The sequence below is a fragment of the Equus caballus genome, chromosome X (genome assembly GCF_041296265.1).
Source record: "Equus caballus isolate H_3958 breed thoroughbred chromosome X, TB-T2T, whole genome shotgun sequence".
NCBI lineage: Eukaryota > Metazoa > Chordata > Mammalia > Perissodactyla > Equidae > Equus > Equus caballus.
Window position 1 is genome coordinate 143,939,413 of NC_091715.1, and position 139,968 is coordinate 144,079,380.

General features: G+C 54.3%; 2 protein-coding genes across 21 annotated transcripts; one reads left to right on the forward strand and one right to left on the reverse strand.

The window, feature by feature from the left end:
* The first annotated feature begins 6,211 nt into the window (after positions 1-6,211).
* ATP2B3 (ATPase plasma membrane Ca2+ transporting 3) lies at positions 6,212-77,979 on the forward strand. 17 transcript variants are annotated; one of them, XM_070258472.1, is made up of 23 exons: positions 6,212-6,704; positions 25,412-25,615; positions 26,082-26,428; positions 31,493-31,690; positions 31,899-32,156; positions 32,541-32,666; positions 33,344-33,469; positions 36,675-36,716; positions 38,397-38,561; positions 38,873-39,087; positions 39,875-40,117; positions 40,516-40,757; positions 43,860-44,094; positions 48,689-48,868; positions 49,023-49,110; positions 49,755-49,861; positions 50,944-51,135; positions 53,268-53,481; positions 54,986-55,197; positions 56,311-56,418; positions 58,153-58,335; positions 63,781-63,934; positions 74,992-77,979. In XM_070258472.1, the coding sequence occupies exons 3-23, from the start codon at positions 26,221-26,223 to the stop codon at positions 75,015-75,017; spliced, it is 3,522 nt and encodes a 1,173-aa protein (XP_070114573.1). In that variant the 5' UTR covers positions 6,212-6,704; positions 25,412-25,615; positions 26,082-26,220; the 3' UTR covers positions 75,018-77,979. The 17 variants fall into 17 exon arrangements, with proteins under 17 accessions (XP_070114573.1, XP_070114567.1, XP_023490206.1 ...); XM_070258463.1 differs by having other exon boundaries at positions 6,449-6,704; positions 63,781-63,867; XM_070258473.1 differs by lacking the exon at positions 6,212-6,704 and adding an exon at positions 19,075-19,274.
* Positions 77,980-82,306: 4,327 nt separating this feature from the next.
* On the reverse strand, positions 82,307-93,429 carry CCNQ (cyclin Q). Of its 4 annotated transcripts, none has more exons than XM_023633262.2 (5): positions 93,201-93,429; positions 90,521-90,704; positions 89,071-89,203; positions 86,802-87,029; positions 82,307-82,850 (listed from the first exon to the last, which is right to left on the reverse strand). In XM_023633262.2, exons 1-5 carry the CDS (start codon positions 93,316-93,318, stop codon positions 82,761-82,763), a joined length of 753 nt encoding a protein of 250 aa, XP_023489030.1. In that variant the 5' UTR covers positions 93,319-93,429; the 3' UTR covers positions 82,307-82,760. The 4 variants fall into 4 exon arrangements, with proteins under 4 accessions (XP_023489030.1, XP_023489031.1, XP_023489032.1 ...); XM_023633263.2 differs by having other exon boundaries at positions 82,307-82,790; positions 93,201-93,428; XM_023633264.2 differs by lacking the exon at positions 93,201-93,429 and adding an exon at positions 92,264-92,726.
* Positions 93,430-139,968: the final 46,539 nt, after the last annotated feature.

Here is a 139,968-nt window from a genome sequence, read left to right on the forward strand (position 1 = left end):
CAGCCTTCCTGCCATTCCATTCCTCTCTGCCTCCCTCTCACTTGGGGATGCAGATGCCATGACGAGCTAGTGGGACAAGTGTAATAACGCTGAAAGGCACAGAAGAGACCCCCCTGGCTAGGCACCAGGGAAGGCAACCTGTAGGCCCGGTGGGTCACCCCACACAGTAGGGGACAGTGCCCTGCAGCAGGACCCACACTCTGCCAAGACCAAGGAGGTGAACAGAACCACAGCCCAAAACGGCTTGTGGGTGGTGGTTGGAAGGGAGGGCTCCATACCCAGAGCAGCGGGTCAAAGATGAATTACTTAGCCTCACTCTGCTATGAAGTGTGTTGCAAAATATCAGACAATAATAATAATAATACAAAGATTGAGACATATGGAGCTTAAAAGAAAACCTCACCGCAACACCAAGGTTATCCCGGCCGGCCAGCAGCCCCTCACGCACACTGTCACGTACACTTTACGCCGTGCACGGTGGCCTTCTCCTAGAGCTCAGGAAGAGCCCGGGCGGCACAGCGGCAGAGTGCTGTGATGGCCTGCTCTGAGTGTGGGCAGACGGATGGGCTGGGGGGGGCAGGTTCCAACCTGATCTTGGGGTGAATAGAATCTCCTGGGTTTGGGGACAGATTGTACGTGGGGTGAGAGGAAGGGAGCGGGCAGGGTGGAGGGTGGCACCCCCTTGACCTGAGGCCCATGGAGGAAGGGGAAGGGGCCGTGAGGAATGCCACTTGAGGGCCAGGAGCACCCCAGGAGCTGTGGGTGTGCAGGTACGGTTCAGAGGAGGGGTCTGAGCCAGAGGGCGAGCTGGGGCAGGCACACACGCATGCACACACACGCACACACGCACACACAGGGCAGTGAGAGTCATGGGAGCAGCCCTCTCGGGGGGGGCTGTCCCGTGAAAGGAGAGGCTGCCAAGGGTGGACTCTGTGTGACTCGGGGCTAGGGTGAGGGACCTTTCCTCGTGCTTATTGCGGGTCAGGTGCCTTCTGGACGTGGCGGAGCCCAGCTGGAGTCTAAGCTGAATCCACTGCTTGGGTTTAGACGAGTCAGGGCTTGTTGGAGGGGCAGCCAGCCAGGTCCACAGGCCATGGCCAGGGATGGGGGCAGGGCATCTTGGAGGGACACCCCCTCCCTGAAGGGCCTGAGGGAGCGGGTGGAGGGCTGCTCTGAGAACTTGTGGGTGCAGTGTTCATCCATCACTGGTCCCCTTATGGTATCCAGGCCCTGCCCCCGTGGGCTCTGGGCTCCAGTCCCGGGAGGGCAAGGACTGCAAGAAGAGGCAAAGCTGCCTCACTCCGCACACTGGGAGCGGGGCTCCATGGCCGCGGTGGCACCCAGCCGCTGCAGCCTGCTGCACATGGGTCGCAGGGCCGGGCCGGAGGGCCCGGGAGCTGAGCCGACCCCAGAGGCTGGAGCCGGGCTGGCAGGAGGAGCTGTTGTTCTCAGGGGCCAGGTTGGGACTGATATGGGCTTCCTGGGGCTGCCGTTACAAAGGACCACAAGCGGGTAACTTTGAACAGAGACTGATTCTGTCACGGTTCTGGAGGCCACAAGTCCAAAATCGAGATGTCAACAGGGCTGTGCTCCCTCCAAAAACTCTAGGGGAGAGTCCTTGCTGCCTCTCTCAGCTTCTGGTGGCTCCAGGCGCTCTTCGGCTTGTGACTGTGTCACTCCAGTCTCTGTCTCCATCTTCACATGACCTCCTGCTCTGAGTCCGTGTGTGTCAAATCTCCTGCCTCCCTCTTACAAGGACACTTGTCACTGCATTTAGGGCCTGCCCGAATAACCCAGGATGATCTCCTCATCTCAAGATCTTAACTTCATCACATCTGCAAAGTCCCTATTTCCAAATAAAGTCCCCGTCCGGACAGGGAGTTAGGACATGCGCATCTCTCTGGGGCCATTTCAGCCTATCACAGGGCTGCAGGTGAACACTGACCTGGGAGTCCTGGACACACTGGTGGCCCCCAAGGCCAGGAGGTGGCTGTGATCTCAGCCAGGGAAAGAGTGGGTTCAAGAAGAAGAGAGGGGGCCCGGGTCCCAGCCAGAGGGGCCCCCACCTCAAGGCTGGCCTGAAGATTGCTATCCCCAGAGGAAGCTGTGACAGCCATATGAAAAGTGACAGAAGGGAAATGGGACAAGGGAGGAGGGGCAGCAGCTGCGGGCCGCGGAGAGGAGGGGCCCGGGGGCAAGAAAGCCTTCAGAGAGTGGGGGAGGGGAGGGGAGGGAGGGCCGAAGAGGGCAGGCCACTAGGGAGGAAGGGCGCGTGCGCACGAAGGCCAGCGGGATGGTGCAGAGGGCAGACCTCTTGTTCTGGGCTTTGTTTTAGGCCGAGAGTGCCTTTGAGGTAGTCCCAGGAGGAGACAGCTGACAGGGAGCCTTTGACAATGTAGGAGCAAGGGGCGATCACCAAGGCCTGAGGCCCCTGAGGACAGGCGGAGACAAGGGCACAGTGGGGACCAGGGATGGGACAAAACGAAAGGGACATGGGAGAGAAGCAAGGAGGTCAGGGGCCTCCCTGGGGCTGCTCCCTAAGCATTTCCAGTGCAGAAGACAGGGTTCGATGTAAGGAAGAACTTTCTAGAGAAGCTTTCTCCACCCACCTCTATACAGATGGAGAAGCCAAGAGGAGCTGGCTAATAAGCAAGGGCCACCGGTGACACTGGCAGAAGTCGCCTGGCACCCAGCTTCCCTCACTCCCAGGCCTGGGCCCTCCCTCTTGGGACTCCGACCACAAAGAGGCCGTTCCCTTTCCTGGCCCATTAGCTGCTTGAGGATTGCCATTTGCTAGGGACTGAGGACCTTCATGACCCCCTGAAGGGCTGTGACTCTGTCCTTTCATCCCTCCTGAAGGCCACACACCTTGTTCCTTGGCCAGTTGACTTTGGCCTCAGTGGGCCTCATGACAAAGGCCTGTGGTATGGCTGGCTCTTGCCAAGGCCAGCCCTGCACAGTGCCCCCAGACCAGGGGCAAGGCAAAGCGGCATCAGTGAGTGATCCCTGCCTCGGACTCTCTCCCTTCAACTTGCTTCTTCCTCCTCTGTATTCGAGGGTACCCCCAGCAAGAGGGGGCCTGTGCCGAGTGCAGGAAGAGGGGGTGCATATAACTACCCAACCAAGGCGACTGGCTCCAAGGTCTGGGAGCAGGATGAACTTCACACGCTGGTGCCAATGCCCCCGTGTGGACAGCAGCCGTCAGGAAAATGAACGCGCCCCCAGGGGCAATCAGTATGCCACCTGGCCTCTGAGGGAAGTCAGTGACACAGTCCCAAGGGAATCTTCTTTTCTCTTCAGCCACTCCCAGGCCTGCACGTGTGGGTCTCTCTTCTCCCCTCTCAGCATCCATTTCTTCCCCACTCCCATCCTCCCAGAGCTGCTGACACATGTCTGCTAAGAAGCGAGCGATAGCTGAGGTGTTTGCCATAAGCCGAGGTGTCCCCCTGGCCAAGGGAGGTTCCTGCCAGGGCCACCAGAGGAGACTGGATCAGCAGCCTGCTCCTACCTCCTCTGGCTCTGGAGCCAGGGGCCTCAGGCCCGGGTTGGGATGACGTGCTATTGGGCCAGACCCCAAGGAGCCCACCGCACTGCAGGAGGCCGAGAAGGGAGCCTGGCCTGAATCTGAGGGGAGGCCATGGGCTCTTGGGAGGTGCTCCCTCTGCTTGGAGCTCCTTTTCCCTCATGCGATTGCCTGGGGGTGTGCTGGCACCACCCCTCTCCTAGCCAGGGTCTGGTGCCCCTCCGAGGATAGGGTGGCAAGAAGAGCAAGCCCAAGGCGGCCATGACAGGAGGCCCCCTGGGGCAGCACTGATGGAGCTCACAATAGGTGGGCAGGGAATCAGGGTCCTATCTTTCCTCGCTGGGTGCAGAGGATCAGGCAGGCCGGGCTCCACGCTGCTCTGGGGCCAAGGTGAAGTTCTCCCAAGTGGGTGAGCATGTAGGAATGAACGTGTGAGTGTGTGTGTGTGAGAGAGTGTGTGAACGACCGTGTGAGTCTGTGTGAGAGTTATGTGTGAGTGTAACAGAGTGTGACTGTGTGAACATAACCCAGTGGATGAGAGTGAGTGTGAGTGCAAATATATGTAAATAACTGTGTGTCAGTGTGAATGAGCATGACTAGGTGTGAATACCTGGATGTGAATGGATGATGGTGTATGAATAACTGAGCGTGTATGAGTGTGCCTGAGTGAGCATTGCGTGTGCATGAGTGAGCTGCATGAGTGTGTGTGAGTGAGAGAATGTGAACTGTGCATGAGTGGGTGTGTGTGAGTGTGACTGAGCATGTGTAAGTGTGCATGAGTGAGTATGTGAGCAAGTGTGAGCTTTTGTGAGTGAGCATGTGTTGTGAATAAGTGTGTGTACATGTGAGTGAGTGTGTGAGCATGTGTCAGCACGTGAACATATGTGAGTGATGATGTGAGTGTGTGTAGTGTGTGTAAGTATGAGCTATGTGACTGTGACTCTGCATGAGTGTGTGAGCATTAATAAGCATGCATGAGCATGTGTGAATGTGTGTGAGCATGCATGAGCATGCGTGAGTGTGTGAGCATGTGTGAGCATGTGTGAGCATGTGTGTATGCAGGCATGAGCATGTGTCAGCATGTGTGAGTGTGTGTGTGAGCAGGCATGAGCATGTGTCAGCATGTGTGTGTGTGAGTAGGCATGAGCATGTGTGAGTGTGTTTGAGCAGGCACAAGTGTGTGTGAGTGGGTGTGTGAGCATGAGCATGTATGAGCATGTGTGTGAGCAGGTATGAGCATGTGTGTGTGTGAGAGCAGACATGAGCATGTGTCAGCATGTGTGTATGTGTGAGCAGGCATGAATGTGTGTGAGTGTGTGTGAGAGAGCATGTATGAGCGTCTGTGAGCATGTGTGTGAGCAGGAATGAGCATGTGTGTGTGTGAGAGAGCAGACATGAGCATGTGTCAGCATGTATGTGTGTGTGAGCAGGCATGAGCGTGTGTCAGCGTGTGTACATGTGTGTGAGCAGGCATCAGCGTGTGTGTGTGAGCAGGCACGAGTGTGTGTCAGCATGTGTGAGTGTGCATGTGACTTCTGCCTACACTAAAAGGTGCCAGACCTCAAGGGCTTTCCATGGAACCAGCTGCTTCCTGCAGGAAGGACACACTATGGGGGGGAAGTGACAGTCCCCTGGCCTGAGGAAGACCACCTGCAGTGCCTTTGTGTCCTTTAGGTCTCTACCACAGTGGCGCCTCCTCAAAGAAGCCTTCCTTGAGCCCCCAGCACCATCTTTCATCCCCCAGCCCCACTCCCAGCTCAGTGGTCTCCCGGGGCCCTTACCCCAACTGCGTGGTCACATGTTCACTCTCTGCCTGCCAGCTCCCCATTCTGTCGTCCCTGCTACATCCCCAGCACTCACCGTGGGCCTGGCACCCAGGATGCCCTGGGACCCTGTTTGTCCAAGGAAGAAAGAATTTGTGGCTGTGTCCAGGCCTCTTCTACCTGCCACACTCTTGGGCTCTGAGCCCTGCCTGTGCAGGATGGGGATGCTCACCGTGGGCCCATCACTTCTCTTTCTTACACACTCAGCCCCCTTCCTATACCACCCCCACCTCTCTAACTTCTGCTTGCTGCTCACAGATGGTGGAAGAGGCTTGATCTGGGTTCAGAAGCATTCACTGTCCCTGAAGCTGAGATGCTTGGGGCTCTAAAGACGGATGGCGTGGGCCAGCCAGCTCCCGCCTGGCCACTGGGCGTCCATGGGCACACGCTTGGGTTTCTGTCCACGGAGGTGCCTATGTGCCTTTGTGGTTATGGGTCCTCTGCGTGGGAGTTTGTCTGTGGTCTGTCTCCATCCATGTCAGGGGATGTATGTGTCCCTGTGTGGTTGTTTCTAGATGTCCACCTGTGTGCACTCTCTCTCTGTGTCCTGTATAACCATGTTTGTCTCATAACCTTTTGGGGTCACTGACTTTGAGAATCTGTCATAAGCTCCAACTTCCCTCTCGAAAATGCATTTAGATGTCGTACTTCCAACAGTCAGGGGACAGTTTCAGGAAGGTCACCAACCTCTTGGAGGCTACAGGGGCCTATGGACCCCACGCTACAAATCAGCAACCAGCTTCATACCCCACTGGACTGTCAGGGAGACAGAGGGCAGGGGTCCTGAGAGAAAGCCCAGCCTGGTGCCCCAGTCACATGCTTGTCTTGTCGCTGTTTCCCTGTGCTCCCGCGTGCCAGGGCCCCCAGTTTCCAGCGCCCACCCACTTCCTCAGTCAGCTCCCTCTGGGGGCACTGCAAGGCCAGGAAGGGCAAACACCCCGGTGCGTCCTGGGGGACAGAAGGGCGCGCACCACGCGTGTGGCTCCGGAGCCCCGAGGGCCCCGCGCCTTGCGCCGCCCCCGCCCCCCCCCGGCCGGCTCCCTCCTCCCTCCCTCCTCCCTCCCCCCCCTCGCTCCCTCCCTCCCTCCCTCTCCCCCTCCCCCCTCCCTCCCTCCGCGCTCAGAGCTGCGGCTGGAGCCGAGCGCGCCGCGTCGCCCGCCGTCGCCAGTGCGGAGCGTGGGGAGCACTCGGCCGCAGCCCTCGCCTGCCGCGGAGGGTCGCGCCCGGCGCCGCCGGCCAGGCTGCCCTGTGCCCGGGCCTTTCCGTCCTTGGAGCGGATCGTTGCCCGCCGGGCGCCCGCCCGCAGTGACAGCACCCGCCGGAGCCGAGGCCGCGGCGGCGGCCGTGCCCATGACCGGGTAAGTGGTGCCCCGGGCGCGCGGGCGGGGGCGGGCGGGGCGGGCGGCCGGGCAGGTGGTGCGGCCGGCAGGTGGGGGGACGCGGGTCCCCGCCCGCAGCACCTGCGCCCCACGCCGGGCCTGCGTGTCCTTGTGGCGCCCTGGCCGCGCGTCACCCCAGGGCCCTGGGCGGGCGGGCAGCGCCCCGCACTCTGCACCCCGCACCCTGCGCCCCGCATCTCGCGCGCACGCGCATCTGTGTCTGGGGAAAAAGGCTGCTGGGGGCTGCGGGCAGGGTCCCAGGCAGGCACAGCTGGGAGCGCCCGGCCTAGGGAGAGCCGGGCTGCGCGAACGCACCTTCCCAGAGCATCACGGCACCCCCTCCCCCCCCCCCCGCGCCCTCACACTGTGTCATGCTCCCCCGACACACTGTCTGAGAAACCCTCACACTTCTCACACTGTCCCCCGCACGCCCACACAGCCACCCAGTCTACCCCCCACTCGCATAGGCAGTGCCAACGGCAAGCCACCCCGGCCACACTTGGGTAACTCCTTCTCCATCCTTCCATGCACAGCTGTCCTCCCCTCCTCACCTGTGTGACCTTGGCCGGATGGCTTCTCCTGTCCAGGCCTCAGTTGTCTCAGGTTTAGGATTCTGGAATTTTGAGCAGCTGGTGTGGCATCTCCCAGATGGGGGAGCCCTGGGTTTCCCCCTTGGACAGTCGAATTCTCTCTCTAGGACCTGGTCTCCTTTCTTCTGCTGGCCCCTGCAGGGCTCAGCGGCTGGGCCGGCTGAGGAGGGGTGGCAGGTGGGGGTAGGGCAGGGCATCTGGGCAGGGCAAAACTGCAGGGAGCCTGGGGTGAAGGCCAGGTGAGGGTTGGGAGAGTGTGGAAACACTCCCTCAAGGGGCAGGGCAGGGCCAGCATCCCTCAACCAGGTGCCAGACACTCCCTGGGCTGGGGCCGAGGAGTATGGCCACTTGGTATTTCAAAGATGAGGTCACTGGGCCTCCAACCTAAAGTGGGGCCCTGCTGGTCGCAGGGTGGAGTCCAGCCTGACCCTGGCCGTCCCAGTGTCCTCTGGCTCCCTGCAAGGACTTGGGCACCAGCCTGGCGGGCATCTTCCTCATTTGCCCGCTAGCTCTGTGCTCTTCCCCCTGCCGTCGCCCCTACCTAGTCTGTGGGCATCTTAAGGCAGGGACTGGCTATCAATCGGCACTGGCTGCTGGAGTACCCAGCACAGGCCTGGCTCAGAGTGGGCACAGGTTCTGTATGGTACATTCATGACCTTGACCTCACTGAATCTGCAGAATCACCCAGTGAGGGAGGCAAAGCCTGGATTTTTGTCCCCATTTTCAAATGGGATAATTGAGGTTCCAAGAGGGGAAGAGACTTGGACCTGCATTGACTGGATGGGCTGATGGCTGGGGACACTGCCATGGGCCTGGCAGGGGGAGCACCTCCCACATCCAGCCATGGTTCTGAGCAGGTTCCTGGACCCTCCGGCTGAGTCTCACCATCAACGCCATATGTGAGCCACTGCTGTCATCACCCCTTTCACAGCTGATGAAACCAAGGCCATGTGGCTCGTGAGAGGAGAGCTGGGATTCAGACCCAGGCAGTGGGAACTCCCACCTGAACTGACCTGCAGAAGGGAGGACTGGGGACTGCCAGAGCCCCTGCCGGCCTTGGCCGAGGATCCAAGGGTATAGCTGGCCCCTGGAGAGCAAGCCAGCCGGAAGGGACTCCAGGGCATTGATTGTCCCTGCTGCTGGCCTCGAGGAGAGGGAGGGCGAAGGACACAGCTAGTCTTGATCAGATCAACCTGGTCCGTGCCCAGCATTGCCAGGTGGTTTGAGCAAAGGGGCAGGCGGCTCTGGCACAGAAGTGGGGGGGGGGTGGCAGATAATGCAGGCAGATGGAACTGGGGTGGCGTGGGAGGGGGCTTTGCACAGAGCCAGAAGGAGAGCCAGTCCTTTGGGGAAGGAAGTCCCCGAGGCTAAGAGCGCTCTGCGGAGAGAGCTACAATGCCAGGCGGCAGAGACGCTGCAGCAGGCCCTGGAGGGGCAAGGAAGGCCTGTGGAAGGTGTCCTGGCCTAGGTCAGGGGCTCTCGGATTTGGTGCCAGCTCCGGACCTGATGGTCTTTGTGTCCTTGGCCAAGTCCCTTCTCTGCTCCGGGTCTGGGGAGGGTGGGGGTGGGCCTCGGCAGACTCTGCTGACATTTCAGGATTCTGAGCTGCAGCTTCGGAGGTTGAATCACTTGCAAGTGAGCAGGGAGAGGCCGGGGCCGTGAGTCAGTGAGTGCTCTGTGTCCCAGGACATCTTCTCTCAGCCAGGGAGGCAGTAGAAGGGTGCTGGGGTCAGCTGTGGCCCCCGCCACCTCTCACAGCGTGGCTTACACAGAGGGGTCCCTTGCCTTCCTGGTGGACAAGATGAGTGTGCCCTGGGCCCCTGGGGGCTTTGAGAGCTGAGCTTCCATTGGGACTCTTGAAGCCAGCAAAGCCAGGCCCAGCTTCCTCCTCCCACCTGACAGAGTGAGTTGTCAGCACACACATGGGCCGTGCCCATTGCACTCCCTTCCGATTTTAAACTGGGAGCATGTATTTCTCACCGATGGCCGCTGTCTCCATCAGAGGCTACTAGCACATCACATAATGTCAGTAATGACAGTGATAATAATAAGGGCACTCGTCTTGTGCCAGACACTGTTCTCAGTGCTTCACAGACATTCCCTCACTTCATTGAAACAATAATAAAATGAAGCAAGGGCTGTTACTATCCCCATTTTGCAGGTGAGTAGACTGAGGCCCAGAGGGGTAGGGCAAGCTGCCCAAGGTCACACAGCCAGTGGGTGGTAAAACCAGGATTGGAAGGCAGGCCTTCAGGCTCCTGAGTCTGGTCTGCACATGTAGCCACTAGTTCCATAGACTCTAGAAGTCTGTGCTAAACTCAGCAGAATGGGGTATTGTGCATATGAGCCGATTGTCGAGGGCCTTCTTTGGAAGACCCTGCAGCTCAGAACCTGAGCCACCTGCGCCCCCATCTATCCACTGAGAGAAATAGACAAACCGTGGATTCACATCAGTGTGAAGCCAGGTGGGGAACGATTTGCTCTTTAGTTTAAGTCTTCTGCGTGGCCCCTCCAGGGCATCCCTACGAAGGCACGATCTCAGTGTGTGTAAATAGCAGCTGATAGATGGGGACCTGGGCTGTGGCACTGATGGCAGACACTTAAATCTAATTGAGGGTGTGCTGCCTGGGAGCCTCACCAGTGCCATCTCTGAGATGAGCCCAGGTGCTGGGCTCTGGCTGTGACTTTGCTGGGCATGGCAGGCAGAGACCTGGAACGTGCAGATGTCTCCTCCCCACCCCCACCATTTCCCAGAAAGCCGTTTCTTTAGCTGGGGCCCCAGCTCCTCACTGTTCCTGTCTTCCCCACCCTGGCTACACTGGCAGAAGCCAGGCCAAGTGGTGCCCGGCTGGAAAGCCCTCCCCTGCCTGTGCACCTTCTGTTGGGTGGGAGGTGCTGGAAGCGGGCCTGGGAGTGCCGCCTGGAGAGCAGGAGCTGAGCCCACACATCACCAGCGCAGAGGGAAAGAGCATCTCAGATGGAGGAGCAAAGGCCAGGCGTCCTGACTGCCCAGGGTTGGGCAGGGGACGAGGCCAAGGTCGCATGGCTGAGTAGGTGGCAGAACCCAAACCAGAGCCACAGGGCCAGGTGGAAAGGCCCAGGGGAGAGAAAAGGGCTGGAGGTTTCTCCTGACTCCGACCTCCGAGGACTGGCAGGGGACTCAGAGCACAAGAGGTTTCCGGAGACGTGGGTCCAAAGCAGAGCTGTGCGAACGGGGTGCTGTGGTCCGTGTCCTTGGGGAGCACCTTATTCAGAGGGGTCCTGAGCCTGCTTCGATGTTCTGTAGTGGGTCCCTCAGTAAAAGAACTCTTTTATTCAAATGGGAAGTTCTTTCCTGCAGCCACAATCTTGAGGCACTTTCTAGAGCTGTGCGGTCCAATGCAGTAGCCATTAGCCACAAGCGGCAATTTAATTAAAGTGAAGTAAAATTCAAAATTCAGTCTCTCAGTCGCACTAGCCACATTTCAAGTGCTCAGTAGCCACACGTGGCTGGTGGCTGCTATATCAGACGGTGCAAACAGAGAACATTTCTATCAGTCCAGAAGGTTCCGTCACACGGCACTGCTTTAGAGCCAATGCAGACCCAAATCCTCACACAGACCCTGAGGCTGTTCCTGTGCTCTGCCACGGCTGCTTGAAAGGGAATGGGTCAGGCGGGTGTGGATGCCTCAGGGCAGCCTGTCCTCCCCTTGGAGAGTCTAAGGGCCTTTGCCACACTCGCCAAGGCCTGGCCCAGATGCTCCCACAAATGTGGGCGAGGGAGGCAGGAGAGCGCCTCACTCTGGGAGCAGCCTGCCACGCAGTGGGGATGCCGGGCCTGGCCTGGCCACATGCCGACTCCTGCGGCCCTGGCATGCCAGCCTGGGGCAAACCCGGCCCTGGCCTGCTCCCTGATGAGGCCCCGCCGTGTGCTCAGGCTCACTCCCCTGGGCATGCTGGAGGGGCCCCAGCAGCTCTGCACAGAGGGCCGAGGCTCTTGGGTTTTTAAAAACATGTTTCTTTTTCCACTTAAAAATAATGCTCTTAACACGCGTGATCTTTATAGAAAATGCATAAGACACAGAGCAGTAGAAGACACAGGACCCTCCGTCCCGTCACTGAATGCAGCCAGTGTTTCCACTCGGTAGGACCAGTTTCCACTTCATCCCTTTGCGTGGGCTATTTTCACATTACTGTCATTGTACCGGTGGCACAATTGTGTAATCTATTGGTTACTTCACATAAGCATCTCCTTTATTAATATAATCCCTTCCTAAATGAATTTTTTTCCAAAATGGATATAGTTTAATTTTTGTAAGATTGTGAAAGCACACAGTACTTATTGCAAAAATAAAGAAAGAACTTGAACGGTGCAAAGAAGGAACTACAAAGGGTCATTGGCTCGTCCGACAGCTCTTTATCAAGCACCCTGGATGTATCAGGGTGGTCCTCCGGGCTGGAATTACGATTTTTAATGGCTGCATAATATTCTCCCAAGAGATTGCAATTCACTTAATTATTTGGCTCTTTGTGGAGATCCAGACCAGCAGATTTGTCTTGCTGTCATATATGAGGCTCTGCTGAGCGCCGTGGTGGGTGATGCTCGTCCCGTCCTGAGGAGAGACTGCCCAGACAGGAGCACTTTCTGCCAAATTCTTCCCCCAAAGGGCTTTTCTGTGTGTCTAAAGGGCATGCTCCCCGCAGCCCACCAGCGTTAGGTATTCCAATCCAACGACCTGCCGAAGTGTGGCTTCAGTTTCCATCTCTCGAACATCCGTGAGGGTGCACGATTGTCTGCGTGCTGACGATTGTGGCTCTTCTTTTAGGGATTTTTTTTCTCTTCCTCCCTGGTATTTACCGAGGTCCTGGTGTTTCTCCTGTGGGTCTGAATAAACTTTATGCATGAAACATAGTGACAATTTAGCATACTGTTGCAAATAATTTTAAAACCTCTTTGTTTTTTGCCTTTTAATATTTTCATGCCAAAGGTAAGCACTTTCTATCTCACTGTTTTTTGTGGTTTCTTCTATTGCTTACAAAATCTCTTACAGAAATCTGAGAACTATCCATTTCTGGATTTGCCGTATGTGTGTGTGTGTCTATGCATTTTTAAGATGTTTAACTCGTTAATCCAGGGGTGTGCAAACTTTTTCTGCAAAGGTCAGATAGTAAATATTTTCTACTTTTCGAGCCACATGGTCTCTGTCCGGACTGTTCGACTCCGCATCAGAGCATGAACGCAGACACCACAGAGGTGAACGGGCGTGGCTGCGTGCCAGTAAAAGTTTATTCACAAAAACACTTAGCTGCCAGATTGGCCCTCAGGCCATAGCTTGCCGAACCTTATTTAATCCAAAGGAGATCTGTCTTGGGGAATAGTATGAGGTGAGGCTCTAAGGGACATCGTTTTCCCGAGTGCTAACCCAGTGCCCCCATTTCTTTTATGGAATCATTTGTCCCCTGGCTAATGTGTGATGTGGAGTAATCCTGTTCTAGGCTGACTGTCCCGTCCCAGGACCCGCCGGTGGGCTCCTCTGCCGGCAACGTGCGCTTCTTTCTTGCACCTTGTATCTTTTGCTCCGTGGCCTGGGGGTCCCACCTCAGTAATCTTAAAGCGAAACAGAACTTTGCTCTTCTCGCTTGCCTCTTTGTCCGTCCGCTGAACGTTAGAACCGTTTGTCAGGCCCGCTTCCCACCTTCCCCCAAATCAAGCTTTCGGCCAGGCAGTCTCTGGACCTCTTTAGAGTTCGGAGCAGCAGGTGCCTCCCCAGGACTCAGGGGTCTTGCTCTCCGCAGACCCTGCGAGGTTTCCTACCGGAGGCACACAGGGGGATGCAGGTGTGGGCAGGAGAGCGTGAGCAGAAGCGAAGGCCCTCAGCTGAGGAGGGAACACCAGACCCTCCTGATTAAGAAACCAAAAAACAAAGCTGGCAACTGAGGAAGGGACGGGGAGATGGGGCGCCACCGCTGGCCGGCTCCATTCCGGCTGCTGTGGGCTTGAGCACGGGGCTTTGGTCTTTCTGTTTTCCTTTGGGAGTCACGTCTCCAGCCTACCCCGAATGAAGGCAGATTCAAAGGAGCTACCGTGGCCACTTTTCCCGACTGGCTTGGGAACGTCGTCAGTCCCTGGGCTATCCTGACACTCGGAGTCCCTGCATGCTGGCGTGTGGATGCAAACCCTGGACCGGGGTTGAGGCCTGTGTAGCGGCGGCCTCTCTGCAGAACCACTGTCCGTCCCCACAATCAATGGCTCAGGCCATGATGGTGGCATAGGACATGACTGCACAGGGAGGGCCCTTCTGCAGAGTGGACCAGTCTGGCCTCAGTGCACAGCATAGGAAACAGCCCGGGCCCCCGCTTCCTGAGCCGCATTTGGGCCCTGCCTCACCAGGCCCAGGGGACCTTCCCTGATACCTACCCTCCTACGGACCTCTGCTCCATTCCTCCTGGAAGAACTCGGAGCTGAATGTCCTGTCTTGGTTTGAACACGGGCCTGGGAGGGATGTGCGTGGTCCAGGGCCAGGCGGTCCCTGAGCACTGCCCCGGCAGCAGGCGGCCTGCTGTCAGAGGGACACCCCCACCTGCCGTGGCCCAGCACCTGGAGCAGGGCAGGAGGGAGGGATGCAGGCCCATCCTGGGCACCCCCCAACCCCATCTGCTCCCTCCCTACCGTGGCCCTGGGCTCCTCGGCCGCTGGGCCGTGGCGTGGGACATTCTAAGGGGGAGACTCAGACCCCATGTTGTTGTCGTCGTCGAGGTGGCCTCACGTGAGAGGGGCCCTCCTGCCTCTGCATGATGCCTCACTGCCTCCAAGCACCCGCTGGGCCTGCAGGAGCTTTGTGGTGTCCTCTCAGGACTTTACTGGAAATGCTTCTGAATTTGTGTCCCTGAGTCTGCCATCAAAAATAGCCTTTCAGGACCCATCAGGGCTCGGTCCGTGTGATTCAGACGGCAGCCAGGCCCTTGGTGACCTTCAGGTCCTGCTGTCGCTGCCAGTTGGAGTTAGTAAGGATGCCGAAGAAGAGCATGGAAGCCTTGTAGATGCCCCTTCCTGGGCTGCAGCTTCTGAGGCATCCTCTGAACAGGTCTTCTCTGCTCCACCCAGCACCTTGCTGTTCTCCCCTCCCAAAGGAATGCCCAAGGCCTGGGTCTTTTCTGGGTGCTCAGAGTGGCCTGTGTCTAGGGTCCTTCTCTGGTGACGGTCCTTGTCAGCTCCTTCTCCACGTCGAGTTGGCTCTGTGGAGGAGTCAGCCCGGTTACTGGACCTGGCTCTAACCTTGAGCCAAGCTGGGGTCTACGAGGGACACAAGGAAGCTGACTTTGCCAGCGATCAGAGCCCCGCTGGTAGAGCCCAAGCTAGCCCCCACCTCGCCATGGGGCCCAGCCTTCTGGGCTCTTTTACTGCCTCTCCCTTCCTGGCAGTGCCCCTAGCCCCTGACCTTAACCTGATGAGTCCCCCCAAGCCTGTTTCAGCCTGTTTTCAGAAACCAGATCCTCTCCCCACCAGGACCCACGATAGAGCCCTTATGGAGCCTGTCCCCAGGAGGACACATGTATGTCCTGGCAGTCTCCTGGTTTAGTCAACCCTGGGCCTGTAGTGTCCCATGGCCTCCAGCTGTCTGTAATTTCCTCAATTACCTGTTTAGGCCTTGGCTGCTTCCGGTGGCTTGGAGCTGGCTTCAGGGATGGGAAGCCGGCAGGGGTGGGCAGCGTGGTGCCCTGGACAGAGCTGGGGAGACTCGGGGGAGGATTGCCCATGTGTTCTCTGACTATGAAGGCCCGGAGGACAGGAGCCCGCTACCTCCCAGACTCCACATAGGTGTTCTCTGCCCCTTTGCCGTGGTGTTTCTGCGTTCCCCCCGCCACTCCTGAGACCACAGGTCAGGCCACGCTCTGCAGGGCAGGCCAAGACCTCACTGCCCGCCACCTGCTCTGGGGATGAAGCAGAAGAGGCATGGGCCAGAGCCAGGCAGACCACGAGCGCGGGGGGGGGGGGGGGGGGGGGGGGGGGGCGCGCTGGCTCAGGCTCCATGCTGCAATGCAGCTCTCTGGGCACGCGGCTCGCTGTAATTGGATAATTAGTGTCATTATGCTTCCTGCCCATCGGCTTCTCCCTCTCCTGCTCTCTTGCACTTTCCTTCTCCAGTCTTGGCTTCTCTGGCAGGAAACAAATGACTGGCCCTCCCAGGGTAGAGTCATGACCCCCATAATGACACTTCAAGGCCCCAGCCAGAAAGCGGCTTCCAACTTCCCTCTGGGACCCAGGGGCACTCTGTGCTGTGAGGGCTACCCATGTGGGAGTGTGGACTTCCCTCAGGAAGCATCCTGGGGCACAGTGCCTAGCGCTCTCCAGGAAGAATGCAAGGCCCGAGCCGGCTTGAGGATGGCCCCAGAAATGGGATAACATCTGAGGTACATGGGGTCAGCCCTTGGCCAAGGGAATGTTCTGGCCTCACTGGTGGAGGCTGGTCCTGACCTGTGAATTCTGGGGTCCAAATGGGCTCAGAGAGAGCTCAGGGCTTCAGGGCAGGCAGAGGGATGGCTGGCATGGCAGGCAGACTGACTCAACAAGGAGCATTCTCGTCACTCATCTTCCTGGAGAAGATCTGATGAACCTTTCCCCATTCCAGGGAAATGGACCCCCAGGGGACCTTCCTAGGTATGTGTATGTGGTAGTGCCCTGTCCTCGGAGCTCACACTAACCCAGCCAGGAGGAACAAGGATCCATTTCCCAGATTCAAAAGTGGAGACCCAGAGAGGCTGACTGACTTGTGCCAGCTCGCACAGCCAGGCCTGGCTCCAATGCCAGTACTCCCAAACCGTGAGGGTTATGGGGACAGCTTTCCTGTCTGGTCACTTTGTTGAACTCTTTTCGTTGGTTTAATCATGTGTTCATTGCTTTTCTGGGGTTTCCTGGGCAGTCACTTGTCAGAGGAACAATGCAGAATTCTCTGGAGCCAGACCACCCGAGTTCACTGTGTGACCTTGAGTGAGCTCTTTAACCTCTCTGTTCCTCAGTGGTTTCAGCTATAAAGTGGGGACAGTCACTCTCCCAGCCTTACAGGCTCGTAGCCCAGAAGGAGCGCATAGTTCCACCAAAGCTCCGCCTTGCCTCTGGCCAGATGGTCGTTCTGTCTCTCTCTTCAATCTTCTGATGGGTCTGTCATCTTCTGCTTTGGCAAGAACTTCTAGGACAATGTCAAATGACATAGGTGAGAGGGAGCCCAGGGAGCCCCTGGAAGTGTGGGGGCTTGTAGCTCATGGAGACTTAGAGGAGGCCTCTGGCTTTCCCAGAGCCAGCGCTGGTTTTGGACACAGACGGAAGGCAGGCATTGTACCTGGTGCCTGAGGGTGCATTCCTCCCTGTGCACCGGAATTGCCTAGGAGATGGACTTGACCTCTTTAACAGAGACCCAGCTTAACAGAGGCATCGACAAGAGAGAAGTTGATTTCTTTCACACGTAAAAGCCTAGGTAGGCAACCAAGGGCTGGTATGACAGTTGCTTGCCCATCGGGGTTCCAAGCTCCTTTGGTGGTGTTGCCGTCCTCGAGATGCTGATTCCATGTGCAAGATGGAGCAAGATAGCTGCTCCTACTCCTGTCTTCACATCAGCATCCCAGCTGGCAGGAAAGAGGAAAGAGGCAGGGGAGAGCACATTCCTTCCCTTTAAGGACACAGCTCTGAAGCTGTCCCTATCCCTTCGTTCTCCCTAGTGCTATCCGAGAGTAAGGCGTCTCCCTGTCCCTCTTGTGGGAATCCCAGGACATAGTCACACGGTCATGTGTAGCTGCACTGAAGTTGAGGGAACATAGTTGTTAGCTGGATAACAAGATGCCTAGCTAAAATCCAAATACCACGTGGGAAGAGGAGACTAGAAATCGGGGGGTGTCTAGCAAGTCTCTGCCACAGCCTCCTGGGGGTCCGTTAGTGCCTCCTAAAGCCATAGTGTATAAACAGAACCTGCTGGGCCTTCCCCAAGTGTCCTGGCCATCCCTTCTGGTCCCTTGTGAGGATGGGGTGGGGTCGTCGCCTCTGAGGAAATGCATATCAGCAGCAACGACAGAGGGGGCACTCGGTGCCCACACTTCTGCCAAGTAGAAGGGTAAGAGCAATGGCAGAGGCTGCCACAAGCGCGGCCTCACAGCTCGTCGGCTTCTCTGCCACTTGATAGGCTGAAGGGTCGGGGCAGAGCACGTGTGGAAGGGTCTGTTTAGGTTTCCATTTCAGGTAGGGGATGCTCCTGAAAGTTAAAGCCACAAGGGCAGAATCATTGGCCGTCACCAGTCAAGGTGATGGGGCTGTGTGATCACTGTGTGGCTGGGCCCCGGGGGAGGCTACTCTGGACACAGAGCAACAGGGCTGGTCGGACCTGTTTGGTTTTTTAACTGTGGTAAAATATACGTAGTCTAAAACTTCTGTTTTAACCACTTTTAAGATTACGGTTCAGGGGCATCAAGTGCATTCACATTGCTGCACAGCCATCCCCACCATCCAGAACTTGTTCATCTTCCTGAGCTGAAACTCTGTCCCCATGAAACCCTGCCCCCCCGCAGCCGCCATCCTCCTTTCTGTCTCTGTGAAGTTGAAGTTGACTGCTCTCGGGACCTCACACAGGTGGAATCATACAGTATCTGTCCTTTCATGGCTGGCTTCTTCCACTTAGCATGTCTTCAGGGTTCATCCAGGTAGTAGCACGTGTCAGAATGTCCTTCCTTTTTAAGGCTGAATAATATTCCACTGCATGGATTGACCACATTTTGTTCATCCGTTTCCCTGTTGATGGACAGTTGGGTTGCTTCCACCTTTTGGCTACTGTGAATCATGCTGCTGTGAACATGGGTGTGCAAATCTCTTAGAGACCCTGCTTTTGATCCTTTTGGGTAGACCCCCAGATGTGAGATTGCTGGATCCTATGGTGATTGTATGTTTACTTTTTGAGGAGCCACTGTACCGTTTTCCATAGCGGCTGCACCATCTTATATTCTCTATTGGGACCTATTTTAACTGGAGCATTCTGGGCCCTCCCTGGAGCTTCTGAAGGCAGGCCAATGTGTGGTAGCAAACCTGGCTAGGCCTCCAGATCCCCTAGGGGCCTTTACAGAGTCGCGATGTCAGCTCCCTCTGACAGTGAAGCTCCAGCTGGAACTGTGCGTTTCTACAGTCCCCTGTTGGAGAGGCGGCCCCTCCAGGTCTGGCATCTGCCACTCTGGAGTAGACTAAAGCGCTGGGCCATCAGTTAGTGAGGGATACTGTAGAAGTTCACCCACCCAAAGGCAGGGGCTGAATCTGGTAAAATCCACGTCACTGCCACCTCCAGGAATCTACAGTTGTTGTGTTTCTCTGGGTTCCAGAATCCTCCTTGGCTGGACTCTAATTAGTGGGGACTTCCAATGCCTGGAATCTGTGCATCTGTCTTTCTGCTGGCTACCGACGATCCTTGAGTCTGGGCCGGCGCTGGATGGGAAGCATCCTTCGGCCTCGCTGGCAATCCCCAGTGGGTCCCTGAGGTGGCCCTGGTGCCCTGGTTGCAGCATTACAGGGCCTCCCTAGGGGCAGCCCTGCAGGGGTGGAGGTGCGAGCGGGTGGGTGCATGCGTGAGTTTGGGAGAGGGTGCCATGGCAATGGTTGACCCTTTTCTACTGTTATTGTTTTTGCCCAAAGCTGTTCCCTGCGAGAGCCACTTGGCGTGTGCACAGATTGTACCAGGAACAAGGGGGAGGAAGGAACGGGGAGGGGGGGGGCCTGTCCCTTTAAATCTGTTTTCTCGGTTTTATTTCCTTCTTTTTTCCCATCCTCCTCCCTCCACTAGCACAAGTGGCGGAGCTGTGAGGGCCCAGGAGCTGCAGTGACGGCGCCTCTGAAATATTAATGAGGCTGTTCTCTGCCTCGGCTCCTTCCCCCGGGCTCCCTCCCTCCCTCCCTGGCTGAATGCAGGCCTGTCCTTGGAGCCCTCCTTTCCCCTACCCGGTGGTCGCCAAGGTGCGTCAAGCAGAAGGGAGGGGGCGGGGGCTGGGCAGGAGGGAGAAGGCCTGGTGGGGGATGGGGCAGCGTGGGAAGTCAAGGGTTAATGGGGCACCAGGGCCACCGTCTTCACCTGCCCGGATCAAACCAGGCCCAGGAGAGGGCAGGGCACCGGCGTCCCGAGGGCCTCTGCACCCGCTCCCCTGCCCGCTCGCACCCGCCGGCTGCTGCAGGTGCTCGGAGCCCACGGGACCTCCTGCCTTTCCTCTCTCACTTCTGGGGGGCCTGGCCCAGGCTCCAGGTGCCGAGAGGTGGAGCGAAGACGGGGCTGTTGTTTCAAAGAATCCCCACAGTGAGTCATGTTGCTGAGCCCTGGGTCCTTCTGGAAGGCGAGCCCCTGCTTGGTGGGTCTGGTGGGAGATGCTGGTGGGTGGTGTGCTCAAGGAGGGCAGCGCTGGAGGGCACGTGCAGGGTGGGCCCTCGGGCCTGCGTCTCTTGCCCTCTGACTCCACCTCAGACGGGACTCGGAACTCGGCCCATACTGGGCTCTGCTTCCTTCTTGCCACACAGTGTGGCATCCTGGGCCTGTGGAAGCCCCCGGGCAGCAGGACCCAGCCCTTTCCCTCAGGCATCGGCCCATTCGACTCACACGGGGGAATGTTCTTGTCACCAGTTTACTGACAGGAGGGCTGAGGGCCCAGTGACTTGGGAGCGCCACGGGGAGCTAGGACTTCCTGGCTTCCAGCTGGTGCTGCCAGGTGGGCTCTGTGCACCCTGGGGAGGCAGCGGTGCCGGGCAGCAAACGCCCCATCATCAGCGTGGAAACAGATGCTTGTGGGCCCCCAGCAACTGCAGACTGGTGGTGGCTAGTGGCTGCAGAGGGACAGTGTTTGCACAGTTGAGAATGGGGTGAATTCTAACGCATTGCGACCTCTGACCGGGGGCGCGGCAGTGGGATTTCATCCTCCATCTCTTGTCCCTTCTGTAAAGGTGGGGCTGGGCGGCCCCGCACTGAGCAGGCCGTTGGCGGAGCGTGGGACCTGGCCCACTGGGGAAGCAGAAAGTTTCCCTCTCCTGGCAGACAAGGGGCTGAGGTGCTTGGGGTGTCACGACTCTCCTCAGGAACATGGAAGGCAGGGCCAGAAGGTCTGGGATCATTGGCCCTCCCTGAGCCTCAGTTTCCCTCTCTGTGAAATGGAGAAAAGACGTCTCCTCGCCCTCACGGGGTGTTTGTGAGGGTGCAGTGAGGGAGGCATTGGGAGTGGGGCCCTGAAAGAGAGGAGCCTGGCAACAGAGGTGCCCCCACCTCATTCAGAAAGCTCCTAGCCTTCTGGAGGGTGGTGGGCTGCCCAGGGCCTTGGGGGAGGAGGTCAAGGAGGCAAAGTGGGGGATCTGGGCAGACTAAATCAGAAGTGCTGAGAGAGCTGCCAAAGTCCAACTAGAGGTGACGAGGGAGGGCCCATGCAGGGGGAGGAGGACTCCTGGGTTTCTGGCTAGGTGGACATGAGTCCCTGGGCCTGGGGCAGCGGCGTCAGGGTGTCTAGGCCCGACTGGAGGGAAGGGTCCAGAAGGCCTGAACTTAGGGGGATCTCCTGCAGCTCTGTGGCAACCCCTGAGTAAACAGCCTGTTGAGAGTCACGGAGCAAGGGTGAGGTGGACCAGGGAACGCATCACAGGGCTCTGCTCTGGCCCCCTCCTCGTGCTGGCCAATTTGTACTGGGACGGAACCAATGGCAGAAGGTCCAAGTCCTTCTCTGTGGGGGTTTTCAATTCAGTTAAGCCAATTATGGCCTGAAAGATGAAAGAGTACAGAAATGCTACGTCCCCTGCCCTTTGGGTGCCTGCAGACCATTCGAGGCAGCCAGCCCAGGCCGGAAAGTCTCTGTCAGGCCTGCAGAACCCATAGGCCCGCTCACTTCTGTTATGGGCCATTTCAGGGATGGCTGCTGTCCTTTTCAGACTGAGGAAGGCCATGGCCCAGGCTCGTAGAGAACCCAGGCAGACGAGAGTCTGTGCCGTTTGGTCTCTACAGGGGCCAACAGTCCCTCAAGATAGACCTTGATTTTATTGATGGCTCCTGTCTGCTCTATGGCCTGTGGAGTTCATGAAGGTGAGGATGGTTAGCACAGGCACAGTCTTCGACCTGAGGGACCCCCGGAGCTGGGGCAGAGCCCCCAGGATGCTGACAGTGGCCTGCTGGGGGTTGTGGGCATTCCTGCCTGTCATCCCTGCGCCCCACCTCATGCTCTCCGTGATGGTGATCCCACCCCCCAAGGCTCCCGCTCCTCCTTGTCTGGCTAGGCCCCCACTCACTCACTCCTCCAGGCCCGTGTCCCCACCAAGAGCTGACCGCACAGTGGACTTCCGGCGACTCAATAACCACGTGTCTCAAAGAGCTTACAACCCCAGGAGTAGGAAAGATGCCCTCACAGCTCATTGCAACGGCAAGCGGAGTGGGTAGGAATGGCCGTGGGGCTCCACACTCAGCAGCAATCAAGTTTGGCAGGGACTTTGTGGAGAACGTTCCACTTGAATTGCCACTTGACTTCGTCAGAGGTCATCAGTTGGAGAGGAGACAGAAGGGTGTGCAGGGCAGGGCAAGTGGTGCCATGGGTGGACCAGTGCATGGCCCGGCTGAAAGGGCCAGGGCAGGAGAGGAGCTGGAAGGTCCTTTGGCTTCCAACCAAAGGAATGCGGCCTTTGGCTTGATGGGGGGCTGGGGATTGAAACAGGGGACGTGGCTTTCTGTAGGCCAGTGCAGCTTGGAGAGAGAAAGAGGGCCAGCCCTTGAACCAGGGAAGGTGGTGACCCAGAGCAGGATGGAGACAAGCCACGAGGCTGGAGGGAGACCTATGAGGTGGTAGACAGAATGTGGGGCCTACTTGGTGGGGGATGAGGGAGAGGGAACGGGCCACAGCTGCAGGCAGGGCACCAAGGGGTGTGAGGCACAGAGGGCCAGCAGGGCCAGCCAAGGGGCTGTGGCAAGGGGCAGGAGTGCTTTGTGGCCCGGCAGAAAGCCAGGCCTCGCCTCCCTGCCCCACCTCCTTACCATGAGTCACCAAGGGCCCTGTCGGCCACACCGATGACAGCACACCAGTTAGGAGCAGCTCAAGGACCTGGCATGGCTCTGTCTGGGCCACCACTATTGTTTAATGGAGGGCAGGGCCACACTGGGGGGCAGGGGAAGGGAGCAGGAGGGGGAGGATGGAGCCGATCTTCGGTGAGCCCTGGTGGGGTGGGGAGGCTCTGCCACTGGCTTGCAGGGTGCCCTTGCTCCAAGGAATGGGCATTTCCGTCGGGCCATGCAGGGCGTGCTGGTGTGTGAGGGTATGACCTCAACCAGGATGAGCCGCTGACTCCCAGAACCAGCCCAAGAGCCCACCCAATTACGGGCCATTCCCTCTGTGGCTCCTTGGAGCCCACCCATGCCTTGTGGGTGGGGCTGAGCACCTTCCAAACCCAAGTCTTCGCCAAGTGGGTGTAGAGGCAGAAAAGAGAAAAGGATTCCAAAGGACCAAAATTGTTCATCTGGCTTCCCTTTTAGAAAGAAACCCTGTGGAGTCCCTAGGCGGCTCAGTGGGGGCCATGCAGGCACATAGCTGGCATAAGGTCTCAGAATGCAGGCCGGTGGCCAGCCCACCAAGGGCATCAGAGCCTGGGGTGAGTGCCGGCCACTCCCCTCAGCCTGGGAAGGGGCCTCCTGCCAGGGCTGGTGTGGCCTGGGAACTGTGCTCAGGGACAGTTGAGTCACGTTTCTGCTGGATGTGTCCCCCACCACACACACAGCCCGTCGGGTGGTCCTTTCTCAGCAGCCCTGCCTACCTGGGGCCTAGAAGACAGCCCAAGGCCAGGAAGCCAACTCACAATGGGGGTTTGTGCCTGTTGGTGGGCCCGAGGCTGGCCGGAGCTGGTGTCTACACAGACGAGCCCCATCCTCTCCTCCAGCAGCCAACAGATCAGGGGGCTGGGGATCCAGAACCCAATCCTGCCAGTTTCACTAAGTTCCTGGGAATGAAGAGACCCAGAGCACAGAGCTCAGGGTCAGAGATGGGAGCAGAGAGGGGGTCCCGGCAGGAGCCCTATCCTAAGCAAAGGGGGGAAAGAACCTGGGAAGGATGAAGGCATAGGGTGGAGGGGACAGATGAGTGCGGGTGACAGTCAAAAGCTGCCATCACTGCCTCCAGCGGTTCCTGAAATGGCTCACCAAGGCTTGTGGGCAGAGGCAGGAGACCTGGGTCTCCTCGTTGCTCTGCCACTTCGCCTGGCCAAGCCTCGGTTTCCTGTGCTGGCAAATGGGAGAATGATTTCTGCCACAGTCACCTGGGTGGGTGGGGTACGTTCACACAGCACCCCAGAAGGAGCCCGCCCTGCCTCACACACTGGGAAAGCTTGGCTTCCTTCAAGTCCTGGGTGCTCTGCTGCCGCCCTCCCTGAGCTCAGAGTTCACACCATCAGGCAGCACAAGGAGGGCAGCTCGTCTGTCATCTCCCGGCTTCTGGCCCACCCGCCTGTCCGTTACCTGTTACCTGCCTTCTGCCTGGTATCAGAACACTCTCCCCTCCAGAAGAATGGCTCACTCCTCCGCCTTGTTCCGGCCACTTCTCAACGGCCACTTCTCAACGGGCTCTTCCGAGAGGGCTTCCCTGACCCCCACTCCCAACTGAAACCATGCCCGCATCGCTTTCTCACCAGCAAGGCCTGAGAGCGCAGCAATCGGTTCTGTCCTGTCCTGTCCACCCTCTGTCCCCAGTGCGGATGTAGTAAATGCTCTGGAAGCGTGGGCGGTGGGGAGATGTGTGGGGGTGGGAGAGGATAGCGTGTTTGCGGGTCTGCCATCTTGTTCCCACGTCTTCTTGCAATGAAGCCTGCTCCACGTGGAAAGTGTCTAGAGAGTTAACACTTAGGTGCCCAAACTTGTACAATGTGGATCACTTTGGGTGGCCTTTTCTGAGGCGCCGCTCTGCCTCCCAGACCTGGCGAGCAGGGACTTTCTAAGTATATGCACTTTTTCTTGACAGTGTGGGGCCAGCGTCTAGAGGAACTGAGTCCCCCACCAGATTCCGAGCCCCCTCAGGGCTGTGGGGGTGGGGAATGACCCTTGTTTCCCAGAAACCCTGGTTTCATCCCCTGAGGGCTGTGGTGCTGGGCTGGGAGTGGGAAGCAGGGGCTCTCCTGAGAGCAGAGGCCACGGGGCTCTGGGCTATTGTGTTTCCATGGGCACTTTTAGATCAGAAGCCTGGATTAGTGGCCGAGTTCTGCTTCCAAGAGGATTCTTCTGAGCCAGGAGCCTCCCCGAAGGTGAAGGATCAGGCCCAACTGAGCCATGTTGCTGGGAGGCCCCTTTGCTGGTGTGAAGGCCAAGGCCACGTGCACTGAGACTAGTTCAGTCCTGGGAGTTAAGTGCATAGCCTTGAGGGATGTTTCCACTCAGGCGCAGGAGAAACTCGGGGCCCGGGACAGGGAGGCCCAGCAGGCCGCATGGTCTGCGCCGCCGGACCACGTGGAGGTTGCTTGGGCAGGTGGGGGCAGTGGCAGCAGGATGTGGGGACAGCGAGAGGAATAACAACTCCATGATTTTCTGCGGAGGGGTAAGGTGGTGTGGCTGGCTGCTCTCAGTGTGGGGGGCCCCTGGCTCCTTTGTCATCTGCAGGGCAGGAGGGTGTGGAGGGGAATGGGTGGCACCATGCTACGGGGCAGGGCGATGGAGAAGTTGCCAGTGACTTGTAGCTGCTTTCCACTTTCTCCTCCACCCCTCCTCTTCCACTCCCTTTCTCCCCTCCTTCCCCCTTCCCTCTCTTCTTCCACCCTCCTTCCCTCTCTCCCCCCCCACCTTCTTCCTTCCCCCTCTCTCCCCCCTCCCCCTCCCTCTTTTCCCCCTTCTCTTTCCCTTCTCCCCCTCTCCTTCCCCCCTCCCCCTCGTCCTCTCTTCTTCACCCTCCCTCTCTTTCCTCTCCCCTCTCTCTCCCCCTCCTTCCTTCTCTCCCCCTTCTTCCCTACTTCTCCCTCTCCCCTCTCTTCCTTCCCCCTCCTTCCCCCTTCCCTCTCTCCCTCCCCCTTCTCTCCCTCTGCCTTCTCTCCCTTCTTCCTCCCTCTCCCTCCCTCCCTCCTCTCTCCCTCCTTCTGGGCCTCCTCCTTTCCTTGCCCTGGCCCCCCAGGTACCCTCAGGGAAGCAGAGACACCCTGTGCGCCAAGCCTTGACCTGGCGCCCAGCTGGCCCTATCCATGGGTGGGCCTGCTCCCTGGACCCCCACGCAGCCCTGCGCCTGAAACCGTGAGCTGCAGAGGTGGCGCCAGAAGATTGCCAGCACTGCTGCTGGGGACTGATAGCATGCCCGCCGCACAGGGCGAGTCTGAACCAGGCAAGAGCGGGGAGGGCAACAGAGCAGATGAGCGAGAAGCTCGAGGTGGGGCCCGCCTGGGAGAAGAGTGGCACAGATCACTCACCCGTGCCAGGGCGAGACCGGCCACTAATCCATCCTAACAAGTTGCCCCTGCTTCAGTGTGGGTTCCCAAACGGACCTGGGGGGCAGTCAGAGCCTTCACATCCCAGTTGGACTGTGCTGGCAGGGAGGCATGGATGCTTCCTCCTTCCTCACCTAGGCGAGCCCTCCCGGCCTGGGTGCTCACGGGGGCAGGACTAGGGTTGGGCCTGGCAGGTGGGCCTGGCAGCAGGTGAGGGCCACTGGCCCAGCCTGGGAGGTGAATTTTGCTCTCAGTCAGTCATGGCTCAGACTAAGTACAGATTTGCAGAGAATATTCTAGAAGAGGCGAGTTCAGTCTTATCTCAACTGCTCCCCTGGCTTCTTCTTGCCTCCTTTTCCCCAGGTATCTGTGCTTAGCTTCTTCCCCGTCGCCTCTGCCACGCCTCACCCCGGCACTGGGACCTCAGGTAGCCACCTGCCCCTAGCTGAGGCCGCGCCTGGGAGGCGGCCCAGCGCCCTCTCCTCCCAGTGCAACAGGCAGGATGGGCGACATGGCCAACAGTTCCATTGAGTTCCACCCCAAGCCCCAGCAGCAACGGGAAGCGCCCCATGCAGGCGGCTTTGGGTGCACACTGGCTGAGCTGCGCTCCCTCATGGAGCTCCGAGGGGCCGAGGCGCTGCAGAAGGTCCAGGAAGCCTATGGGGATGTCAGCGGGCTCTGCAGGAGGCTGAAGACCTCGCCCACAGAGGGTAAGTCTGCCAGCCCGAGCTGCCCACCGGGGACTCCAGGCCATGCACCACCTGACCTTCCAGGGACTCCTGAAGACGGCCCTACCCCCAGGGCAGGCCCGGCAAAGACTAGGGGCTACTGCAGCAGCTTCCTGGGGGCACTCCTGACCCTGACAGTGCCCTCCCTGGGCAGCCAGTGCCCCCTGAGTGGGAGACGCGCTGCGTGGAGTGAGGAGGTCGCCCTCTGGGCAACCTGGAGTCCTCAAGGAGCTGTGGCCTGACCCCTGCACCCACACCTCCATAATCAGCAGCTCCCCAGTCTCGTCTCCTCTTTGTATTAAATAGAAACCCAGCAACAGAGAAGGGGAAGGAAGGAGACAGCCCCTGCAGGTGGGATGGCCTCAAACCAATAGCCCAGAAGTTCTTCCGACAAATCGGTGGGGCAGCCCTCCCGTGGATGGAGGAGGAAGGCATGGCCCCTGTCTGCGTGTGCCAGGGTCCCTGTGTGCTCAGCCCTGTGTCCAGTTAAGGGGGATGGGAAAAGGAAGAAGGGGTACAGGGTGCAGGCCCTCTGAGGGCTTGCATCGCAGGGGCCTCTCCTTGGGAACGGAGGGGACGGCCCGGGGATGGGAGGCCTGGGAGGGAGCACCCAGAGTGCCCAGTGGAGGTGGCACTGGCCGCAGGCTGTCCCAAAGAGGCACAAGCCTGAGGCAGTGTAGATTTGAGATCTGCTGCAGGAGCCTCTAGGGAGCCTGGGACATGTCCTCAAGGAGGTTCTAGGGGTGGAGGCCTCACTGCCATCTTGGGTCTCCGCCTCTGCCCTGTAGCCTTTTTCCCCTGCTCTGGAGGCAAACTTCTGCCCTGGCCTGCACCAGCCTTCCCTGGTCCCGCCTCCTGGGGCTGCTGGGATGCCGGGACCACCAGGAGCCAGGCTTGGCCCCAGATTCCAGGAGCCAGAGCATTTTCTGGCCCAGCCAGCCCCTCCCTGGCAGGGTTGCTAGGGCTGTCCCAGCCCAGTGCCAGGCCTGTTCCCGGCCAGCGCTGATTGATATCAGCTCCTGTCTCAGCCGTCACACCTAAATCCACTCAGGGCCCTGGCTGTTGCCCTAGTCTCCTGTTCCCTGGCCCCGTCTGTCTGCTGGTGGTGCATGGGCTGGAGCAGGCCGTGGAGACGGCCCACTCGGGAGGAGGTGGGCCTGAGGGCCGGGTGAGAGGGTGCCCACCCGGCCAGGTCAGGAACTTGGGGGCTGTCTGAATCTCTCTTACTTTGTGCTCTAAAGGGACTCAGCCTGGTATGGCATGTCACTGGGGCAGATGGCTTGGCTCGGGGCCAGAGGATCTCTCTCCTTCCCTCCTCCTTGCCCACCCCCCCTCCCGGGATTTGGGGTGGGGGTGGCTGGGATGGAGGGCCACTTAGCCACAAGGGCTCTGGCCTCTCCCAGATAAAAGGAAGCAGATGGGCTTCAGCTGGCAGCTCCTTCCCCTGCCTGTCAGGCCTTGTTAAATATTTAAAATGTCAAGGCCCCTGGGAACCTGCCCGATTCTGCCACAGCAGCTCCGGAGCTCACCCGGTCCCTGTGGAGGGCAGGCATGGAGAAGGGCAGGTGCCCAGGTGGGTGGCTCGGCCCCAACAGAGGGAGCCAGCCAGGCCTCGTCTGCATCCCGAAGAATGAGCACTGCGAGGACCATCCTCCCTCTCTGACCCGGGGAGCCCTCCAGGTCTGGATGCCAGGAGCGGGTGACTCTGGCCCCCACAGCAAGCATGGGGTCTTCGAGTGCCTGCTGACTCGGCCCTGGAGTTCTCACCCAGAGCCCCCGACTCCTGCTCAGACACAGTGGCCTGAGCTGGTGGGAGGGGCCAGCTTAGCTGCCCCCCAGGCCTCACACCAACCCCCTGGCAAGGTGGACAGACTTGAGGGTGCCAGCAGAGTGGTGCTTTGGGGAGGGCAGGGAGGCCGAGGAAGTGCATGGTGTATTGGGGGAGGGGACTTTGTGTTCTCCTGGCAGTAAGTACAACAATGGGCTTGGCCTTTCTACTGATCCAAGAGGATTCCAGAAGCCAGGGAAGCTGAGTCTTAGGCCAGGCTCAGTGGTAGGCCCGCTGGCGGGACCCTGGCCCTTCCCCTGTCTGGCATCCACCGGCGGTCATGGAAAGGAGGGGCAGATTAGCCAGAGCCACACAATGTGGTCCTAATCCAATTTCGATGGCATCTGGCCTCTGCTCTGGGCAGGCTGCCCATCTGTGTCCATGCCAACCGGCCGGCCCCTGCCCCCGCACCCCAGACCTGGGCTGCCTTCGGAGGCCTGCTGGGCCAATGTGTGCTCAGAACCAGAGGGGCTGCAGCTGCCTTCTGCTCCCCACTGAGGGCTTCAGCGGCAGCAGCTGTCAGGACCCCGAGTCCACAGGAAGGCCAAGGCCTCAGGCTGGTCTAGGGCGAGGGAAAGAGAAGCATTGCTGCAGCATCAAGGGCAAATCAAGGCCAAGGGACAGGCTGAGGGAGGGAGGGAGGGAGGGAGCGAGTTCCTGGGGAAGGGACCCTGAGGGCCCAGCTACCCTTGGGGACAAGCTGGGTGTATGGAGTGGGGCGGGCAGGTTGCCAGGGGGACTGGGCTCTTTAGAGGGTGAGGTGGGGCTTCGTCCCTCTCGGGGCTCCAGATCAGTGCCCTTTCCCAGGGCAGGGGTACTGGAGGCCCTAGGTGCCTGGAGCCCCAGGGTTTGAACGCCTCCCTAGCACTGACCCCACCTTCCATGGCTCCTGTAACTCAAGGGCACAGGCCCCAGTCAGGAGCAGGGCACACGCCCTCAGCTAGGCCCCCGGTCCCTAGGAGCTGAGGTCCTGTGCTTCTCCCAGACACCCAACTGGGAAGCTGCGTCTCCAGAAACTTGAGCTGCAACTGGGTCGGGCACAATGAGGCCAGGGGGAGAAGGGCAGGGACAGCTGCGGCTCTGCTGGATAGGGAGGACAGCGTGTGGTCATCGCCTAGCCCAGGGGACATGCCAAAGCTGTGCCGGCTGCGGGCTTTTGCTCATCCGTCCTTCCACCTGGGACAGCCCCCCCTCCCCAGGAGCCATCTTTCCCTGCCCCGCGCACACTCACTCTCCTGCCTCCCGGCCTCCTTCTGCACCACGCTTAGCGCTGTCTTGTTCTTGAGTCGTCTGGGCCTGGTCTTGTGTGCCTTCCCAAGCTGGCTGGGCACAGCCCATGGGCTGGGACCTGGAGCCCTTCTGGTTGCCCCTGCCCCCACAGGAGGCAGCAAGAGTCACAGCTACTCAGGGCTGGGAACTGTAAGCTGCTGTCCGTCCACTAGGTGTCAGTGTGGGGCTGGACACTGGGGGCAGAGACGCGGGAAAAGCTGGGGTACGCAGCAGCATCAGGGGGAGGAGCGGGGGAGCATTGTAGATGGGCCTGGAAGGAACCAGAACCCTGAGGGCTGAGGGCAGGGCTAGGGGATTTTGTCATCCCATCTGCCTGCCTCTGGGGAAGGTGGCCAAGTGGGTATCCAGCCTTGGGAGGCAGTGGCCTGGATGCCAGTCCCATATGGAAGCTTCTGGTACCTCCAGGCATGGTGGGCCTGAGGAGATTCATGCTCTAGAGGCATAGACCCAGAAAGCCTGGGTAGGAAGTGGGTTGTCCCAAGAAGGAGAAGTAAAAGCCCAGCTTTCAAATGTGGTAGCCAGCCCCTTTGTGGGTGTTGATTCTTGAGCCCCCGTGTCGACCAGGCCCACCCTCCCTCCCCGCTCACACACAGCAGCTTGTCTGGGAAATGGAGGGGGCCTCCCATTGGTCAGGCCCCTCTCAGCCCCGCAGCCCTACATCACAGTGCCTGAGCTGCTCAGGCCACAGGGGGTCCCCCACTGGGACTGGCTTCTCCACCCTTTACCCTCCTTGTCCTCTGCCTGGCAGCCTGAGGACACCGTGGCAACAGCATGAACCACTGACAATTCCATAGCCTTATAGACATTCAGCAGCTGCCAGATGTGCAGCCCCACAGGACGGGAGGAGGCAGTGGGGGCCTGTGGACAGGGTGAGGACCCACGTTCCGTTCCTGCCCTTTGCCATGACCCCCAGCTCAGGGCTCTGGGTTGGCGCTGCAGCAGAGGCCAGGGAAGGGGTTAGGAAGGAGGCTTCTCTCTCTGAAGGACAAGCTGTGAGAATTCAGGGTGGGGTTCGTCCCTGTGCGTCTCTGGGATGCCATGGGTGCCAGGCCCATTCTCAGCAGGGTGAGCAAGACTGACAAGGTCTCTGGGCTGCTTGGGCCAACCCTCTGCCAGGGCCTGTCGGACAGTAAAGGCTCTGTGTCCTGCACACACGGTTTGACTTTGCCTGCCTCTTGGTGGCTCAGCATCTGTGAGGCTCCCACCATCCTGACCTGCGGTCCGATGGATGGGGCAGCAGAGGGGTCCTGAGCTGCAGTCAAGAGCCCCAACTCAAGCACAGGGCCCTTTCCCTCCTGGCCTCAATTTCCTCCTCTGGACCCTGGTGGGATCGGACAAGCACCTCCTGCTCCCTCATGGCCCATGTTGGGATCAGCTACCCGGGGCACAGCCGAGAGTGGGATGCCTCCCCCTGGCCTGCATCCCAGTCTCATGCCAGGCCCTGCACACCCTGAGAAAGCCTTCACTGGTCTCTTTTGCTTCTGTCTCTGGGTGACACTTGGCCATCCCTGGCCCAGCTGGGTTCCCTCTGGCCTCCCCCCACGTTGGGTATTAGCACTTTCGTTTACATCCCCCCTTCAGAGGGACCCGCTGTAGTCCCTAGACCTCCCCAAGCGTATCAGGAGGATGGTCCAGCCCTTCCTCGTGGTAGGGGCTCCACGCCGGTGCGTGGCCGCATGCCCACGCTGTCTAGGTGGCTAGAGGGGTCACACATGCACTCCTACATACATGTCCCCAGGGTTTTCAGAAAGGCTCTGGGCGCCAGGCCCGTGCAGTCCCCACCTTCTAGGAGCTTTCAGTCTAGAGGGAGACACAGGCATGCAGGGTGAGAAGGGGAGGATGGAGCAGGGTCGCGCAGGGCGGGAGCGGGGCCAGCCTTTCCCATTCTCTCCTCCTGTGCGTCTGCTCTCCGTCCCCACACCACGCAGGTCTGGCCGACAATGCCAGTGACTTGGAGAAGCGCAGGCAGATCTACGGGCAGAACTTCATCCCTCCCAAGCAGCCCAAGACCTTCCTGCAGCTGGTGTGGGAGGCCCTGCAGGACGTGACCCTCATCATCCTAGAGGTGGCTGCCATCGTCTCCCTGGGCCTCTCGTTCTATGCGCCACCCGGAGAGGAGAGTGAGGGTGAGGGGCAGGGCCCCGAGGGCTGGTGAGGGAGGACCTGGCAGGAAGAGGCAGGATGAGGGCAGCAGCACAGTTGGGCTGGCAGGAGGGGAGGGGTGGAACCTGAGACAAGGGAGGGTCACAGGATGTCCCAACCCCGGTGGCAGGAAGGAGCCGGTGGGAGTGACTCCTCTGCCACCTCTGTCCTTCCCTTCTGTCGTCGGTGCAGCGTGCGGGAATGTGTCAGCCGGGGCAGAAGATGAAGGCGAGGCTGAGGCCGGTTGGATCGAGGGGGCCGCCATCCTGCTGTCTGTAGTCTGCGTGGTGCTGGTCACAGCTTTCAATGACTGGAGCAAGGAGAAGCAGTTCCGGGGCCTGCAGAGCCGCATCGAGCAGGAGCAGAAGTTCACAGTCATCCGCAATGGGCAGCTCCTCCAGGTCCCTGTGGCCGCACTGGTGGTGGGCGACATCGCCCAGGTCAAGTATGGTGAGTGTGCCCATCGTGACCCACCCTGCGAAGGAAGCTCAGCTCCCGTCTCGGGGGGAGAGTGGGCCTTCTCGCCAGGAGCACGTGTGTCCTCATCTGCGGGAGGCTGGAGGTGGGGAGCATGGGCAGGAGGCAGAGCCCCAGGAAGTAGGCTGTCCCCACAGTCTGTTGAAGGCTTCCCCAGCACTGCAAGATGCTTCTGTTGTCCCCATTCCCTGGGAGCTGGATAACAGGGCTAGGGTGGGTGGATCCCCCCGGAAAGGAGGAGACTGAAGGAAGAGGGCCCCACATCCAGTGGGACCTGCCTTGGGGGAGGTGGGAGGCGTCAGAAAGAAAGGCTGCCGGGGCCCATTGCCTCTGGTTCTGGCCACCTGCTGGTCTTAGGAGACCTGCTGCCTGCCGACGGCGTGCTCATCCAGGGCAACGACCTCAAGATCGATGAGAGCTCCCTGACTGGCGAGTCGGACCACGTGCGCAAGTCAGCCGACAAAGACCCCATGCTGCTCTCAGGTGAGCCTTCAAAGGCCCTGGCCGGCGGAGCCCATGGGGATGCCAGGATGCGGCCAGCCGGCCAGCACCCTCTGAACCAGCCCAGCACTGAGGAGCCTTGGAAGCCATTTGACCTGGCAACCCCCTCAATGAAGGCCCTCCTGAGTAGCGCTTCTGGTTAGAGAGTCTGCAGACTTTGCCCTCCACAAGGCCAGAGTGGCCAGTGGGAGGCATGACAGGGGCAGCTCCAGCTGCCGGGGAAGGAAATGGGTCCTCTCAGCCTGGGAGGGCCACCTCAAGGTGGGGACTGGCTCTGGGTCTGTTTCTCCCTAATCCAGACCCTGAAAAAGAGCCAGTGGGGGCAGTGTTCCCTTTCTAGAAGGTTCTGCTTTAGCCCAATGTTTATCCCAGTGGCAAATGCAGTGTGGAACAATACAGAGGGGCTGGAGGCCCTTCCGGACCCTGTGAACAGCTCACCCCCTGCCTCTGGGCAAGTACCTGCTCCTGTGCAGGCCTCCGGGTCCCCTCCAAGCTGGAGATGAGGCTTCAGCCTAGGCTTAGGGTCAACACAGCCTCCAGGGACCTCCAGACACTGAGAGCCTGCTTCTGGGATTCCTGGGGCAGGCTGCAGGTGCCGAGCCTGCCTCCCACCTGGCGGTGAGAATCTCTGTCTCGGTCTCTCTGTGTTGCTATGCCAGGTACTCACGTCATGGAAGGTTCCGGAAGAATGGTGGTGACGGCCGTCGGTGTGAACTCCCAGACAGGCATCATCTTCACCTTGCTCGGAGCAGGCGGAGAGGAGGAGGAGAAGAAGGATAAGAAGGGTAAGGTGACGCTGACCTCCAGTCCCAGCGCCGATGGGGGCTGGCCCTCCTTCCATGCAGCTCCAGCTCCAGCTCCGGGGGTGGGAGGCCATACCCTCTCTTCTGATTCCTTTTGCGGACCCCTCTTCTGGGGTCTTTGCCCCAGAGCCAGCAGGTTGGGGCCCCCCAGTTCTGTGTACAGGCAGCGCCCCTCGGATGGCTATTCCCTGAAGGCTTTGGGTCGTGTGTGCCGGGGGCCTCATGCCCACCCTTGGGGGTGTTCAACCCCCATGGTGGTGCTGAGGGTCCCAGGCCAACATGGCACCCAGGGGCCAGAGGATGCTGGGATGGGGCGGGGGCCCTCACCCAAGGGAAAGCAATGTCGAGGGACAGATGTCTTCTGAGAGCCCAGCCCTATAGCCAGCCTGACGCACAGCCCCCCTGCTGCCTCCTCTTGCCACTGCTGTGAGCCCCAGGCATGGCCAGGGTCCCCTCCAGTCCTCAGAACAGGGCTTACAAGACTGTGGAGCTGCTCTCAGCGCCCCCGCACGCTGTCTCAGGGCCTAGGGTCAGGAGCCTGCTCCCGTCTGTGACTCAGGCCTGCACCTGCTCACCACTCACCTTGTTCTGACCTGGGTCTCCCTTCAGGCCACTTCTGCAGTCAAACCAGGTGGGGAGCAGAGTTTTCTAGATGTGCGCCTCACCTCTGAGAGAATCCACCTGGGCCCACTAGAAAGAAGTACAAAGAAACCGCACACGTGTGGGGAGAACGTGGGCCGGAAGCCTGCACCCGGGGCCTCCGGGGGCAATGAGATGCTGGGGCTGGTGAGCTGGGCAGGGGACAGAGGGTTGGCAGTCACTGGCCCCACCTCAGTCAGTCAAGGCCACTGGGCCCAGCGAGCAGGCATGATCAGTCTGCCCAGTCCCAGCAACATGGGCACAGGTCAGCATTAAGGAAAGATATGCTAGTGTCCCCGGCCCTGGGCCACCCTGCTCCTAGAGGCAGTGAGGGAAGAAATAGATGAGCCACTATTGCCTAGAAGCTTCTTTGGGCCCTGTATCCTGGCAGCCTGGGCCCGGCCTCTCTGCACGGACACCTCCCTGCTCCTGGATGGCCAGGCCCACCCCTCACAGCCACGTTTGCCACACCCAGCCCTGCCTCCCTGCAGAGCTCAGCTCAGGTCTCTCCACAGTGAGTGCCCTGGGGTCCACAGGCTGGTAAGCAGGTTAGTGGGCGGGCCCTGGGCCTCGTGGGCTGGGCTAGAGTCCCCATGCCTCTCTCCAGGGAGGCCCAGCTGACTTTGCCTAGCGGCCTTCCATCGACACCCTGCTGGCTGGTTGGCAAGGTGCCCCTTCCACACTCCTTCCCAGGCTCCTCCCCTCCTGCTTGGTCCCTTAAATGTTGGCTTCCTTCAGGACTTGGTCCTAGGCTCCTCCTCTTAGACCTCGATGAAACTCCTCCAGCCCCCACAGGTCCCTCCCTCACCCCAGCTCCTCTCCCCAACAGCACCCCCGGGCTGTGCTACTTAGGAGTCAGAGGGGCATCTCCACCAGCCAGCTTCCTGGAGGAGGGGAACCCTGAGGGGGCTCTGGAGGGGGAGCGGAGCTGGCCAGCCTCCAGGGAGGGGACAGCAGCACCCTCAACCCCTTGCCAAGGTCTCAGCCCAAGGCCTGGGCCTCTGTGGAGACAGGAGGGTGGCCACACCTGGTGCCTCCCCCTGGCCCTCACCCTTGCTTCCTCCTGACCTCGTCTGGGGGTCCAACACTCCCTGTCCACCCGCTGCCCCCCAACCTGTTTCTTGCCTTTTGGCCTTGACTCCTAATCACCTTTCTCCTTGAGGCATCCTCGCTCCCCTCCTCCTCCCTCCCTTGGCTCCTGTCTCTCCCCCTCCCATAATGCTCATCCCAAACCTCTCTCCCTCCTCCAGAGGCCTCCCCGGCCCTGTCTGCAGCCTGGGTCCTCTGGGTCCATCCTTCCTCTGGGCCCCCAGGGCCCCAGGGCTTCCGGCAACAGCCCCTCATTGCACTGTATCGTCACTCTGTGTCTCTGGGTGTCTCCCCTCGCCCCAGAAGTCTCCTTCACCTTTGAATAACCCCCCGTACCCCTACAGCGGCCCTGGGCAGAGAGGGCCTGACTCACACTGCACCTCGCCCTGCAGAGGGCCTCTCCCTCCCCCCAGGACCCCCAGACCAGACCCCACTACCTGGTAGTCACCTGGCACCCTGTTTGTGTTCCTGGATCCCTAGTGACATGAGCTATTGGGTGGTGGCTGACAGGCCAGTCCACAAACCCCTCCTGCCCCCTGTCAGTCATCTCTGGATTTGAGGCCAGCACAAGTGTGGCCCCCGAGAAAGCCCCTCAAACTGACGTCCCACCCATGATGCTCTGGGGAAGGTGAGGCAGGAGGGGCTAGGGTGCAGAGCCTGAGCCTGAGCACAGTGCCGGGCTCACTGCTGTGGTCCCCTTGCTTGTCAGGTCTCCTGGGCCCTCCCCAAGTGGCAGTCCTTCCTTACCTTGGAAACCAGAAGCGCCACCAGCGCTGTTTACCTTGGCCTTGGGAAGCCAGTCACTGCTGCAGTCCCTGACACTCAGCTATGGTCCTTGTGGTTGTAGAGCACTTTCATGAATGAGTCCCCATACGGGTCCACCTGGTGCCCCACCTGTCCCTACCCCTGCCCGTCCCCGCAGTGCTGCGAGGTGCCCAGCACTCAGCCTGGTGCCCCAAGCCCGGCAGATTCCTCTAAATCACACACAGAGCTAACTGCTGGCCACACTGCAGAGGAGGCTAATCTCTAGGCCACCAGAGGTTAGGAACCATCTAGGTATACCTCCCTGCTGGTTCTGGGGGCAACGCATGTTTCCACTAGAGGCCCTTCTCAAGGCGGCACAGCTGGGACCGGACACCTGGCAGCAATAACTCCCTGTGTTGGCAGCCCTGGTGGAAAGCCCCACTGCCAGCTGCATGTGACCCAGGGTCCATCCAGAGCTGGCTCTGGGGCTTCAGTGGAGGACTGGGTCAAGGCGCCCACATGTCGGGAGGTGGTGAGAGGGCGTTGTGTGAGCCTGGGGAGTACAGGGCCCTCCTCTTCCCACCTCCCCGTCCCCTGTGCTCGCTGGCTGCACTGTCTATACCCCACTGTCCTGTGCGTGTGTGTGTGTGTGTGTGTGCCAGGGCCACGTGGATGTTCTCAAGTCTCCGTGTCTGTCGTTCCTCTTCCATTGTAGGCAAGCAGCAGGATGGGGCGATGGAGAGTAGCCAGACCAAAGGTAATGCGAGCCCTGCACTCAGGGTGGGGTAGGGAGGGCATGGCACGGGGGGGGGTGGGTGCCCACCTCATTGCAGGAGCAGCACCTAGAGACCAGGTGAGTGGGACGGGGCGGCCCATCTGCAGACCCCGCCGGGTGTGCACAAAGATCACCTGTGAGCAAGCATCCTGGAGAGGAAACTGAGAGGGTGACTCGCCCAAGACCTATCAGGCCCGTGGGTTTCCCAGTTCAGCTGCCTTTCTGCTGGGCCTTAGAGGCAAGGTGGCTGGGTGGCCGTCCGAGGGGCCGCCGCCTGTTCCGCTCTCGGCCTGGATGCCTGGTGGTGCCGACGCTCTGTGGCCGGGCTGAAGGCTTGTCAGCAGGCAGTCATAGGATCTGAGGATTGAAAGGTGGATAAAGCCTGGTCCTGGCCCTCAGGAAGGTCACGGTCCAGAGATGCGGCCCAGGGGCAAAACTCAAGTGCAGCATGGAACTCAGAGACCCAGGACGAGATGGGATCAGACAAGCAAACCAGAGCTCAAGGATAGCTGGAATGGGGAGGGCATTTGGGGCACGGGACAGCCCAGTGACTAGGGCCCCAGGCTGGGGCAGGGAGTGGCAGTTGGTGGGGCATGAGGCTAGAGTGGCCCAGCTGGGTGGGGCCATAAGTGTCGCTGAGGCCAAGGCCTCTGGCCTGAGGCCCCTGGAAAGAAGAAGCCATTGGTGAGTGGCCTCAGACAGTCGAGGGGACAAGGGATGGGTGGGAAGACTGGAAGGAAGAGGAAACAGCTAATGCAGCGAGGTGGCGGGAGCCGTGCAGAGGTGGTGTCAGGAGAACCAAGAGCCCCATTGGGTGGGGACAAGAGCAGTGAGGGAAAAGGACGAGTGGCGGGGGCGAGTGCCCCCTCCAGGTGGGAGAAGAACAGGCTTACGTGGGGCAGTACAATTGAAGACATTGCAGGCCAGAATGTATAAAGTGACAGAGGTTGTAAAGGCAGGGTGGGGGACCCCCCACCCTCCTGTCAGGGGCAGCGTGAGGAGCCGGGGGGGCCACCTGTTCCAGAGAGGAGGCAGGAAGGCTCCACAAGGAGAGAGGCCTGAGGTTTGCCCAGAGCAGCCCCTTCCAGCTGCAGCAGGAGGTGGCCAGGGCACGGGCTCAGGTGAGCTAGGCCCCGATGGACAAGGGGCCCAACCAAGGGGTCGGTGGGAGAAGAGACAGCCTGAGTAGGGAGCAGGGGAGGAGAGTGCAGGGCCTCCTGGGCCTCCCTGAGGGGAGTGGAGAGGTGTCTTGGACACCAGTGGGCCAATGAGTCAGCTCAGGGTTCTGGAACATTCCTTGGGCCTCAGGCCTCTGCTCTCAGGTATTGAGATTTGGGGTTGGCCCCCCTGTCTGTGTGTCCAAGTTACTCGTGCTTGTGTCTGTCCTTCCTTCCCCTGCAAGGCCCCAAGAGAACCTTCTCTGTCCTGCCCAGGACAGCACTGGAGCGGCCCACCCACCTGCCTCAGGAGGGACTGGGCTGACAAGGAGAGAGGAGGGAGAGGAGCTAGCCTCCATGCCGTGTGACACTTGGAAATCAGAGAAACCCCCTGAACCCCGTGTCCTCTTGTATGGTGTGGCATGTCTTTCCCTCTGAAGGCCCCTTGTAGCTGTGACCCCAGCCACTGGGCCCTAACCTTGGCCATGGGGTTCCTCTTATGCAGCTAAGAAGCAGGATGGGGCGGTTGCCATGGAAATGCAGCCTCTGAAGAGCGCGGAGGGCGGGGAGATGGAAGAGCGGGAGAAGAAGAAAGCCACCGTGCCCAAGAAGGAGAAATCCGTCCTTCAGGGCAAGCTCACCAAACTGGCTGTGCAGATCGGGAAAGCAGGTGGGGGCCCCCGATGGGCACGGAGGGTACGGGCTCCTGGACGTAAGACCGAGCCTTGGAGAGCAAGTGGGAAAGGGATGTGCCAGGCGGCAAGGGGACAGCCCAGGGGCCGATGGTGGCCATCAGAGTCCAGCCCCTCTCCAGTGAGCATGGATTCCCAGCCCTCCGGGAGGCCTCACCCAACGCAGGCTCGAGCTGGTGCCAGCTGCAGCATCCCTTATCTCCTCTTCCCTCCTGCTCTCTCCTTCCCTCGCCCCTGCCGACCCCACTTCCTGCCCCCACCCCCTATGGCCTCTGTTGTGGCTGGGCAGGGCTGGTGATGTCTGCCATCACCGTCATCATCCTGGTCCTCTACTTTGTGATTGAGACCTTCGTCGTCGACGGCCGGGTGTGGCTTGCGGAGTGCACGCCAGTCTATGTGCAGTACTTCGTGAAGTTCTTCATCATCGGTGTCACTGTGCTGGTCGTGGCTGTCCCGGAGGGCCTCCCTCTTGCTGTCACCATCTCCTTAGCTTACTCTGTCAAGGTAATAATAATAAACACAATAGGAATAAGAATCCCTTGATACCAGGATACAGACCCAGAAACTGGGGTGCGAAGCCGTTAAGCAACTTGGACGCAGTGGGGACTAGAGAAAGTTTGGGATCACTCAGGGGAAGAGCAGGGAGCCTGAGCAGGGACCAAGAGCTGAACGCAGACATCCTTCGCTGCCCGGCTTTCTGGCCACGATGAGAGGAGCCAGAAACCAGGCAGGCGGTGGGAGAGACCTGGCATCTGCAGGATGAAAGCGGGGGACACGGAGGGCCCAGGGAGCTAAGGGTGCTGGTGCCACTTGCAGAGATAGGGGCGGAGAGGAAGGATGATCAGAGGAGGACGGAGGACCTTGGAGACAGTATTCAGGGCATGGCTGTTGGGGGGGAGTGGGGGCGCTGCAGGGCCATGAGAGGGGCTGTGGGTGGGGGGTTGTCCTAGGCAGCATGGAGACCCAGGGTGAGCTCTGGGGAGAGTGGCCGCCCAGAGTCAACCAATCGGTGTGTCTGATAAGAGTCCTTACATCTTACAGGCCCACTACCCAGGCCTCACCACCGCTCTGTAGCCACTCTGAGCTGAGTCTTTGGGCACTGCTGGCAGCCCAGCGGTGACGGTGTGTGCCTGCCAACTGAGGCCCCTGGGCTGTTAGTGCCACATGGAAAGCTGGTCGGGCAAAGCAGAGTCATACATGATGTTGTGTTGACAACCTCTTGCTCCCCCACCCCCTGGGCCAACCTCCCAAGGACAACTGGCTACCCAAGCCCCTGCCTTGCCCTTTACAGAAAATGATGAGGGACAACAACCTGGTCCGCCACCTGGACGCCTGCGAGACCATGGGCAATGCCACGGCCATCTGCTCGGACAAGACGGGCACACTCACCACCAACCGTATGACCGTGGTCCAGTCCTACCTCGGGGACACTCACTACAAGGAGATTCCAGCCCCCAGCGCCCTGACACCCAAGATCCTCGACCTCCTGGTCCACGCCATCTCCATCAACAGTGCCTACACCACCAAAATACTAGTGAGCTGAGAGTGGGTGGCAGGCTGGACCCAGCGAGGGTGGGCGAGGGCAGGGCCTGATGAGGGGTGCAATGGGAGCTGTCGCCAGGGGCTGGCTAGCTCTCGGAAAACCGTTTAACCAGAGCTATGATGGTCTCTGGGGTGCTGAACACCCTCTTCCTCATCTCTGGACCCAGTAGTCCCACCCTGGCTGCTGGGCAGGGCCCGCGGGTTCTGGAAGCCCCTTCCAAGCCCAGTGAATGGTGGGAAACCTGCCCACCTAGTCCACAGTGGAGGCCCTCCTTGGCTCCCTGCCACCATGCCCTAAAGATGTCGTGGCTGCAGCCAGGCTGGGTCCCTGGGAGCAGCAAGGTGGGAGGACTTGGCCCTCACACCGTGCTGATTCTCCTCACCTCACAGCCTCCAGAGAAGGAAGGGGCTCTCCCACGCCAAGTGGGCAACAAGACGGAGTGTGCCCTGCTGGGCTTCGTCCTGGACCTGAAGCGGGACTTCCAGCCTGTGCGAGAGCAGATTCCGGAAGATAAGCTTTACAAAGTGTACACCTTCAACTCAGTCCGCAAGTCCATGAGCACAGTCATCCGCACGCCCGACGGCGGCTTCCGCCTCTTCAGCAAGGGCGCCTCGGAGATCCTGCTGAAAAAGTGAGTGGCTGCCCGTGGCGGAGGCAGCTAAGGAGCGTGGGGTCTCTGGTTTTATTATTGTGGTAAAACAGACATAGCGTCAAATTGGCCATTTTCGTCACCTTAAAGTGCGCAGTTCAGTGTCGTTAAGTGCATTCACAGTGTTGTGCCACCGCCACTGTCTAGTTCCAGAACGTTTCATCACCCCCGGAGGAAGCCCCATACCCATTAAGCAGTCTCTCCCCCAGATCCCCACCCCCCAGCCCCTGGCAGCCCCTCATCTCTTTTCTGTCTCCACGGATTTGCGTCTTCTGGACCTTTCATAGGAATGGAATCATGTGATCTACGGCCTTTTGTGTCTGGCTCCTTTCTCTCAGCATAATGTTTCCAAGGTCCATCCACAGTGTAGCATGTGGCAGAACTTCACCCCTTTTTATGGCGGAATAACCTTCCATCGGATGGATACACCACACTTCGTTTATCCAGTCACATGCTGATGGACAGCTGGGCTGTTTCCACCTTTGGGCTATTATGAAGAATGCTGCTGTGAATATGAGCGTACAGGTTTTTGTTTGAACACTGCTTTCACTTCTCTTGGGTCTAGTCCTTGGAGTGGAACTGCTGGGTCAAAGGGGAACTCTGCGTCTGACTCTGGGGGGAGGCGCCGGCCTGCTTTCTGTGGGGCTGCACCATTTGCTGTTCCCACCAGTGCAGGAGGGGTCTGGCTTCTCCTCATCCTCACCAACGTGTTATTTTCTGGTTTTTTTCTTCTTCTTATTATGATTCCAGCCATCCTAGTGGATGTGAGGTAGGATCTTGTGCTGGTTTTGATGTCATTTCCTGATGGCCGGTGGGGTTGGCACCTTTCCTGTGCTCCTTGGCCCTTTGTGTGTCTTCTTTGGAGAGGCGTCTAGTCCAGCCCTTTGATCCGAGGCAGCTGTTTGCTGTCGGCCACGAGAGCTCTCTGTACGTTCTAGAGACTAGATCCTCGACACAGATCTGACTGCAGATTCCCTCCCATTCCATGGGCTGTCTTTTCAGTCTCTTGATTCGTCCTTGGATGCACAAATGTTTTTTTCTCTTCTTGTTTGTGCGGGGTTTCTTTTAGAGGTGATGAAAATGTTCTGAAGCTGGCTGTGGGGATGGTCGCACAACTCTGGATATACTAAAAGCCACTGGATTGGACATTTTAAATGAGTGAATTGTGTGGTGTGTGAATTATGTTTCAATAAAGCTGTTAGAAAAGCTGAGCGGGGAGCACGCAGCCCCGCCTCCAAGTACCCTGCCCCAAGTCCTCTCAGTGCCCTGCCCCCAGCCTCAGCCTCTCTCTTCCTCAGTATCTAGCAGCCCTCCCCTGCCCACCTGGCGCCTCACTTCCTCCAGAGCCACCTTCTGAGACATGACCTGATTGTGCCTCTGAGCTCATAGCTGGCCTTCCAGGGCCTTCAGGACAGAGTCCTCAGCAGGCCATCCGAGGCTCCCTGCCTCCCAGGACGGCTGAGTGCGCCCCCACCTGGCTGTGTCCTGGCCTCTACTGACTGCTGCGCCACCCAGAATGCTCCCCTCTCAAACTCTGTCCAGGCACAGCCTCCCCAGCCTGGTGCAAAGGCCACCTGCTCCCTGAAGCCGTCCCACTGGCTCCCGGCAGATGTGGCGGCTGGACTTGGAGGCCCCCACCTCTTTCTATGCCTCTCCTCTGGTGGGTACCATGGCTAAGAGCCCAGTTTCTGTAGTTGGGCACTGGGCTCCAGCCCCAGCTCTGCAATTTTTTATTTCTGGTGAGGAAGACTGGCCCAAAGCTAACATCTGTTGCCAATCCTCCTGTTTTTCGCTTGTCTCTGAGCTAACATCTCTGCCCATCTTCCTCTGTTTTGTATGAGGGATGCTGCCTCAGCATGGCTTGATGAGCGGTATGTAGGTCCACACCCAGGATCCGAAGCCACAAACCCTGGGCTGCCAAAGTGGAGTGCCCAAACTTAACCACTACGCCACCGGGCTGGCCCCTGCTCTTTGCTGACTGTGTGAACGTGACCCCCTTACTCCCCACCCCAGGCCTCAGTCTCCCACTGTAGCATGGCAATGGCAGGAATACTTACCTCCTGAGAGTGTTGTGAGAATTGCATGGGTGAATCCCCAGAAAGGCCGGGGTCCGTGCCGGCTTTTGCTTCATCCTCACTGCCCACCCTGAGCTCTGCAGCCGGCTCCTTCTCTCCTTCCTCACCAGTCTGTTTGGAGACCCTCCCCACCCTTCCACCTCGCCTGCCTCTAGGGCCCTTGGTCCCTTTGCTCTTTCCTCTTCCACACCTGAATCCTGCAGCCTGCCCCACCCTGGCCCTTCTGAGAAGCTTCCAGGGTCATCAGAGCCCATGCCACAGTTTCTGCCTTGTCGTGGCCCCACTCTGTGGCACTCAGTTTATGTTGATGTTCCACACTCTTGCCCTGAAGCCCAGTGTCACAAGTGTGATGTGCCCCAGCGCCCATCGAACACCGGTGGAGCTGTGATGGAGCTGTGCTCCGGCCTCCTGCTTGGCTCTCTTAGACCAGTCTATGAGCCTCCAGCTCCTAGGCCTGCCGGAACCAAGTACCATAAACCTGATGGCTTAAAACAACAGAAATCTAGTTTCTCCCAGTTCTGGAGGCCAGAAGTCTGAGATCCAGGTGTAGACAGGGCCTGGCTCCCCACAGAGCCTCCAGGGGAGGATCGCCGCTGTCTCCAGCTTCTGGCGGTCACCGGCACCCTTGGCCTTCCTTGGTGGGTAGCTGCCTCACTCCAGGCTCTGCCTCTGTTGTCACATGGCCTTGTCCCTGTGAGTCTTTGTGTGTACTCTTCTCTTTTTATAAGGACACCAGTTGTTGGATCAAGGCCCCACCCTCATCCAGTATGACCTCATCTTAACTTTGCAGCAACCCTATTTCCAAATAAGGTCACATTCTGAGGTTGTGGGGAGAGCATGAATTGGGGGGTACACTCTCAGGCCCTGCAAAAGTAGAGCGCCTCCCTCCTTGGAGAAGCCTGTCTGCCTTGTCGGATGGAGGGCTCAGGCTGATCCCCGCCAAGACTCTCGGCCTGCCGGCTCCCCTGGCCTCATGGCACCTGCTCCTCGTGTTCTGTCCCTGCCCCAGGTGCACCAACATCTTAAACAGCAACGGAGAACTGCGCAGCTTCCGCCCTCGGGACCGGGACGACATGGTGAAGAAGATCATTGAGCCGATGGCTTGCGACGGCCTCCGCACCATCTGCATCGCCTACCGCGACTTCTCTGCTGCCCAGGAGCCTGACTGGGACAATGAGAATGAGGTGGTGGGCGACCTCACCTGCATAGCTGTCGTGGGCATCGAGGACCCTGTGCGACCCGAGGTAACCACCCACTTCTCTGAGCGGCTGGGTTGTTGGGATGGGTGGAGGGGCGTGTCACTGCAAGGAGAGACCCAACCCTTTCTCCCTCCTTCCTGGCTGCCACACCACTTCCTGCTAGAGTTATAGGTAGAGCGAACTGCCACCTGCTGGAGGAGTCTGGAAGGGTGAGTGTGGGCACCGCACCCCAGATCACACCCTCCTTGGTGCACTTCAGCCCCCTCATCCTCTCGCCCTTGCTCCTACATGGAGGCTCTGACCTGCCCGCTGGAAGGCCCCCTCCCGCTGGCCTCCAGCCCTGGCTCAGGCTCTGCCTCCACCAGGTGAGAGGGGGTGGCAGTTAGAACCTCGACACCCCCAGGACTGATGGACTGGAGCAGGTGACGAGGGAGAGGGAAGAGCCGGGCACAGCTCCCAGGGCTGTGGTTTGGAGAGGCGGGCAGGTGGCACTGCCATCACCAGGCTGGGAAGTTCTTGGTTGAGGGTTTGGTTGGGGCTGAGTGAGGTTTAGGACGTCCCCATGGAGATGTCAAGTGGGTAGGAGAGCTCAGAGCAGAGGTCCTGGCAGGAGAGAGAGTCCAGAAGCAGCTTTACATGAGTGATGTCTTGGAGTGGGCATGCCTGAGCAGAGGCAGGAGGACCCTGCCAAGGAGACTTGAAGGAATGGGCTAGGCAGAGAGGGGAAACTGAGAGGGCCATGTGGCTGAAGCACGAGGGTGGCTTAGCCCAATCCTGGCTGCAGTGGGCCCTCGACATTGAGAGGTCACTGGAGACCTTGACCTCACAGATTCTGTGGGACGGCGGGGAAGGAGCCAGCACATGGACAACCTTATCAAGAGCTTTTCTGAAGGGCGAACAGAGAAACAGGGCAGAAGCTGGACAGGGAGTAGAGTGAAGGAGCAATGGAGAGAGTTGTTGGTTCTTAAAGGTGGGAGATCCTTGAGGGAGGGAGAGCTTGCCAGGGCTGTAGGACACCAGGTCCCAGAGGGAGTGTGCAAGGCACAGGAGGTGCAGGTTGCCAGAGACATGGAGGGACCATCTCTCTGCTCCCAGGACCTTTCCAGCGGTGCCTACCTCATGTTAGAGTCAGGGCCACTTTGATCCTGCCAATTAGCCTGAAAACACGTATGTAAACTAGCTGTCCTGGGGGGTGCTGACACAATGGAGGAGAAGCTTCTGGGCTCTCGTTCGGGAGACAGGCATTCACACATTGGATCAAGGACCAAAGACCCTTGATTCATAAGTCGGTGCTTGGCACATCTGAACGCCAGCCACAGGTTATCAGTGATGGCACGTCCCCACATTCCAAGGAGGTAGGGGCCACTGCATGCAGAGTGGGGACACATGGAGGCTGGCCTGGGAGGAAATGGATGGTGACAGAGGGGAGGGGAGAGACTTCCAGCCAGAGATACAGGCCTGGCAAATGTAGGTGATGGGAGGAGCAGCTTGGGAGAGCAAGAGGAGAAGGCGCTGCTGAGGGTGGCACAGCCACCCCCACGGACACAGGGGCCAGGCCTCTCCCTTTATCAGGCCAGGGAAAATCTGAGGCACAGAGCGGAGGAGGGCTGTGTCCACGCAGCAAAGCCGAGTCACAAAGTTGTGTTGCCCTTGTGTAGACCTGATGGCCTTCCCCTTCGGGATGGAGCCGTTCACCACACCCCGCAACACCCCACACGGCTGCGGGCTGCTGGCTGGTGTTCCGTGCTGCTCCTGGGGTGGTGGGTGTCCCCTCGTTACTTCCGGGGAGGTGTCGACAGTGGCAGCTCTAAACTTTTCTGCCCAGTTGCTGGGGCCGTGTGAAGCTGCCGGAAGGCCGGGGCTCCCGCCGGAGTGCGCACAGACCCAAGACGGTGGCGTTCCCCAACTCCCAGAGCCTGGCCAAGGCCCTTTCCCCACCATCATGACCCGCCCGCCCTCCCCTTCTACCTCAGCCACTTGCCCGGACGGAGGGGTGTAGGGTGTGAAGCCACTCCCGGCCGCACAGCCCAGGGAGCCCTTCCTGCCTGGTCCCCAGGCCGAGGAGCCCTGCAGGCTTCTCCTCGTTCCTAGCAGAAACATTTGTTGAGCCACTCAAAGCTCGAGTCGCAGGTGTAAACAGAACTGCAGCGGCCATCTTCTGGTCCAAGTCGGCTCATTTACAGAGGCATCAACCAGGCTAGACTGGGGTTGGGGGTCAGATGGAACTGTCCAGAATGGCTGCACATGGGTGGGGCAAGGCCTGGCCTTCTAGTGGTGGAACACAGGCAAAAGTCCAAAGAAGGGTACAGTGAAGGCCCCACAGTGGCTGCCATGGCGGGAGAGTCCCCGAGGCCGAGCAATGGGCCACTCCTGTGAGCGCCAGAGATGGCCTTGGCAGAAGGGCCCAGGGGACGGGACAGCTCCTCTCTGGCTTGAGAGTGGCTGAGTGAGTCTGGGCAGCAGATGGCACCAACATGGCCAGGCTGGGGAGGCCAGGCAAACCCCCATGGAGACTGGCCTGCCAGATGGTGGCCAAGGAGGGAGCGCCGAGGGCCCGGTGGAGTGCTGGGTGGCAGGCGGCAGGGTGGATGGGGCGCCATTAAACCTGCCAAGGCGCCTAGAGGCGTGGGACGACTGCAGCCAGAGGCAGGCTGCGGGGCTGCAGGGCCCCTGGGCGTGGGCCGCGTTAATGCTGGAGGGGTGCGGGCCTCCTCCACGCAGCCGGCTGGCTGCCATGCCGTCAGGCCTCCAGGAGCACATCGGCATCACGGCCGGGCTGGGGCTGGACGAGGAGCACGGGGCGACAGGTGAGGAAGGACAGCCGCCCCATGAGGGAGAGGGCACCTGCAGAGGGAGGGAGGCTTCCTGCCCGCTGGCTGGGAGGCCGAGGGCCTTTCTGCGGAAAGTGAGCCGGCCTGGGCTGCACCCAGAGGAGGTGAGCAAGGCCCCGGTCTAGGGCTCCCGGGTTTCCAGCTCATCACGGCCACTTGGTGGCAGCAGAGGAGTGGCTTCCAGACGCTTCAGGGCCGGGAGGGAGCTTGCTGGAAGGGGAGTGTCTCCCTGTAGCTCATCATCCGGCACCCCAAGATCCCCAAAGGGCAAAAAGTGTCCCTAAGGCCTGGAGCAAAGAGACACATTATTGGAGGTACGAGATGCAGCCCCTTTCCAGGAGCTTGGCCTTCCAGGCCACTTGGCAGTTATTTGCTACAGGGATCACAGGGTTGCCGTGTCACAACCCTGAAGTGGGGGCTCCTCTGGCTGGGCCGCAGGCTTCCCCTCTTGTCACGCCCTCTCTCTCCCTGGCTGAGATAACAACCACCCCACACCCTGACCCCCTGCCTTGGGGGCCTTGGGGACCACCAGCGTGCTGGGGACTCCCAGGTCAGAGTGCACCTACCCCCCACCCAGCCCCACCTGCTGCCTGCCTCCCCTGGGGTCTCCCGGCTGACCTGCCCCGCCCCCACCACCTGGCTCCTGCTCCTCTGGCTGTCAAGTCTGTGTGGCCCAGCTCACCCCCCTGTCCCTGGGCTCCTAAGCCTGGCCTTTGGGGCACACCCGGCACACTGCGTGCTCCCTCCCCGTCTCTCCTCAAGCTCAGACTGTTCCCAGGGCTTTCGTCAGCCCAGTGGTGCTCACTGGGGACTGGCAGGTGTGTGCGCTGGGCCCATCGGACAGAGCAGGGAGCCGGGGCTCCCCAGGCTGCACCCCTCGCAGGGGCTGCATCCAAGCATCTCACAGGCCTCGGCCCGACCTCCTTATCCAGTTCCCCAGCTCTGAACCCATTCCTCCCCTCCTCCTTGTCCTCTCCCCTCCCTGGCCCCACAAGCACCATCTGCCCAGCTGCCCTCCCCACTGCAGTCTCCAGGCTCAAGAGCCACCTCCTCATTAATTGGGGAGCCAGAGCATCTCCACTCTCTGGGACAATGCCACCACCTCTCAGCTCCCTTCAGCCCATTTTCCACTCAGCACCAAGGGGATCTCTTTTTCTCCCCCCTTTACCAAAGTCTAATATTATATTTAGAAAATGGAAATGTGTGCTCCGTAACCAAAGCAGTGTTCCATTCCCCTGATGAATAGTGAGAATGCCTCATCATGGAAAACGTTCGGCTCCGCAGGCCTTCAATTTTTTGTAGAAAAAGGTATGCTGTAGAAACGGTGGAGACAAGTGAGCAAGGGGCCCAGAGTTCCGCCCCGCAGCAGCTGATGGCCGGCCGGGAGCCTGCCCTGAGTCAGGCCCCAGAGGGATGGGCTTCTGGGCTCACCTTTCCAGACACAACTCCGATGGTGCCCCTCGACAGTGTAAAAGCTTCTGGTGGCTTCTCCTAGCCTTACTCATGGTGTCAGGGCCTGGGTCTGAGTCGTTGCTGGTCCCCAGAGCTTGGCCCAGTGAAGGAGGCACCTTGGGGAGGGGGGCGCTCAGGGACTGAGGGGGGCGCCCTGCCCACTTCGGGCTAGACTGACAGTGGCATCAGAGCAGACAGGCCTCTCCTCGCCTCCTCTGGGCTGCCCTTCTCAGGGGCCCTTCCCTGGGACCACAGTGAGGGGGGAGGGCTGCAGATCTGGATGGAGGAGAGGATACAGCCTGGACACAAATGTGCCTTGCCTTGATGACCCCACGCACCTCTCTTGTCTCTTCCAGGTCCCTGAAGCTATCCGCAAATGCCAACGTGCTGGCATTACAGTCCGCATGGTGACTGGAGACAACATCAACACGGCCCGGGCCATCGCAGCCAAGTGTGGCATCATCCAGCCAGGGGAGGACTTCCTGTGCCTGGAGGGAAAAGAATTCAACCGGCGCATCCGCAATGAGAAAGGCGAGGTAGCTCCCAGCCCATCGGCCTTCCCGTAGGGGGCCACCCGTTTCTGCCCACCTCGGTCCAGGGTTCTGGCTGTTTCTCCCCACCCCATCTCTGCTCAGCCCCACCTGCCCAGCCCCCGAGGCTCTGCAGCATCTGTGTGCTTGCCCCTCCCAGATAGAACAGGAGCGTCTGGACAAGGTGTGGCCCAAGCTGAGGGTCCTCGCCCGATCATCTCCCACTGACAAGCACACTCTGGTCAAAGGTAATGGAGCTAGCTCACCCCCGCCCACCCCTGCCCCGTCCCTTGTCCCTTCCCAAGGTGACACGGCGCTGGCTGAGTGCAGCCATCCCCCCCGCATGTTATCTGCTCCCAGACAGGTTTTCAGGGCCAGCTCAGGAAACAGAGTCCTCAGCTCTGGACCTGTTGCCACTGGAGACTTGCTTTGTGTCTGAGAGCGAATCACTGGCTCTCCCCAAACCTCAGTTTCCTCATTGGGGAAATGGGGATAATAATGGAGACCCCCTCAAAGGGCTGACGTGCCAGAGCTCACCCCTCCTCTTCTCTGAGCTAACAACATGAATGAAAGACACCGGTAGAGGCTGGCCTCTCATCATAACAGATGGGGAAACAGGCCCAGGAGAGGGAGACGTTTCTCCAAGTCACATGGCGCTGGGCCCTTGCCTTCCACCAAATCACACGGCCCTATATCATCTCACTGGGTGATGGACCAGGGTGGGATGAGAGGGACGAGGCTGCCAGTCAGGGTACAAAGGTGACAGGGAGCTTGGAGGATCGGGGGCAGTAGACACAGTCACAATCCCAAAGGCTTTCCAGAGCTACCCAGCCCCCCAGAGCCCCCTGGGCTGGTCACACAGGCCCACAGATGGCGCCACTCTGTGTTCCAGGGATTATTGACAGCACGACTGGCGAGCAGCGACAGGTGGTGGCCGTGACGGGGGATGGCACTAACGACGGGCCAGCCCTCAAGAAAGCAGATGTGGGCTTCGCCATGGTAAGCCACCCAGCGCCAGCCTGGCTCACCACCCCAGGCTGGGCCCTGTGTCCCGAGGACATTAGCTTTGTGTAGGAAGGTGGGAGCTAGTGTTGAAGCAAGTCGCAGAGTGCCAGAAGTTTCTTTCTCTCACATCCTGCCCACTTGGGCCTCCTCAGGCTCTGCTGGTCAGGGGACACACGTGTGATTTGTTTAAAGGTATCTGATGTGATGATGCCCGAGATGACAGTGGGGCCCAGCCACATTGCCATGGGGCAGGGGACTTGCCAGTTGTGTGCCTGCCTCACCCTCTCCCAGTCCAGTCTAAGTGGACCTTGGCCCCAAGTATAATCAGCAGAGCCCCAAACAAGCTTTTCCTCTGTGCTTCTCTCCTGTTGCTTACATGGAGCTAATTCCTGCTGTAAAACCCAGACCCCGCTGAGCAGGGTGGCCAGTGACCGGCCCTGGCCCCACGGCCTTTTGCAGGGAGCTGTGCTCAGCCACCAAAGGCAGAACCCCCGCGAGCCCTTCTCCCCACCCTCCCGAGAAGGAGTGCCCTTCATTCCGCCCCATTCAGTCTGGCCCACCACGTGCAGGCCCCGGGGGCACCGGCCAGTCCTTCCCAGAACCCAGCCCCCAGAGAGACCAGGCCCCAGTGCCCGGGGGCTTGGAGGACACACCGGAGCAACACAGGGCCCGGCCTCAGGGCGGCGGACAGAGTGTGCTGTCCCTGCGTCTGAGGCTTCGAGCAGCAAGGACAGGAGTCCTCCTCCAAACACCCCTGTGTGGGCCGGGAGGACTTGTCCTCGCTCTGCCAGAGGTGTCCCCGTTCAGGACTCCCAGGGCCTCCTTATGTGGCAAGCTACTCTAGCACACTAAGACAGGACAAAAGACTGGTTGGTGGCCACACAGTGGCAGCTGGGCCTTGTGAGTAAGGCCATGTTGGTGGCCCCAGTGGCAGCACCCTCTTTGTTTATGAACAGAGCCCCTCACCATGCTGCGTTCCCAGCTGGTGGGGAGCTTCTTTTGAAAGGGAAGGGGGGGGGAGCCAGCCCAGAGGGGCTGGGAAAGGGGCTCGCAGACACTGTGTGTATGCCCCCCAGGGCATCGCAGGGACTGACGTGGCCAAGGAGGCCTCGGACATCATCCTGACCGATGACAACTTCACCAGCATCGTCAAGGCGGTCATGTGGGGCCGCAACGTGTACGACAGCATCTCAAAGTTCCTGCAGTTCCAGCTGACAGTCAACGTGGTGGCCGTGATTGTGGCCTTCACGGGCGCCTGCATTACTCAGGTGGGCACTGGGGACCACCATGCCTGAGGAGAACTCTGGGCTCTCCTCCCATAACCCATGGGGCCCCTTCTGCCTTGGGCACCTGGACCCCAGTGCAGAGAGCAAGCCCAGGGGAGCCCGCTCCCAGGAGTGTGTGGGCTGGGAAGCTCCTGCCTGAGGGTCTAGTTGGGAGACCCAGGTGTTTTCTTTGCTACAGGTTTTTTTTTTTTTTTTTGGTGAGGAAGATTCACCCTGAGCTAACGTCTGTTTCCAGTCTTCCTCTTTTTGCTGAGGAAGACTAGCCCTGAGCTAACATCTGTGCCAGTATTCCTCTATTTTGTATGTGGATCACCACCACAGCATGGCTGATAAGTGGTGTAGGTCCTCACCCAGGAACTGAACCTGCAAACCCAGGCTGCCGAAGCCGAGCGCACCAAACTTAACTAGTAGGCCACTGGGGCTGGCCCCGAAGGTTTTTTTATTAAGATAAAGTTCACATACCACAGAATTCACCTTTTGAGAATGTAAAATTCAGTGGATTTGTTTTAGTATAGTCACAAAATTGTGCAATCATCACCTCTATCTAATTCCGGAACATTTCCCTCACCCCAAAAGGAAACCTGTTCCCATTAGCAGTCACTCCCCAGTCCCCTCTCCCCAAGCCCCTGATACCCAACAATCTAATGTCTGTCTCTACAGACTTACCTATTCTGGACTTTCATATAAGTGGAATCAAATAATAGGTGGTGGTTTGTGTCTGGCACCTTTCTCTTGGCACAGTGTTTTCAAGGTCCACCTGTGCTGTAGCACACATCGCTACTTCATTCCTTTTGATGGCAGAATAATGTTCTGTTGCATGGATGGATCACATGTTTTTCTCCATTCCTCCATCAATGGACTCTTGGGTTGCTTCCCCCTGTTGGCTGCTGGGGCTAGTGCTGCTGTGAACACGCGTGGACGAGGCTCTGTGTGGGCCTGTGTTCTCACTGCTCTTGGGTCTGGACCTAGGAGTGGAAGGGCTGGGGCTGACAGGAGCTCCAGATTTCACCTCTGGAGGAGCCTCTGCCCTTGTTTTTCTTTGCTGGGAAAGAGTCGCCCTGAGCTAACATCTGTTGCCAATCTTCCTCTTTTTTGTGTGTGTCTGCCCAAAGCCCCACTACGTAGTTGTATATTCTAGTTGTAAGTCCTTCCAGTTCTTCTCTGTGAGCCGCCCCCACAGCATGGCTACTGACAGACGAGTGGTGAGGTTCCAATGCCCGGGAACTGAACCTGGGCCACCGAGGTGGAGCACACCAAACTTTAACCACTAGACCATCAGAGCTGTCTCTCTGCCCCGTTTTCAATAGCCCAATTCTCCCCATTAGTGAGTGTCCAGAATGTATTTGTCTCCCTTTCAAAGGTTTTTTTTTTAATTGAGATAAAATTCACCTAACATAAACTGCACCGTAATAGGCATTTTAACCATCTTAAAGTGTACAATTCACTGGTTTCTAGTACATTCACAATGTTGTACAACCATCACCTCTATCTCATTCCAGAACATTTTCATCACCCCTGTACCCACTAAGCAGCCACTCCCCTACTCTCCACTGCCCCAACCCCTGGCACCCACTCATCAGCCGTCTGTCTCTGTGGATCTGTTGGTTCTGGAAGTTTCGTAGGAATGGAATCATACAGTATGTGGTCCTTTGTATCTGGCTTCTGTGGGGCTGGTTTTTAACCAGAAACTCCGAGGCGATGAGGGGAAGGAAGTTCCAGGGCAGAGTTTCTGCCTCTTCTTGCCCCTTGGGCGTGGGAGACCAGCAGGGCACCCATCAGTCAGGCTCTTTCATGGTCTGGGGCAACTGACAGGGGTTGGCAGCCCCCTGCTAACCATTTCGACCACATCTTCTAAATCACTGCCACCAGGGGAGAGCAGAAGGGAGCCTGGGAACATTTTAAGAGCAGGAATTGGAAAGCCCAGAGCAAGCTCTCTGCTAACCTTCAGAAAACAGAGGGTGGGGAGGTCACGATGGTATGCAGAGGTCAGATTTGTCGCATTTTCACCTGAATGACTTTCCAGTGGCACTGACCCCAAGCTGAGTTTCTTCCCAGGAGTAGGGGACCAGTGAGGTTTCCAGCCACACGTTGGGGTGACTGCCTTCTCTTGGCAGGACTCTCCTCTCAAAGCCGTGCAGATGTTGTGGGTGAACTTGATCATGGACACATTTGCCTCTCTGGCCCTGGCGACGGAGCCCCCCACCGAATCGCTGCTGCTGCGGAAGCCATACGGCCGAGACAAGCCCCTGATCTCCCGCACCATGATGAAGAACATACTAGGCCACGCGGTGTACCAGCTCACCATCATCTTCACGCTGCTCTTTGTGGGTAGGTTGCCCCAGGGCACAGTGCGCTGTTGCCAGACCCGTGGGCTCCGACCCTGTCTGTCGGTGGAAGGGATAGCCGAGCATCTGGAGACCCGACCCGATTTTCAGTGAGGACCCCTTAGCCCTCACCTCCCTGCCGTCCCTTTGTGTGTGCCCCACTGAGGTGTCCCAGGCCCTGAGCAGCTGAGAAACTCCACTGCTCCATAGAGTTGGTGGGATGTCTCACCCTCCACCCAGACCCAGGTCACTCACCCATCCATCCACTTACTCCATGACTATTTCTCCAGGGGACAAGGAGCAGAGAGCTCAGCTGGCAGTTGTGGGAGAAGGAGGACCAGGAGAGAAAGGGGACAAGAGGAGGGAGAGGGGAGGGAGGAAGCAAGTAGGAGGAGGAGAGAGAGGGAGCGTAGAAGGAGGCAAGGCAGAGAAGGGAGGATAGAGAGGAGGAGGGAGAGGAGGAAAAGAGGAAGGGAGGAGAGAGAAAGAAGGAGGAGGGAGAGCAGAAGGGGAGAGGAGAAGAGGAGGGGGAGGGAGGGAAAGGAAGGGAGAGTGGAGGAGGGAAGGGAAAGAAGAGAAAGGCGGAGGCTGGGGGGTGAGAGGGCTCAGGAAGCAAGAAGGGGGCCAGGGCAGGGGAGGGAAGGCAGGGGCAGGAGACCCGACAGCAGAGGAAAGGAATGGTGGGGGAGGCTGGGCCAAGGGGGACAGAAAACCACAGGGCCCCCGGCCACAGCATGCGGAGATGTGGAGAACCGAGCCTTGCGGGTGGCGACTGTCGTCGGAGTTTTCTCCTGTGCCCAGCATCAGCTCCTGTGTTTACATGGGGAGGAGGGGGTTGTTACTTTGTTTGTGGCCTTTCTCCCTTAGGTCAGGGTGCTCTCCATGTGTCTAGCAACTCTTGACCATGTGGTGGTCCGGGTCACCGTGACTGTCCTCCAGGGCCTGGTGAGGCTCAGCTTTCAGCTCCTCTTCCTGGGAGCGGATTCAAAGCTCAGTGTGCAGGGACGGCATTTGCTGAGGGGCAGGAGTCACGGTGCGCGGCCCCCAAATATCAGTATCTGGTCTCTTGGGGGCAGAAGCCTCTCTTGCTCCATCCAAGGACCTAGCCCAGCTGTCCAGTGCCAGGGACAAGACAGAGGAGGGCCGGCCTGCCCTGTGCCCTGCAGCCTCTGATCGACTCCTCCCTAGCCCGCCCCTAACTCAACAGGCATGCAAGTGACCAGAGAGGCGCTCTGCGTCTGAGGCAAAGCACGTTCACAACACTCCGTCATAACTTCTTCATTCCTGCCCTCCGGGCTTCAGTGCCGGCCCCCCTGATCGAGCCCCTGGCCTTGGCTGTGAGCTTGCGTTTGCCACCCTGTAGGATGAGGGACTCATTCCTGTCCCCTCACAGTCATCTCACTGCAAAGTCAGGGCTGCGCACGGCCCCTAGCATTGCTTGGGGGACACCAGCCAGAGCTGCATCCCACTGGGCACCCTGCGCCCCTCACATGGCCCTTGGCTTGCAGGGGAGCTCTTCTTCGACATTGACAGTGGGAGGAACGCGCCCCTGCACTCGCCGCCCTCGGAGCACTACACCATCATCTTCAACACCTTCGTCATGATGCAGCTCTTCAACGAGGTCAACGCCCGCAAGATCCACGGCGAGCGCAACGTGTTCCACGGCATCTTCAGCAACCCCATCTTCTGCGCCATCGTCCTGGGCACCTTTGCAATTCAGGTAGGAGGGAAAAGGGAGGGAGCAGGAAGCCTTCCCGTCTCCATTCGCAGGGTCAGATCCGCCCCTCCCGGCATTCCCTGTGACGCACAGAGCAGGTCTTCTTCATCTTTAGAACACCTCAGCCTTGCCCTGGGTTCCAGAGGGGTCTAGTGGGACTTCCTCAGAACTGACCTTCCCACAGGGCCCTCCAGGCCTGCCACTCCCATTTCTTGATTCCTTGGTGGGAGGCCACTATAACTCCAGAAGGTTCCTTTGGAGATGCCCTCTGTCCCCAGTGCTGACACACCGGCCTCTGCCTGCCAAAGTGTTTTGGACAGGCTGGTCCGTCAGCAATCCAGGGGGCGCTGAGCATTCAAAAATAGAGTGTCTTGATTGAAAATGTGAGGCATAGTGAGGCCAACAGGCCAGGATAATTTGTTCTTCACAGTTCTTAGAGGAGGGGGCCCTCCACGCCATGAGTGACCACCCAGGGAAGCCCTGGGTTGGTCAGGAGGCAGAGGGAGAGCAGGGAACCGTGGGCAGCAAAGAGCCTTTATTGCGGTTTCCGGGGGAGAAAATTGTGAGGCGGGGTGAGCAGGCTGAGGACTCGCTAGTAGGAATCATTTCAGGGCTCTGGGCTGTAGAGCTGGCCCTGGTTGTCTGGGAACGGGCCCTGGGTGACTGGGGTGGAGGACAATGCCCTGGAGGGCCCTGGAGGGTGACAGCCCAGGAACGGAGGTGGTTGGGGTGTGGGCACTGGGTTGGTTAGTCTGTATTTCAGAAGCTCGGCCCTGGGAGGGAGGGGTTGATGAGGGAGCAGGAGGACCAGGCAAGATGACTTGTGTCTGTCATCAGGGTGTCCAGAACAAGGTGTGCCCAGCATTTGCATGCAGGGCAGATGTTAAAGCATTGAGTTCACAGAGCTGGAAATATGGCTAATCCACAGCTGGGGGAACCGATGGGCCCTGTGACTTTCTGACCAGGCCAGGCCTGCAGGGGGCCAAGCCTGCAGGGGGCTGGGCTGGCCCGGAGGGCAGGATGGGCCCTGAGGGCTAGAGGAGGAGGACGGGCTCAGGAGCTGTGCTGGGCTGGGCCCACTGCTGGACGTGCCTCCCTCATACCCGTCTTCCACAGATTGTCATCGTCCAGTTTGGCGGGAAGCCCTTCAGCTGCTCCCCCCTGTCCACGGAGCAGTGGCTCTGGTGCCTGTTTGTTGGCGTTGGGGAGCTGGTCTGGGGACAGGTAAGTGTCTGCCTTGTCAGCTTTCCCAGCACCCCCGTTTTGTCTGCTCTGCCACAGCCCCAGTGATGGGCACAATGACCGGGAAGGGTGGGCAGCCCAGGGCCCCCTGTCCGGCTCCCTGCTCTGGAGTCTCAGAGCCTGTGCCCAGGAAAGCCTGCGGCGTGCTCAGGTGGGCGGTGCCACACAGCAGGGCTCAGGCCTGGGACATGCCATGACCCAGGCACACGACCACAAGTGATAGTGCCAGCAGAGAGAACACAAAAGGCCATGGCTGAGATGTCACAGGACCCTGGCAAAGCCACCCTCCACTCCCCTTCCCATGATAGGAGCTGAAAATTGTCCCTTAAAACTGGGTGGCTGGGAAAATCCCCACATGTTTAGAACTAAACGACACCCTGCTAAATCCTCCAAGGGCAAGGAGAAAGTCTCAAGGGAACTGAGAAACTACTCTGAGCCGCTGGAAGATGCAAGTCGGACACCCCAAGCTCTGTGGGCTGCAGTGAGAGCCGGGCGCCGAGGGGAGTTCAGAGAGCCCAATGATTATGTTAGGAAGAAAGAAGCTGGGTGCTGGGGCAGGTCAGAGAACAGGAGGGGCAGCCCAGGCCACAGTTGCACAGCAGGCCTCTGAAAGCATTTCTCCAGAATTCTAGAACATTGGTGTAGAAGGCTGAGTCCAGGATCCACTTTGCCCTGTGTCTTAGTTGGCTCAGGCCGCCACAGCAAAATACCACAGATGAGCCGCTTCAACAACACGTGGTCTTCTCTCACAGCTCTGGAGGCTGCGAGTCTCAGATCAAGTGGACGTAGGGCGGGTCCGGGAGAGACCAGGCAGGAGCTTCCAGGTCCCCTGCCAGTGGAGTTGGGCGGCAGCACAGTTTCTCCCAGCAATGACGTGTGACAACATGCACAGAGTACTGCCACCACGGAAGCTCCCCTGGAGCCATGGTGTCCAGGGACTTTACTGGGGCTGGGTCCTGTAGGCCTAGAGCACCCGAGGGCCTGACCTCAGTTACTCAGTCTCCGCGCCCGGAGGTCAGGCTGCTGTGTGCGGCCCAAGGCCCCACCACAAATCACGCTGTCAGCATAGACTGCCTGGCAGGGCCCTAGGCCCTGGCAAACCAAGACCTTCTCAACAGGCAGGATGTGCCAGAGGCATAGAGGTCCCCTCTCAGGAGCCAGGAGTCAAGGCCAGAACCCTCTCTGGCAAGGCGAATCTCTTAGGGCACACACTATGCAGGAAGGTGCATTGGCTGCTCCTCCAGCCCTCTGGCCGGCACTCCGTGGAGGGGGAGCCATAGGCACGCACATCCCTGCCACCTCCCTGGGAAACCTTCTCAGCCCCCAGCGCCCTCCACTCCCGGCTCCCTGGGGACTGTTCTCGGTCTGCTCTCTGCTTAAACACTGAAAACAACACCCTCCAAAGGAAAGAGGCTGGTGTCTCCCTCTAGGGAGTGGGATTTGGCACCAAGCAAAGGCAGCGCAGCTATGCAGCCTCAGAGACCAGGAAGGGACATCCAGTCCCCAGGTCTGCCTGCAGGAAGAGGCATTTTGGAAACAGTGCACGATGCGGGGGGGGGGGAGCGGGGGGCGGTGCAGACACCAGTGTAAGCCTGTGTCAGAGGAAGTGGGGCAGCCTGGGTCCCTTCCCAGCCCCGGCAGAGCTCCTGCTCTGAAAGGCCCAGCCCTGCTCTGATGGCCACCTCTGCTGGCTGTCCCTTGCCTCTGGCTCCCCAGGTCATTGCCACCATCCCCACCAGCCAGCTCAAGTGCCTGAAGGAAGCAGGGCATGGACCCGGGAAGGATGAGATGGCTGACGAGGAGCTGGCCGAGGGGGAGGAAGAGATCGACCATGCTGAGCGCGAGCTCCGCCGAGGCCAGATCCTCTGGTTCCGGGGCCTCAACCGGATCCAGACACAGGTAAGCTGCCGTGCGAGCAAGCAAGAGGCAGAGAATGAGCGACATGAGCCCTAGACCAACAGGGAGACCTTTGGGTCTTGATGCCATGAGAGCATCACAAGGGCAGTTGCTGGTGTCCCTCTGCCATCCCCACAAGTGCCCTCTGGCGGTTGTGGTGCTGAGATGGCCTGTCCCCAGCCCCTCCCTCAGAGCCCAGATGGCCCTCCCTTCCTGCTGGGCACAGGTATCGGCTAAAGGTGTGTGCTGTGACCAGTGGCTGGCTCTCACGGGGCGTGGACCACCTGCTGTCTGTGTAGCTGCTGGAACTGCCCCTGGTCACCGGGAAGTGACATTCTGGGGATGAGATAGATACCCATTTCAAATAGCCTTTGGCGAGCTCACCGCTCACTGGGTTATCTGGTAAATTCTGTGGAAGATTTCATTTGGGAAGCGGACGCTGGCCACTGAGTTGGTCCTCTCTGTTCCTCCCAATCTCTACATATCAGAGCTGGTCAAGGCCAAGGCTGTCAGCTGAAGTCTTCTATGAAGTCAGACAGCCACCATGAGCACCCAGCCATGGGCACTTATGAAGGCTCCATGAGAGCCTGCCTGCCAGAGCCAACCCCGATCTCTGCCCCTAACCCTTCCCAGCCAGCTTTCTTGCCAGAATGTTCCATACTCGCTGTCTCTCCACATCCTTCCCTTGTACTCTCTCATGATCTCGTTGTGGCCTGGCCTCTGCCCTCGACGTCCCAGAGGCAGTTCTTGCCAAGGTCTGCGAGGACTCCTCCCAGCTCTGCGGGTCAGGTTGTCGCTCTGTCCTCCCTGCTTCTGAAAGCGCAGTTGGCCCTGCTCCCCCTGGCTGCTTGCTGTCCCCTCTCCCTCTTGCTCTCTGCTCCCAGTCCGCACTTGCCTGGCACCCCTGCCTCCCACTGAGACCTTGGTCTGCCCACTGTGGTTCCCGCGTGCTGAAAAGACCCTGGCCCCAGGGGCACTGCGCCTAGTCGGGAAGGCAGGAGGGGCAACGTTCAGTCCCATTGGGTCACCAGGCCCCTCTCAGCTGCAGCCCCCTTCGTCAGCTTCTCCTTCAGCCCTTGCCCACCTGCCCCACTGGGCCCTGGAAACACTGGTCTCTTCTTGGCCTCTTCCCCACGGCCTGCCCCACCCGTCACAGCCTCCAGATCGCAACCCGAAGACCCTCACTCACCACCTCGTCATCCTTCCAGCCAGGAACCCGAGAGTGCCACACCCACACCAAGATGCCCCTCAGCACCCACACTGGGCTTGGCCCAGACCATAGGCTCCGCTGCCCCAAGCCTACCTCCTCCAGCCCCCCGGCTCCTGAGCAATGGCTCCGTCACCTCCACTGCCCAAGCCAGAGCCCCAGAGCCATCCTGGACCCTCTTCCTGTCTGTTCCACCCCTGGTGCATGGGCGTGGCCCACTGGCTTGGCTCTTCCCCCTGAAATGCACGTCCCCAATTCAGCCACCCCCTGCCCCCTATTCTCTAGGCCCAGCTACCAGCATCTCTGCCTGGATTGAGGCTCCCTGCTGCCACCCTGGCCCCCTGCAACCTTATCTCAGCATAGCACCCAGTGACACCTATTACTCCCTGCTCCTCCTGGGCCTCCCACCGGCCCACCTCTGGCCTTTCTCCATACTCTGTCCAGGACGCCCAGCCTCACTGTCCCTGACCTTAGCTCCAATTGCTTCTCCTCCTGAGGGTCCCACGAGAGGGAAGGACACCACTATGCACATGGCCAGGCCCTTCTGCGGAGTCTGTTTAAGCAACTTCCTGCTGTGGGCCCCTTGGCCTGAGGCAGGACCTGAGACCGCACCTCTCCCCAATGTCTGCCTCCAGCCTGTCACACGTAGCCACAGGCTTGTCCCAAAGAATCTTCCTTGCAATGCATCCAAAGTGCATTGGGGCAGCCTGCGCCCCAGGTCCCATGCTCCCTCTGGATGCGTATGGCTTGCCAGCTGCTCCCACACAACCCCTGGGGGTCTCATGGGGCCCAGCCTCACAGGATGCCTTCTCTCCTCCCCGGGCCCCAGCCCCAGCTCCAGCACGAGCTCCCAACCTCCCTCCTGCTCTGCCAGCCTTTGCTCCGCCGGCCCCTGCAAGGCCACCCTCCACACTGTGGCCATGCAGACTCTCTCCCTGTCCTAAGGGTGAAGTTCAGGGTCCTGACCGTGACCTTCAAGCCCTTGGCTCTTGGTGTCACCCCACATGCCCTGCAACCCTGTAACCCCTGCTGCCTTTCCAGACATGCACTCTACATCCCCGTGTCACTGTACCTCCATACAGGCCGCTATCTGGGCCCCAGGCCTCCCCAGCTCCCGCTGTGTCCCCTCGGGGCCCCTCCTCGTCCTGCAGCAGCCTACTCAAAGGCTGCCACCTTGTGAAGCCTCCTCAGAGTCCAGTCCCTCTGGCCACCGTTGGCCCTCATGCGCCCACAGCACACACTTACAGCAGTTACTTCTCCACACGGCCATCTGTGCTCTCCACCCAGGGCGCTGGGACCAGTGAGGAGCAGAATGCCCCAGGGAACTTTCCAAAGCTACCATGCCCTGGGCTGCCCCCAAAGCTCAGGATCCTGTAGGGCTGGGTGAGATGGCACCAAAGAACTCCACGATTAATGAGCTCCCCTAGGGTCCAAGGGGCTTCTCCAGGAGAGAACCAGGCCAGGTCTCTGGCTCATCCCTCTTGGCGTCCCGAGCCTCTGAGTCAGTGTGGCCAGGGAAGAATGTCCTGCTGGCCCGACACCGAGCGCCCGCCAGAAGAACGGGAGTAGCTTCTGTAGCCAGATGTCCAGGTCACCCCCGTGCCTCCCGGCCGCTCAGCTGTGAGCCCTCAGCCACCCTGTGCTGGCCCTGGTTCTGCTGCGAGTCAGCCCATTTCACTTCCATCAACGAGCCTAAGGCGGCACTGGCTTTTCCAGCAGCTGAGACAGCAGCCCTGCCCCGATCGGAGGTATCTGGCGGGAGGTCAGTGGTGCCTCGGCCACCTGTGTGTCTGTCTTCTGTGTGCCCGTGGGCTCTCAGGCCTGCCACTGCTGCCTGGCTAGTAGAGCGGGTCCCCTCAGTTGGAGTCTTGGAGTCCAGGCTATTCTGTCAGTGCCCATGTAGACCGGCCGATCAGGGGCCCAGAAGGAAGGGACTCGCCCAAGGTCACTCAGTGACAGCGTGAGCTAGCCAGGGCGCAAGTCTCCCCCCCCCACCGACCCCTAGTGCACTCCCCGTCTGCTCCGTAGAGACCTCCATCCCTCCACAGCGTCTTGGCTTTACCACGTTGGATTCACCGTGCTCCTCAAGGACGCTGAGCCAGTCGGCCACTTTAGCTCACTTTTTAAGAGCATCTTTCTTTTTGATTCAGAATATCTACTTGAAAAACAGAAATAAAACCCAGGAGAAATAAAGCCCCCAGGTAGCATGTCCACCTCAAGCCAAGAGAAATATTCTTTAGGCAGCTGGCCCTAGATTTCTGGATTTTGTGAAGCACAAAATTCCTCCCCAGATTTTAGAGGCCAACACAGCTTTTTAAGTTGCTAAGTGAAGGCATTTCGTAACCTGCTACCTGCTCTCACCGTCATTCCATACTAACGTATTAATGCACCAGACACTTAGGGTGTCATTCCAGAACAAAAGAGAGTCCTGGAAACCCAGAACATAGAGCTTTCAGAAGCACTCATGACGTGGTCTATTTCGCATTCTATTTATTATAGACCAATGAGAAGCTTCAGCAGCAAGTGGGCTTCTGGGGCATGGGGTTGGGGGGAGACGACAATTTTGTGGTATTTTGACTGATGCCGTCATCCCATTGGGACACCCGTGGAGAGACCAAATCAGAGGCAGGAAAGGCGTCTTTCCCTTCCCTCGTCACCTTTGCCACAGTAAGAGTCCCCTCTTAAGACAGACCTGTGTCCACAGCCTTGGGAGTGTCTCCTTAATCTAGGGAGGAGATGTCCCCCAAGGAGACGGTGGCATCATGGCAGGGGTCATCTTCCTTCAGTGCTGTGGAGTGCACTTGGCACTGTGCCAGCCCCCAAGGGTGCTCGGTGCACCTTGCTCACGGGATACACTGGGAGAAGGGACTGGGTGGCCGAGTACACCTGATGTCTTTTCCACAACGCATCCAGGGGTTGAAATGACTGACATCTTCATTTTGGTTGGGGTCAGGGGAATCCGAGCACTCCAGCTGCCTTCCTTCAAGAAGCCTGGCCCTGGGTCAGATACCCTGCTGACCCTGCTGGCCACCACAGGGCTCCCGGGTGAGGTGGGGCCCCTTGCCATGGCCCAGAGCAGGGAGCCGGTGTGCTCCGGGCTCCAGAAATGCATACTTGCTTTGCTGCCCACATCATCCAGTGAACTGTATGGCACTTTCCAGAAATAGATCCACCTTCTGAGGCCAGAGATTCCCCCCTCCCACTGAGGGCATTCCCTCAGAGGCGGCCAAAGGTGCCCCATGCTGGGCTGGCCTCCCAGAATCTAGGCACATGGCCTCCCGATGGGGAGACCCGCTGTGGCCACTTGGCCACAGCCCTCTCCTGCCCAGGTCTGACCTGCCCTAGACCCCCTGCCGGTCAAAGGCAGGGTCAGGAAGTCCAAAGACACTGAGACGCTTAGCGAGTTCACCCACCTGGGGCTCATGTCTCTTTTGGCTCCTAGGAAGCTTAAAGGGTGGGGGACAAAGCAAAAGCCATCTCTGCTCCCCAGACCATCCAGGCTCTCTGCTCTCCCTCCAGCCATGCCTGTGGCTCTGTGGGAAGGAGTTCTAATAAGAAAAAACAGGTGCTTCCGGAAAACCCTCTCCCCCTCTTTTTAAATCCATTCTTCCGCTGAAGCTTCCCACGGGGAGCCCCCTCATTCGCTGATTGGACGAGCTGAGCCACAGAGGAGAGTGATGGCCGCACCTCCCAGCAGGGCACTAGATGTCCCCCCACCACTTAGAGCAGTGTAAAGGAAGGCCGGCCCAGGGAGTCCCCTGGCCATGGTCCCCATGCCATTGAGGAGCGCTACCACAGGGAGCCTGGTTTCTAATGGGAGCATATCACATCCCTCAGGTGTGTTGGGGCGGAAAAAAAGGTTGAGAACTACTGACCTAGGATAACAAAGTATTGCCAGACAAAGGTATTTATTGACGAGTGGCTTGCAATGAGCATATCGTGAATGCAAATAACTCTTTCTAAAACGTTTGTAGTGTGTCCCGATTGTTAACCCCGCCCTCCCAGTCTTCTGAGTGCTAATCATTTGCTCAGCAAACCCTCTTAGTGGATGAAGCAGAGGCTGGCCTCGGCCATGGCCCTATCAGCAGCACCGTCAGCTCCCAGGGAGCGGGGTGACTCAGATGAGGCTTTGCTGTCACGATATGTGCCCAGTGTGGCCCCTGTCCTCGCCCAGCCCCACCCCCGTGCGGTAGCCCGGACAACAGTGCAAGCCAAACTTTATCTCATTTTCTCTCCCACAGATGGAGGTAGTGAGTACCTTCAAGAGAAGCGGTTCATTTCAGGGTGCTGTGCGCCGGCGGTCTTCGGTCCTCAGCCAGCTCCATGACGTAACCAATCTTTCTACCCCTACTCACCTAATTCTCTCTGCTGCCAATCCCGCCAGTGCCGCTGGGAGTGAGTCTTGAGTCCCCTTTTCTCTCATAAATGGCATCTCTGGGGGAGAAAAAGTCTCCCACCTCTTCTCTTTTTTCCAGTCTTGCATCCTCCGCTCACCGTGGCTTTTCCGTTCTTTCTTTATCGCCCTGTCCAGTCCTTCCCGCCCAGATGGTGTCTCTCCAAAGCCATATTCTCTTATGAAATGTATTGAACCCATGGCACTGCTGGACCTTCTGTTCTTTTCTTTGTTTGATTTTTTGGTTTTCATTTAGTGCTCCTTCTGTCATTGGTTTTCTTTTCTTGAACTTGTCTGCCTTCGCTGATAGTTCTTCATGAACTTGGGCCACTTCTGGTGGCGTCTGGTGTCAGGGTGGGGCCTTGGTCGGTGTCCTGTGGGGCTGTGAAAGGGATGCATGCAGGCTCAGGGCCACCTTCTGGGGCTGGAGCGGGAAGCAAGTGCCTTTTTGGCATCATTTGCAGGGGAAGAATCCAGCCCACCTACTTGGGATTAAAGTGGCAGCTTCCAGAACTCTCCTTGAAGTGGTTTCCAAAAGCAGTAGACCTGATGTGAGCTTCAGGAGGCTGCTATCACATGTCCCCAGGTGGGCTCGGTGGTGGCCAGCTGCTCCTGCTCAGGTGCTGCCTGCCCTGTAGGCCCTTGCCCTGAGCCACCGGCTGTTAGTGGTGTCTGAGGTGTCCCTCAACTGGAGCCCTCCTCACGCCCCAAGCCTGCGCTCTGCTCCGTTTCCATTTGTTCCCAAAGCACCTTCGCTCTTTCCAAACAGGCCGGGATTGGAAGGTCTTAACCCCATCTGGTCAACACTCTTTCTCCTCTTTCCTCCGAGGAGAAGCCGGGAGAAATCAATCCCCTTCTTTACATTCCAATGGAACGTTCCCGCCATGTCGGTCACATTTTAAAGAGAACCCAGGGCCTGTCCTGAAGAGGGAGAAACGTCCATAATTTCTCACATCTTTTTACAAAGACAAAGGGAAAGCCACTAGACCATTGAAGCTGCCACCCACGGCTCCCCCAACGAGAGAGAGCACAGCAAACCGTGTGAGCCCCCTGCCCTGCCCACCCCCCTCCAGGGCTGCCTGCTTCTCAGAACAGACTCGAGATTTCAAAAACCGAACAGTAAACCTTCCAGTAGGAGCCCAGAGCCCCTGCCGGGATGGGCTGATGCTGCCTCCTGCCTTTCCTTCCAGTGACCCGGCTGCTCTCACCCCCGGGAGCACAGCCCTCCCGCAGACAGGATGTGACCTGCGCCTTGCCCCTCAGATTCTGGGATTGGGGTTTTGCTCAATTTCTTCTCTTTTCCTTTTTTTTTTCCTTTTTTGTCTTTTCTTTTTTGTCTTTTCTTCTTTTTTTTTTTTAGGAACTGGTGAGAGGTCCCCCATGGGGGCCATCCCTCCTCTTGCTTAAGCTGTCATTTCAGGCCACTCTGCCCTTTAAGGAAGGGATGTGGGCCGCACCCGTCCCCACCGGGCCACCTTGTCCCCTTCGGAAACAACGTGTGTGTGTGCGCGTGTGTGCGCACGCGTGCACACACACGCACACACACCCCTCCTCCAAACCACACCTCCAGCTCCCTTACACACTCACTGGGCCGCCCACCTGGGCCACAGATATTGCCCGACAGCTGTCACAGGTGGGTTGGAAAGCTCTGGCCTTGTCCCAGAGGGGCCTTGCCACAACTCCACCCAGAGAGGTCTGCAGACGGCTCGCCAGTCAGTTAAGGACAGAATTGGTGCGTGTCCTCCCAGGTGCGCCTTGGCCAGGACCCGGCTGGGCAGCAGCACCTTCCTTTCTGGGAACAAAGGGACAAGAGAGGGCATGAGTCTGCTCAAGGGGCATGCACTGACCTGCTCCTGTCCCTGCCTCCCCCTTGACTTCCTCCACGTGTTTCTTTACCATCTCTCTCTGCTCTTTCTGTCTGTCTGTCTGTCCATCTGCCTGACTGTTGACTTGGGGTGAAGGCAGCCAACAAGGTCCCCACACTGCATGCCCCTCAGCCTTCTCCACAGCTCTGGCCTTGTTCCGCTCTGGGGCCAGCCTGGGCCTCCCCTCCACGCTCCTGGGTGAGGCCTGCAGTCTCTTGGCTCCCTCTGGATTCCTTGGGCTTCTTCCCTTTCTCTCTCCTCTCTTCCTTGGCTTCTAGCACCTTCCTTCCCTCCTTCTACAGCCGTGTGTCCCTCACCCCCTTCCCACTTCTGGGAGCCCAGCAGTGCCTGGTAAGAACAGTGGGAGAGATGCCACTCCTCCCACTGGTCACTAGCCACTCCTGACTAGTGTCTTGCCAGAAGAAGGGCCACTGTCCCTTTCCACACCACATGCTGCTGGGCAAGGAGCAGTTGGCAGGGCCCCGGTGAGAGCTGAGGACCTTCTGTCTGAGGAGGGCACTGGTGTGACAGCAAGGGGATCCTGATGTCCCAACTCACAAGGGCCAGGGCCCCGCTGTGGAGGAAGATGCTGGTTGGAGGATCAGGCGACACCGGGGGACATGCCTGCTTTCTGAAGCTGCCGACCAAAAGCGCTTTCTGCCAGCATCACCGCACCATGTGGCAGATTGGTTTGGAACTCTGAACCGGCCCCCAGTCTGAGCTGCGAAGACCCTGAGAAATCACCAAGCCAGCACCCTCATCCTACAAATCAGGGGAAGGCCTAGCAGAGAGAGGCTAGCCCCAGGCCCTCACCCTCTCTTGGAACTTGTCAGAAGGAAGGCGAGGGGCAGGTGGTGACAGAGCTCCCAGCCTTGCCAAGAGGCAGTATCGTGTGAGGTGCAGTGCTCATAGGCTCTCAGGGGGAGGTTCCTATCCTCCTCGCCCACTGCCCAGCCAGCCTGCCCCTTGTCCCCGGTGTGGGGGCAGGTCTCTCCAGCACATCAGGGCCTCTGGTCCAATATCACTTCCACCGAGAACCTCAGGCTCTCCAGGTGGAAGGTCCAGTGCGGGGTGTGGACAGGAGCCTGAGGGCCAGAGTGATCGGTGACGTTGCTCACCAACACAGGCCCTGGCACGTAGTACCAATGCAAAAAGTGGCCGGAGAATGTCCTCGGTGCCAGAGGGAAAGGAGAGCCCCCAGAGGGGTGATGGGAGGTTAGAGATGCAGTGACCCTTGGGGCTCAGTGCACCTACATTCACATCCACTCCTGCTTTGTAGCCGGCCCCTGACGCCCTCCTGCATGTGTGCATGCACCTCTGCTGCTTCTGGATTTGCAAGTCCCAATACGGTCCCCACTCCCTCAGTCGTACGCAACGACCTCTCAACTCCAGGATGGCCTTGGCTGCCTCCTTCCCGCTCACTCAGCCATTTCTCCTCTCTGCCTGGCCTGGCGGCCACCCCCCCGCCCCCCCATCCCAATCATTTCATTCTCGGCCTTGGGGGTAGCACCTTCCCCTTCAAGCCACCACCTCATTTCACGGGACCTCAGCTGAGGCCTTGAGGCCGGCCCATCTGAGTGGCTCAGGAAAGAGCATTCTTTAACAACCACTTTTAGTCAATCCCCTGTTGGCATGTCAGTCACCGCTGTTCCTGCCCGAATCACACTGACACACTAATGCTGCTGGGAGCTCAGCATCGCTCCCCCAGCTGGCTGTCAAGATCCCCAAGGTGTGGCTGGAGATGGGGTTCACTTGGGTTGACTAACTAGAAGCAGGGAGCTGGATGGCTGCCTCCAGCTGTGAGCAGGGACACACAGATACACCCCAGCCCCTCCCCAGCCACACACTCAAAGCCTGTTTGCCAGCAGCTAGCCTCAATGGCCCTCCAGCAGCAACGCTGGGCCTCTGTACTCAAATCTTTACTGTTGCAGTGGTTCGTGAGAGGGCTCCTGACCCAGCCTGGCAAAAGGGGCAGGGGCGGGCAGTGGGTTTGGTCAAGTGTGGCCAGAAGGGCTCCCTCTGGGCTGGTGAGTTCTGATTAACTGTGCTGGAAAGAGATCAGGGCAGTTGCTTTATTTTAATTGGCTTTTGCAACATGAAAACCTTCTGTCCAACTTGGCAAAGCCAGGCCAGGTGAGCCCCCACGATTTTCTTGGCCACACCCTCTGGAGCCCAGGGAGACATGCAGCTGCCATCATTAAGGCAGCCCCGCAGAGGAAGGAGCCCTGCAAAGTGAAGGCATCTTGTTTGCTTCTTTCTCAGGAAGTTCATTGATTTTGAGCCGAGTCTCCCCACTTGGGTTTCTGGGAATAGTGTATTGGCATTTTCTCTTGGCTATTGGACAGTGTGCACACTGTCTCCGCACTAGGAAGAGTATCAGCCCTGCCCTGCCTGAGCATTCCTGCACCCACGGGCCCTACCGCGGGAAAGGACCTTCCAGGTGATTCCTAAAGCACATGCCAGCTCGCAGGCTAGGGCCAACCCCAGAACCCCTGCTCCAAGCCCTCCCCGGTAGGCACTTCCCAGCTGACTCCCAGAGCTGGGAGCCAGCCCCCAGGGAGCTCAGGAGACTTACTGGAGGTCCTGCAGCTGGATACTCTCTGTGCGTGGGTCAGCTCAGTGTGATGTCTGGGCTTTCTGAGTCCCGGGCACACATGCATGCATACAGGACAGGAGGTAACTTTCACAAAACTCACCAGCCATTAGCACTTTTGGCTTGCCAACGTACACAAAGCCATGTCTTTAGTTTGGTTTGCGGCTCAATCACTCAGTGAAAAGGCCAACTCTGGAATTTGCATGATTGTGTTTCCTGATTCCCTGGTGAGGAAAGGGAGCCTTCTGCGTGCTGCCCCCTCGTTGTGGGTATGGTGGCCCACACCTCTTTGTGTTGCTTTCAAGTCATGATTCACCCTCACGTCTACAGGGAGGATTTGGGGCCTGGGAACCCCAAAGTTCCCAGCAAGCAGTTCCTATGGCTCTCCACGGCTGCTGCGTCCAGAATTTGCTCTAAATCCAAAGCCCGTATGCCAGGGGAACTGACAGGTCCCTTCCTCTCTCAGAGGGTCTGGATTAATGGTTGGTACAGAGCCAGGCATATCTGCCAAGCATATGGGGGCTTTGAGGGAGCAGCAGAAGGGCAGGGCAGCTGTCAGACGGAAGACTTCTGAGTTCTGTGGGCCTCGGTGGTGAGACAGGAGCCGAGGGCCGCGAGCGCGATGATCCCCAGGGCCTGCTTGTCACCACAGCCCAGGGGAGAAAAGGCCAGAAGGATCAGGCAGTTTCTGTTGTTACTGTTGTCATCATTCAGGAGCCTTTCTTTTTATGTTTCTCTTCTCTTCTTTTGTTTTTCTTCCCTTTTTGCATTCCTTCAACAGTGTGGGGGTCCCCTCAGCCTTCGCTTGCCTCCCTGCTTTCACATCCCTTCTTGCCTCACCCCCACCTGCATTGCAAACTCGAGCGATTGAAGGTTGAAACAAAAGCGAGGCACACCCGCTTTCAGCTGTGACCTCCACCCCTCTGCTCGTGCCCCAGCCCTCCATCAGGAGCATGATCACCTTGCAGAGTCTGACGCAAGCATCCCTTCTGCTTCAGCTTGGTGTGGCTGGGGTGGTTCTGTGGCTCTGGAGTGTCACCTGCCCTGCCCCCGCTAATGGAGCTCATGGTTCAGGCGAAGGCAGGCCAGGGCTTCCATGCAGGGGGAGGGGCAGGCAGCCATTATGGAACAGAGGCACACGCTTACGCCAAGTGCACGTGGTCGTGAGCCTCAGCAGAGAAGAAAGCAGAGCAAGAGAACTATTTGGGGCGCTATTTTGGATAAGGTGGTCCAGGACAGCTGCTCGGAGACTGGATATGTGAGCTGACTTCCGAATAAGGAGACGAGGCCAGCATGGGCCCTACTGGCGGGAGAAGAGTCTAGACAGGGGAAGGGAGCTGTCACAGCCCCAGGGGAGACTCAAGCTAGTTGGTTAGAGTGAAGTGGGTGGAGAGCCACATGCCAGGCTGTGTAGGTCCCCTACTTTCAGCACCCACCCACTGCGCCCCTGCTGGATGCAGGTGCCATTCTGGGTGCTGGGGACATTAGTGAACCAGACAGACCCCTGCCCTCAGGGGCCTCGTGTTTTGAGGAGAGGAGACAGACGCGAGAATAATGGGATGTGTAGGGTGTTTGAAGATGAGCTGTGCTGGGGAGAAAATGAAGCAGAAGAGGTGCAGTGCTGCAAGAGGAGATGAGGAGTTGTGACTGTAAATAGGGAAGGAGGTGAGCGGAAGCCAGGAGGCTCACTGGAGAGGAAGCTTCTTGGCACAGGGAACAGCCAATGCAAAGCCTCTGAGGCAGGAGTGTGCCTGATGTGCTTGGGGAAAAGCCAGGAGGCCAATGCTAGGGAGAGTACAGGAGGAAGAGGAAGAAAATGGCAGGCCCAGCAGGACTTCAGGTTTTCCTTCGAGGAAGACACAGCTATTGAAGGGTTTGGACCAGTGGAGAGGGTGACAAGCTCTGGCTTTCATTTGAAAGGATTGCTCTGGCTACCATGCTGAGAATAGACTGTGGAGGTCAAGGGCAGCAGCAGAGAGACCAGGGCAGAGGCATGGGGCAGGGGTGAAGCTGAAGAGGCAAGTGGAGCCCAGAGTCTGGAGACAGAGATGTGGGACTTGTGAGCAGCCAGCTGGGATTTCAGGCCAGGGGAGATAAGAAATGTGTGGCTGTAGACAAAGATGAGAAAAGGTCCAAAGACGAGCCCTGGGGCCCTGGGACATGAGATGATGGAGAGAGAAAGGAGGAGGACCCGGAGACTGTGTCCAGCGGGGAAGCAGGGGTGTGGTGTGCAGAGTACTGAGTGCCCAGCCGGGGAGGTGCCCAGGGAGTGGGGGCAGAAGAGAACAGGGGGAAATAAGGTGGAGGCTGTGAGGGTCTCTCTTAAGACGGAACAGATAAGTAACCTAGAGAAGGGAGAGCCAGATGGCTGGGCGACATCCTTGAGTGGGTGCGGGGACTGGGATGGGGTGCCTGGGCAGTGAAGGAGGAAGCAGGGCCACGTCTCGGATGCCAGGAGGTGGGGGGCACGTCGGCCTCATGTTGAGTGAGATGGAAGTTATGCGAGAGCCCAGCCCCAGCCCGAGCTGATCCTCTTCGGCCTTCCCAGCCCTCCGGGCTGTGACCCTAGGAGTGATCTTCACGGGGACGTGCTTTTCATGTCTGTCTTTTACTCTTAAACTGCCCCACAGTAGAATAGACCTTGGGGGGGGGGGGTTCAGTTGGATGAATTCCCACGCTGCACAGGTTGGGGCAAACACCACCGCAGTTGGCACTCAGAGCAGCTCCATCACCTGCTGGAATGTTCGGAGTCCCCACCTGCTAGGTGGAGGAGGGCAGGGTCTGGCTCAAAGGTCAAAGAAAAGTCACCTTGGCCATGCAGGCAGGAGCCGGGAAAGATCAAGGGACCAGGCAGGCAGGGTCTCTGCCCTTGGTGGGGGTGCCGAGGGGCCTCCAAACCCCGGCAGACATGGTGGCAGCAGTGAAGAGGTTTGGGAACCAGGGACCACAGGACCCATTGATGTCTGGTACTGGGGTCGGGGTCGAGGTGCCTCCACAGTCCATCTGGAGCTGGGGCAGGCAGACCAGGCAAGGGCCAGGGTCGGTGGGGGCAAGGCTGAGGGTTGCCCTCGGCCTCCTTCAACCTGAGAGGCCCATTAGCCATCCGAGGGGAGGTGAAGGAGCAGCAAGTGCGTAGGCCTGGCCTGCTGGGGGGGTGGGCCGTGGCTGCAGACTCAGGCGGAGGTGGTGCCAAGGGCGTTTATGGTCTCAAGGCAGTCTGTGGGCTGTGCGCGGCGTTGACAGCTTTGAGGGCAGCAAGGTCTCTTTGGGAGTGTAGTGATGGCGTGGTAGTGATGGAGAGGTAGTGATGGCCTGAGGACCCCGCCCTGGGCCTCTGGCATGGTCCCAGGCTGGGCAAGGAGCCTGAGGAGGCAACAAGGGCGCTGGCTCCGTTCAGCCTTGATGGTGCTTTCACTGGGACACACTAAACTCCACTGTGAGGACGTCCTCGGCCCCCGTGTGTGAGCTCAGGCCTCCGGGGCTCAGGCCTTCCCCTCAGAAACATTTTGCTGGTTCTCACCAAACTAGCGCTAGTGTCCCAGGAACTGACTGTGCCCTTCGGCGCTGGGTGGCCTGGAAACACCCCGCCATGAGACCAATACAAAACCATTTGTTAATAGCCCGAGATGTGAATGTGGGGAAATGGGACCTGGAGGAAAGCTGGAAGAGACTCAGGATGACACGAGGCGAGCTTAGAGCCCCAAATAGTCAAAGGTTTGAGCGGGCGGCCCTGGCACCCTCTGTTGATGACTGAGCGACTGCTCTGTGCCAGGCTCCAAGAATAAGCAGTAAATGGGGCAGATACAATCCCTCTCCTTGAGGCCAGTGACAAGACTGCTGTTAAAGTGAGTCTTTGATGACAGCCAGGCCAGAGCAGCAGAAGCTGGGGAGGGGAGGGGTGGCCACCCTTTTGGGGCGAAGACTTTGGAGTTCAGCCAGGGGCAAGGAGACCTGAGGATGGGTTTGAGCAGGGGCCTGGCCTGAGCATGTGACCCAGGTTGCAGTGAGGGGACCAGCTCAGCGAGTGGAAAGGTTGTAGCCAGGGTCATCGGACCATTGCTGGCATACTTACCACAGAGGCCCCAGGGGTCAAGGGCAATTTGCTTTCCTTTCTGTGACTTGAGGGGTGTGGCCAGCAGCTGGAGTAGGTGCTCTGCCACCGCCGTGGCTCCCCCACTGGAAGAGGCCCAAATAATGAGGCCACATCTGCAATGGCTACAAAAAGTGAATTCTACTTCTTTGCATTAAAAATATCAAATGATTCCCAGTTTCTGTGTTACCCCTATCTCCGAAGCCAGTCTGGGGGAGCTAAGGAACTGAGTGCAAATAAGTGGCCATCTGCTATCAGGAAGCTGTGGCTCCCCAAATTCAGAGAAAACCCTAACTAGATCTAAGACATGACGTTAGAAAATATCGATTTTCTGGAGCTCTTTGATCCCCTTTGTTGCACTCCAAAGACTGCGAGGCCGGCCTGGTTTAAACTGATCTGGGAGCACTGAGCTGGGCTGAGCAAGGCCGGCCCCAAGGTCCAGGTGCCGGAGGGTTGGAAGGGACTCCTTGTCGACAGTGAGATTCATGGTCTAATCGAGGAGCAGCAGACTCTCCTCTCGAGGCTGGAGGGTCAGGCTTTTCAGCTTTGCAGGCCAGGCCCCTGTCACAAGCACACAGCTCCGCCCTTGGATCTCGAAGACAGCCATAGACAGTGCATAAATGAATGCGCATGGCTACATGCCAGTAAAACTTTATTCAAAAGTCCAGGCTAGGGGCTAGAGTTAGCCCTTGGGCCACAGTTTGCCAACACTTTGTCTACACCAAGAAAACCAAACCCTAGAACCTTGGGCCTGGAAATGACTTTAGAACTCGTGTTGTGTCCACACACTCACATAGGGAGGGGCTGGCTTCTCATCCCAGCACATGGCCAGGTGGCTCATGTGGGGCCCAGCAGAGGCCTTCTCGTCAACTCTGGCTTCTAGAAGCAAGAGGGAGCCCAGGCTGGGGGACTAGGGAGGGACCAAAAGAGGCAGCAGCTCTCTGGCTTGTAAACCCTATGAGACTTGAGCACATGTAAGAGAGGGTGGAGCAGCCAGGGGAGGGAGGGACTAAAGAAACCGAGGAGCTAATTCTGGGAGCAGGTTCCTGCAGGTGCGGGACTCAGGGGGTGCCTGAGTTCAGCTGGGCCCGAGGGCCACAGTGGCTTGAAAACAGGGCGTTGTGGGAAGCTCTTCTCTGTGGGGAGCTATGCTGAGCTGAGGTCTGTAGATGCCAGCAGGGCAACCAGGGAACAAGGTGTAGAAAAGCCTGGCGGATTTCAGGGACTGACAGAAATTGTCTGACTTGGAGGGTGAAGAGAAGGAGGAGAGCACAGGATAAGCGAGCTTGGAGGGGCAGGGAGCACCAGATTGCAAAGGGCCTCTGGTGGCAGGAAGGGTCTGCAAAGGGCAGTGACAACCTAATCAGATGCACCCAGCTGCAGGCCAGGGAGCCCAAAGGTGACGCGAGGAACCGCCACAGTGCCTCAGGGCATCCAAGCGGGACAGGTTTGGTGGGCGCAAATCAAAAGTGGGACCATTTTCAGTCTTTGTCTCCAGATGGGGGCCTGGTGGGCTCTTGGGCCTGGAGCTCTGAGAAGAGACCTGGGTCACAGTCCGCGGTTATAGCCAGAAGAGCCCCAGAGCCATAGGCAGGGCTAGAAGATGGGCTTGGGGATGTGGACAGAGAGGAGGAGGGGCCGGACCAGGCCAGGGCCCCGAGGCACCCTGGGACAGAGGAAGAAGCAGTGGAGGAGACGGGGCCAGTGCAGCCAGCGAGGTAGGAGGAGGGCCAGGCAAGGGCAATCTCAGGGAAGCAAGGAGGAGTTTCCAGAAAGAGGGGCAGTCTGCTGTGTTGAGTGCCCCTGAGGGATCAAATAAGATGGAGACAGAGAAGTGGCCGCTGAGCTTAGCAGCAGGGAGACTGGTGGCCAGATGGGTCTGGCCGTGACAGGTGCTGGCTGCGGCCACAAGACCTGAGGGGACAGAGGAGAGGTCCCTAGAGAAGCCAGGGAGAGAGACCCACTCAAGCAAGGCCAGCAATGTGCCCATTGGCTGGGGACTTTCTCTCACCAGCAAGTCCTTCCGACTTTCTGGTAAGAGGAAGTGGAGAGCTCTCTCTCCAGCATTGTCCCTTTTCCAATCATCTTTCTGTTCTACCAAATTGGAATTCAGATCTGGCAAAGAGCCCAGGGGTCACCTAAGCCGGTGCAGGGAAAGGGGAGCCAAGAGTCCAGTGCGTCCATCACTTGAGTTCCAGAATATCTGTCCAGGTCGGCCTAGAGAGAGCCACTGCCATTTGTCCTGCTTGTGGATCAGTTGATGAGACTGAGACCCAAACCTGAAAACCCTCACCACAGCCAGGTAGAGCTGCCCCAAATGTTCTTGTCCAATGGTTGAACACTTGTCATGCAGTGCCCCCTGCCATTGACGAGGACGGAGCTCGCCAGCACCAGCCGGCCATTGATTGTCTCCTTCCTTCCTTCCTTCTTTCCTTCCTTCCTTCCTCCCTCCCTCCCTCCCTACTTCCCTCCTCCCACCTCGGGCCCCTGTCCCTCTACCTCCTGATCCAGATCCGGGTGGTGAAAGCATTCCGTAGCTCACTCTATGAAGGCCTGGAGAAACCGGAATCCAAGACCTCCATCCATAACTTCATGGCAACGCCCGAGTTTCTGATCAATGACTACACCCACAACATCCCGCTCATCGATGACACGGACGTGGACGAGAACGAGGACCGTCTGCGGGCCCCCCCACCTCCGTCCCCCAACCAGAACAACAACGCCATAGACAGCGGCATCTACCTGACCACGCACGGCACCAAGTCAGCTACCTCGTCAGTGTTTTCTTCCAGACCCGGGAGCCCGCTCCACAGCGTGGAGACGTCCCTCTAAGCAGAACTGCTCTTGGCACGCACACACCCGCACACATGCGCACTCGGGCGGGCAGCACAGGCCTGCAAGGAGGGTTCGGCCATGGCACTTGCAGGAAGCCAGTCCATTCAAGGCTTCTTACCCGGACCCAGGAGACGGAGGAGGAGCAAGAGGAGGAGGAGGAGGAAGGAGAAACTAGAGAGCCAGAAGAGCTATGTTCCCCCCTTTTTTCTATCAAGGCTTTTTTTTAATGAACACTCCAATTCCACCGGATGTTGTCCGTTTGGGCTATGCGCTGGGGCAGGGGGCCGGTTTCGGTTTATTGGGAGCTTCGTTGCACCCACTCGTGAGCAACTGGATCGATAGATTCATACAAAAAGAAAAAAGGCAAGTGCTGATTTGCAGGGCCGGGAAGGATGCCCCCACCCAGACAGCTCACCCCTGGGAACTGCCTGCAAATGTACCTGCCCTGCCGAGCACGCCCTTCCCAGGACACGTGTGCAGTCTGTATGTATGTGCGTGTGTGCATAGAAATGTGTGTGTGCGTATAGACATATGCGTACATGTATGACGATGCAGATTTAAAGAATAAGGAACTATTTATTGGCATGATACTTCCATTCTTCTTATCAAGTGTTTTCATTTTGAAATTTCATTATTTATTGAGGCAGGGTTTTTTCAGGGAACTAGACAGCAAGAATATCTTTTTGGTCGCTTGGGAACATGCCCGCCTTCTGCTCCCTTCCACCGTCCCTCCTCCGGGTCTTCCGGGCACACTTCCTGGGAATGTCACCCGTGAGTGTCTGGAGGAGAATATGGGGGGGCTCGGGGTGGGAGCAGTTACAGTCGGAACGTTTGCACTTTGAGACCCCTGCCTACAGAGGAAAAAACCTTTCAATGGAATTTTGTATTTCAAAGGAAAATGCCAAAGTATTGATGAGAATGACCCCCTCCAGTGGGTGGAAGGGGGAGTTTTGTTTTCAAGTTTTTTTGGTTTCAACTCCAATTCCAAGTCCTGAATTCTAGCTGGTGGGCTCTCTTTGTCCCCACCCCAACTTCAAGAGCATGAAGCACCGCCCCCTGCAGCGCCTGACCCCGCGGGAGAGCCAGGTGGAGGCGGGTTGCCTCGAGGCAGACAGAAAGCGCAGAGGAAGAGGAGCTGATGGGCACAGCGCAGACCCCAGCCCCCTCGGCGCTGCTGCCTGGATTAACACTTTTTGCTTTGGCAAAGGCCAAGAGGTTGTCACTTAGGCACCTCTAAAGCGACTGGGAAAGGTCCTCAGTCACCAGCCGCCTAAGCACTCTTCCGACCCTAGTCTTCTCGTTTAAGGACAAATATGACCCACAAAGGCGTGGATTTGTGTCTGCAGCCACCTATATGACACTGGGGAAGCGGATGCAGAAGCGAAGCCCCTGGGAGCGATGGCACCTCGTTGCTGTGCCTCTAATCAACCTGTGGCTCTTTCTTGAGAGTCCAGAAGGCTGAGGAGGTCAGCGCCACCACGTCAGCTGAGCACTTGGTCTGCAGGCGGGGAGAGCTGGGCCTGGGCTCGCCAGACGGTTCCCTCGGAAGCCTCTCCTTGCAGTGTGGGCACCCAGTGTGCCAAGCCTCAGTTTCCCCCAAATGCATGCTAACAGAGAGGGAAATGCAGAAAAAGCAGAGGTTCTTTTATCTTCTGAATGCATCTGTCTCACATTTTGCAGGGAGGCTGTTGGGGTCTGACCACAGCTCCCACACGTGCCTGTCGCTTGTGCGCGGGGCTGAGTCACTAGGGTACAGCTGGGAGCTGAGGGATGTAGGTGTGGCTGCGCATGCTCAGCAGCTGAGCAGCAGCTGGACTGGTGGCAAGGCTGGTTGGCCCATCACGTCCCCTCTCCAGCACCCACCAGCAGGGGCTCGTCTACCACCACCTGCATCTGTGAGTGTCCGGGCCGACGTCCAACACTCTGGGTGCCCACATTAACATCAGTGTCATGTCACCCCTGAGCAGGAGTAGTCAAATCTCAGGCAAAGGAATTTCGGTTAGAAAAGAAAATCCCACTTAAAATGCCAGCTACAGATAACTCAAAGCCATCCCTTTTTTCCAAAGGGCACATTGAGAATGTCACCCATTTGTAAATTGTTCCCTAATGTCCTCGTTTAAACAACAACAAAAAGGGCAACTCAATTTGTTGAGGGTCTGTGTGTTCTTAAACAAGAAATAAAATTGGAAATGTTGAAATTGAAGAAGATACGCTGCATAATGCCGCACTCACGGGCTTCTTCTCATTCTCTGTTGTGGACGCGCTGATAGACCAACATCCAGCTCCCTCAGTGCTGCTGTACAAAGTGTCCATCGTTAGTCCCTAGGTCGCCTTTCTGCGGGGCGTGGGCTTCAGAAACGGGGCGCCGGGAGCTCGGACCACGGCTCTGGCTTCTCCGCAGGCTTCAGGCTGAGGGGCCTGGCTCTGCAGGCAGCCCCTCTCTCTAAAGCATTATATTACCTGGAATGGCTTGGTCAACTGCGTTCAGTTATTAAGTATGTTTTACATTTTTATCTGCCTGTTATAAAGATGAACAAAAATATCTTAATGAGGAAGACCACAGATGCATAATAATTTAAAGTCTGTAGTTGAACTTCCTAATTTAAAGAATAGACCAAAATTTCTGTGTAAAAAAAAAAAAAAATGAAAGGCTCCTACAATCCCGGTCTGGGTAACGTGTGTGATTTATTATTTGGTGAATTTTCGTCCAGAACAAAAGAGAGGCGTCTTCATGCGCTTCGCTGAGCTGAGAGTGGCAGAGTTGCCCTGGGGGTGTGGCCGCCTTTCCAAACCTTGTGGAACAAACAGCAAGAGGCTGCCCTGGCCTGAAGGGGCAGAGGCGCTGTGAGTGGAGATGCGCATGATGCTGCTCTAACTGTCTTGCCCTGGAAGGGCCTGGTGTGAATGTCCAGGCCGCTGTCCCCAGAGAAGGGTGGGGGCGGAGGGCCCAAGATGATCACAACAAATCAACGTCAGCACACCAACGCAAACGCCAGAACCCTGACACATCCATCCCCAGAACCTTCCATCTTCCCAAGCTAAAATTCTGTCCCCATGAACCACTACCTCCTGTCACCTGCGTCCTCCTTGCTGTCTCTATGAATCTGACTGCTGTAGGGACCTCATGCAGACGGAATCATATAGCAGCTGTCCTTCTGTGTCTGGCTTATTTCACATAGCATGATGTCCTCAAGGTCCGTCCAGGTTGTAGCACGGGTCAGAATGTCCTTCCTTTTAAGGCGGAACAACATTCCAGTGTGTGGATGGACCACATTTTGTTCATCCGTTCACCTGTCGATGGGCACTTGGGTTGCTTCCACCTTTTTGCCACTGTGAATCATGCCGCTGTGAACATGGGTGTGCAAACATCTGTTTGAGCCCCTTTCATTCCTTTTAGGTATATATCCAGAAGTGGAATTGCTGGATCATATGGGAATGCTGTGTTTAATTTTCTGAGGAGCTGTCCAAGTGTTTCCCACCGCAGCTGCATCATCTTACATTCCCACCAGCAGTGCACAAGGGGTCCAGTCACGGACGTCCTCTTTAACCCAAAGCCACGGAAAGAAAACCCATTATTTCACTCGTTCGCTTGCTCCGTGGGTCATTCCCCCATTCATTCCTTCACTCCTCAGGTGTCTTTGAACACCTGTGAGTAGGAACATCTGTGCTCCGTGGCCCATCCCCTCTGCTTCACCAGCAGAGTGACAAAGGCAGCTCTGGCCCGAGACTTACAAATGACTACTGTGGCCATGGCGCCAAGACTTTGCATCTCGTTTCCTCACATTTCTATTTCTCCTCTCCACACATCACCGTTTTAGACTTGGCAGTGCCAGAGGACACATTTTCTGGGGAAGCTGCCAAGAAAGGAGAAAAATAGCAAATCCATCTTGAGCCATAAGGCTAAGTAAGTCTAGATTGGGCAAAACGCCCTATCAAGATAGCTGGTACCTTATAAAGAGATACTGTGCTCCCCCGAAAGACTCGTTCATTTGTGTCTGTGCACTCTCTTTTCCACTGACTTCCGCTATCAAATATGACACAGGTTCCCATGGGAAGAAATCAATACTTAGCCCGATGGCTTGGGGCCAGGGAGCACTACAACACCCACCCTGCACAAAGCTGGCTGCCATCTTCCCCAGCCGTGGTGCCTAGGAGCAAGGGCGCATGCCTGCAGCCTGGGGGCTTCAAACAACAGATGTGTCTTCTCTCCCGGTTCCGGAGGCCAGAAGTCTTAGAGGCAGGGGTTGGCAGGGTTGATCCCCCCGAGGGCTCTAGGGGAGGATCCTTCCTTGTCTCTCCCAGCTTCTGGTGTCGCCAGCAGGCGTTGGTGTTCCTTGGCATGCAGACACATCACTCCAGTCTCTGCCTCCTTCATCACATGGCTTCTCCCTGTGCATCTGTGTCTTCACATGGCACTCTCCCTCCGCACCTGTCTGTCTCTGTGTCTCTTCTCCTCTTCCTAAAAGGACACCAGTTGGGGCTGGCCTGGTGGTATAGTGGTTAAGTTTGCGTGCTCCACTTTGGCAGCCCGGGGTTCATGGGTTCAGATCCCTGGCACGGATCTACACACTGCTCATCAGCCATGCTGTGGTGGCGTCCCACGTAAAAATAGAGGAAGATGTTTTGTTACAAAATAGAGGAAGATGTTGTTTGAGGAGATGTTAGCTGAGAGCCAATCTTCCTCACCAAAAAAAAAAAAAAAAGGACACCAGTCATATTGGATTAGGGCCCACCCTACTCCTGTAGGATCTCATCTTCCCTTGATGACATCTGCAAAGACCCTACTTCCAAATAAGGTCCCGTGCCCAGGTTCCAGGGGTTAGGATGTGGACACATCTTTTGGGGGACACCATTCACTCCATCACAGTTCCTTCCACCCATTGACAGGCCGAGTAAGGCTCAGCCATTTATCACTTTACAGTAATTAAGATGTGCTCTGAACTGAAAAGCTCCTGGAAGCTTCAGGTTCTAGAAAATCTTATGTCAGTGTCTCATTGCTGACCTCTTTGAACCTGAAATAAAGGAGATGGAAGGTTGTATTTGTTTAATCTCCATTATTTTCTACAAAAGCCTCAGTAATAGGAAGCTAAAACAAACAAAACCGTTAGCACCACTGACTAATTCAGTGTCCTTACAAAGCAGGGCTGACCATGTCACATAGTCCCAGTGTCACATATGTCTCAATACTTTTTCTTCATCTCTGTTCCAATGACAACACACACCGAAGATGGAGCTTCAACCCCTGCTGCATCAGGAAGACACACAGATGGGCCCTGTGTGACAAGTGCTCAGATGACAGGCCCAGCAAGTCCTCAGGGCAGTATGACAGGCACACAATCGGCGATCACAGTCTGAGATCACTTGGTCCAACCTGCTCAATTTACAAAGTGGGAAACTGAGTCCCATAGAGAGAAAGGAACTTGCCTAATATTCGGTCATCATGAAAGAAAACCTAGACCCACAAAATCTCCAGAGACTGCAGGGAGCCCCAGCAGCCCAGAGCTTTCTGGGGTCATGCTTCCCTGGCTCAGTACCGTGGCTCTAGCTGGGGGCAGGATGCCCATGGAATCCCTAGGGAGCTTTATCCAACTATCCCCCCACTTCTTTCCACTAAGTCCTGGGGCGGGGGCGGGGAGGGAGCAGACTGGACCAGGCGCAGTCAGAGAGAGCTCTCCAGAGAGTTCTGCGCCCCCCCCACCTCCACGCAGCCCTCCCATCCAGAGCAGGATTCTGCTTTCTGAGGGCTAAGAAAACTGCCTCAAGTCAAGTGTGTGGGGCCGGCTGCTTCGCTGGAGGCTGAACCTGAGGAGATCCAAAGAATTGGAAGCTTCTATAGGAGCTGTGATCTTGTCGGGGCAAAGACAGAGAATCCAAAAGTGACACATCCGTCTCTGAGTTCCATTCAAATCCACAATGAGCGCTGGCCAAAGGCAGTGCCCAGTCAACACCCGGCAGGCAAGGCCGGGGGTGGCTGGGCGGTGCCTGGGCCTGGCCTGCAGGAAGGAAGGGCATGACGGCAGTCAGGTGCTCTTCAAACAGCAGAAGGCAGAAAGGACCAGCGAGAGAGCCGAAGCTGCCCTCGGAGGCCTGCCGGCTGGGCCCTTCACCTTCCACACTCCACGCTCAGAGCCCCAGTGCTGGCCCTGGGCCTGGATGCCAACCCTGTCCTCAAAGGGCTCCCAAATGAGCTGGGTGGACAGACGTGAAAAGGACACAGTAGAAAAGGAGACATTTACTCGGACCCCTCGCCCTGAAGACAAATAACACAGTCACTTCGTAAACTCAAGCAAGCCCCACTTCCTCACTTGTCACCAGTGTGTGACCCCTCCCTGTGCCCCCAAGCAGGGATGAACACTCCGAAGCACCCTGGTGGACCCGCAGCCTCCATTCCTGTGGGTGCTGGAAGGCATGACGGCGGTCTCCTGAGCCCATGATCCCCTGGGAAGAACCTCCCAAACTCAGGGAAGTGCCTGGCCAGTCCCCCGGCTCCCCTACCGCCGCATGTGGAAGAACAGTCCCGCCAGTGTGCGTTGAGCCCAGTGGGGGCTCCCAGGGGGAACAAGCCAGCTGCTCTGTTTCTCTGAGGCACCCAAGAGCAGGCCCTCCTGAAGAAAGGCCTTTTGAGTGGGAGTCGGGGTGCCACAGCTCTAAGATTCTCTAGACTCCCCATCTAGACTCACTGTCTTGACATTTCAAACATCCCGTCTATTACTTTCTAGTTACATGTTGGTCAGATCTGGGTTTTTTGAACCCAAATGATACCCCCTAACTCCTCTTTCCAAAATTTATGCTCACTCTCCAAGCAGGACAATTGCCAAGCCCTGTGAACGTCCCAGTGGAGGGAGAGTGAGGACACGTGGGCTCTTTTAGGGGACGCTGCCGTGACATGGGCACACACTGTGCCAGCACACCCTCAGGAAGAGAGGGAGGGCCTGACCCAAGAATGCCTCAGGAGCACAAGGGGCCACAGAGCAAAGACAGGGTGTCTCCGTTGATTTGTATCATCTTTTATTACACAAAATAAAATTCCATCTATGTTGCACATTCATACTTCCTCTAAATCTGGCTTTTAAAAACTCCCCAGGGGTGCAGTCCCATCTGTTCTTTGATTTTCCTTCCCATGACGTCACATCTCAACTGTAGTCGGTATCCTCTCAAAGGACAAAAGCAGACGTGGACGCTGGGGGCTGCCCCACACAGCGCACTCCCGGCCTGACCACTGGAGGCGCGGCCCCGCCAGCGTCTGGACCACTGCTGCCGGGGCCAGTCAAAGCATGAGAACCAAAGCGGCAGCATGTCATCGCCTTCACCAGCCCGTCTCCAGCAGCACAAAACCTGTCCTCCCAGCCGGTCTTCTGGGGACTGGGCGTCACGGTGATGTGGTGGCGCCGTCCCCAGGCAGCCGGGCGTCCGGGCTTCTCTTTGGGGAGGCCTGGACCAGGGCCTTAGGGGATCTCTGTGTCCATGGTATAAATCTGAATGAGATCAGACACAATGTTATCAATGATTGGCTTGGTAAGGTCGTCACTAAACACCTAGAAAGGAGAAGGAAAACAGGCTGATTAGATTCCCTCTGCGTTAACCGAGGCGCCTCCCACTAAGCACAGACTCACACTGCAGGGGCCAGCCCGCGGACTTGGCTATCAGAAACGATGTTGGCTCTCTGCAAAGCCGGTTCAGTTCCAGCCTACCAAGGCTGACCACAAAGCAGGGAACCTTCCAGACGGAAGAGCCTTGGTGATCATCCAATCCAGATAGGAGAGGAGACTTGTCCTGGGTTACACAGGGAGTAGGTGACAGAGCTGGACCTGGAGCACCGGTTCCTGCCTCCCCAAGGACTCTCTCAATACTAGGGTCTCTGGGGATCTTGGGAGAGGAGGGGGTGGGAGTCCATTTCCAAAAATAGGCAGGGTAGATCACCTGGACCCCACCCCACCCTAGGCTTTCCCCTGGGGAACACCGGGACTGCTCTACAGCCTGGACCGGACAACCTCTTGACCGCGCTGGAGAGCTTTAAAATTGTAAGGTGAGTCCCTAGGGGCACGGGGCTAACCCTGCACATTCCCAAGGAAGGTCTGGCCTTGACCCCCGGCTCCTGAGAGGGGACCTCTATGCCCCTGGCACATCCTGCCTGATGAGAAGGTCTTGGTTTGCCCGGGCCAAGGGCCCTGCCAGGCAGTCTATGCTGACAGCGTGATTTGTGGTGGGGCCTTGGGCCGCACACAGCAGCCTGACCTCCAGGGCACAGAGACTGAGTAACTGAGGTCAGGCCCTCGGGCGCTCCAGGCCTACAGGACCCAGCCCCAGTAAAGTCCCTAGGCACCATGGCTCCAGGGGAGCTTCCGTGGTGGCAGTACTCCGTGCATGTTGTCACACGTCATTGCTGGGAGAAACTGTGCTGCCACCCAACTCCACTGGCAGGGGACCTGGAAGCTCCTGCCTGGTCTCTCCCGAACCCGCCCTACAACCGCCCCTTTTCTCTTTGCTGGTTTCACCCTGTATCCTTTCACTGTAATTAACCAGAACAACCATAACCACGAGGACAATGGCTTTTCTGAGTTCTGAGAGTCCTCCTAGTGAAGCATCAGGCCTGAGGCTGCTCTTGGGGTCCCCTGACCACATGGGAAGTAAAAAACAAAACAAGGATCCCTCGATTGGATGCCGTAGCCCCTTTGGGCCCAGGGGTTGCTGCCTGGGGAACCAAGGTACCACAAGGGTCAAGGCCTTGGGCTGAGCCAGGGCAAAAACTGGACTTGAGTCCATCCCTTCCATGTCCACAGCCCTCAAAGAAAGCTAGGACCCTCCACAGGCGACCACCTTAGGTGGGAGACAGTGACCTGCAAACCCTGAGCCAGAGCTCAGGAAGATTGGCTGACTCACCCTGGACTCTAGGTGGAAAAGAAATATTTCAGAAATATGGGTTTGTTCATCAGGTTCCACTATCTGTGTGCTCCTAGAGACCCCAAGCTGAGAAATGACCATTAAAAATACAAAGTAGTCCATGGCCAAAAGGTGGAAGCAACCCAAGTGTCCATTTATGGAGAAATAGACAAACACAATGTGGTCCATCCATCCCATGGAATAGTACTCAGCTCTAAAAAGGAGGGAAACTCTGACACGCGCTACTGCTTTAGAGTCAGCGCCTCGTCCACCCAGAGGCCCAACCCAGCTTGGCACAAAGGCTGGCCCTGCCGCTAGCGCGCTTGCGTGCAGGCAGGCTTCTGGCAGGGAAGCACAACAAGCTCTGCCAAGTCTCCTGACGAGCACGGCAAAGCCCCAGCCCACAGCAGACAAGCGACAACAGAGAGGCGGTTGCTGCAGGGAGTGGCGGCCGAGAGCATGCGAGGAGGAAGAGGGTTTCGCAAATCACACATAAGCGTCCCAGGGCTGGGCAGGCAGGGGTGCCATCGGGAGCCGCTCATCGCAAGGCAGCTGGCCAGAGCACCTCTCAAGCCCAAAGGGTGCCAGGATTCTGGACACTCCTGGTGCACGCAGCCCAGAGCCTTCCAGAAAAGGTGAAGAGCTGGGTGAATATGAGTGTGCTACTCCAAAAGGGGCCACTTCTTCCAAGTTTTAGCAATTACCAGGTAAGTCTGTGTTGCCCAGAAAACTGGCCCATGGCATCGCTGCTTGCCGACGCTCTTCTGTCAGGAGGCCGAAAGCAGGAAGCAGCGGCGGCGCAGTGCCACCCAGTGAAGAGAAAGGAGGGCAGAAAGGCAGACACATGGGGGAGAGCCGCGACGGACGATGGGGAACAAAGCACGACATCACAGATGCAAGCAGCCGAGGAACAGGGGCCACCATGCCCACCAGATGCCCTCAGAGAGCAGGGCTGCGCAGTGGGGAGCCCCTTCTGCCACACCAGATTCCAACAGAGCAGGGACACTGCAGTCACATGATCTAGAAGTCCCCAAGAAGCCCCAGTATGGAACAATCCTTTCTGTCCACACAGAGGCCCTTTCACCGCAACACTGCTCCCAGGGGGTTGCGTCTGCCCTGAGATGGGGGCTGCAGATGCGTTTGTTCAAAGACACGTGAGCACCGATTGTGTGTCCGGTCCAGGCACCGGACAGGGGCAGGTGATGAAGCAGACAAGACCCTGTCTCTGCGATTAGTCTGCTGTGTGGGGGATGAGACAGGCAATAAAGGACAGCAAAGCAAAGAGGAGGAAACGCTGTGGTCTCCCAGGGAGGGCAAGCAGGCCAGGGGGAGGGAGCATCAGGAAAGGGTGAGGCACCATGTGGGGCAAGGCGGGGGGTGGGCAGGTGTGGGCCCAGGAAGGCACCAAGGGGGCACCCTCAGTTCAGGAAACAGATGACACATTTTAGATTTCTGGCCACTGTGGGTTTGAGGAGAGGGGTGGGGCACAAAAAGGAGAAACCTTCAGTAATCTCAAAGTCAGCTTACGTAGAAGCTCATTCTAGGACAAGGCCAGACAATAAGGTGTTATGAGAAAGGAAGAGCAAACTCCAAGCATGGGAAAGGAAAAACAGAAAATGATCCCTAAATTCCATTATTTTGAGAAGCAGGGGGACTGCTCAGGGAAAATCGGACAGGACTGCAGAAGTCCTTGAGCAACGCCCTTCCGACGGACAGATCTCAACTGGCTCTCTACAAACTACGCTTTGGATTCAGTAGGTCTGGAGGAGGCCGGGGAATCCATCAATCACTCATCAGTCTCATCTCTCTATCCACCCATCTATCCGTCCATCCCCCCATCCACCCCCTACCGATCTATCCAGCATCTGTCTATAGCTATCACCTGTCTACCTGTCCATCGGCCTCCATGTTTTTAGAGCACCCGTTACACAGTCCTGCGTCACTTAACGACGGGGACACGTTCTGAGAAATGCATCGTTAGGCGATTTTGTCATTGTGTGAACATCACAGAGTGCATTTACACAAACCTAGATGGTACAGCCCACTACACACCTAGGCTACATGGTACTAATCTCATGGGACCACCGTCGTGTAAGCAGCCTGTCACTGACCGACACGTCATGATGCAGTGCAAGACTGTACTTGTTCTGATGTGAAGCCAGGTTTATTAACCTCTGATCTGCAACAAGCTCGCACTCAAGCCAATAAAAGTGCTTGGCTGAGCTCAGTGGTTCTCAACTGGGGGCGACCCCACCCCGGGACATTTGGCAATGTGTGGAGACATTTTGGCTGTCATCACTGGTGGAGAGGGTGCTCCTGGCATCTGATGGGTGGAGGCCAGCAATGCTGCTCAGCATCCCACAGTGCCCAGGATGGTCCGGCACAGACACTGATCCGGCCACAGTGTCCACAATGCCAAGGGGAACAAGTTCTGCCTTAGACTATTGTGACAGGGCATCTGCAAGCTTCTACATCCCCAAGTAGCCCACATCTTTCTTTGTGGATAATTACCACAAAGAAACACGAACACCAGGTACAGGAACTTCCGAAAGTCCTTAGGCAATGGAAAGGGGGACACACGCCAGTGCACTGAGCAGTCACCTCACCTGCCACCATGGCTTCTCGGCCTCAGCCTCGGCGGGCACCTCGACCCCATAGGCCTGCAGGGCCAGGTGGAGCACTGCCACGGCTATGTGCTGAGCCCGGAACCGGAGGCACAGCCCCCCGTGGTAGCTGTCCCGCAGCAGGGCCCAGGCAGTGACGGAGACGGGGGTCCGCTGCCAGCTGTAACGATTCAGCCAGTTCTTGAGGGAAATCAGGTAGTGGAGCAGGTACTGCAAAGACATGCCAGTCAGCCAGTTGGCCTTCGGGGCTCAGGCCCCCGGTTGCCTGCCTCCTCACTGCGAAGCACGGTGGCCCCTCCACCCGCCAGCCACTCTCCCCTCAGCTGTCTCAATGTGTACAAAACACAGATGGGATCGAGTCACTTCCCTGTTCACACGCTCCAACAGCTCCCTGTGTCACTTAGGAAAAAGCCCCAGTGCCTTCCACTGGCCTCCAAGCCCTGCCTCGCCCTCACCTCACCCTCCCGCTGTGTTTGAAGGCACCAGGCGCGCTCCACCTCAGGGCCATGGCACGCACTGCTGCCTCCACCTGAAATCATCTCATGCCCACTCCAGTCCCCACGTGCCCACCCACTCTCATCCTCCAGGCCCAGCTCCTGAAACCTGCCTGGGCCACTCTGGATGGCCACCCCCACCTCAATCCTTTTCCATCACGTGGCCCTGCTCTGGCCACCATCGGAAATCATTCTGCTCATCCCCTTGCCCGACTCAAAGAAAAGCTCCAGAAACAGCAGCCTTATCTGCAGAACAGAACAGTGTGCCCTTGCACCCAGCCCGAGGCTGGGGTCAGTGGTCACAGGATGCCTGCCTTCAGGACTAGAGACCGGGGACTGCGTTCCCCAGCAGTGCCGTCCTCGGCTGTCAACTCTTCATGACCTTCCAGCTCAGCCGTCTGCCAGCTCCCGCTCCGGGAAGGCAGCTGCTTTGCCCAAAACTCACACTCTACTGAACACACTGCTGAGCCCACACGAGTGGCCCGAACACATGGACCTGGGACTCCAGCCTGGAGGAGGCAGCGGTTCTTTGGCTGCTTTCCAGCCCATCCTAACCCAGAGCAAAGGGAGAGCTGCCGGACTCCTGGCCATGAGGAGCCCCGCTCTCCAGCCCAACAGTCCCCGAGGCCAGCTGAGCACTGTTCCTCCCCAGACTCAGTGCCGTGACTGCCCCCGGCAGAGCCAGGGCGACTCCTGCCTTCCCCTTGGGTGTTTGTCAACCATCTTGCCGACCGAAAACACAAGGGTTTCGAAATCTCCACCAGGGGTTTCAGGGATTTAGGAAGGCGTTTAGAAGGATGGGAGTAAGACTATAAAACAGGCAACATGAAGGACCGCTGAGGTGAGGGAGTTATTCTGTATCTTCACTGTGGTGGTGGATACAAAAAGATACACACGTGATACAACTGCATAGCACCTCCCAGGCACAGCACACAACCAAGTAACCACCCGAACCAGGGGGACTGCATCCATGCCAACACCCTGCCTGTTCCATTGTATTCAAGTTTTACAGAATGTTTCCATTTGGGGAGACTGGGCAAAGGCTCCATATCAAATGTGATCTCTGTTATTTCCTCTGACTGCTTGTAAGTCGACAATCACCTCAATGAAAATTTCAATGAAAAAGAAACAAAATCCTGGCACAGAGCAGGATGTGACACACACACACACACCCTCCCCCCCCCCCCCCCCGCTCTCTCTGCAGGCCACCCTTCCAGGCTGCCTGCACAGGGGCCTGGGGCCCCCAAAGGATGACATCCAAGTGCTCTAAGGGTTTCACGTGTCCCTTTGCTGCTGTTGGAAACAGTTCTTCTGTTGGGCCCTTATGTTCCTAGCAGTTAAAGTGTGCTACTGAACTCGAGCAACTTGGCTTTGTGCGGGGTTTCTAAGCACAGTGGAGCTGCATGCGAGCTCCGAGGCAGAGCACCAACTCTTGGTGACAGGGACTCGGGAAGGTCAGGAAACCAGCCCTGTTCCCCTGTGGCTCACTGAGCACACAGACTATACCAGTCACAGGAACTGCTTCAGAGGGTGGCCCAGACTCCAGCTTGTGGCCACAGCCAGGCGAGCCGAAAAGGCAGATGCTGGAATCAGAACTGCCTGAGGGAAGTCCGCAGCAGGCCAGGAGAGGGCGCCCAAGCCCCGCACCAGGAGCAGTCAGGAGCCCATGTGCTCCCGGGGGTTAGAGGGGTGCACTTTCAGGATGAAAAACAGAGGCTTGTGCCTGAAGACACAGTTGTCAATTCCCCAGCACGCACCTTGTGTGGGTGCTGGAACGAGACTTGGAAACGCAGAACTCTCAGCACGAGGAGCTCACACTGCACGATGCTGTCCCGGAGCGCCCAAAAGTGGGAGTCCAGCTCCAAGGGCTCGCTGCCTGGGTGAAGGCACCTGCGGAGAAACGACCATGCTTAAGGCGACCAGAGAGGGGCCCTGAGGAAGAGTCCCGTAAGTCCCACGATGCCCAGATACAAACCCCAGTGTCCTCTGGCCACAGACTAACATCGGGCCCTTCTCCCTCTGTGTAAGTCCCTCTTTGTCCACACGTCTAGTGTTCAGGATAAAAACCAAAACCAACAGAAGAAAGATGCCAGCTTCTAGTTCTAGCCCCACTGGGCTGCCCCATATCACTCAGCAAGATGTCCAGTGTAAAGATGGGCTCTCCGCAATTGCTCCAGGAGAACCAGAAGTTCTGGCACGCCGGGTTGGTCATGGTCATGCTTCCGGGTACAGTCAGCCTGGCAGCAGGACAGTCTTCATCACCTGGGGTGGCAATGCCCAGGGCACTCACTCTGGGCTCAAGGAGGGGATCTAAACATATCGTGGGGATGATGTATCCAAAAGAGTAAATGTATTTCAGCTTCACGTTTCGCAGATTGTCTTTCCTTCGTTCCAAATCTTTCTGTCCTTATTTACACCAGATACATCCACAACCTTCCCACCCACCCAAGATCATCAAGATGTACGAGAACAGGATTCACACTCAAGTGATCAAAATCCTCTGCCGATGACTCAGCCTTCCTAGCTCCTTACTCGTCTTCCAGTTTCCCCACAGAACCCCAGCCGGGTGCCCACATCTCATTACCGATCCACACAATCTCCCCTTCTGCAGCCTTCCTGCTGGAGACCCAGCAATTACGGGGGGACCCCAGCTGCCCACCCTTAGGCCTCTCTTCTGTTTTTCTCTTAGTCTTTCACTGTACATGGCTGCTTGGGCCCAGCGCTGCTGCACACAGACAACTGTGCACACACCGGGGTGAGAGACACTCCTTACCAACTCTGACTCAGTTCCTCACAGCATTTAAATAAGACGATTGCCCAGCTGGCTCTACACCCTCTCCTGCATGGCAGGCTGACCTGCAGGGCCCACAGAACCCAACTGATTCCATCTGTCCTGTCCAAGATTCCAGATGAATCTTCTTTGATACACCTTTCCAAGCCCCCTCTGCTCCAGCTGTGCTCCCACCCACCCCAGTGACCCTCTCTTACCCACCCCCCTCCACACTCCCTCTGGCCCAAGCTTCTCTCCCACAGACGCCCCTGGGCTTCTGCCACCAGGCTCGTTCTCGCCTTTGCTGCTAGTGCTTCCGGCCTGGTTCAAGGCCACTCAGGTGCTTCCTTCCGAGCTTGACTACTAGAGTCTGGAGGGCAGGCCCAGTGGGACCCTTCTCTGCCCTCCCATCGGGGTAGACGCCCAGAAGCCGTTACCTGTTGGACACGTTGATGATGTCACGAGTACGCAGATGCTGCTCCTCCACTTTGCCGGCCAAGTAAAGGGAAGACATGGCAACCAAGTAGGGGTCATAGGCATCCAGGTTGATCTCGCAGAAGAACTTATGATAAATGGTACAAGCAGTGGCGATGGGAATGGACTGCATCCCGAGCTTGACACCTACCGAGAGAAAGCAGGCAGGAGAGGACTTAAACCCAGTGCTCCCCCACTGTGAAAGGGTGAGGGGAGCCGCTGTGCTGGGCCCCAAGGGTGCGCATCCCTGCTCAGACAGGACCGAGAGTTTGGAGCCTGGCTGGCAGTGGCAGTGGGTCTTTCACTGGGTCCTCTACGGAGGGGTTTAGAGGCAGGCTTCTCAGACTCTAAAGGACTAGCCAGCCCCTGGCGGGGGGGGGGGGGGGGGGGGGGAGAGGGGTGGGCTCAAAGGCAGCACCTCCTTCAGTGGCTCTGCAGAGTCCACACTTCTACCAAGGCCCCAGGTCGTGCTCTAGCTACAGATGTGCAGACCATACTAGGAGAGGGAAGGCTCAGACTACTGCTCAGTTAGCACTGGGTGTATCAGCTTCTGCACAACATCTGGGAAAGGACCACACACTGCTGTGTGTCTGTTTCTGCCTTAGCAAACATTTAACTAGAGGTTGCCCCTGCCCCTGCAGCTCACCTAACCAAAATCCTCCCAAGATGACAAGAGGGAACAAAGGCCTCTGAGCATCAGACACCACAGTCCTGATGCTACAGGTCAAGATTATGCTCAGCAATGATTTCCTAGTCTGTAGATTAGAAAAAGCAGGAAAAGCTAGCACGGTGACCGCCAAAGGCAACCCAGGGCAGAGCAGGAGAAAAGTAGAGCCCATGGCCACAGCCAGGCACCAGGGAGGAAGCCTGCCATGCTGAAAAGGGGACAGAACTCAAAGAACCAGAGCTCGGTGGTGTGATTTGGGAGTTAAAGCCCATCCTCCGCCCCCAGCCCCAGACAGCAGCTAAGGAAAGCACTGCATCGGGTCACAGAACCAAAACAGATTCACAGTGGCCAGGTTAGCAAGCGAAGTTTACATGACCTCCAATAGGCTGAAAGAAGAAGGTGGAGAACAAGCAACCAACAATCATTAGGATTCCACTCAACATCCGCCACCTAAGAAGGTACATTAGTTCCCTAGGGCTGCTCGAACAGACTTTCGTAAACTCAGTGGCTTCAAACAACACACCTTTATTTTCTCTTACAATCCTGGTGGTCAGAAGTCCAAAATGAGTCTTAGGAGCCTAGGCTCAAGGTGTCAGCAGGGCTGGTTCTTCTGGAGGCTCCAGGGGAGCACCTGTTCCCTTGCCTTTTCCTTCTTCTAGAGATGCCTGCAGTCTTTGGCTCGTGGCCCCTCCCTCCATCTTAAAGCCAGTGGTGCAGCAGCTTCCACCTCTGCTTCCCTCACCACCCAGCCTTCTCCTCTGCCTATCACTCCTCCGGCCTCTCTCTTAGGATGGTGTGACTACATCGGGCCCACCAGATCATCGAGGAGAGTTCCCCCATGTCAAGATACTTAATCTCTTTTGCTACATGAGGTAAGAGCCACAGATCCCAGGGATTAGGATGGGAAGATCCTGAGAGGACTAGTATTTAGCTTGGCGCAGAAGGCGAGGGTATATGCAATACACTTTGTAAACAAGTCTTTTAAAAGTGATACCTAAAGACCTTTTAGCGTTTCAAGGTTTAAACTTCAGTTACATACACAGTTCCTGCACGGACCGCATTTTCAGAGATGTCAGATAAGGTCGTAGAGCTGCACGTGGCCCTCCAGGTCTCGTTTTACACAGCAAAGCCTCCCTCAGAGGACGGCTAGCTTCCCTGGTTTACGCGGACCCTCCGAGCAGATGGGTGGCAGCATACGAGGGGACACTGCCATCCTTCCTTCTACACTTCACAACTCTTCTTGGAAATTAAATGTACAAATCACTGGGATTAACGGTCCTGCACTATTTCCGCAGACGCGGCCCACCTTGACTTGAAAGCAGACTCACCCAAACCCCTCTGCCTCGGAGTAACACAGTAACAAAGATCGGAAATAAGCGGCTGCCGGCCGAGCCAGATACTATTGACAGAGAAACAATGTTTCTACCGGGATCCGCTAGGCTGCCTCGCCTAGCCGGAGAGCCGGGCGCCCGACCCCAGTGCGCACAGCGTGGCGGGCCTCCGAACGCGAGCCGCCCCGGGGCTCGGGGCGACGGGACCTCCCCAGCACGACTGGTCACGAGCCTCACCAACGGCGGGCTCCGAGAGGTTCCGTGAGCCCGAACGCCACGCAGTGTCCCCGCAGGCTGGGAGACAGGGGTGGCCGCCTGCCAGCGGGGCCGCGGCCTCGGCAGCTCTCTGCCAGGGCCTGCGCGCCAGCCCCGCCGTGGCAGTGACCGCGGCGGCCCGCAGCCCACGGCCCGGGACGCAGGGCGCGGCGGCGAGGCCGGGCCTCCCTCCGGGCCCCCGCTCGAGCCGGCGGCCTCTCCCTCCGCCCAGCCGCGCCCGCGCCGCGTCCTGTGGGGCCTTCTTCGGGGAGCGGGTCGCCGTCCCGGAGGCCCGGCCCTCCCACGGCGGGGTCGGGGAAAGCGCGGCTCGGCGGCCCCGGCCAGCCGGTCCAGCCCGCGCGGGGCCCGCCTCTCCCCGGCCGGGGTTACCTGCCTCCATGATGAACCTCGTCACTCGGAAGTGCACCCTCGCCTCGGGGGCCGGCCGCCCCTCGGCGCCCCGCGCCACGTCCCCTCCTGCACAGCTCTGCGGGCCAACGGCCTCCATGGGGCCGGCTCCGCGGCCCGGCCGCCCCCCCGAAGGAGCAGCGCCCCCAGAGCGCCGCTGCCGGCTCCGGGGGTCCTCGCGGCGGGCGCGGCAGCCCCGCCCCGCCCCGCCCCGCCGGCCCCCGCCCCCCGGCCGGCCCGCCCCTCCCCTCCCCTCCCTTCCCCTCCCCTCCCCCTCCTCCCCCTCCCCCTCCTCCCCCTCCCTCCCTCGGGTGAGCGCGCGGCTGCGCGCACGGGGTGGGCCCGGCCCAATGCGCAGGCGCAGACGCAGAGGCCGACGTTGCCGGGCGGTTTGCGTGGCCCGCCCCGCCCCTGGACGCCTCCGGCCTCCTCCCGGGACGCCGCCCGCCGCCCCGCCCGAGGGAACCTCGCGCTCCGGCCCCAGGGCCATTCCGCCGACCCCGGAGGTCACGCGCAGCACCCTGGGCGCAACCGGCCGGGCCACTCCGCGAGGGTTCAGCGAGGTCTCGGGACTGGGGCTGGGGCGCGAGGGCACCTCCGGGCGCCTGAGCTGCAAGTCCCTGCGGTCCCAGCGAGGTGTCGCTCCAGACTGGTGGCCCAGCGTAATTTAGGACGGGGGCAGTTGGCGGCGTCTGCCAAGCCCTGGTCGAGGGGCGCGTACGAAAGCTCAAGCTGAGGCGTCTCGGCTCCCGACAGAAGGCGTGTGATTCCGTGTCAGAATTCATAAAACCCGAATCCAGGTCTGCCCGAGCGCCCCGAAGGAAACGCTGTGCACAGAATGAGGGCATGAAGGGTATTGGTCTCTGGGTTTTCCAGCGGCCCTGCGTCCCTTGGGAATCTGGTTTCTGCTCGCCTTTCCAGGCTGATACACAGTAGGAGCTTAATAAGTGTTTGCTGAATGAAGATTGTTGAATATCCTGTTCACACTGCCATCCCACATTTTGTTTAAGTCTTCCACAAGCAGGAAATTGTGCATCAAGCGTTAGGGATGTAGAAACAAGCTAGGGAGGGACAGTTCTGATAACAGTTGCTGGGATGTGAGAGGGCTGGGAACTTTGGGAGGAAAAAGCCACTGCTCCCAAGCCCTTCTGCCGGAGTGACTGGACCCTGGTGACTGGACCCCAGGGACGATCCTGATGTTTCCACCTCCCACCCCCCCCACCCCACCGCTGCCCGGGACAGCCTTGATCTCCTTCCTCAAGGCTCCTGTCTTCTCTCCACACCAGCTGGGTTAGTTTCCCCGGGCTGCTGTAACAAATGACCGCAAATGGGGTGGCTTGAAACAACAGGAATTCATCCTCCTACAGTGCCGGGTGCCAGAAGTCTGAAATCAAAGAGTCAACAGGGTGATGCTCCCTCCGGAGGCCCTAGGGGAGGATCCCTCTTTGCATCTTCCAGCTTCTGGTGGCCGCGGGCATGCGTTGGCTTGTGACCGCATTACGCCAGTCTCTGCCTCCAGCTTCACATGGCTTTCTCCCCTATGTGTATATCTCTCCTCTTCTGTCTCTTAGAAGACACTTGCCATTGCGTTTAGGGCCCACCTGTGCCATCCAGGACGATCTCAACTTGAGATCTTCAACTTCATCACACCTGCAAAGACCCTTTTGCCAAATAAAGTGGAATTCATGGGTTCCTGGGGTGAGAACATGGGTATCTTTTGGGGGCCACCGTTCAGCCCACAACACAAGCCACCAGAGTGAGCTTCCTAAAATGCAAGGCTGAACGGGCCTGCCCTGCCTGACCCTCTCCAGGGCCCCTTCACCTCAGAATAAAGCCCAAGGCCTTTGTGGAGTCACCCTGTCGACTGGCCAGCCCGGAGTCTCACCCTGCCACTCGTGGTAAGGGCCTCGGGCAACTCCCTAAAGGTGTGGTCTCCCAGCTCAGGGTCTTTGCACATGCTCCACCTAGTGAAGGAATTCCTGCCCTACATCCTTCTCGCCAGCTCCCTCTGTCTGAGGCAAGGCACAGGCCCTCTGGGCTGAGTACCTTTGTGCAAGCGTACATGTGTGCGTGTGTGGAGGGGCTCAGGGCCTCCAGCCCCCTGTGCTGCTGCCTCTGTCAAGCCTTGAGCACTCTCAGTGCTGTCTGTCCCCAGGCCAGAGCAGCGCCACCCTCTCCCTGGCCCAAGGCTGAAACCCAGAGAGCCTGGAGCACCCGCCTAAAGAGGCTGTGGGTCTTGGGGGATGGGGCCACTGCCTCCAAGCTTCCCACATCCGTGCACACTACACACAGCCCCATGCACTCACACACAAACAGATGCACGCACATGCACATCAGGTACTCCCCCCACATACACAGGGGTGTAGACGTGCACACACATGCACACACCCAAATTATATCACTCTTCCCTCTGGCCCCTGGCCCATGGCCTGCCTGTCACCTCCCTCACCACTCTTTTGCCAGTTAAACAGCGAAGCTTGAACTCCTCCTTCTCCCCTGGGCCTTTTGTGGTGGGAAAAGTCTGGGCTCAGCAAGTAATAGGTGCCTGTGAATGTGAGTCAAGGGAATGACTCAATGAACACATTAATTTTTAAAGCCCTGGGTCACAGGGCACCCTCCTGGCAGGCAGCCTGGGCGCAGTGGTTGGTAAATGAATAATTCACTCACCACCAATTGGAGCCAGCATACCTCTAGGTGGTACTTCCTCTCCCACTGGCAAGCCACACCTACCACAGGGGCCCTCCCTTCCCTGCCACCTGTCACCACTCCCAAATGTGGCATCCCCCCTCTCGCCCCCTCTCCCCTGACCTCCCCTGGGGATCATCTCCAGGTGCAGCACAGAAAGACGATCAGTTAAGTTGGGGCGGACAATCGTATCAGAAGAGGATTCTAGGATATTTGCCAACACTTCCTTGTCTAACCCTTACTGCGCGCCTCTGTGCTGTGGGACCCACAGACTCTTCCTCACAACAGCGCTGTCATCTAGTGAGTGAGTGAGCGAGTGAGGGACTCAGGCTGAAGCTCAAAAGACAAGGCAGAGAAGGGGGAGACGCATTCCAGGGGCAGAGAAAAGGCTGTGCCCGGGCGGGGCAGTGGGAAAGCCCTGGTGGTCTTCAAAGGCAGGGGGCGATTTCCAGAGCGCCCGCCCTGCCTGCCCCTCCCCTGTGGCCTTCACCTGAGCTGCAGGCAGTCCAAGAGCAGCCTCCTCCGAGTCAGTCCTGCCATTTGTTCTCGGCACCTTCTTGCTACCTGAGAACCTCGCTCCACTGTCCCCTCTTCTTCCCCACCTCTCCCCTCTCCCCCAGCACCTTCTGGGCCAGCACGGGCAGCTGCTCGAGCTTCCTCCCTCTCACCATCCTCCCTCCTGGTCCCCCTCCCCAGCCCCCTGCCCTCTGCCCGCCCAGCCCACTTTTCTCAACTCCACGTCTCTGAAGCCACTTGTGTCCCCGGACTCCCTGGCCTCCCATCTGCTCTGCCCTTAGCCCCCTGCATCCAGCCCCTGCTGCACGAGACTGCCCTTCCCCACCCCAGTCCTTGCCTTAGTCTGTTGGGGTTGCTGTAACTGAAAACCACAGACCGGGTGGCTTATCAACAACAGAAATTTATTTCTTCACAGTTCTGGAGGCCGGAAGTCCAAGATCAGGGTGCCAGCAGGGTTGGGTTCCGGTGAGGAGCCTCTTCTGGGTCGCGGACAGTCACCTTCTCGCTGTGTCGTCAAGTGGTGGGGAGGGGAGGGAGCTCTCAGGCCTCCTTGATCAGGGCACTGACCCCATTCATGCGGGCCTCGTGACCCAATCATCTCCCAATACCATCACCTTGGGCTTTCAGATCTCACCATATGAGTTCAGGAGGGACACATTTAGCCCATAGGCCCCGTGAAGATTGTGTGCCACCTCAGCACTGCCTCCTCTCATCAGTGCTCAGTGCAGCTGACTGCTCTGTAAGAAAGGGTCTGGCTCCGCACGTGGATGTCTGACACTGTCAGCTTTGAAGCCTCATCCTGCCTGTCCCCTCATGCCCCACTTCTGGGCAAGCTGATGAGAAAGCCTTGGTGCTCCCTCCTTGGGCACCAGAGGGGACTTGGAGCCACACACAGGAACCCTCACCCTGGCCCCAGGTGCAGCCATGACGAAGAGCCCTGCCAGTCGCCTTTCCAGGCCCTCTCAAGCCATTTTCCATCCAGCTTGGGTGCCTGCCCTGCTCTCCCCAGAAAGCCTCAGGAACCTTTTCATAAGCTCTTGGTTGGTGTGGTGCCATCAGTCTCCATAGCCAAACCGAATTTTGGGTGGGGGTCCACCCTGTTTCGGTAGAGTGACCACAACACACTCCCTCCTGCCCCCCGACACTTTCCCCTTGTGGATTCCAGGCCCCCTACTCTCTTGGCTCCCCTCCTCCCTTCCACTTTGACTGAGTGCCCATGCGAGCCAGGCTCAGGCCTGGTGCTGGGACAAAGCAGACAGGGTCTCCCTTCAGTAGCCTTGCCCTCCTCCCCAACCCCTCACGCTTCAAGACAGAGCGACCTTTGTAAAGCCGAAGTCTGATCAGAGTGCTTCCCTCTCTGAGCCCACAAGAACCGTACCAGCTGCCAGAACGCAGCTCTGTTTACCTGGCAGGTCAGTGTTCAGTTTTATTAAAGGAGGTGGAACTGTCCTTACAAGTGGTGACACTGGTGGGATTACATTTCTTGGTGAATCTACTGCCTGGGATTATATCTTTTCTCAGAGTTTTGAGTAAAAACAGGTTTAATAGAGAGAAAAATGGTGCAAACTCTGAGCACCCACGAGATCCTGTGTGTGACCAAGTTGGACCTCAGGAGAAGCGCTGAGAGTTGGCACGAGGGTCAGAAAACCCACCCCATCAATAGATATGCACGAACAGCTGCTACGAATGCAGACGAGAGGGTACCAGAGGATGGGGGCTGGGGGAGCAATGACAGTGACTGCTAATGGGGATAGGGCTTCTTTAGGGGATGGTGAAATTGTTCTGGAGTTAGATTGTGGTGATGGTTGCACAACTCTGTGAATATATTAAAAATCATTGAATTGTACAGTTTAAGTGGATGAATTTTATGGTATACGAATTATATCTCACTAAAGCTGTTATTTTAAAAATTACCATGGACAATTGTGCCATCAAGGACAAAACCCTCTCATTGAGAGAAGGCGTTTCTTGAAGAAGAACCGGAAGACTTGTCAGCATGGAAAGTTGGAGGGCAGAGCAGTGCTGGCAGAGGACCACGAGACGTTTATTGAGCCAGGGAGTTCTTTGAACAGCAAAGGCTCTTGTGTGGACAAGGAAACTCATGGACCCATGGAGCAGAAGCTGAGAAGCCACAGGGATGTCAGCAGTAGGACAGCTGCAGTGAGAGTGGCGATGCTGTGCCACAGAAAGGCCAAGGGACTCTGAATGGCAGAAAACAGAAAGTTGTCGACACCAATAATCCATAACCAACCCATAAATCAAAATTGAGGTGAGTTTATTCTGAGCCAGAGTGAAGATTATAACCCAGAAAGACCTTAGAAGGCGTTCCGGAGAAGCATGGGTTTCGGTACGGTCTTATATCTTCTTAGAACAAAGAACATACATTAAACACACCCAGGATACATTTCCATTGAAATTTCAAAGAGGTATTCAGTTGCAAGTTAGCAGGTCAACATGACCATGAGGTCAAAGAAGGGACCAATCCGGCCGTTACCAATAGGGCATTACCAATAAGGGGTAGGAGGGGAAGTCTGCATTCTTATCTTTTTTTTTTTTTTTTTTTTTTGAGGAAGATTAGCCCTGAGCTAACTGCTGCCAATCCTCCTCTTTTTTCTGAGGAAGACTGGCCCTGAGCTAACATCTGTGCCCATCTTCCTCTACTTTATATGTGGGATGCCTGCCACAGCACAGCTTGCCAAGCAGTGCCATGTCCGCACCCGGGATCAGAACCAGCGAACCCCAGGCCGCCAAAGCAGAATGTGTGCACTTAACCGCTGGGCCACTGGGCCGGCCCCTGCATTCTTATCTTAAGAGAGTGCATTCTTTACTTCATGGTTAAGCAGACCTACAACGTATGTTTGATAGGCCATAAGTCAGGCTTTTTAGTTCAAGCTGAATCAGTTTTGTACTCGAATAGTTACCCCCTATACCTCAATATTCCCCTTTTGGTCAATAATCTTTCAATAGGAAGCATTGCTGATCAAAATATTGTCCCTCTGTGCCAGGGTGATTGCTGCCTGCCCTGGGTCCATCATGTCCCTCGGCGCTAGGCTTTTGTTTCATTGATTTGCCCAGTTATACATGTTGGGGGGAAATAGTAAGATACAGTGGATAGACGTATATATTAACAGGGGAAGTGTTTTATAGGTTATGTAATTTGTCAATTACTTTTAGATTACCGCACAAACATTGCACATGTGCTTTTACGTGACTTCCTATGGTTATGTGGTTTATAACAATTATAGAACAGGTAATCCAATACTCTAAATATTAGCTTAAAGGTGAATTCTTAGTCTGAGCCTTAATAAGAAAAGGGGATTCTTCCAGGGTTGTAAGATCAATCACCCATCTCAAGTTGCTGAGCAACCATTACTCTAGCTCGCATTCCGGTCTTACAACACTGGGAAAACAGTAATTAGTTTGAATATTATAAATAATACAAGAATTCTAAGGAGTAATAGAAATAGGAATTTTAATCCAGGTCACAAATGGAAGCCAATCTCGGAAGGGAGCCAACTAATCAAATCAAGACGAGGTATAGGATCGCTTAAGGCATTCGCCTACTTTTTTCACGTGCTTTAGAAAAGATGACACATTGGAAGATTCCTCAGGTATAAAAACACAGCACTCAGTTTGAATGATATATATGTACCACCTTGGGATGCTGTAAGAATATCTAAGGCCATTCTATTGAAGGACAGCCTTTCTCATTAAAGACATTTCAGTCTATTCCTGTTTGACTACTGTTAAGGGCTTCTGTATGTGATATGACATCTTCTAGCCTCAAAGAAGGAACAAACATAGCTAGCTGCTCAGTGGCCATACCAGTGGAACACTGAATGAGTCCATCTGACCTTAAAAAGAGGGAGATTGGCAACAGGTGTTAGCTCAGTCTGAATCCACCCCTGCATCCAAGGGAAGCTCAGGGTGCAGTGTTTTAGCCATCCAGGCAGTAGCCAAGGCCAGAGATTTGTTCCACATAACCACTGAGTTCCATTAGGAGCCGCCCAATAAATGCCTGGCCTTCAAGACCAGTCTGTTCCAAATCAGTCACTTTCATCAAGTATGATAGTGATGCGGGCTCCGTGAGCCAAGGAGTTGAAAGAAAGATTTCTTGGACTCTCAAGGTCTGGTAGTAGTGCTCCTTTATTCAGAGAATAGGATGGGGCAGCATGGGGACAGGACCCACAGGCAGTGAAGAGCTGCAATGGGTTGAGGGCAGGGCTAAATTTATAAGGCATAGGTATGTGAGTTATTTCTTTACAAGATAAAGGAAAGATCATGTAAAAAAGTCGTTAAAATGGTATCAGGGCAGGTGGGGTCTGGTTATCAGGTGGTCCTATAACTTTGGACATGAGTCAGGTTGAATCAGGTCAGGACGTCCTATGCTTCCTGGAGGACGAGCTAGATCAGTATGCAGGGCAGGACGCCGTGGGCTTCTCTCCCTGGGGCAGCCTTGATCTGCATCAAAAGTATTTTGAGGGGCCGGCCCTGTGGCCGGATGGTTAAGTTTGCGTGCTCCACTTAGGTAGCCAGGGTTTCGTCGGTTCGGATCCTGGGCATGGACGTGACACCACTCATCAAGCCATGCTGAGACAGCGTCCCACATGCCACAACCAGAAGGACCCACAACTAAAAATATGCAACTGTGTACCAGGGGGCTTTGGGGAGAAAAAGGAAAAATAAAATCTTTAAAAAAAAGGTATCTTGAGGGGCTGGCCCCGTGGCCGAGTGGTTAAGTTCGCGCGCTCCGCTGCAGGCGGCCCAGTGTTTCGTTGGTTCGAATCCTGGGCGCGGACATGGCACTGCTCATCAAAACCACGCTGAGGCGGCGTCCCACATGCCACAACTAGAGGGACCCACAACGCAGAATATACAACTATGTACTGGGGGCTTTGGGGAGAAAAAAGGAAAAAAATAAAATCTTTAAAAAAAAGTATTTTGAAACCTTAAATGGAACAATTATAAAATAGGGATACAGTTTAAGCATAACAAAGGTTAAATAAGGAGATACAAGGTTCGGGATACAGACCTGGTCTGGAGGCTTGGGGCAGCCGCCTACAGCGGATGCCGTCTGCTTCTCCTCCTGGTTTGGAGATATTTGCATTGGTCAGTTGCAGTCGGGTATCAGAAATAGGAACTGAAATCCACTCAGGTGGAGAAGCCTTTTTTAAATGAGAAATGTGAATCCATGAGCCTTTTGATTCTGCAGTGCATGAATCTGTTAAAAGTACCTGGTATGGTCCCTTCCAACAGGGCTGCAAAGAGTCTTTTATTTGATGCCTCTTCCAATAAATCAATTCTCCAGGTTATAGTCCATGATCCTTAAGGTCTGGGAGCTCTTTACGAAAAAACTCAGCTACCAACCTCTCTCTCTCTCTCTTTTTTTAAGTGTCTCAATGAGACCCTGACAGTAATTAAGATATTTCCTTTAAGCAAAGTTGGTTCATACATTTCTTTGTCTAATTGCATAGGCTGTCCAGTTATTATCTTGGAAGGAGACAGCCAATGTTTACCAAAGGGTGTAGATCTGAGATTAAGGAGCACTAACTGAAGAACTTTTGGCTGTGAGAGTAAATGCTTCTGAAAGCTTTGCCAATTGAGTTTTGATTATGTCGTTAGTTCTTTCTACCAATCCTGAGGATTGGGGGTGGTAAGCCCAGTGGAAATGCTGCATTATTGGCCAAACATTACAAATAGATTTAATTATTTGTCCAGTGAAATGAGTTTCGCGGTCACAGTGTAAAGCAGTAGGAATTCCCCAAACAGCAATTATGCTCTCCAATACTAATGTGTCTAAAGCCATCGCTCTTCTGCAAGGAGCGGCCTCAACCCAGTGTGAGAACACATAGAGTACTGCAAGATATATTTATACCCTTGAGATGGTAGAGTTTGGACAAAGTCCAATTGCCATACCTCAAAGGGTCCCTTAGGAAGGGAAAGTGGCCTCGTGACTCATGAAGTGGCTTCTCTAGATTATACTTTGGGCATGTAGCACAACAGGTAGAGGCTATATGAGCCACTGGGAGAAAGTTTCCAAAAGTATTGGTTTCCCCCTTTTGTTACCACCTTTATTTCTTTTCTTCCTTGGTGAGTTCTTGAGCCTACAGAAGGAAACCTCTTAGTGGGTCAGCAGAGTTCACAGAAAGTAGCAGACATTCTCGAGGCTGGACAGCACATCCAGCTTTGTAACATCCGTGCTTACAGTTTAAGTAAACCAATTAATAATAGGGTGCAGTCGTGTTCTTTTGTTCTTGTGATGTTGGAAGCAAGGTAGCAAGGTTATAATAGTGAATAATATTTACCTACACAATATAACCTAAGAAGGTTTGTCATCATTTACTTGACAGTGCTTCCCATGCAATTCCACATACCAAACAAGCCTAATTAGTATCTCTCCTTTATAGGAAGAAAGAACACATTTCTTTGAGAAGTCCCAGGGCCCCTCTGAAAAGTCTCAAAGAAGAAAGCCAAAAAAGACTCCACTTAGGATATGAATTTTGGGGAGCTTGTCAAAAATATCAAAATGTCTTAAAACACTTGGTCAAACAAGATCAAGTGTCTGCTAATCTTGTCACTGTGAACCAGTGCTTGGTTATCAATTCAAACAAAGTGATCACAGAAACAGTCAAGAGCAAACAGAGCATTAAAACAGTTAAATACCTTAATAGAGAGCCTTCAGTCCTATTTGAACATATGAAATTATTTTAACAAAACATAGATCTTCTGAGGCCGGCCCGGTGGCGCAGCAGTTAAGTGCGCATGTTCCACTTCGGCGGCCCAGGGTTCGCCAGCTCTGATCCCAGGTGCGGACATGGCACCACTTGGCAAGCCATGCTGTGGCAGGCGTCTCACATATAAAGTGGAGGAAGATGGTCACGGATATTAGCTCAGGGCCAGTCTTCCTTATCAAAAAGAAGAGGATTGGCAGCAGATGTTAGCTTAGGGCTAATCTTCCTCAAAAAAAAAAAAAAACAAAAACATAGATCTTCTGTCTTTTAGGTAAACTTACTCCAAAATAAAGAAAACCTTTTTGATGTGGGCTCAGTGAGCTGAGGAGTCAAAAGAAAGATTTCTTGGACTCTCAAGATCTGGTAGTAGTGCTCCTTTATTCAGAGAATAGCATGGAGTAGCATGGGGACAGGACCCGTGGGCAGTGAAGAGCTGCAATGGGTTGAGGGCAGGGCTAAATTCATAAGGCATAGGTATGTGAGTTATTTCTTTATAAGACAAGGGAAAGATCACGTAAAAAAGTCGTTAAAATGGTATCAGGGCAGGTGGGGTCTGGTTATCAGGTGGTCCTATAACTTTGGATAAGAATCAGATTGGATCAGGTCAGGATGTCCTATGCTTCCCAGAGGATGATACGGATCAGCGAGCAGGGCAGGACGCCTTGGGCTTCTCTCCCTGGGGCAGCCTTGATCCTCATCCTAAAACCCCCCTGAAATCATTTGGCCCCAAAATCTTTTGGGGATATGGATGATGGTCAATCTTCTGTAACTACTTCCGGCTGTACAAGGTCGTAGAGCTGTCCCGAAATGGGGCCATAGGTACAGGTAGGAGGTTCAGTGGACCGGAATGTTGCGCCCGTGGAGTCCAAGGCTGACAAGGTACACAGATCCTCTGGAGACGAGAGAATCATTTGACGAGAGGTGGTCCAGAAGGTGAAACTTTGTTGACATGCGGTAGACAAACAACAAAATAGGCAACAAATTAAATAAGAAATACAAGCAATATGATTAACCCAATGAATAAAGCTTTGATAGTAGTCCAGAGACGGGGACCTGACCAGGAGTCCAACCAATCATTTAAGGATAGGGTAGGGTCAGACATGGATTTAATTTGGTGGCTCATATCAGATAGGAAGCCAGAGATATTTTGATGGTAGTCAGGAATATAGACAAAACATTTGGTTTTTATAATGGCACAAGTGCCCCCCTGCGCTGCCATCAAGACATCCAGTGCCATTCGGTTTTGGAGGACTGCCTTATGCACTTGGGATACTTCTAAATCGAGCAGCAAAAGGCTATGTCGTGTATCGTTTAATGCCTTCATGGTAAATTTGTTTAGGGCTTCCATGTGCCAGATGACACTCTTGATTCCTAATTGGGGAAGGAAAACTGAGGCAAGGTGATCATACCAGTGGAAGACAGAGCGGGTCCAGCGCTGTTGCAGGTTGGGTAGGTTAGCAGGAGGAGATATAGTAAACGTAGTTCTACCTTGCATCCAGACGAAGCCTAGGGTGCATCGTCCAATCCATCCAGGTGGCAGCCAAGGCCATAAGATGGAGCCACATAGCCACTGAGCGCCATTAGGGGCTAACCAACGCGTGCTGGGCCGTCTATCCCAGTCAGTCCCAAACCAATCAGTATTTTTTTTTAAGGCTATGATATGAGAACACATATAACGGTGAACTTGTCCCATAGGTCAGATGCTATTAGGCCACATATCACAAGTGTGATTGGTTTGTTCCCAACATAGAGTGGCCTTTTGACTGAGTTGACCACTAATAGGAGTGAGCCAAATATATTTGTCCCAAATATGATGCAGTCCATCCTGTTCGTATCGATAGGTTGGGGACTTTACCTATGCCCTGCTCCAGACTGGAACCCAGCCCAGTTCCAGTCTAGGAACTTGTCGTTTGTGATCCACCTGTGACAAGGCAAATCTAGTTAGTATCTGGGCAGTAGAGTGGAAGGAAAAAGTTTGATTGGGGTCAGGGAGCTCCCAGGTATCAGAGACAGATGGCCACAAGGAGACATTATGATTAGTAATAGATGAATCTTGTAGAAGAGAAGAGCTAGAATCTAATATCCGTGAATGTGTGCTATAGCTTCTACTGAAACATAATTTGTCTCTCTAAAATCACCCTCATTTTTTACAAAAGATAACCAAATTAAGATTAACTGGTTTGTAAAATAAGTGTAGTTTCAATAAAACTTGGTCCAATTATTTACATAAATTCAGCAAGAATAACAATTGATTGTATAAGCTCTTTTAAATCTGATTGGCTGGAATTTTTTATTAGGAATCTTAGATTCAACTTTAAAGGCCTCTTGATGCCGGGAAAGCCAAGCCAAAGACTTGCCATCAGATTTTGCCTGTGATACCTACAGATTTGGGTGGATTCCTCTCTTCTCGAGGTCCCCCAAAATATTTCGAGGTTCCAGGCACCTGCCAGATAAGTGAGCTTCCTTGCTTACCAGGTAAGATTGCTGGAATCTCTGTAAACAAGGTACCAGGCCAATATTTCCAATTGGCTTTACTCCAGAAAGTCCAATCTTTGTTCCTGAAAAGCTGTCTTGTCATATCTGAGCCTGTATGTTTCTCTCAAATATGACATTCCAGTCAAAACCTTTGTAATATAACCAATGTGTCCTGTTATAAGGAGAACAGATTCTTATTGAACTTATGCAAATAACTATATTGCCACGAAATAACCATACTCACTCATAAAGAGTTTCCAAATTCTAGAGGGATCAGGTAGGGAGAAAAAGATAAGTGTTTCAGTTCTGCTCATAAAGGTATAACTTCATCAAATTGCTATAAGTCATAGTTAGTATAAGAGAAAAGAGAAAAAGATTTCCTTAAATCTGAGAAAACAAAACAAAACATCAAAAACTCAACAATATTTCAAACAAAAGTTATAAAAAACTATAATCATCCTCATCAGTTCACACAGTCCTGTATAATCGATTCTTGATCTTAATCTTCTGTTAGCAGTTTTATGAGGTAACAGTTTCTCCATTAGAATTCTGTAATTTCTTAGCCAGTTCAGTTTTACGATCTGAAAGTTTATCGGAAACCTGTGTTTAAGAACCCTGTGTCGGAATCCTTTCCAGGAATTTCTCTGAAGACGAAACATATTTGCAAAAGCAAAAAGCATCAGAGTAAAACAGCAACTATCTGCAAACGACAAGAGACTCAAAAGGGCAATTGACAAAGAGACTTGGCTATTTCTGTGACATACAACTCTTCAAGATAGTAACTAAAATTATGGCTGAGAACCAGGACAGATCAGAATTTTAGGAATGTTATATAATTTTAAAACACCTGTATCAACAGCATCCACCCACACAATACCACCGAGGAAAGTTTATCATCGCTTATCTGACAATGCTTCCCATGTAATTTAACAGACCAAATAAGCCTAATTAGTTTAGTATCTTCTTTATAGGAAGAGAGAGAAATTTCTTAGAGAAGTCTCAGGGGCCCTCTGAAAATCCTCAGAGAAATTTTCCTCCTTCTGCCAGGTCAAAAGAAAGCCTTCATTCAGGACTTGAATATTCTTTTGAGGGAGAAGCTTGTCAAAAATATCAAAAACTTTTAAAACATTTGTTCAAATAGGAAACAACGCTTACTGAGAAACAATGCTCAGGTATCTATTCAAAGTCAAAATAGAAACAGTCAGGAGCAGTTAAAACAGTCAAAAAATCTTAAGAGTGACCTCTTTCTTTCTGAACACAGGAAATTATTTTAGCAAAACATAGATTTTCTGTCTTTGAGGTAGAGTTAGAGTAGGCCAAAAGTTCAAGAAAATTATCCTTTGAGAGAAAACCAAATTTTAACTTTTACACCAGCTTATTTTTAACATTAAAACTCATCTACTTAATTGGATTTACTTCAATCTTAGCCAACTTGACCAGGTATAAAATTCTTTTCTGAATTTCTCCTTCACAAACAACTTTCTTTTTACCTTCAGAATTTGTCCCATGCTTTCTTTCTTCTCTTCTAGTACTTTAGGGCAAATTTATCTTTCTTAACCCGACAAACAAAAATACTTCTGTTCTTTATAGCTTCTTTACTGAAAACATACATTTTAGTTTCCTTGAATACAGAGCCATTTTCCTTATTAATTTCCAGTAGCTTTTTTTTTTTTTTTGAGGAAGATTAGCCCTGAGCTAACTACTGCCAATCCTCCTCTTTTTGCTGAGGAAGACTGGCCCTGAGCTAACAACTGTGCCCCTCTTCCTCTACTTTATATGTGGGGCACCTGCCACAGCATGGCTTGCCACACAGTGCCATGTCCACACCCGGGATTCAAACCAGCGAACCCTGGGCTGCCAAAGTGGAATGTGCACACTTAACTGCTGTGCCACCAGGCCGGCCCTCTAGCAGCTTTAATTACATATATTAATCACAATTTTTAAACCCTTACAGACCCTAGTGAAAACTAAAAAACCAAGCACTTATGAACTGCCTTTTATATCAACATTCTAAACACTTTTCATAATTTCTAGGAAATATGCTACTACACAGTAATAAAACATAGGTATATTTGCTAATAGACCCAAACATCCTTTAGCCTCTCTGCAATAAGAAGCCAAAAGTAGATAACTTAGACACATTCAGCAATGATGTTTCAGTGGTCCATCCTATCCAAAAATGACCCAAATTCTCAACAGATTTTTATTATTTAACTTAACTTGGCAAAACTGAAGATTTTTACCAAAAAGAATTTGGAAGCTAGTTTTTTCCCAAGTATACAGACTATAAAACATAATTATTGTACCCAAAAACTCTTACCCATTTTCATCTATCCAAATCATTTGTTTCCAACAATTATGTTCAGATTTCCCACAAAAACCTCATGAGATATTAGACAAAATTAGCTATCATTTAAAGTTATTATTTTGCTGATGAATTTCTAACAGATAACAGAGCTTATTTCACTAGTGAACCCAGGCTGCATGTCTGCATCATATCCAAATACTGACAACTCTGAGGACATGACTATTTCAATCAAACCAACAAACTTAAGCTTTCATTTACCTAAGATTAATCTATATCATGTTAACTTAAAAGACATTGAGTTAATTTCTATTACACTTAGAATTTATGTAAGTGCTTACTTTAAGCCAATTAAACAGAGCTCTTGATTTTGGCCATACCATCAGAGGTAAAATACCACACACATATAACATACATATAGACACACATACACAGAGTCTCCCCAGCCATTGTTTTAAAAATTACTGCCAAAACTCACCAATTATGAATCCAAATTTTGTTTTGAGCCTTTTTACTAATGTTTGTGGAGAAGACATTTAAGATGCTAGGTTTTTTGGCAAGGGCATGCTTATGGCCATTTTTCCTTTTTCCCTTTTTTTTTCTTCAGTCTTAGGAGTTAGTGATAGGCTAGACAGTCCCCAGAGGATTTGCAAGCTCTTTGAGATAAGGGAAATGAGTGGAACCTGAACTGCCTGTAGAGCTGTATTTCCAGTCTTACAAGGATTTTCCAAGGACAGTTGCTCTTGACTTCTCAAAAATTGGGTTGTAACTCAAATGACATTATAGGTTGATCTACCTGTCCAACTACATCATAAAGGCACAGAGAAACCCCCCAAGTTTTCTCCCAGATGGAGTTTCTTGGGCATATTCCATCCAATTGAAAGTGTTTCCAATTAGTTAAAATTCACCTGAGTGGGGGCTGGCCCCGTGGCCGAGTGGTTAAGTTCGCGCGCTCCGCTGCAGGCGGCCCAGTGTTTCGTTGGTTCGAATCCTGGGCGCGGACATGACACTGCTCATCAGACCACGCTGAGGCAGCATCCCACATGCCACAACTAGAAGGACCTACAACAAAGAATATACAACTATGTACCGCGGGGCTTTGGGGAGAAAAAGGGAAAAAATAAAATCTTTATAAAAAAAAAAAAATTCGCCTGAGTGATGAGGCTCCAGGGATGCTTGGGGCGTTCCCCACAGCAGTAAAGCTGGTGTCCGACTGACTGTGGCTGGAGAAGGGTGCAGAGCCCGACTGCAGGTGTTACCATAGTTATAAGATTTAGTTAAGTCCTGCTCAGCCGGGGTACTTAGTCCCTGAGCCAGCACGAAGCAAGCCAGGGAAGCAGGAGGCAGAGGCATGGAGCTGGCTGGGGGCTGGGGTTCCCAGTGCCAGGGTTAAGAATTAAGTCCCTGGCAGGGGCTGGCCTGGTGGCACAGTGGTTAAATGTGCACATTCCACTTTGGGGGCCTGGGGTTCACTGGTTCGGATCCCAGGTGCAGACATGGCACTGCATGGCCAGCCATGCTGTGGTAGACGTCCCACATATAAAGTAGAGGAAGATGGGCACAGATGTTAGCTCAGGGCCAGCCTTCCTCAGAAAAAAGAGGAGGATTGACAGATGTTAGCTCAGGGCTAATCTTCCTCAGAAAAAAACAAAAGAAGAGTTAAGTCCCTGGCAAAAGGTTTTCAAGTTTTCGATTTTACAGAAGGTCCAGGTTCTGCTCAGGTCCAGCCTGAACTTAACCTTGACTTGGTGACAACAGAGGAGGTGATGAATGAGACAGACAAAGAAAGGAAAAGAAGAGATCAAGCCTCGCCCTCATGGCCTCTTCCCCAGGATTATCGAGATAAGGGTCATACAACAGTTCCCATGCCAGGGTACACAACACCGGCAGGAAAGTTCACACAATAAATCACAAGTCTCCTATCCTCATAACCAACTCAGTAGGCACCTAAAATACTCAACAAGTCAACTGCCAAGAGAGGGCACCCCACTTGGGGTCACTGGAGTGATCAGGTCCAGAAACCGGGGAGGGGGTGTTCCCAGGGGTGGAGCCTTTAACTCTTTAAAGATTTCTTTGCTTCTCGGCTGCAAAGCTCAAGAGGAGCCCAAAATGGCCACTGTAACTTTAAGAGTGACGAAAGAAGAGGGTCCATTACCTTGAAAATCCCCCTTGAACTTAGGGCAGCATCCTACCATTTGTTCCTCCTGTGGGGTTCCTATAGCAGGGGGTGATGGGTGTGTCCCCTGGCATTGCATCCCTTGTACATCTTCCCTATTATGCCTGGCAGTGATAGGTGCCTGGTGAATGGTCCCAGAGATAAAAGAAGAATAGAGAAAAACAGTGAAGAATTTTCTACCAGTCTGAGGGAGGTCCTACCCAATTGTGTCCTGGAGCCGTTTTCCCGAGAAGTGGTTCCCATACTCAGCCAAAGGTTAGAGTTTGGTACTTTCCTTGAGCGAGGACCCCAACTGGGACTTTCTCGCGGTTTGGAGTGTGGTCAGGAGCCATAGAGAGGGATCCCAATCCAGCCTTAGAAAAAGAAACCTGGCATGGAAGTTCTGGAGATTGGCGACCATCCTAATGACTTAAGTGGTGGACTCGTGCCCATGTAAAATTTACATATTAGAGATAGGATTAGGAAGGAATGGATTAATTCATTCTTCATCCCCCTGAGGCTTAAGGTACTCGTTCTCTTCAGGCTGAATGCCACAGTTTGCCCCATAGAGTAGCCATGGGTAGCAAACGTGGATTCATACAGCTATCTGAGAAGGTTCCTGATGTGGAGGTGAATTTAGATCCATCCTTGAAAAAGAGGAAGGCACAAGGAAGAAAAGTGCTCTTACCAGAACTTCAGGTCACAAGCCGGTGAAGTAATGTCCCCATACAGGCCACCAGAAGAAATGATGTGGGCTTGGCAAGCCAAGGAGTCAAAAGAAAGATTTCTTGGACTCTCAAGGTCTGGTAGTAGTGCTCCTTTATTCAGAGAATAGGATGGGGCAGCATGTGGACAGGACCCACAGGCAGTGAGGAGCTGCAATGGGTTGAGGGCAGGGCTAAATTCATAAGGCATAGGTATGTGAGTTATTTCTTTATAAGACAAGGGAAAGATCACGTAAAAAAGTCGTTAAAATGGTATCAGGGCAGGTGGGGTCTGGTTATTGAGTGGTCGTATAACTTTGGATAAGAATCAGATCAGATCAGGTCGGGATGTCCCATGCTTCCCAGAGAATGATATAGATCGGTGTGTAGGGCAGGACGCTTTGGGCTTCTCTCCCTGGGACGGCCTTGATCCTCATCACTTTTATCACCTCTTTATCAAGAGCAGACTGAGAGTTTAAGAAAATTATCCCTTTGAAGAGAAAGAGAAAACCAAATTCTAATTTTTGTACCAGCTTACTTCTGATATTAGAGCATATTCACTTAATTAAATTTATTTTAGTCTTAGCCAACTTGACCATGCATAAAACTCTTTCCTCAGGGTTTCTCTTCAGCAAACATTCTATAACTTTGTTTTACATTCAGAATTTGTCTCATGCCTCTTTTTCCCTCCTGGTACTTTGGGACAAATTTATCTTTCTCAGCAAAACAAACAAAATATTTCCATTCTTTATACCTTCTTTACTGAAAATGAATTTTTACTTTCCTTGAACACAAAGATGTTTTCCTTATTAATTTTTAGTAGCTTTAACTACATATATGAATTAGAATTTTTAACTCTTTTTTTTTTTTTGAGGAAGATTAGCCCTGAGCTAACTACTGCCAATCCTCCTCTTTTTGCTGAGGAAGACTGGCCCTGAGCTAACATCCATGCCCATCTCCCTCTACTTTATACATGGGATGCCTAGCACAGCATGGCTTTTGCCAAGCGGTGGCATGTCCACACCCAGGATCCAAACTGGCAAACCCCAGGCCACCAAGAAGCAGAATGTGAGAACTTAACCACTGCACCACTGGGCCGGCCCCCAGAATTTTTAACTCTTACAGACTTTAGTGAAAACTAAAAAGCAAGCAATTATGAACTGTCTTTTACATTAGCATTCTGTGGCTTAGCAAGTTTATAAATACTTTTCATAATTTTTAGAAACATGCTACTTCATAGCACACTTTTTAATAAAATACAAGACATGTTTACTAGTAGATCCAATGAGTAGACTTATTTCTCTGTAATAAGAAGCCAAAAGTAGATAAACCTAGACGTGTCTAATGATAGCTTTCAGTATTTTATCTTATTTGAAAAATGACCCAGATATTCACAGAATTTTTTTTATCATTCAATTTTACCTAGCAACACTTCAAAGTTTCGAGTTACCAGAGAGATTTTGGAAGTTATCTTAAATATACATGCCATAACACATAATTAAAGTTCACCCAACACTTTTATCTTTTCACATTTATTTAGTTACTTGCTCCCAATAATTACCTAGATAGCTTACAAAACTTCATGAGATGTTTGGCAAAATCATCCATAATTTTAAGTTATTATTTTTGTTGACTAGTTTTGTAGCAGAGATAACATCAGTTTATTTGACCAATAAATGTGGAATAAAGGCTGCATGTCTGCATCATATACAAAGCTGATAATTATGAGGACATGTCCATTTTAATCAAACTAGCAAACTTAAATAAGCTTTCAGTTACCAAAGATCAATTTTATCATGTTAACTTGAATGACTCTTGGGTTAGTTCTATTACATTTAGAATTTATGTAAGCACTTACTTTTAGCCAACTGAATAGAGCTCTTTAGAAATTATACCATCCAGAGGTAAAAATATCACACATATGGACACGCATACATAGAGACCCCACAGTTATTATTTTTAAAATTATTGCCATGAATCAGGTACAGTAACACAAGTCTCCCTAGCTATGAATCCAAATTTTGTTTGAAGCTTTTTTACTAATATTGTGGAGAAGACACTCAAGATGCTAGATTTTGGGCAAGGGTGCTCTTATGGCCATTTTCCTGAACTTTTTCCTTTTTATTTTCTTCAGTTTTAGGAATTGGTGATGAGCTACATAGCAGTTCCTACAGAGGCTATAATCCTTTTGGAGATAAAGGAACTGGGTGGAATCTGAACCGCCTCTAGAGCTGATTTTCCAGTCTTACGAGGGTCTGTAAGTTGAGGACAGTTGTCCTACCTGTCCAACCACATCACACTAATTTGCTTTTTTTCCCTCTGGGTGTTTAGTTTTATTTTAACTTAGGGAAGAAGGCCTGGAAAGAAAATTCCTATCAGGCTCTAACTATCAGCTTCCAGTCTGGCCAAATTTCTGATCTTAGGTTGCTAAATCCTTTTGAACACCTTGCCAGGTTTCAGCCAGGACAAACAGTCACTACCTAGCAGTATTGAACAGTTCCAGTAATCTTCGGTGTAGCAGTATCCCAAAAAATCTCTGAGTCTCATCAACTTGGAGAGTAGATTACAGGGGTGTCTGTAAAGTCATGGCCTAAATATATTCCTGTAAGTGCTATCTATAACTTAATTTTCTATTAGCTTTTTGCAGCAAAACTTTCAACAAGATTATTTTGGAATGTTGAAGTTTTTGCCTTTAAGTGCACTTCTTAAACAATCTTATCTAATCAAAACGTTCCTTCTAATGGCCAATGTGATTCCCCTGAGGCTGGCAGCAGTTTGGTAGGACCCTTAGCCATGAATGGAGTGCAACTCACATTTCTGCCTATCTCTGACCACAAAATGGGGTGCAACCACATTTTATCTGACTGTATTTTGGGACCTCTAACCTGATGATTATTAAGCTAAGCCCTTAGGACATGAAACAAGCTTGGTAGGGGTTTTTTTTTTTTTGCTGTTCTTATAAATATTTACAGCTTCTAGAACCTTTAGTTTGAGCAATTGTGCTGGAAGTTGGTGAGCTTGACTCTAAAAATTTTTATTACCTGGCTCTTAAAAAGGAGCCCCACAGTGGCCACTGTAATTTCAAATTATCCATCATTATCTTGCCAGCCATTTACAGTTATCCTTATTCTGTTAACCACTCAAGAGTCACAGCATGAAGCCAGCTGGAGTTCAGAGGTGAGGCTGCCCATTCTGGAACGGGTCAGCTTTTAGAAGCTCAATTTCTCACTTTTCTTTTAGTTTTGTTTTGCTATAAAGTCTGAACAATTTCTAAGGACACTATTGTGGGTCAGAAGTATACTTCTTGTGAGTGTTACTCCCTAAGGAAAGGTTGTAAACACTCTCTCACGTGCCTCAGTTTCTCCCGCCAGCAGCCTAAAACTGCCGTGGGGGCTCCGAGCTGGGGTGACCAACCCTCAGATGAGCTTCCCCGGGTGGGCCTTTCATTAATTAATGTGAATGATAGTGGAGTTCCCTATGGAACCACTACACATCATGAGGATTTGACCCTCTGACACTCTTGCTAAGGTTCTCAGTCACCTGAGAATGCCTTTCGGCCAGAAGGAGCAATGTCCATTTTCTTTGGAGCTGAACACATTCAGTCTCTCATTTCTCTACCAAGCAGTTTGTTCAGACATTTTTGTTTTTACAGATTGGCCCTGAGCTAACATCTGTTGCCAATCTTCCTTTTTTTCTTCTTCTCCCCAAAGCCCGCCAGCACATAGTTGTATATTCTAGTTGTAGGTCCTTCTAGTTGTGGCATGTGGGACGCCACCTCAGCACAGCCTGGTGAGCGGTGCCATGTCATGCCCAGGACCCAAACCAGTGAAACCCTGGGCCGCCGAAGCAGAGCATGTGAACTCAACCTCTCGACCATGGTGCCAGCCCCTGTTCAGACTTTATAAACACAATTCCTTCCAATTTGAAGCCAAATTAAAGGGGTCAGCCTGCCCTATTCACTCCAAAGTTCTTTCTAGGCACCTTTGGTCTAGGAAATTCCCCCTAGGTTTCTCTTTCCTAGGAATCCCCTCCACCATGTTCCTCTTACCTAGGGTATGTACCAGTACCCCATTAAGACACCTAGAACTAAGGTTTGAAACAGCTCATATAAACTCTGGACCTTTGACTTAAAATAGGGAGGGCCATGCTTTAGGAGAATTCACCAGGGTCACCTAAAGAATGCAGAGATCCAGGGGAGCTCCATGGGCCTCTTTTGGCACTAAATGCTGGCTCGGTGTAGATTCCAGGTGGTCTCTGGTGGGTTTCTCTGAAATCCTGATGACTACACCAAGAAATATCAACATAAATCATCCACAGAAAACTTATACATCAAAATTGGGGTGAGTTTGTTACGAGCCAGAGTGAGGATTATAACCCAGGAAGGCCTTACAAGGCGTTCTAGAGAAGCATGAGTTTCAGTACAGTCTTATATCTTCTTAGAACAAAGAACATACATTAAACACACCCAGGATACATTTCCATCAAAATTTCAAAGAGGTATTCAGTTGCAGTTAGCAGGTCAACATGACCATGACATCAAGAAAGGGACCAAGCCAGGCGTTACCAATAGGATGTTACCAATAGGGCATAGGAGGGGAAGTCTGCGTTCTTAAGAGAGTGTACTCTTTACTTTCGTGGTTAAGCAGATGTACAATGTATGTTTGATAGACCATAAGTCAGGCTTTTTAGTTCAAGCCGAATCAGTTTTGAAGCCGAATAGTTACCTGCTATACCTCAATATGTGAAAATCTCTTGTCACAGTGCAGGGAGGACCCCTGGGGGTGGGGCAAGTCCTCAAAGTCTTGAAATGGAGCAAACAGTGTCAGTTCTGTCAACGTAAAATAAGCAATAACCATTCTATAGATGAGAGAGATTGACAAGTTTTACTTGAGCCAGAGTGAGGATTATAACCTGGGAACGCCTTTTCTAGAAAGGAAGAGAGCATTCCGGAGAAGCACTGTTTTCAGTACAGGCTTACACATTTTTGAACAAAGAACATATATTAAACATTCCCAGGACGCATATTCACCAAAGTTTCAAAAAGGTAGTCAGCTGCAAATTAGCAGGTCAACATGACCCCAATGTCAGGAAAGGGAACTTGTTTTAGGAGCACTCATATGGGCAGGTGCTACAATAAGGTGCTACTGCCTTTGTCGGGGGGGAAGTATGATTGTTATTCTAACGGTTAAAGCAGATGTACAACTATATTTGATAGGCCATAAATCAGGCGTTTTTTTAGTTCAAGCCAAAATGAGTTTTGAATCAGAAGAGTTCCCCATATACTCCAATATGTGACAATCTCTAGTCCGTTCTGAGACACAAGACCCCTTCAGTTGGGGAGCTGGAGTGGACTGTTGGAGATGGAGGAACATCCAGGCCTGGGGGTGCTGGTGGAGAACTCCACTCTGTAGTTTTGCACACCCAAAGCCCACCAGCCGGAGAGGGGGCTGATGGGGACATCTTGACCCAAGTCCATCTCATGGGTGATCTCCTTAACCCATAAGCCACGTAAAGATGGAGGCAGGGATTGAAGCGATGTGGCCACAAGCCAAGGGACACCTGGAATGACCAGAAGCTGGTGGAGGCAAGGAAGTTCCCTCCCCTAGAGACTCCAGAGGGAGCCTGGCCCTGCAACACCTTGATCTCAGACTTCTGGCCTCCAGCACTGGGAGAGAAGAAACTTCTGTTGCTTAAGCCACTCGGTTTGTGGTCATCTGTTTCAGCAGCTCTGGGAGAAGTCCCACAAACGGGTAAGGAAGGGGGTGGTTAAGCCTTCCCCTTGACGTCTGCTGATGAACTTGAGACTGTAGACAAGATGAATGTCACGTCCAATGCACGGGCCCCTCCTAACCCCTGTTGGAGGGAAGAAGGCCTGAGGAGGCATAATCTTCATCCTGGGGCATCAGGAAATAGAACAGGTGAAAAAAATGCACATGCAGAAATCAGATCCGGGGAAGTCAGGTGGCTTCTCAAGGTCACCCAGCACGTGGATGCTGGTAAAGAGAAAAACCGGAGGCCCTAAATGGCGTCACTTGTGCTAAAGCCCATGATACAAACCTGATTTAATTGCAGCTTGACCTTCCCCAGAAATGTCATCTTAATCAACCAGTCTGTAATTTTCTGGTCAGCATCAGTGAGGTCCTCTCTCACACGGGCCCTCTCCACCCCCAAAGGAAGAAGAGGCAGTCTGCGTGATAAAACCCTTGCTTTCCCTTCACCCAAAAAAGATGCCCTGGTCCCAAATAATCCTTTCTTTCCTTTTGTTAAGACCTTCTTGCCCCACCCTCCTTCTGCCCATAAAAACCTTCCATTTTGCACAACTTCTTAGAGAGCCCTTCTAGTTGTTAGGTGGGACACTGCTCAATTCATGAACTACCTAAGAAAGCCAATTAGACATTCAAATTTACCCAGTTGCATTTTGCTTTTTAACAATGCCAATCCAATTGTGGGGCTTTTAGCTCCTGGCACAGTGCTTTCCTTGTTATCCCAAGTAGCCCTCATTGAGATTGGAAAGTGAAATCCTTGCCAGTTTTGTCATCCTTGCCAGGTCCCTCTCACCTGTATACCATGTTGTTGTGCCTCTCTAACTCTAGCGCTCTCAGTTTCCACTGGACCCTCTTGAGGTTGCTGCCAACAAAGCCCTTCCTGTGGTTGGGATCACTGAGGCTCAGGGCCAGAACCACTGCCTTCTCTGCCCTCCTCCCGGCTTCCCCACTCCCGTATCTTTGGCCATGGGGACCAGAGCAGCCCAGACTTTCACTCACGTACCCACCATCATTTGATAAACTCTGTCTCTAAGGTTCAAAGGCCAGTGGGAGAATTTGGATGAGCCTAGTTTAAGAACATATCCCTCTGACACAGGAAGCCACCTTTGGTCAAATCAACTGGAGGGCAGTCCAATGTGTGCACAGGTTCCTGAGGAAGGGAGTATGGGGAGGGAGGGAGGGATCGGCCACACCAGCCCAGGAGCCCAAGGACATCCACTTGGCAGAACCACTCTAAGGATACCTGAACCCATTGCCTCAGGTGTCACACTTTGTGCATCACCCCCATACACCTAGAAAGGGACTCAGGCAAAAGGCGGGTAAGATCAGTCAGAGATCTTGTCTTTGCTATTTCACTGAGCAAGGAAGTCAAACCCTCAGCTCTCTTGCAGGCAGTCAATAAAGAAGGTCTAAATGGCTAGATGGAGAAATAGCTGTGGAAGCCAGTTGTCGAGTGACGTGGAGGCAACTACCAGAAGAGTTCTGACATTAAGACGAAGGCAAGCGAATGAAGTGATAAAGTGCATCCAGACTGGAAAGGGAGAAATGAAACTCTGTTTGCAGATGACACAATCTTGTATAGGAAAAGCAAAAGGAATCCATACACAAAAAAACCTATTAGAGCTAATAAACGAGTTCAGCAAAGTTGCAGGACACAAGATCAACATACAAAAATCAATTGTATTTCTATACACTGCCAATGAACAATCCAAAATGAAATTAAGAAAAGAGCTCTATTTATAACAGCGTCAAAAAGAATAAAATACCTAGGAATAAATTTAACAAAAGAAGGGCAAGACTTGTACAACAATATATTATTAAAAGACGTTAAAGAAGATCTAAATAAATACAGTCATATCTTGCCTAATGATGGGATACGTTCTGAGAAATGCATCATTAGGTGATTTCCTAATTGTGCGAACACCACAGAGTGCACTTATGCAACCTAGATGGTACAGCCCACTACACACCTAGGCTACATGGAACTAATCTTATGGGACCACCATGGTATATGTGATCCGTCGTTGACCAAAACGTTGTTATTCGGCACATGACTGTAGAAGGACATCCCATGTTTGTGGATCAAAAAACAATATTGTTAAGGTAGCAAGCAATACTCTCCAAATCGATCCACAAATTTAATGCAATCTCTATCAAAATTCCAGCTGGCTTTTTTGCAGAAATTGAGAAGCCAATCCGAAAATTTATTTGGAAATGCAAGGGACCCAGAATAGCCAAAACAATCTCAAAAAAGAACAAAGTTGTAGGACTCATACTTCTTGATTTTAAAACTTACCACAAAGCTACAGGAATCAAGACAGTGTAGGACTGGCACAAAGATAGACTTATAGATCAATGGACTAGAACTGAGAGCCCAGAAATAACCCCATACTGCTATGGCCAACTGATTTTTGACAACGGTGACATGACATTCAATGGGGAAAAGACATTCTCTTCAACAAATGGTGCTGGGGGCAACTGGACAGCCACATGCAAAACAATGAAGTTGGACCCCCTACCTCATGCCATATAAAAAAATTAACTCAAAGTGGAGCATAAACCTAAATGTTAGAGCTAAAACCATAAAACTCTTTTTTAAAAAAAAGCATAGGCATAAATCTTTGTGACCTTGGATGAGGCAATGGTTTCTTAGCAACAACACAAGCAAGAAAGGAAAAAGATAAATCAGACTTCATCAAAATTAATCAATTCTGTGCTTCAAAGGACACCACCAGCAAAGTGAAGAGACAGTCCACAGAATGGGAGAGCCCACCTACAAGTCACACGGCTGCTACACGAACTGTATCTAGACGAGATAAAGAGCCATTACAACTCAGTGATAACAGACAACCCCATTGAAAGGGGGAAAAGGATCCGACGGAATAGCTCTCTGAAGACTGTGCACAATGTGCCGTGAATTTGTGAAAAAACGCTCAACATCACTAGACATTAGGAAATGCAAGTCAAAAGCATGAGATAAGGGCCAGCCCCGTGGCTAAGTGGTCAAGTTCATGCTTTCTCCTTCTGAGGCCCAGGGTTCACTGGTTTGGATCCCAGACACAGACCTACACACTGCTCATCAAGCCATGCTGTGGCAGCGTCCCACATACAAAATAGAGGGAGATTGGCACAGATGTTAGCTCAAGGACAATCTTCCTCAAGCAAAAAGAGGAAGATTAGCAACAGATGTTTGCTCAGGGCCAATCTTCCTCACCAAAAAACAAACAAACAAATAAAAACGTGAGATACCACTTCACACCCATCACTGTAGCTATAATTAAAAAGAGATAATAGCAAGTGTTGTCAAGGATGTGGAGAAATTGGACCCCTCATACATTGTTGGTGGGAATGTAAAACAGTGCAGCCACTGTGGAAAAGTTTGACAGTTCCTCAAAAAGTTAAACATCGAATTACCATATGACACAGAAATTCCACTCCCACCAAGAGAAATGAAAATGTGGCCACACAAAATCTTGTACATGAATGCTCATAGCAGATTTATTCATGATAGCCAAAAAGTGGAAACAGCCCAACTGTCCATCAGCACATCAGCAGATGACCGGATAAACAAACGGCGACCTGTCCACACAGCGCAATACTATTCGGCCACAGCGGGAACGAGCACAGGAGTGAAATCCTGATACAGGCTACAGCGCGGATGGACTTTGAAAACAGATCTCAGTCACATAAGACTCATAAATACGACTTATAAAACATATAAGTCAAAGAAGCCAAACACAAAAGGTCACGTACTATGTGATTCCACTTCTGTGAAAGGTCAGAAGCGGGAAATTCGTAGAGACAGAAGGGAGACGAGCAGCTGCCGGGGGCTGGGGGCAGAACGGGGAGTGACTGCTAAATGGGTATGGGCTTTCTTTCTGGGCTGATGACAATGTTCTGGAATAAGATAGTGGTGATAGTTGCACAATGTGGTGATAGTGATGAATATTCTAAAAAGCATTAAACTGTATACTTTAAATGGGTGAATTGGTATGTAAAGTATATCTCAATAAAGCTGTATTTTTTCAAATAAGGCCAGAAGGGAATCCTGAAACTGTTACTGCCCTGGGGCAACTCTAGCTAGAAGGTAAAGGAGGTTGTCCTGAGGGAGGGCCACAGCCAGTCTCAGAGGCACCGTGTGAGGACAACAGGCAGTGGCCTCCGGGGCCAGGTTTGACATCGCGCTACAGTTATGTAAGATGTCACCGCTGGGGGGAGCTGGGGAGGGTACACAGGACCTCCCTGTACTGTCTTTGGAACTTCCTGCGAATCTATAATAATTTCAAAACATAACAAAACAAACAGAAGATGTCAGATGGGTTGGGGTCTTATCTGGAGGCTCTGGAAGATTCTGCTTCCAAGTTCATTCAGGTTTTTGGTAGACTCCACTTTCTTCAGGCTGTAGGACAGAGGTCGAGGTTTCCTTGACACTGGCCCCTTCACCTTCAAGATGACAATGGCAGGTGGCGTCCTTCTCATTATCTTTTCCTCAGTCGGTGAAGCTCTGCTTGTACGAGCTCCAGTGACAACACCCAGCCCAGCCCATAGTCCAGGCTAAGCTCCCTATGTTCAGGTCAGTTGGTTAGTAGCCTTAATTACACCTGCAAAGTCCCCCCGGCCAGGTAACATAACACATTCACAGGTGTGACATCAGATGATGTCCTGTGTACCCTCCCCAGCTCCACTTGTCAAGCCACGATGTGGCAGGCATCCCACATATAAAGTAGAGGAAGACAGGCACGGATGTTAGCTCATGGCCAGTCTTCCTCAGCAAAAAGAGGAGGATTGGCGGCAGATGTTAGTCAGGGCTAATCTTCCTCAAAAATAAAAAAAAAGAGTTAAAAAAACCCACAGAAGCTATTTGGGATGTAGACCTTCCCCAGGATGGGTGAAGAGTTGGGTGCTGGGGAGGAAGAAAGAGGGGCATCAAGGAGGTGTCCCTAGTTTGGGGCAACCTGAAGGGAAAGGCATGGGCAGCCGTCACCCAAGGAGAAGGTGGCAGGTGGAAAAAACGGCCAGGCAGGAGCCAGCTGCGATCCCCTCCTGGGATGCTCTCGGGAAACAAGCTTAGCCCGCAGTTGTCTCCTTGGACCCAACATCGAAGGATCAGTCTCCTGTTTGTCTCCTTCTCCGAAGACCCCTCGCCTAAGTTTGAGCTGGAAGGAATCCCAGTGGCAGCCTGGCCCCCACGAGTCCAGCGTGCTGGCCGCAGCCTGCCACTAGGGGGCAGAGTCGTCTACACCAAAAGCCACACAGCTGGAGTGTGCTCATCTGTGTGCGTGTGCGCGTGCACGCACGTTGGGGGCTCGCTCATCGCTGAGTTGAAGGAACGCAGCTCACCGCCTGCACCATGTCAGAGCCTCCGCCTGCCTACCTGGAAATGGGAAGCAGGCTCTTAAAACAGGAAGAGGCCACCCAGTGAAAGGGAGCCCCCAGTTGGTCTCCTTGCCACCCCAGTCATCCCCAAAGCACCTATCTTCCCCTGTTCTGGCCGAAGGAGGGATCCGATCGGATGCTAGAGATTGAGTCTTGTGGCAGATACAGGCAACCTTGAAGGTTGGGGTCAGGAGTTGAGACTCTCCTTCGGAGAAAGAAGGGGAGCAGGTCACTTGTCCAGCCCCCCAAACTTAGGCCCAGCACCCTCAAGGCCAGCTCTCCAGAATTGAAATTCACAGTAAAATGCAAAACTAGTGAATAACTGGGCTCAGGTCCCAGAAATAGGCTGCCCTTTCCACGGGGCGCCAGGAAGATCCTCCCCGCTTTCTGTTGCCATGGTTTCCACTCAGCGCCAGGCAGCCATTTCCCACAGTGGGATGCTGGTGCAGCCTGGGTGTGCAGCTGGTGGTGGCCAAAAGAGAGAGAGATGGGTGAAAAGAACCTCATCTTAGAGATCCCCCGGCCAGAGATTAAATGTCAGGGCATTACATACTCCTTGAGCACGCAGAGCACGGACCAAGTGACCTCGAAGAGAGACTACGCAGAAAAACATAGCAAGATGCTAAAGCCAGCCCACGCTTGGTCAGAGCAAGCCATCGACTTGAGCGCTGGGCCTAAGTTCTTGGGACAGGGAAGCCCATCTTTTCTTCTGGCCAGAGAAACACAGCGAGAGGGGAGAGCCCTCAGCCATGCTCCCCACAGAGGGGTATCTTGAGGGTCCCCATCCTGAACAGCACAACAGACTCTGCAGTCCAGCTCCTTTGCGCCCTGCCAAACCTAGGACATTGCTAGCAGGCCCAAGCTGGGGGCCCCATGGTCTGTAGCTGCACTGTTGGGCCCAGTCTTTTGGCCGCAGGCCCAGGGATGCCCTCTAGGCCTGTCCACCCCGGTAGCCTGCCACCCTCCCAGAAGAGCAGGCAAGGATCTGAGCCCCTCTGGTCCCCTAACCTGCAGGTTGCCCCTGTGCCAACTCAGGGACACTCTCACCTCTGCCTTGTTGTTTGTCCCCAAACCACAGCCTGCTGCTTTTCTATCTACCCTGAGTCTCTCCTCACCCTGCCCAGTAGCCTCTGTTATGGGAAATGTCTTCTGGGGTAGGGACGGGCCACCAGTCCCCCCGGCTCGGCTTTGGGAAAGTAGAGGGTCCCTTCGGGTGTTGCCCTCCTGCCCCCGGGCTCCTCTCCCGGCTGCCTTCTGGGGGAGACCTCTCTCCCTGGGCACTCGCCTGCTGCTCCCTGCTCTACCCATGTGCCAAGCCCCAGCTGAGGCCCACCTGCCAGCCCCTTGTGGAGGGGAGAGGGTAAGGAGGCCACCCCAAGGCCTGGCCCGGGGCTGGACATGCAGAGCACCTGGGTCTGCAGCCCCCTGGCATTTCCTGGGGCTCCTCCGGCCATTCCAAGTCTTTCTTTCTGGCCTAACTCACGATGGGCTTTGTTTATGCCAGTCACGGTGTGTTCTCGCACCTCCCCCCACCCCCACCCCCTCACCTCGACCATTAACTTTTCTGGTCCTTTTAGACGATTAAAATTCAGCCCAGACTCACGTCCCACTCGAAGCTCCTCCTCCCCATCCCCAGGACTGGACCGGACTGGAATGGAGACAAGGTGCTCTGACCTCCCCTCCCTTCCCGACCCCCTCCCTGGGCTGGGGCAGGCAGGCCTTATCTTGCGCCACCAGCCCAAGGTCCAGGGGGTGGGGAGGGTGCTGCATCTTTGCCTGTGGCCTCTGCCGAGGGGGTCACCCCTTTCCCAGGGTGGGCTCAGCCCCCTTCTTGCTAAGGACTCTTTGGAGTTGCCCAGCCCGGTCCTCTTTGGACGCCACTCATGACCACAGATCAGCCCCCTCTTTCTCCTGAAAGGCCAGCTGCCTAGGCAGCCCTCCCAGCCTCAGTCCTCTGCTCCCCATGCTTCCCGCTCCCAGGGGCTCCATCCTTTCCTTCCCAGCACACACCCTCAGCCCCTCCAGCAAGCCTCCTGCCTCCGGAAACCCCAGCGGGCAGACACAGGTACCCCCACGTGAATCCAGCGTGCGCCCCCATTCCTGGTGCCACACACCCAGCTCTCCCCAGAGCTTGCTCCTCACAGGTTCCGCATGTGACGGCGGCCTGGAGCTGGAACTGGGCTTTCCGGGAGAGAGCAAGGGACTCTTCTCCCCAGTGACACTCTGAATCACCCCCTCACTGGGCTGCGGGTTACCCTTCCCCCCCCCATTAAACCATTCACAGCTTCTGGGAAGGGACAGTGTGAGGGACAGTGAGGGAGGCAGAATGAGGAGCACATGCCTTGCCCTCCAAAGATGGCGGAGGCTTGGGGGAGGGGCCCAAGGAAGCTTCCAGGGGAGGGTGCTGAAGGGAGAGAAGGATCTAGAGCTCTCAAAGGCTGAGGGAAGGCCACGAAGAAGCCACAGCGAGGCTGTGGGGCTGCATTTGGAAGCTACTTCAAGACTGGAGAGCACCGACCTCCCAGCCTCCAGGTGCAGTGAGCCGGCTGGCTCTGCATCTGTATCAGGGCCTTATTTTCACCCAACTTTCTGGCATTTTAAGGATTAAAAAGAAAAGAAAAGAAAACAAAGCCTTCCTCTAAAGGCAGCTTGCTTTAATCTGTGTTTCTATAGTAGTTAAAGTGGACCTCCAGGCCAGCTCCACAGTAAACAGTAAGTGGATTAACCCGCCAGCTCCTCCACCGAGCTGAAGGACGCACCATGCTCGCCCCATTTGACGGAGGAGGCTGGGGTGACCTGCCCAGGGTCAAGGGCCAGTGACAGCAGAGCCATTGGGTCCAGAGGCCAAGAGGAGCTGGGAGGGCGCTCAGCACATGCGCAACATCTTTTCTGTTTTCTCTTCTCTGGAATACTTTAAGGGCTTTTTTGCCTTTTGGTATAAAGATCTTTTCCTGAGGTTGTTTTGTTCTAGGAATACGTATATTTTATCAAGATACGTTGTCCATCATTTTGTGTCTCCCAATCCCGTTTTCCTTTGTGAATTTGATAGAGTGAGACATAACCTGCAGCTCAGGGCATTACCTCGCCACCCCACTCGCCCCTTTGCCGGACAGACCCGGGCACGGCAGCACCAGGGCTGCAGCGAGTGCCCACCTCGGGCACATGCTGGCCACCTGGCACCCAGGCAGAGCAGACCACTGCCAAGCCCGAGGGCGAATGGGCGGCTCTAGGAAACACTGCAACGTGGAGACGTGTTTACAGCTAGACACATCTACTTTTGAAAGAAGAAAAAGAGCCCCCAAGAGAGCAAGTCACCCCTAACCCAAGTGCGAAGCAATCCTCAGAAGCAGCCGGAGACAGAAGGGCCTTCGGTGAATTGGTTTCAACATGCTTAATTTTTTTTAATTAGGCAAATTGATCATTAGAGAACGGATTAAGCTGGAGCCACTCTTAGAATAAAAGCTGAAAATAAACTCCTTCATTTGAATTCCAAATTCAGGCTTGGAGGTGACCTGGTAATTAGGCGAACGGGTCGTTAGGCAAACTGGCTGTGGGTGGACTGGGTGGCAGACAGACCTGGTGGGCGGGTATAACCTTGAGTCTTCTCTCCTCCAAGAGTGGGGGTGCTGGGCTTTGCCACAGAGCAGGGGCTGCAGGAGGTGGCGTAATGTTCCTCGAACTTGACCCCGGGGGACCCAGGCGCAGAGGCCGCTCAGGGGCTGGAGCAGGATCTCAAAGGGCCTCTGCTGTGCCCGCCTAAGCACTAGTCACAGGATCAGGATGGGGGCAGGCGGCCCCATGGAGAGGAGGCTGCTGCAATCAGCAGGTGGGAGCATTTGAGCTGCAATTTACCAGTGGGTGCCGAAGTACTTCAGTACTTACTCACGGGTGCCACCCTACCCAGAGTACCACCTGCTGTGGCCGAGCCTGCAGGCTCAGAGCACTGGGCTCTGCTCCCTGGGGAGGCCCCCGGGCCGAGGGTGACTTCTGAGGTTCCCAGCCACAACAAGATCACCATAGGTAATTCAGCAGAGCTCTTAGTGTTTAAAATTGTTTCTATTAGATGTTAAGAGGACATGAAAGAATATTTACAAAATATGTGTGAGTATGAAGAACAATTCCAGGAGCCCCTGTGTACTCACCACCCAGCTTGGAAAAAAGAAAGGTGATATTACCTGTGAAGGACCTAGGGTGTCCCTTCTTGTCCCCTCCGGGGGTCAGAGGTAACCTCTGTCTTGAATTTTCCATTTCCCACTCCCAGGCTTCTCTTTCTCGTTTCACCTCCTTTATATGCTTCCCCAAACAATGTGTTCTTTCCTTTTGCCTGATTCAAACTTCATATAAACAGAATCACGCTGTTAGTATTCTTCTGCAACCTGCTTTTTCACCGAACATGGGATTCCCAAGACTCATCCACACCACTCCCTGAGAGCAGAAATCCCTTCGTCCTCCCAGCATTCCTTTCCGTTGCGGGACTAACCTCCATCATTTAGTCCCATCGTCAGCCTGACGGACAGTTGGCTTGTTTGCACTCTTCGTGCTGTTACAGACAGGGCTGCTCTGTGTGCTCGTGGACAGAAGTCCTGATGCCCTGAACGAGGTTCTCTAGTGATCACATCCAGGGGCCAATCCCTGCACCCCAGGAAAGGTACATCCTCCACTTTGTGAAGGAATGACAAGTGGCTTTCCCAAGCAGCTGCCCCAGTTCCCAGGCCCGCCTGCAGTATCTGAGTTTCCTTGTGGCTCCCCAGGCTTGCCAACACCTGATGTTGCCCAACTTTATTTTTCATATGGATAACCAATCATCCCAGCATTATTCATTGAAAAAACATCTCCTTCCCCCACTTACCTGCGATGCCAGCTTTGTCATAAACTGAGTATCTACACATGGCTTCCGCATTGTCTGTTCTGTCCCATTGGTCCATCCGTCCATCCTTTTGCCGATCCCGCACTGTCCTGTAGAGTAATTCTCAGAATCTGCTACGGTAGCCGCCTCTACATCCTTCCGTAGGAGTGTCTTAGCCATCCGCTCTTCCATATAAATTTAAGAACCACTTTGTCAAGCTCCATTTAAAAAATGGCATTTAGATTACAATTGTATTCAATCTATAAATCAAATGGGAAAGAATTGTCATGTTCAAAACATTGATTTTTTTGGAGAATTCTGGGTAGCCAAGATAATGGCAGCCACGTAAATCTGGAACTCTCAACATAGCTTCCAAACAAAAATCAATTTAAAAACACAAGAAAAAATAAAACCACACAAAAACCATGCCCTCAGCATAACTAGAGGACAGAGAGCATCCAAACTTCGGATTATCTAAAATATACGCAATCACAAGGAAGGGGGTAAACAGCCAGCAGCTGTGAGCTCCCTGAAGGGGAGAAAAGAAGGTCCCCTGTGGACACAGTCTGGGACTCGTGCCCTCAAGCTAAAGAGAAAAAGAACTAGAAACAAATGTTGAACCCTAGAGAGTGGATTTCTTCTTTCCGGAGACATGAGTTGACCGTTCTGCAGCTCCATTCTGAGTCATCCAGCGTAGGAAATCCGGAGACGTGATGCGGGTGAGAGGGGCCAGCCTTCCCGGCATGGAGCGAGGACTCACCAGGAAGCAATGGGGATGAAGACTCAAATGAACCTGGGACTCACAGCGTGAGTATGAACTCGTGGACATGGATGGACGGACGATAGATAGGTAACTGATACACAGAGAGATAGATAAAGAGATAGATATTAGATAGATACATAAATGCTAGATAGATAAATAGATGATCAACACAGATGTGTGGAAGTGTCCATACACATATGTATACGTACATCTACATATATGCATGAATGTTATATATATATATATATATATATATATATATGTATGTATGTATGTAGTGTGTTTGTGTGTGATTTTCCGATAGGTTTCTAAGTGAAATTACCCATTCAAAATGAACCAGGGATCCTAGGATAAATGGCTGATTCTAGGAATGGGGCATAGGGAAAATCTGGAGGAGCATAGAACATCTTGTTCTTCTAGAAGATAAGGAACCCGTGAGTCCACGTTGACATAAATAAATAAGTAAATGGGGAGAAGGGAAGCTCTTCCTCACAGTGGAAAGTCAAATAATAAGTGTAGAAGGAATGATAGAACTGGAAAATCACCATTTGGCAGCCATCATAGTAATGATTGATTCAAGCAAAAATTATCAATGGATTAAAAAAACTAGTGGGTGAAAGTTTGATGAGGAAAAGGATATTTAAATAGTCTCAAAATATCTCCCCATAAATGGAACATAATAGCAACTTGACAGTGGAGAAACCTGGCAGACACCACCTTAACCAAGTGATCAAAGGTCCCAGTAACGGGACCAACTGCCACTGCGTGCCTCCAAATCTGTGCACTGAGACGGACACATCACTTCTCTGACACTCCTGCCCAAAGTGCAAAAGCTGAGGCTAATGGTGAGGAAACACCAGACGAACCCAAACAGAGGGACATTCTACAAAATAACTGGCCTGCACCCTTGAAAAATGCAATGCCATAAAACCCAAAGACCAAAGAACTGCTCCAGATTAAAGGAGACTCAAGAGATACGACAATGAATGCACTGCGTGATCAGAGATTCGTCCTGTTCTAGAAAGGACGCTATTGGGACAGTTGGCAAACTCTGGATAAGGTCTGTAGATTATAATATTGTACCAACGTTAATTTCCTGATTTTGATAGCTGTACCCTGGTTAGATAAGAGAATGTTCCTTGTTTTTAGGAAATACACACTGAAGTATTTAAAGGTAAAGGATCATAATTTTCAACTGATTTGGAAGATTCAGAAAATAAGTGTGTGTATATATGTATAGATATATGGAGACAAGAATAAAGAAAATATAGTAAAATGTCAACATTTGAGGAATTTATATGAAAGGTATAGGAGAAATCTATCTACTATTCTTTTTTAACGGCTCTATTGAGATCTGGTTCACATGCCATACAATTTATCTCTTGGGACTATACCTAGGAGTGGAATTACTGGGTCGTATGGTAACTCTATGTTTAACATTTTGAGAAACTGCCAAACTTTTCCAAAGCAGCTGCACCACTTTGCATTTCCATCAGCAATGTACAAGGGTTTCAGTTTCTCTACATCCTCACCAAAATGTTTTGTCCATTTTTTGCTTCCAGCCATTCTAATGGATGTGGAGTGCCATCTCATGATGATTTTGGTTTGCATTTCCCTAAGGACCAATGATGTTGAGCATCTTTTCATGTGCTCATTGACCACTTGCACATCTTCTGTGGAAAAATATCTATTCAAATTCTTTCCCCATTTTTAGAGTTGTCATTTGTCTTTTTATGGTGGAGTCATAAAGTTTCTTTATGTATTCTAGACACAAGTCCCTTATCCGATATAAGATTTGCAAATATTTTCCCTCATTCTGTGGATTGTCCTTTCACTTTCTTGATGGTGTCATTTGCAGCACAGAACTATTTTAATGAAGTCTAATTTATCTGTTTTATTTTTTGTCACTTGTGCTTTTGGTGTCATATCTAAGAAACCATTGCCTGATCCAAGGTCATGAAGATTTACACTTATGGTTTCTTCTAAGAGTTTTACAGTCTCAGCTCTTATATTTAGGTCTCTGATCCACTTTGAGTTACTTTTGGTGTATGGTGTGAGGTAGGAGTCCAACTTCACTTCAATGCCATTTGTTGAAAAGACTATTCTTTCTCCCATTGAATTGTCTTGGCACCCTTGTTGAAAGATTAATTGACCATAAATGTAAGAGTTTATTTCTGGACTCTCAATTCTATCACATTAATTTATAAGTCTATTCTTACACCAGTTCCACACAGTCTCGATTCCTGTAGCTTTGTAGTAAGCTTTGAAATAGGGAAGTGTGAGTCTTCCAACTTTTTCTTTCTTTCTCAAGATTGTTTTGGCTATTCTGGATCCCTTGCATTTCCATGTGAATTTTAGTATCAGCTTGTCAATTTCTGCAACAATGCCAGCTGGAATTTTGACAGGCATTGCATTGAATCTGTAGGTCAGTTTGGAGTGCATTGCTATCTTAGTATTAATTCTTTGATCCATGAACACTGGATGCCTTTCTACTTATTTAGATCTTCTTTAATGTCCTTCAACAATATACTGTTGTTCAAGCCTTGCCCTTCTTTTGTTAAATTATTCCTAAGTATTTTAATCTTTTTGATGCTTTATAAATAGAATTGGGGTTTTGTTTGTTTGCTTGCTTTGCTGAAGAAGATTAGCCCTGAGCTAACATCTGTGCCAATCTTCCTCCCCTTTATATGTGGGTTGCCGCCACAGCATGGCTGATAAGTGATGTAGGTCTGTGCCTGGGATCTGAACCCACAAACCTGGGCCACTGAAGCAAAGTGCACCAAACTTACCCACTATACCATGGGGCTGGACCCCAGAACTGTTTTCTTAATTTCATTTGGATTATTTATTGCTGTATATAGAAACACAATTGATTTTTGTACATTGATCTCACATCCTGCAACCTTGCTGAGCTCATTTATTAGTTCTAATAGTTTTTAGTGGGTTCTTTGGGATTTTTAATGTATGAGATCATGTCACCTAGGAATAGAGATAATTTTACTTCTTCCTTTCCGATCTAGATGCAGTCTACTGTATTTCTTTTTCTTGCATAATTTCCCTAGCTAGAACCTCCAGTACAATGTTGACTGGAAGTGACAAGAGCAGACTTCTTTGTCTTATTCCTAATCAGTCTTTCACCATTAAGTTAACCATAATGTTAGCTGTGGGGTTTTCATACATGCCTTTTATCAGGTTGAAGGTGTTCCCTTTTATTTATTTCTACTATTCTTATAAACTTTCTATAAATTTGAAATTATGTTAAAAAAGTTAAAAGGAGAAATATTATGTGTTCCAATCCATGAACACAGCATATTTTTTACTGTTTTTTGTCTTTCCTTCAATGTCTTTCAAATTATTATAGATTTCTACATAATGGTCTTGCATGTCTTTGTTAGATTTATTCCTACATAGTCATATATTTTATCCTATTGTAAATATTATCTTTCTTTTGATTACAAATTCTGTCTCTGAGGCTGGCCCCATGGCCGAGTGGTTAAGTTCGCGCGCTCCGCTGCAGGCGGCCCAGTGTTTCGTTGGTTCGAATCCTGGGTGCGGACATGGCACTGCTCATCAAACCACGCTGAGGCAGCATCCCACATGCCACAACTAGAAGGACCCACAACAAAGAATATACAACTATGTACCAGGGAGCTTTGGGGAGAAAAAGGAAAAAAATAAAATCTTTAAAAAAAAAACAAAACAAATTCTGTCTCTGTTTACTTTTATATGCTGATTTTGTATCCAGGAACCACGCTAAATTTTCTGATTAATTTGAATAATTTATCTGTGGATTCTTCAGATTTTTTGCATACACTATCTTATCACTCACAAATAATTTCTAAATCTTTTTTATTTGCCTTGCCTTACTGCACTAACCAGGAACTCAAGTACAATGTCAAATAGAATTGGTGTTAGCCGGTAACCTTATCTTTTGCCTGATCTCAAATGTAAAGCTTTCAACATTTCACAATTAAGTAATTTGGTTTTTAGCTATTTTGCCCTGATGTCCATTTCTCTTCATTTACTCTGCATGGAGTTTCCAGGCCCTCTTTACTGTGTGGTTTGAGGTTTTCCTCCATTTTTGGAAAGTTCTCAGCCATTATGCCTTTTAATATTGTTTATGCCCCATTATTTCTCTCCTCTTCTTCTGGGACTCCAATTACACATGTGTCAGATCTCACTGTATCCTCTCTGTCTCTTTCTCTCTCTTTTCATTGTCCATTCCTTTGTCTTTCCATGCTTTATTTTGGATAGTTTCTTCTGACTTACCTTCCTGTCCACTGACACTCTCTTCAGCTGCAGATATTCTGCTGTTATGCCCATTCATTCATTTAATTTTGGTTACTCTCAGTTTTAGTTCTAGAATTTTCAAATGGCTTTTTTATAGTTTCAGTTCTCTGCTGTAGTTTTCAATATTGTCATTTACATCTTTGAACAGTGTATGCTTAGTTATTTTAAAGTTTATATTTGATAATTCCAATGTCTGGAGCCACTGTGGGTCTTTTCCTATTGTCTGTTATTTCTCTTGATTTTCATTCATATTGCTTTCTCTCTTCATATGCCTAGTTATTTTTGTTGTTTGCTGCACATTGTAATTGCAAAAACGTTTGTAGCAATAACTTGAGGGTGAGGATGATGCTATCTTCCTCCAGAGAAGATTCCACTCAGCTTTATGAGCTTCTGAGGACACTACCAATCTAGGGTCATCCTAATCCAGTTTCAGGAATTGAGAAGACAAAGAGCTAGCTGAAGTCCTAGGAGACTCTTTCTCTTTCTGGATCACCTTAGTCCCAGGGAGCAGCTCTTCAGTGTCTCAACTAAAATGAGGGATATTCACCAGGGTGCTCCCATGGTAGGCCCTGGATTCTGATGTCTGTCCTTCTAGCCCTGTGTAGCTGTCAATACCCGTCTGGAGTCTCCAACTCACCCATTCTAGACTCTTCAGAAGCCGCCAGGGGGTAATCAGTTCCAAACACTGGCCTCATCTCCCACTGGTTCTGCCCTTCTCTGCATCTTGGCCTGGAAATTCTTTGTCCTCTTTTTACTCCGTGATGCCTTCAAGCAGGTGATTTTTATATTTTTCCAGCTTTTTTAATTGTCCTCATCAAGACATGAATTAACTAATTTATCATTACCAGAGGTGGAAGTCCTTCATTGAATTTTTTCTTTTTTTAAAGATTGGCACCTGAGCTGACATCTCTTGCCAATCTTCTTTTTTTTTTCTTCTTCTCCCCAAAGCCCCCCAGCACATAGTTGATATTCTGGTTGTGAGCGCCTCTGGTTGTGGCATGTGGGACGCCGCCTCAGCATGGCCTGATGAGCGGTGCCACATCCACGCCCAGGATCCGAACCGGTGAAACCCTGGACTGCCGAGGCAGAGTGCGTGAACTTAACTACTCGGCCATGGGGTCGGCCCCCTTCATTGAATTTTTAAATTCAATTATTTTATTTTTCACTTTTAGAAGTGTTATTTGGTTCTTTTTCATATGTATTTATATCTATTCCCTTTTTCACTTGTGTGTTTAGATTTTCTGACTGGCTATGTTTGTTTCTTAGAACTTCATGGTGAAAATGCCTTGAAACCTGAATGAGAGGTGGTTTCCTCCAGAGAGGATTTGCACTGGCTTCTGACGATTTTCTAGGGGCACTCCAACCCAGAACCATCTTAAACTAAATTCTCAGTGTGAGGAGTTTACAGACTATCCAGGTGTTATATTCCAGCTGCAGAGCCGCGTGATGCTGGCTTGTCAGTACAAACTTGCAGAGCAGATATTTTCCCCTCCCTCTCCTGCTAGGGTTGGAAATAAGACCTGGTGGGCGAGGAGGTGAGGTTGGTGTCTCTAGGTCACCCTTCCAATGATGACGGCATAGCCTTTTCCATCTCACCTTTGCGTGGCAGGGGGAGGGGGTGTTTCCTATCGGACTTCTTATTTTGCAAGCCTTGGGCTTCGTGGCCTGTCACCACAATCCATGAGGCCATGACAAGTGAAGCTCAAGGTCACCAGGACCCACAAACGCCCCTAGGCTGAAAGTTGGCCTCAGTGTTCTATTACACTCTGGGTTCCTGCCTTAACTTAACTTTCGGACTCTGAAGTTCCATACTTTTTCACCATCTCATTGGCGCATTTAAAAAGATGATTTTAAAATCTTTTATTCAACAATTTTCATTATTTTCATCAGAAAGGTCATTCAGAGCATCTAGTTTATAATACTGAAGGAAACAAATCAACTTGTACCTTTTGAAATGTCACAAAACTTACACGCACACCGACATAAAAGCAGCTTCCTTCTGGGTTTTCTGATTGCAAAAATCTGGATGTGTTCCTCTAAGGTGAGCCTCTCTTTCTCTCACTCTTGGTTTTTTGTTGAGGGGCAGCCTTATATCTTTTTCACAGATATTTTTGCAATAATAATCACACACTTACTTATTAGATGTGTCATCAAATGGCTGTCCCCTCCCTAGATAAGAACAGAGACCACGGCTGTTTGGTTTTCTCCTCTGTCAGTTAGGATTAGGTTCAGGTACACATATGAGAACAACCTCCTAATAATGGAGGCTTACCCAGGTGGGCGTTTATCAGTCTCTTGCGTTAACAGGGCCCAGAGGGAAAATGTTCAGGACTAGTACGGATATTCCACAAAATCATTAGGGATCAAGGGTCCTTCCAGATCATTCCAATTCACTGCTCCATAATCCCTAGGGTGTGGCTTTCATTGCGTTGATCCAAGCTGGCAACTAGAGCTCCAGCCGCCACCCATGAGGGAGACAAGGAAGAGAACAGCGCAAGGGGAGCACGGGAGCAAGGAGAATCCCAGCATCTCTGAAAGGCCCTCCCGGGAGCTGCCAGTCAAGACTCCCAATCAAATTGTACTGGCTAGAACTGGTCACGTGGCCACCCTTGGCTGTGAAAGAAGTTCAGAAGCGGCCCCGGCTGAGGATCTGTCACTGGAGAAGAATGGGCGAACAGAGGCTGGGGAAGCAACCAGCAGATTCCATTGCAACCACTGCGTCCAGAGAGCCTGGCCCAGTGTCTGGCACACAGCCAGCACTCTGCATGTGTTGAAAGAATGAAGGAATGGGGAGAGAGAGAGGGAATCTGACAGACCTGTCAAGAGGAGGGACTTCTCAGTAATGGCAAATGACTGGAAATGACGCCACCGCCTGTCACTCAGGCCTTATTGCGTCAGCTGTGCTAGGCCTGCCTCCTGGAGCGCTCTGTGCTGGGTGAAGGATGTGAGGATACATCTGAAAGCAAGGCACAGTGCAGTATGCCACCTTTGGTCTAGCAAACCAGGGGATAAAATTATACAGATAGGGTTTCATGAAAAATGTTTTCTGTAATTTAAAAAACCAAAAAGAAAAACAAAGCAATCCCTAAGTATCAAAACCAAACAGAAACAAATGAATGTGACCATGTAAACATTGGTGGCATAACCGGACAAAGGAGAAGAACTTCAAGGGCCCTGAAAGCATGGTATTTCGATTGTACAAACCTAACGGGACCTACCTGGAGGATAAAAAGGACGGCGAGGAAATCCGAACCTGGACTCGGCAGGGCCCAAGCGTGCTGTCTCAACACCACTTCCTTCCACAAGGCACCAGGACTCCTTGGAGAAATGTCACAATCCAGGTCTGGAGCAGGAAATGTACAAGATGAGCCTCGGACATCCTGCTGTGGCAGAAAAAGAGGAAGTCCTCAGGCCCCTAGGACCACCTGAGGGGGACATTTGAGTCACCTCAAAGGAGCTCCTGCGGGCCAAAGATGGGACCCTCTGAGTATCGGCAGGAAGCTTGAGGGTGACGGCTGCAACCTGTTCAGTGTGGAAAAGCCTGGGTCTCCTCAGTGGCTGCTCGTCTGGCAGCTGCTGGGGAACCAAGTCATTACTCTGAAGAAGAAGAAACCAAAGAAGGACTGTGCATCCATCCTGCTTTTCCTGCATCACCTGTATTTCATAATATCCAAATAGTCAATGAGGGAAAGCACTTCCATTACAGAATTCCAACTCTGAAATGCATGAAGAATTATAGACAGGGAAAATTGTCCCTTTGTAACCCTAAACAATGGACCTAGACGGAGATCATTAATGGCTACTAAACCGCTGGGTGGAAGGTTGCTGGGGAATTTTATAAAGGCTGGATCAAGCTGACCCCACCTGCATCTACGGATACGTATTAATGTCATTGAAAGTGGGCCACAGGACACGAGGTGTGCCTCGTGGGGTCATGGGATGGGAAGTGCTTGGCCCCACCCAGGGAGTCATCTTGCCACAAAAACCTAGCCTGAATCTGATCATGCCTCTTGCTCTAACCACTGGTTTATAGGAAATTCCGGGGTCCGAGGAACATGGCAGACACCACAGGGGTGCCACCAGCCACACCCAGACTGTGAGAAATGCTACAGGACAAGGGACTGACTGGCTTTTCCAACAAATAGATGGCATGGAAAAGGGGGAGGGGGTCTGTTCCAGATTTTAGAGGACATAGGAGATGCATCAACCCTGTGCTGATCACACGCCTTGCTGGTGTTCACATCCCAACAAACCAGCCATAAAATGGCATTTGTGAGACAATCAGAGAAAGCAGGTGTTAGGTGGCATTAAGGACTTACTTTTAGTATCAATCATGAGGTGTGATAATGATGCTGTGGGGTTGTTTTTAGAAGCCCTGATCTGTTAGAAATCCATAGGTGAGTATTTATATGTGAAATGGCATGATGTCTAGCATTTATTTTAAAATATCCAGACTAGAAGCAATGCGGGGTCCTGGATGAGATCCTGGAACACAGAAAGGACATTAGTGGAAAAACTGGTGAAATCTGAAGGAAGTCTGGAGTTCAGTATCAATGTTAATCTCTCAGTTTTGACAAATGTACCTTTGTCATTTGAGTTTATTAGGAGAACCTGGGTGAGGGGACATGGGCACTCTCTGTACCATCTTTGCAGCTTTTCTGTAAAACTAAACTTATTCCACAAAAAAGTTCACTTTAAAAAAATATTCCAGGAAAAAAATGGGAGTTTTCACGAAAAGGACAGGCAAAACTCCACAATAAAAGGGCAACAATTGGGGCCGGCCCAGTGGCATAGTGGTTAAGTCCACGCATTCTGCTTCAGCGGCCCAGGGTTCCCAGGTTCAGATCCCTGGTGTGGACCTACACATCATTCATCAAACCATGCTGTGGCAGAGTCCCACATACAAAGTAGAGGAAGATTGGCACAGATGTTAGCTCAGCGACAATCTTCCTCACCAAAAAAAGGGCAACAATCCACTTCATAAATGGTGAAGAGGCACACGAAAAGCTGCTCAACATCACCAGCCGTCAGGGAAGTGCCACCCAAACCCACAATGCAATATCACCGCGCACCTACCAGAATGGCTACAATGAAAAATAGGGACAGCAGCAAATGCTGGCGAGGCCATGGAGAAACTGGATCCCTTCTCTTGCTAGTGGGCATGTAAGGAGGGGTGGCTGCTCTAGGAAACCATTTGGTAGTTTCTTATACAAATAGACCTCTATAAAGAGGTAGCATAGGATCTGCGTGGTGACAGAACAGGGTCGTATTTGCAGTGGTGTCACACGGATCTACACAGGTGATCAAACTGCAGAGACGCACACATGTGCAGGCACGCACGCACACACGCACAAGTGCAAGCACGACGAGTGCTACCCTGAGCAGCTCTAGGCTGAGACCTATGTCACCTGCCAGATGTGCAAGATGCTGCCGCCGGGGGAGCCGGGCAGAGGGGCCACCGGCCTCCTGTACGTTTCTGTGCAACTTCCTATGACTCTAATGATTTCAAAGTAACAAATTCCAAAAAAATACTCCAGGAAATGAAGAACAATGTATTTTTGTATGTGTAAATGTAAAAATAATGTATAAATGAAAAATACAAGCGAATTATTGATCATTGTTGACACTGGCTGCTCAGTCCCCAGGGCTTCATTAACGATTCTCTCTCCTTTTATTTGTGGTTGACATTTTTCCATGATAAACACTTTTCTTAAGAGTCACTGCTAAACTAATGTCTGTTGAATGAATAAATGAAGGATTAATGAATAACCCCAGTCTAAACTGTGGTTCTATAGATAATGGAAGTGAGACTTAGAGGGGGAGAAGCCGGCTCAAGGCCACATGGATCAGCAGAGGCCATGCCAGGCCTCCAATCACCAGTCAAGCTCTTTTTAAATATATTTTTTTGAACTTTACACAAGCAGAACATAAACACCTGCTTGTTGTAAAAAAAAAAAAAAAAAAAGAGGGGGAGGGAATTGACCATCAGCTGGGGGCTCCCACATGGGGGGCTTCTCCAGGAGACGGCAGAGGGAGCCCAGGAGGGCAGCTGTGCCTGGGGACAGGTGCCCAGGCAGTGGCACAGCCTGCAGCCAGGCAGAGGGCTCCGCTGAGCACAACTCTCTCCAGATGAAACCACTAGAATGCCTGGTGTGTTTGAACGTCTTGAGAGAACATTTACACACCCGGACGAGTCTGGGGTTGAATTAGTGATAAGTGCATGGGAAGCTGAGCAAACAGCAAGCCAAAGGACAATTATTAACTCCTAGAAAAACAAAATGTGTGCAGAGAAGAAAAGTAAGCATGGCTCGCACGGCTTAACTGCGAGTGGCATTTACGTGGCTGCATAACTTTCAAGGAGGGGGGACAAGAGGGGGTGGGGAGAGCAGAAGCGGCATCTTATGAAGGAAGCAGGCCGGAGCTGTAAGGGTGCCCAGCCTCCCAGTGGGGCACCCTCGTGAGCAAAGGTTTGGGGGCAGGATGGAGGGAAGCATACGAGAAGGTTTTCAAGATGTGGCTGGTCCCTCTTCCAAAATGCTCAAGGGCTCAGAGGATGTTTCTTCACTCTGCACACTCCTCCCCCAGCCCCGCCATCCCCCGGGCCCCGTATTTCCCTGAGGAAACTGAACCCACCACCCTAGGTGTGCCTCTTGCCCCTTGCTTCTCCCTGTCCCTCCTGATGGTCTGTCCTTGCTCCCATCTGAGGCCAGCCCCTCCACAGGGGCGCTGACCCCTGCCCCACTGGCCCACTCCAGTCAAGGATTTGGTCCTCCAATACCACCACTCTCTCAGTCACACACAGAGACCTCTCAGATACTAACCTGGGCACATGCCCAGGCCACAGACACACCCAAGCTGCTGCCCTCCCGTCCAGCTTCATGCTGGACAATGGCTGGGTGGCAGGGAGAAGGAGGCCATTCAGCTCACCATAGCCAGAGTGGGAAAGGGCTGCAGAGTGTGTGGCTTCAGTGGACAGCCCTTTCCCGCCTTCAAAGGAGAACAGCCACCCCACAGAGCAGAACACAGCATGGTGTGGGCCACCTGGGAACCCCCACAAATCGCTGTCTTCAGAAGTGGGGTGCCTGAGAATGTGACACAGAGTGAGTGTGGTGGGGTGAGTGGTGGCTCCCAAAAGGTATATCCACATCCCGGACCCTGTAAATGTGACCTTATTAGGGCAGAGGGCCTCTGCAGATGTAATGAAGTTAAAGACCTTGAGATGAGATCATCCCGGAGTAGGGTGGGCCCTAAATGCAATGACAAGTGTCCTTATAAGAGACAGAAGAGAAACAGAAAGAAGCTCATGTGAAGACGGAAGCAGAGATTGAAGTAGTGTCTACCAGCCAAGGAATGCCTGGGGCCCCAAGAAGCCAGACGAGGCAGGAAGGATCCCCCTCGAGCCCCGGAATGCCCTCCCATGCCTTGATTTCAGACTCCTGGCCTGCAGAGCTGTGAGAGAAGTCGTTTCTGTGGTTGTAAGCCCCTAGCTGTGGTGATCTGTTAGGGCAACCCGGGACACTCCTACTGTGGGGGAAATGGGGGCGTGAGATGGAGCCCCTTCACGCACAGGGATGGGGGGCCTCGCAGCACGGTGTCCGGCTGGCCTGCCTGACCCACACTGGCCTGGGCTGCGGGGCAGGAGCCGTCAGCATCTGTTCGGTAAGTGTCCCAGACCCAGCCCACAGCCCAGCCTGTTCTCACTGACTGAGGCCTGCGTCACCAGAAAGAAGGGGCGGGGGCCCCACCGGCCACTGCTCTCTCACTCACAGTCTCCGCTCATTCAATTGCCCCCCACCCCTCCTCCGACACAGCTCTGGCCAAGGTTGCTGGGGCCGTCCATGTGGCCAAACCCAGTGGCCACCCAGGGCCCACCAGTCACCAGAGGGCAGAAGGCTGGAGAGTCGGGGACCTGGCACAGCCATGCTGGCCCCAAGGGGCTCTGGGAGGGTCCTTTTATCTGGCTAACCATCTGGCTCCCCTGCTTGAATGTCAGCGCCATGACAACTGTTGCTGGGTTTTGCTCAGCTTTTTATCAGCACACGGCACAGCACGGGCACGTGGGGGGTACCTCACCATTTGTTGAATGAATGAATGAATACCTGAATGAATGAAGGGGCCCAACACTGCAAGAGCAGGGGC

What these genes read in the sequence shown, in the direction of transcription:
- ATP2B3 (XM_023634438.2), top strand. Translation starts at nt 26,221, where the DNA reads ATGGGCGACATGGCCAACAGTTCCATTGAGTTCCACCCCAAGCCCCAG. An exon ending in GAAGACCTCGCCCACAGAGG is followed by an intron (nt 26,429 to 31,492) that starts GTAAGTCTGCCA and finishes CACACCACGCAG; the next exon opens with GTCTGGCCGACAATGCCAGT. An exon ending in AGACCCCATGCTGCTCTCAG is followed by an intron (nt 32,667 to 33,343) that starts GTGAGCCTTCAA and finishes TTGCTATGCCAG; the next exon opens with GTACTCACGTCATGGAAGGT.
- CCNQ (XM_023633262.2), bottom strand. Translation starts at nt 93,318, where the DNA reads ATGGAGGCCGTTGGCCCGCAGAGCTGTGCAGGAGGGGACGTGGCGCGG. An exon ending in ATCATCAACGTGTCCAACAG is followed by an intron (nt 89,204 to 90,520) that starts GTAACGGCTTCT and finishes GTTTCTCCGCAG; the next exon opens with GTGCCTTCACCCAGGCAGCG. An exon ending in CCGAGAAGCCATGGTGGCAG is followed by an intron (nt 82,851 to 86,801) that starts GTGAGGTGACTG and finishes TCTCCTTTCTAG; the next exon opens with GTGTTTAGTGACGACCTTAC.